At 40.2% G+C, this 144,179-nt stretch overlaps 2 protein-coding genes across 3 annotated transcripts; both read left to right on the top strand.

The window, feature by feature from the left end:
- The first annotated feature begins 50,878 nt into the window (after positions 1-50,878).
- On the top strand, positions 50,879-126,188 carry LOC139466753 (uncharacterized). Of its 2 annotated transcripts, none has more exons than XM_071248418.1 (7): positions 50,879-51,151; positions 57,787-57,900; positions 77,611-77,729; positions 111,623-111,673; positions 118,173-118,400; positions 120,362-120,853; positions 121,609-126,188. In XM_071248418.1, exons 3-7 carry the CDS (start codon positions 77,711-77,713, stop codon positions 122,478-122,480), a joined length of 1,662 nt encoding a protein of 553 aa, XP_071104519.1. In that variant the 5' UTR covers positions 50,879-51,151; positions 57,787-57,900; positions 77,611-77,710; the 3' UTR covers positions 122,481-126,188. The 2 variants fall into 2 exon arrangements, with proteins under 2 accessions (XP_071104519.1, XP_071104518.1); XM_071248417.1 differs by having other exon boundaries at positions 77,611-77,747.
- Positions 67,180-68,193, top strand: LOC139466596 (uncharacterized). The gene has a single exon (XM_071248187.1). It carries the CDS (start codon positions 67,180-67,182, stop codon positions 68,191-68,193), a length of 1,014 nt encoding a protein of 337 aa, XP_071104288.1.
- Positions 126,189-144,179: the final 17,991 nt, after the last annotated feature.

The raw sequence follows: 144,179 nt of genomic DNA, 5'->3' as shown, positions 1-144,179 counted from the left end.
CAATTAACTGTGTGCTTCTTTAATATCTATTAACTGTTGTTAATGTTAATCACAACATACCATGTATATCTCTCATCACTTGGTTGTAGTCATCCCAGCTTAATAAACGGTGTAAGAATCTACATCGAAACGTCGCTTTATGCAATATACCAGAAGTTGTTATCTATGAAGTCGTACGTTTTCTTATGATGTAATAAATGTTAGAACACGCACAATTTAACAAAAACATCCACCAACCACTGTGTCAGGGCCAAAACAGTCACTCTTCTTTCACAAGTTGGCGTTTGAATGACGTGACATCACGAAACTGAAGGGTCCCAAAAAGAAAAAAATCACGTCAAGCAATGTTGTACCAGCAGGCTCAGCCCAAGTAAATGAACAAGTTCATGTTGAAAAGCATCATAGATCGGGGTTGTCCTCTGGCTTCATGCCATTTGTCTATATCATGGAGACTGTCAACAACTACTTTGACAGTAGTGACGAGCAACTGTCCAAGTTCGGGATGGAGAGGTAGTCATTTCGAAACTGTGTTACTGTTACCGATGGTTATTTCTACCAAAATATACAGAAGTAAAATTCTAAATAATTGAAAAACTGTTATTGGGTAATGTTTATTGCAAAATGTATTAGTTCAGCGTTTCTATGGTCACTATTTCCCCACGCGCTCAAAGACCATGTGTTAAGGCAGGTACATCGATGCAGCAAGTTGCGATAAACTTAAAACACCAAGTTGCGATAAACTTAAAACACCTATCTTTGGAGGGTTACTAAACAACTTCATTTCGAAAAAATATGTATTTTGATAAATATTTTGAGTCAAGAATATGAGTGATTGATCTTGAACTTGTGTAATAATTGTTTAATTTATCACTACCTCTGACCGCTAAAGCGCTCGGTTTCAAATTGAAAATGATATATATGCATCGAATCTATAGTGAGACGACATATAATGTCTAAACATAGTTTATCTCCTAATTTGATACCTCTCATTTTATCTGGAAATAATTGCATAGCGAGGTAGGTTGGGTTATCTCCAATCTACCATGACAAAATTTAACGATAACTATTTGGTGTTATAAATGTACACGATATTGAGAGAAGATGCATTAGTTGAGTCAAGTGTTTTGAGTGTGTTTTTTTTATATTTGAATGTAAGGAAATACCGGTAACATCCTACAAACACAATGACGTTGTCTATGTGCAAACATTCTTTCCTTCACATAATTTTTCTTTACTCACATATGACATTTAATGTGTGTAGTACAACTACATCATGAGCCACAATGACGAAGGCACCCGTGCACCCTCGCACGGTTTAGCCCAATACCGCATTTCAGTATTATAACCTCACATCGCTCATTGTGTCCCAAAAGATATGGCTTCAGAAAGAGCCAAATCTCAGGTTATCTATTGTCTATAGATCATGAAATACATTCTCAATCGATTTCTATCGTTCTTTCTGAACACATTTCTTTCTATTGTCACGCATACTTTGAATATTGTAGAAAATAATTATATATATATCATTATTTAACGAGAAATTAGCTTCCGTGGTGATGCGGTCGTAAATCGGCTTAAAGTAATTTGATACCTCTGATTGACCAAACAGAATATCCAGATTCATGGTGGAGTTAGTTGATAAACCCATGTGTTTTCAATTTCGAGGCTTCCGACGTAGAATCAATAAGGTGAATTCAGGGATCAGGGACGATCGGTTTTAATCTACATATGTATTTGCTTTATGCACCTAAACCAAACTTCTCCCCACATGACTTGAACTACTTCACTGAGACACAATCAAATTACCTCTGCAGATATCCTGTAAGCATTATTCAAACTGCCATCCCTAGAGAAAATGAAGCGACCTTTGTCTTGTTTTCTTCTTAAGTAAGGGCGACTACTATGATGCCACAAACGCAGTGTGGTGAGGTGGGTATGACGTGGATAGAGCCGCGTTGATGTTACTCAACTTTACAATACACTCTCCACTTGCATTGTTTGTTTGTTGTTTAACGCCGCACTCAGCAATATTCCAGCTATATCAAGGCGGACTCTAAATAATCGAGTATGGACCAGACCATCCAGTGATTGACATCATGAGCATCGCAATTGGGATACGATGACATGTATCAACCAATCAGCGAGTCTGACCACCCGATCCCGTTAGTCGATTCTTACGACAAGCATAGCCACTTTTAAATAATGTGCAAACCACAACACAGTTTTTAGCAACGTTAATGAAGTGAGATCAGTATTTGAAATAAACCAAACGGCGGGTTTGCGAAAGAAGTGCTTCTGAAAAGTATCTTTTTTTTCAGGGTAATGCGGTCATCCGCAAAATCATGGTCTTACGTAGCTTCGATACTGCTGGCTGACTAATCAGAATGAAGAATTCGAAAATGTCTCGGCAGAATCTTAGAGTACCCTTTTATTCGTCTTTTCCCTGTATGAGTAATGATAACATAAACTGCAATGTACGCTGTTCTATGTTCAGTCTGGGTATAAAGTCAGGTTAACAGATTAAAAAAAGACTTGAAGTACTTCCTCAACATTGCTTTTCTCTTTTTCTAAATACATTATTTCCTCTAAAAGGCATATATATGCTGTCGTTTGCCGAAAATAATATAATTTGGTACATCGTCTTTTCAATATGCTTTGGTTTAAACATATTTTTATTCATTGAAATGAGTTGGGATTGGTGAACAAGCTTTACAGCTTAAGTTAACAATATGCTTTTTGGTGTAACTGATATTGTGTAAGAACATGGTCAATGACAAGAAGAATCGAGATCTTCATTAGACTTTCAACACAGAAGGCGTCTTTGATCTTAAAGAGAACTTTCATGTTTGGAATAAAACATGGTTCAAAAGATTATAATGAAAGACACAGTAAGAACAGTACACTTGTTGCAGCGCCATATTAAGGCCACACGAGGAACAAATAACAAATTAGAAAGTACAAAAGAAATACCCGTGCTTTGTTTTAGTGCAAAGGGCAAGAAATGTAATCGAACAGTCAAGCTGCTACATAATTAGTGGTGTTTCGAGACCATACACTGTAAATAGAAAACGTCAACGCCAACGTGACAAAAGGTGTTTAAAATTAAAACATACAAGACACGTACATGTTTAATAATGTGTTCAAATCCTAAACGGAATGCCCATTTGGTGCGTTCTATCTAAGCATGTTTAGGGGCTAAAAGCATGAAACGAGCTATCGTCTTACACCCTAAACACCCACTAAATACAACATCCCCATAATCTAAACGCCTTACAGCCTGAACACAACATTCCCATAATCTACACGTTCTGCATTTAAACATATATACAACAATTTGCTCTAAAATTGTGTATTATCGTAACATGATAAACATGTAAAGACTTAAACATGCTTACGACAAAGTGCATAACGTTGTGTATTATCTTAATGAACAAGCATGTTTAGAATTTAAACACGTTTATGACAAAGTGCATATGATTGTGTATTATCCAAATAATGTAAACATGTTTAGAATTGAAACATGCGTACGACAAAGTGCATATCACTGTATATTATTCTAATCGATTTTGAATGTCTTAGTGTGCCAGCAAAACGCATTAAGCAGTTTAGGAGATATTCAGTGGGCTAGCTCTCAGTATCAGAAATAGTATTTCTCATCATTATGAAAGGATATACGCTGAGTGGGAGAAATGTGTTTTTGAAAAGATGATTGGCCGAACTGATCCAGTGGTGTTGGGTGGGGTCTATACTACCCTGCAAAAGTAAAAAAAAACCATACAAAAACAGTCTTGAAAATGGGATGAATGATAGAGTGTAAAGACGGAAAAATAACGGCAACATAGATATACGTATGTTTAGTGATTGTAATGCAAGAGTATCGCTGTAAGATGATATTAACATTTTAAACATTAGTGCACGTGTTCTTTGAGTGTGAAATTGTAAAACATGTCTGGAACAACCTTGGGAAACGGATCAAAGACAAAACTGGAATAGCACTAGAATTGTATTAGGATTCTAACAAAAACGAAATGATGTAATCATATTATAACTGTAACAAAACAAAACATATTCAAATAAAAATTCCATACCAAATTTCCAACACATCAAACAAGAAATAACCGATTCATATTACATTGACATAATTATATCATATTCACAATGTAAATACACACAGTTCATGAATTATTGGTCACTCTGTCTCCACCTATTCGTGTAAACCCACGAACTTGCACAATCCAACAAAGATGTCTTAGCATCCCGATACTGGAATAGTTCTGTTTGTTATTACCCATAGATAAACTTTTATAACTTGTCTGTATTTAAGCTTGCATGTGACCTATATTCTGCAAAAAATAATTATTTGTGTACTCCAAAAAGAAATAGAATCATTAAAAACAACAATTTAAACTTATCATCACAAGATAAGACACCTAATACATTTGGCTTAACATTCTTCAATATCTGCAAACTATGGAGTTAACACATAGTAAACTGAAGAAAATGGGGACAAGGTAGGCGCGTTTACATATATTCGTTCAAGTGGAATGAGACTGATGGATAAGTTTATTGTCTCAAGAAATACATCTCATCAATAGTTTGTGCATAGCAGAACAGAGTATGATCATGACCACTTCCCAATCTTCTGACAGTAAGAATATCAGTTCAGGGATAATGTTAAATCGGATATTTCATAGAAAGAACCTGGACTTAAAATTAGTATGATGCGATGCATATGGATTGATGCAGGGATACTAACATTTACTGACAATTCTAACTCTGATCATGCTCAGGTAATTATTCAGCAGTTTCATGGACTGGTAAATGAAAGCGTAAATGTTGCTGCTGGGAAATAAATGGAGTTGTTTGGATTTTGCTTAATCGCATTTTGAAAGACCGATAAAAACATTAAGAAGATTATCTAGTTGGCTTCCACTTGCCCATTTTTGTTTCCATTCTTTTATCTATCAGTGCTAATTACCCCCGGCCTCCCGTTTGCCCAGTGTCCATTGCCAATTACCAATCAGTGATAATTTAAGTCCTGGCTTCCAGTTGTCCGTAACTATCAGCGCTAATTGCTGTGAAGTGTTGGCTTTCATTTGTCCATTGGAAATCACCTATCAGCGCCAATTATCTGTTGGCTTCACTTATTAAGTTTCCACCTTTTGTCATCTTATCACTTTTGTTGTTCCAACATGTACATATACATGCTCTCTGCCCCAGTCACCGTAAAATAGCTAATCTACACACAACAGGAAACTGCCCACGTTGCAAACAACAAGAAACACCAGAACATGTACTCATTCGCTGCACACACTACCAAACTAAAACTACCTAATCTAACAACCATCCAACACACACAGCTCCCTCAGTTCGTCCTCCACCCACCCTTGGCATTCATTCCAAATCTCAAAATTACAAAATGACTATATAAGCAACCCCTTAGGCCCCCCTCCTGGGTTGCACTAACTGACTTTTCCCCTTTTTGGAAACATTTTAAATGGCCTGGCCGAGCCCGTGTGCGACATACGCTTGCAGTCGGAAAGCGCACGTTAAATCTCCAATATAGGTAAGTAAGTATTCATAGCATTCATGCACCTGACGAAGGAGTAAGCATTTACTCCAAAACGTTGTGTTCCTTAAAATAAAGAAGTTGACATCCATAAATTTTCTTCCTTGTGTGAATCACTTCTAAAATGCCTTTCAAAGACATATTTTAAGCACTTGTTAAATCCTGAACCAGACAAAGTAAAGACTTTGACATATATATATATAATGTTGGCTGTAATCGTGATTTTATGAACTATGTTCAGTGTAATAATACCTATACCATATCAGTAGAGATAACAGAACTCTCACAAATTCCTAAATCTCTGCAAATCATCCTGGATAAATGGCGCACCTCTCGATTATCTGAAGCATTCAATAGAACTTTGTTCCATATTACGTACCACAATCTTGAAAACTGGCATTTTTCCTGGTGTGTGGAATATTGGTTTAAATATATTCATATACAAGTCTGGCAACCCGACACGTTCTAATAATTATAGTTATATGTTTTTTTTAAGTGTTATGGGGTACACATTCACATCTATTGTTGGAGAAAGATTAAGAATATGGACTGAGTTAAATGAGATGCTATTAGAATCGCAAGCAGTCTTTAGAGGCAATAAGCAATACACTGTAGTTTGTGCAGCATGCACTCTGCCATAAATACTTGTGAAAGCATATACATCGTTTTCATGCTGCCTTCATTGATTTAAAAAAGTCTTTTGACTACGTTCATAGAAAAAAACTCTTATAATATTCTGTTTTGAAAAGGCCTTCATGGAAAAAAATGTTTATTTTAATTAAACAAACATGTATGAAAATGTTCGTGCTAGTGTGTAAGTAGAAAACTTCTCGCGGAGTTCAACAGGGGTGCATGTCCAGTCTGTTTATCCGCTTCATGAATCAATTAAAATTAGAAAATAAAATAGAATAGAATAGAATCCATTAGAAATAGACTAGTGAAACTGATGGAATATTTGTATGTGAAATTATTGAAGCAATTAATCTTCTGTTATTTGCAGATGACTATGTGTTGCAGACTATGTGGTAGATTTACAAAGATAACTTGATGTGCTAAGGTCATTTTGTGACAAAATAGCGTATGAAAGTCAATATGGACAAATAAAATATTGTTGTTTTCCGAAACGGCGAGTATTTAAACATTGTGTATTATCCTAGTAATCTCATAATATTTAGTATTTAAACATGCTTATGACAACGTGCCCATCATTTAGTTTTATCCAAATTATCTAAACATGTTTTGCATTTAAAGTATTTGAACATGGTGAAGAAACACCCACCGTGGAAACCGATTAGTCAGTTACCTCCCCTTCTGGAAGTGACACCACACGTTTACATTTCAATTTCTGCTCAAAGGAGGTCAATTTGCAAACTGAAAATTAATGAGAAGAGTATAGTAGAAGCGGTGATTCTGTTTTGAAAACAATCGTTATTTTCTGACATTGTCCAGATCATTGAAGGTAAAGTTTAACTGTAAACTGAATGTAGATTTTGAGACAGATGTGATGTGTTCGTTATGATCGCGGTTCCTGCCAAGATTCCCAACAACCTTGATTACCAACTCAGATAGTCTCATAAATGAAATTAACAAACTATTTTATAAGAAATATCTGCTGAAAACATGACGGCGGTCTGTAAACAATCGAGTCTGGATCATGAGCATCGATCCACGCAATTGGGATACGATGAAATTCATCAACCAAGTCAGCGAACCTGACCATCCGATCCCGTTACGACAAGCACAGTTGCCTTTTAGGGCAAGCATGGGATGCTGAAGACCTATTCTACACCGGATCTTCACGGGTCCTCATGACATTAGATGCCTGGAATGCTGTCCACCATTTTCGTTTGCTTTTGACTTGGTTTACTTCTATCACAGACTTACATTACCGTAATTTTAAATTTCCACATAGATTCACCATTAATGTTTTTACGTATAAAACAAGATGGACAGGGGAGCTTATGCTGCTCCAGTGTGTCACAAACACATGCAAAGTCAAGTTAATTGTTGCCCTGGTAAAAAGACGGGAACATATTGTACACAAGTCAAAACAGGGAACTGCTTCTGACATAATGTTAGTCGCTGATCATGAAGTGTCAAATTTAGAAATGTCCTCCACATGTGAACCATAAAACTATTTTTACCGCTTGCCGAGGCTTTGAATATTGTAACCACGAAGAAACAACTTTTAGGCATAACGCTCTTTTACATTATCGAAGAAAGAGCGTGCTCGATTGTACCTGAAAAGTTTTGAAATGTAGACACCAAAGGCTGGAGCTGCTGGAATATTATTCGATATGTAGGGAAAGTAGCCTTTTGGAAAGTTAAAGTCATCCCAAAAGTCTCGTAGGGAGTCTCTTTTCACTCTGAATCTTAAAGGCATAGATCCCAACTGTTGAATGTACTCTACACAATTGGTTACTGCTTTTACGAACATATTTGAAAACACACATACTGTCAACCTTCCACGGGCTTCGTCTTTCAAGAATCAGGCCTCGCTTATTTTTTTATAATATTGTACATATTTTATGTCTGACAGTGCGTAGACTGATAGCAAACAGCTTATCCTTATGCCGTTCGCGTACCTGAGGGCAACACTTACCCGACGAGAACCTTGTTGTCAATTATCAAAAAACAGTAAAACTAACTGTCGAATGAGAAAAAAAACAAAATGGCGATAAGAGCTTACAGCGACATCGATTAGACCACATGTTTTCTTTCCAGTCATGGAAATCACGGAACAGCCTGTTTCTGCACTCAGTTTAACCTCGATCGTTCGTTCCTGTAAATCTGGAAAAAAACACGCAAGAGCGCTGTCTCTAATTTTCATCTACAGGAAAAGAAATGAATCTTTGAAATGCCAGATGGCTGGTGGATATAGACCAACAAATTGTTTTCTTGCTTAGCACATTAGACGCTGAGAATGATATCCCCCATTTCGTTTGCCTTTGAGTTGGTTTACTCCTATCACAAAGTTACATTGCTGTAATTTTAATTTTCAAATATATTCACCTTTAATGTTATTACGTATAAAAACACGATGGACATGTGAACTTATCCTACCCTGCCGGTTGCACCCATCACAAACACATGCAAAGGTGGTTCAAGTCAAAATAGGAATTGCATCTGGCGTTGTTTTTATCACTGATGCGTCAAATTTAGAAACATGCTCCACATGTAAACCTTAAAACTGCTTGAAAGCTTGCCGAGGCTTTGACTGTTGTAACCTTGATAAAAAAACAAACAAACCAAAAAACCTTTGAGTCACATGGCGCTCTGGGAAAGCTTTGTAGAAAGGGCATGCTCGATTGTACCTCAAAAGTTGTGAAATGTTGACACCTAAGGTTGGATCTGCTGGAATATTGTTCGACATACAGGGAAAAGTTGCATGCTGGAAAGTTGAAGACATCTCTTGTCATGCCGTCTTGTGGGGAAATTTGAAAACTCACATACTGGTCAACCTTCGACGGGCTTCGTCTATCAAGAATAAGGCCGATGTGTTGTTTTGTGATATTGCACATATTTCATTTCTGACAGGGCGTAGGCGACTGCTTACATCCTTACGTCGTTCATGTGCCTGATGGCAAAACCTACTCGACAAATTTTGAAATTCTACGAAAGGACGACTTCCTTTGTAATGATAAGGATTGCTTTATAGTTTCTTGCTTCGCGATGTCATACAATGTGTGACTGTTATCAATCGATAAATGCAAAAACAATGAAAAGCTATCCTTAAATAAACGTCAGATTATTAGAAATATCACTGGCCTCTCGTCCAGATAAACAGTTGTATAATGTGCGGATTTCCCATTTAAAGATTATTTGTCTGTGCCTTATGCAAAGCTGTCCACAGATAATCCATTCGTCAACCGACTCAAACAGTAATGAGTGACAGCTGTTATGTTGGATATTCTGATAAATATAACTCTTTGATCACACAAGCATAAATGTATTGATAATGTTTTTTTCCTCTTGACGAATCCTTTAACCATACTACAATGATGTATTAACATGCCTGTTTAATGTGCAGAACACTCCATTATTGATATCGTCTGCACTGGCTAGATTTAGACGGCTGCGTGACGTTCAATAACCAAGTAATGAACAACATCTTCAAAACTAATCTGTAAGTGTCAACATACATGTATATTCGTGATAAATATTCTTCATTATCATATAAAACGTCAAAGCCAGTGAATAATCAGTCTCGATTGTATCTTCCGAAACACATTCCATATGTGAATGGATCACTAAAAATCAGTGATGACACCAGGTGTTCGCGAAAAGGGCAAGCATGTACTTCTCTATGGTTAGACCCAACCACTATCACAACTTGCCTTAAAATGTCTTTGTCGATCATTCTAAATAAAGATATATGACTCACATATGTATATAAGTAAAAAATCAACGCGTTTCCATGATAATAGGATTTGTATGATTCCGCCGCTGTCCAAGCCTGGTTGGTAATTAACTGTGCAGAATTACAAGACATGGTTGCCACTAAAATCGGGATCGGTGTTACAGACTCTGATTTGGCTACATGTGTTTCCTCTGACGATTTCGTGACACAGACTCCGTTATACAAAGGCCAAAATACACCTGAAATATTGCTGATTGCGTCAGAAAATAACAAAACATATACAGTTGTTGTTTTGGCTGACATTGAGACAGAATTGCAGGAAGACTGAAACATGTGACTAATTCTGTTTACAGCGGATGGGCAGCATACCATTGGTTTCAATTCCTTCTAAACTTCAGTGTGGTGTTAGTATAACATCACGCGTAAAGGAAACATTCTTTGTCTAACAGAACCGCGAGAGGCAGTAATGCATCCCTAATTGATTACCTAGTCTCTAGTTGAGAGTTGGTAAGCGCATACAAGCATGGATACACCATTTGGAAACTCAGCGGTAAGTCACGATCCATCATTCCGGTAGAATCGTTGAATATGCCCCCGTCAAAGAAATCTGCATCGCGCCGGAAGAGAAATTGACGTATACTAATTTCCGGAACTATTTGCATTGGGGAGACTATCACTCTCGTCAAATATTTAAAAGTACCACTGTGTGTGTGCTCTTGTAGAAACGATGGTGGATTTCACGTCCATATATTGAGGTGATTCACCTACCAGTTGGTAATGTACGGTCCATTCGCTTTACCAGTCAGCATTCGCTGTTTGTCTGTTACCTACCTCGCGAAAGAATTGTATATGAAAGATACATTTCTATTCTGAATGATGATGTTTGGTGAGGGGATATCGATGCAGAGAATGAATTCCAATTACATGTACTTAACTAATATAAATCATATTATCTTCATTTGTATGGTAAATTAACGTTTAATACCACTAGATTGTTGCCTGTAATAGTTTGTGTGAATATCTCCCATGTACATTAATACAATTTTCATTGCGACCAGAATCACGTCAGATTTCTTTATATATAACACATAAGAAATTTAAAGATTAATGAAGCCTCCTATAGACCGTTTTTGCTTGGGTCCGAAAATATCGCGAAATCGCAAAACCAGGTACCGCCATGAATAGGATGAAAACAGGTAGTGCATCACTATATTTTCAATGTTAACACTCGATTGCATGTTCAGGACATGTAGGGGCTTCAGAAGAAGTAGGTTGTGTGTGTTTGTGTGTGTGTGTGTGTGTTTGTGTGTGTGTGTGTGTGTGTGTGTGTGTGTGTTGGGGTGTGTGGGGTGGAGTTGGGGGCACGGTGGAACTTGATCTTGCGGGTATCTGAATAATGACGAAGACGTTCACATTAATGTCGTACGCCAACAAGTAATCAAGCATTCATCAAAGTCATGGTAGCATCAGCGAAACATCTTTGAGCCAAAATGTACATCCCTAATATGTGATATTCATGTTACAAAAACAGTTACGACTCCTAATCTCAATTGCATGCATTGTAGTTTGATATTAATGTTTGTACGCATCATAAATTAAGGGCTGTATTTATCCAATGGTTGGCAAAATGTACAACGAAACGGACTATGGGCAAACAATACGTACAAAAGTTAGAGCACGTTGTTTTTGTGAAAAGGCTTAAATCATTTGAAAGGTGTTTCCGTAGCAAAAAGGAAACCTCTCTTTAACCAATCAGATATATTTTACTTTCATTGTCGGTTGTTTGAATGTGGAAATAGGTTAAGTTGTTCCGATTCTGGTCAACATGGAACATTTCCCTAACAGTTTCATAAACATTTCATCTGTATGCAAAAAATATGCCCTCGTTAAATCTTTAAATGTCATCATCGAAGCAGTCAGGGTTTCGGCCTAGCCAACGCCCAAAACATCCGAAATCAAACTACCGTATTTCCTCTATTTGACTATGCCGTCTGTGAATTTCGCGAGAGCCCTTGCCTCGGCGTGTAGAACAGACCTGGCTGGTATTAGAGACCCAGCGTGTATTAGAGGAAATATAGATACGTTTTACAGTTCATATGTGGTGATCGATCGGCAGACATTTTCTTTGAATCGATATGTAGGCTAACTATGTATTCATACGCACGTTGTTTTTGTGAAAAGGCTTAATACATTTGAAAGGTGTTTCCGTAGAAAAAAGGAAATCTCTCTTTAACCAATCAGAATCAAGCATTCATCAATGTCATGGTAGAATGAGCGAAACATCTTTGATTTCGAAATGACAATATAGGATAACAATACTATTACCCTCACGTGTTCCTGGATCGTAAATATCATATACTAGGAAGTAAAATGCGAGCCAAAATGTACATCCCTAATATGTCATATTCATGATACGAAGACAGTCACGACTACTAATCTCAATTGCATGCATTGTAGTTTGATATTAATGTTTGTACACATCATAAATTAAAGACTGTATTTATCCAATGGTTGGCAAAATGTACAACGAAACGGACTATGGGCAAACAATACGTACAAAAGTTAGAGTAGTACCTCTTGAGTGAGTGATTGAGTATCGTGTTAACCTCCTTTAGCAATATTCCAGCAATGTCACAGCGGGGGACAACAAAAATGGGCTTCACACATTATACCCATGTTAGGAATCGAACCCAGGTCTTCGGCGTGACGAGCGAACTCTTTATCTACTGATATACCCGACGGCTCTAGTACCCCTTGAACAACCAACATAATCCAGTATTGGAAAGAATCTGAACATGATCAGCATGTTCATGACAGATACCTTGATAGTGGCGATTTTAGGGGGTGGCAATTCTTAACCACAGCTAGCAATGACGGTTGTAGCTTTGTACTCTCTGTGAGTGAGTTGGGTTTTCGCTGTTTTTAGCAATAGTCCTGCAACATCACGGCGGGGGACACCAGAAATTGGGCTTCACGAATTGTGCTCATGTTGGGAATTGAACCCGGGTCTTCGGCCTGACGAGCGAACGCTTTTACCACTTGGCTACCTCATCTGTACTTTGAACACATGAAACAGATCAGCCCCAAGAGTTATGGTACTATATATAACTGGCATGTACTGGGAATATACATTGTACCTGGTGAGCTACATATCGTTTGCACACACTCTGGTGGCACGGTTCATGTGCACAACGCGCAGGTAACAAATCAGGCGGAGTTAAGCACCTTTGGTTGCGGAGAGAAGTTGGATGGGTTGTTAAGTACATGTAGCTTGCCTCTAGGGCTTCAGTCCTCCCTAAAACCGAAACCCGTGTTACACACGTTGCGCCTCCTTAGCCAAGTAACTTTGTTCGAAACATGCCTCCAGCAGTGAATGGGTACCCGGTAGAATGAGATTGTAATGGGACTGTTAATCTTCTATCGTCCAACAGGCACCTTGTATTGTCTACTCGTAAGAGAGCTGACAGAGAAAATAAAAAAATATAATTATAATTGAAACAAATCAAACTAGAATAATCTTTTTTAGACCTGACAGTGAGTGAGTGAGTGAGTGAATTGAGCGTTACACTATTTAAGACATATCATGGCGGTGGACAGAACAATATGATATAATTCAGGACACGACAAATGTGAAGCTGCTTCATTAAATATGTTTAAACCTAGGTTATATACACTCACTCTCGTTAGATACTATAGAATGTTGACGACTTTCGGACGAAAGGCATCTATGGATCGGAGTAAATGTTCACTGTTTTATCTATTACCCAAGTTAAAAATGAATCAAAATGTAAATAAATGGCAATATTTGTTCATTCTACTAAACGATCGTTGTGTAAGAATACCTTATTATATTTCCAGCACATACTTGATACAACGCAGAGCGCGTAAAATGTCAAAACAGTCCGCGTTAGAAAATAGGACCTTCTGCTGACATCTCGCAACAAAGGCGTCCTTGATACACAATGACCATCGCTAAGTATCCGCGATGAATCAGATTGGTGTACTAGAGGGTAAACTGTTAAGAATTCTAGGCTTTAATGAAAAGAAAAGAAAAGAAAAAGCTACTGGATGATGTTCCTTGAGGGATCTTAGCGAAGCGTAGGTTATCCAATCAAAACGAATGAAGTAACTATAAGCCAACATTGTACGACACATTCGCGCAACATTGAACTGTATTCCAGTTATATCATGGTGGGTCAGCCGAATGTGAAACAGGTTATGACATTTAAAACTAGCATATGTATGGTGTTGATAAGCATGGACACATTATCTGGCTGCAGACGTACAGAGTATGTTTTCGGATGGTAAATATTCTGTGTTAGGAATAAACATTGTATTTAGCGAACCTTGATGATAACCTGTTTATCATATAATGTCATTTTTCAATTCAGTGCTCGAAAAATATCTTCCCATATCTCCCAATCATTACCTAAACATTGCAAGTTTTCCTATAATGTGCACATTAATACATATTACGTCAGAAGGCTAGTGGCGTGTCAGTCGGCCAGTGGCAACAGTGAATATAGTTCCAACTGAAACCTATTTCTTATACAGTGGCTTAACGACGCAAGTTGTTTCTACTTGCATTTTGCAGCAATACTGCTAGAGCAATTGCCCTTTATAAAAGGGCACCGGCACTAACCCTAGTCTATTAGACGTCACGTTTGTTTAGGGACTGACTTCCGGTCTTTACGTTATGAAGTGCAGTCAGATGTACACACACCGACAAAACTAAACACGGTACAAATTCGGACATATTTCGGCCAAATCCACCAGTTATTATTTGGGGAAAAGTTTCCATGCAGGTCTACATGCACAGATATGGAAACTGATCCTGCTAGGCTGGTGTCCTCGCTAAATTGTTACACAATTTATACCTCCAAAGTTGCCCAAACTTTTAAAATGCCTAGTCACAAGTTCTTCAGTGTCTTAGACTAGCATTGATAATGATTATCCCAGTAGTTTCTCCAGATTCCCGGAATGACAAGGGCGACGCGATGATTGTTTGTAAACTCTAAAAGTAGTCCCTACTTGACCTTTGATATTTGCATCTCTATCCGCATATATGACGCCAACGGATATCGTTTTTATCCGTTGGCGTTATCCTCCCAAGAAACCTACCCATATGTGATAAATATAATGTACGAATACAATAAATCTCCACCCTCTCCTCACCACATGGAAATAATGTATAATTCTTGTCGTTCACTGAGTTACCAAGACCTATGGAGTACTTCCAGTTCTCTGTGGAAAGGTTTGTGACCAGTAAATCATTAGGCGCTGTGTTTTATTGTCCATGTTTTAGTATTAGTGGGTCATTTGGTTGTCGTGTAGGAAATATAGACGACTTTATGACACGACTCAAACTCATTGGTAGAGTGGAGACTGTATCTAGTGTCTGGGCAAACATTGGACCGGTCAATAACCCTGTGTGTATTCACTACCATAAAGATACCTACATTGATTCGTAATGATGATAACATCATCAAATGTTTCTCCTTTATCATGCAAACAACGTTGTGTAATGTTCGAGGGACATAACTTAACATTCTAGATCTAATCTTCCAACTGGTTGTGTGTCTCATACTACAAAGATCCTCTGCAAAATTGTTTACACTATCGCTTAATGGTTCCCATTTATGCAGCGACGAACGTGCAGAGTGTAAATTAGAAATCAGAAAATCAAGGGTCATAATTCTGTTAACTTCTCCGTTTTCGCGTGGGTGATACAATAGAGGGGTAGTTAAACTGTTGTGAATGTCACCTTTATTATATTGTTTGTCTCTTGTAAAGCCACCTTTACTACAATAGTGAACCTAAAACACATATTTGACCTGTGAAGAGGTCAGAGGTGACTAAGTGGGATCTGGTAATCAATAATATAATCATTAAAGCGCCTTACTATTCATTCAAAGGATCTTGTCAAACTAATCTACAGCTCATTTTGTACTAGTGGTTCACGTAACCTACCTACCCAGATAGTCCTTCGAGAGTTTCCACTGGGCTCGAGACACCAACAATGACCAATACAGGTTCAGGTTTAAGATAGAAACCAATCCACACGATACATGAAAAACTTACAGAACTCTTCTTAACTTCCAGACCCAGACTCCTCAACCTCCCGTTAACGGCATCTAACACCAATCGTCTGATAGACGCATGCATGTAAAATACGCATACGGGTAATGGAATTGGATCTTAAAACAGTCTCTGACAGTCTGCAATGAAATTGGATCTTGAAAAGTCTTTGACTGTCTGCAATACCATTGATTACAGCTCAGCACATGTACAGGTCTGTTAGAACATTCAGTGAACAATGCACTTCCTGGGCACAAACAGTATACTTCTGTAATATATATCATTACCTTTAGTATTACATGCATTCAAATCAGAGATAAGAGTAGTGTCTGAGTGCGAAGTGGTTAACCCCTGTTATGTTTTTAGTATGTGGTTCAAGCATTTACTAGAACAATGTTGAACGAACAAACTAATTTGGACAGGGTTTATCCGCTTTAATTACGGGAACCAAGCCGATTTGTCGTCTGGTGGACATTTTGGCCCTGAGACATATCACCAGCTTGGTAGCATTTACTAAAAAAATGTCGGAGGTGCAAAATAATATGGACATGGTTTTGTCGCTTTATTTACAGGAACCAAGCCTGTCTTCTGGTGGACATTTTGGCCCTGAGACATATCACCAGCTTGGTAACATTTACTAAAAAATGTTGGAGGAACAAAATAATGTGGAAAGGGTTTTGTCGCTTTATTTACTTGTTTCCTTTATTACAGACCTGTTAAAGATACTTGAACACGGGAAAACAATACGTAAAATGCTGTGCTTCCTCACACATAATATCCATGGGAAATTCCACCCATCTAAAGATTCCGGGGTAGAATAGGTCTTCAGCAACACATGCTTGCCGTAAAAGTCGACTATGCCTGTCGTAAAAGGCGACTAACGGGATCGGGTGGTCAGTCTCGCTGATTTGGTTGATGCATGTCATCGTATCTCAATTGCGCATGGAACCGTGATGATCAGGGGTAGAATAAGTCTTCAGCAACCCATTCTTGCCGTAAAAGGCGACAATGCTTGTCGTAAAAGGCAACTAACGGGATCGGGTGGTCAGGCTCGCTGACTTGGTTGATGCATGTCATCGATCCCAGTTGCGTGGATCGATGTTCATGATGTAAATCACTGGATTGTCTGGTCCAGACTCGATTATTTACAGACCACCGTCATATAGCTGGAATATTGCTGAGTGCGGCGTAAAACAACAAACCAAACCAAAACCAACTGCGCATGATGTCAATCACTGGATTGTCTGGTCCAGACTTTATTTACAGATGGTCGTCATATAGCTGAAATATTGCTAAGTGCACAGAATCATTGATTTTTGTTCTTCTACTTGCGATACCTCTGGCTTTGTTCTGAAGGCTAATATTGTCCAACGAGGGGGCGTCAAACCAGATTCCGTGACTGACCAGTAACACTTCCCACGTCTATTGACGCACGTTGACGTTTCCCAACTGGCGTTGTACTAATCAGTTTTACGGTTTACCCCTTTACTTATTATTATCATTAGCAATTAATCATCATAAAACCGGGGACTGTCTTCAGCAACCCATGCTTGTCGTAAAATGCGACTATGCTTGTCGTAAGAGGCGACTAACGGGATCGGGTGGTCAGGCTCGCTGACTTGGTTGACACATGTTATCGTTTTCCAATTACGTGGGTCGATTCTCATGATGTCAATCACTGGATTGTCTGGTCAAGATTCGATTATTTACAGACCACCGTCTTATAGCTGGAATATTGCTGAGTGCGGCGTTAAACAACAAACAAACTAACAAACAATCCGGGGACGACAGGGTAGCATAGTGGTTAAAGCGTTCGCTTGTCACACCGAAGATCCGAGTCCGATTTCCCACATTCATATACTGTGTGAAGCCCATCTCTGGTGTCCCCCGCCGTGGTGATGACGGAAAAGTGATAAAAGTGATGTAAAACCATTCTCAGTCACTCACTCACTCACTCATATTTCTTAACTGCAGGGTACATCAACATGTAGTCAGTTCACACATATGCCTGGGTGTGAATGAGCGAATGAATTAATTGGGTAGGACGCCACTTTTAACAATATTTCAATCAAACCGACCCGTGAAGATCCGGGTGAGAATAGGTCTTCAACAACCCACGCTTGCCATAAAAGGCGACTTTACTGGTAAAAGGCGACTAACGGGATCTGTGGCCAGGCTGGTGACTGGGTTGATGCATGCCATAGCCCAAGAGCGTGGATAGATGCTCATGGTGCCAATCACTGGATTGTCTGGCCGCGGTGTGGCATCTTGATGTTGTAAGACAAGGGACCAACCTCATAGACATTTACCCTTTTCGCGAAACTCACAAACTCGGGTACAGTGCTGACAAACCAAGTATAACAAATCTGTGAAATGTGGGATCAACGTCACCATCACCAGTACCTTAGTAACGGAAAGGATATTGCTTTGAATCATCTGCTGCCTCTCATAAACTAGCATATCTCTCGTGCCAGATCGAAACTTTTTCGTTCGCATCAGAAATAATTAGATATGAGAGATAGCTATCGTGGTCGATTTTATATCTTAACAAGAACAAAATAAAGATCGTTGTCTTATGTCTATTTTATATGACCCTATATTGATTCCGCTGCATTCAAAGTTATTTTCTGGAATTGAGCTCCTGAGAAAGCAAAGCCTTTGAAGATTGAAAAAAAATACACAATTGTAATTACCACTCCAATTCAACCTCTTTACGTTTTGAACACAACGATCGTATGTATATGTATTTTTTATCATTTCGTGAGAACGCATGCTATGAAACACTTTTTGACGTGTTTTGGGACTATTTGAATTACCAACCATCCTTTTTCAATCTTAAAAGTTATGCTTTAAGTATTCTGTTTGATGCTGTCAAAGGCTGAAACGATTGCTTTACTCAGGGAAATAATCTGGACTTAAAAACGAATTGACTTCAACATTATTTCTGCTGACTGGTTGCTACGTTTATAGCTCCCTATACTTAAATACATATTAAAGTCAATTCTTGTTAATAAATGTGTCCACAATCATAAATTCACAGACTGCGGGGCCATATCAAGCGTACAAGACGTTAACTACGCAATTGCAGACGGATTTGGCATGACTGTGTTTTCGTAGACCTGGGAGCCGTTCGACAAAGCTGTCGTAGCGCTATGACTGTCACAGGTTTATGATGAAGTAGGGCAGTTACAGTCATGTTACCGTTAAGGTGGCTTTATGGAACGGGGCATGGCACTGGATACAACTTGGTGTCATTGTATTACATTTAGCTGTGTAGTGACATTGAGTTCACGCACGACGATCGATACAACTTGATGTCATTGTATTACATTAAATTGTGTAGTGACATTGAACTCACGCATGTCAATGGATACAACTAGGTGTCATTGTATTACATTAAATGTGTAGTGACATTAAACTACACGCACGACGATCGATACAACTTGTTGTCATTGTATTACATTTAACTGTGTAGTGACATTGAAGTCACGCATGTCGGTGGATACAACTTGGTGTCATTGTATTACATTTAACTGTAACTGTTGTTTCCTTTGTAATAGCCAAACAAGAATTAATACAGAAACAAACAAGGTATGCCTTGTATAAAATCAACATGTCAAAAGTCAAAGCAGAACATAACATAAACATTAACTAATATGAATTGACGTTTTGACATAAAACATGCTATATTTTTCACGAACCATTCACAATACATCATAAAATTAGGACGAAGGAGTTATGTTTTAATTTCCATGTCTCATACGAAATGACATGTATATGCAGCCAGATTCTACAATCTGAAGATTAATGCGATCGTTGGGTTCCTGAGCGGCCTCACTGGAAGTAAGGTGCATGATTCCCTTACCACTGTACGTTGTCCTCCCGCTCACACGGAAACTTTGCTAAGTATCGATTCGGTGACACGTTGATTCGCCCATCAATGTGAAAGAGCGACAGACTATTGTCTGCGAAAGCAATCAGAATTAAATGTGTAATTCAGTTAATACATCATCGATACATACATTTTACACAGTGTTAAGTACTAATAACCATTAAATATTGCATCTAAAAGCTCGATGACATATTTCTGTCCATTCTCAAATTGTTTCTTGTATATGGCCAGGACATTGCCCAAAACTCTCTATTTCTTCTTGTGGACCTGTTTGGAACCACCACTCAGTGCAGTTTTCAGAAAGTCGCTGAGTTGGAAAATGTTGAGATTGGAGCCGGCAATCTGAAGACTTAGTTTCTTATGTTACCCCTCGACGTAGACCAACTGAGGCTGGACCCGTGAAGATTCCGGGGTAGAATAGGCCTGCAGCACCCCATGCTTGCCTTAAAAGGCGACTGTGCTTATCTAAAGGGGACTAACGGGATCTGGTGGTCAGGCTCGCTGACTTGGTTGATGCATGTCATCGTTTCCAATTACGTGGATCGATGCTCATGATATCAATCACTGGATTGTCTGGTCCAGACTCGATTATTTACAGACAGCCGTCATATAGCTAGAATATTGCTGAGTGCGGCGTTAAACAACAAACCAAACAAAATAAAAAAACTGAGGTTGTGGTAGTGGTTCCAGAAACCACCATGGTTACCTTCCATCCAAAATGGAGTTATGTAGTCCATAACCTGTCCTGCATGGCAAACCAGGACAACCAGAGGCAGGACAATGGCGCGTCGCACCAGGAGGCTGCTTACAGCTTATCTCTGTAGGAGGTGTTCAGATGGCATTTCTGAACATACACACCCGGGCCGTAGTGGAAGAAACATCCTTGCAGGTCGGAACAGGGGAAGGTTCTTCTGGGAATTCTGGGCGTTCACAAATTTGTAAAACAATTTTATTAATATATATAATTATATCATAATTTATAAGTTTGATATAGATAGTGAAATGAATTCACGAAGTGAGATAATGGACAGACGCCACTCACGCAACACTGTCTCTTTGTTCTTTGCGACTGCAAGGCCGATACGACCAAGCGCGCATGAAGAGCCTTCATCACAGCCTTTGTCTTGACGCTTGCCTTAATGTCAGTCAACGGAATAAACACATGAATACTAGTGTTTTTGCGTAAGTACTCAACTCAGCGCTAATAAGCAGCGCTATTTGATTGGGGGAGTCGCATTTATAATGAGTCGCATTTTCGGTGAGGAGCAAGCATTCACATTCATTTGGAGACGCATTCATGTCAGGATTTACAGTACGCGACTGACAATAACCCTTTTTCACACTCTAAATGCAACACGTCATACACTCCTTCATTACCCCAACCCCCTGCGGCCTCTCTGACGTGTGGGACTAATCCCTATAGTAGTTATTGTCTTAATTAATAACACCATCGTCAGTGACAACTGACAAATTCCCAATGTGTGACAACTGGCGTATGTAACTAATAGGAGGAAGCATATGTGCTTCTACTGGCGTGTGAACAGTGAAGGATCATGATCAATGCCTGTTCCAGCTCAGCAGTTTCTTATTTCGCCTCGAACCACATATACCCGTGTTTGTTTAGGTCAACGATTCACTTGCCTGTGCATGTGTTTGTGACAGGTGCCACCGAAGGGGGAAGAAAACATGGCATCCCCACTATTTGATAATGATTCTTAAAGACATGCTCATGATATAGTTGGAATCGTATAGTGGACTTTGCTTTAGCACAGCTTTGTTATGATTATGGAAATTCTTTTGTCGTTTTGATTTATATGTCCTTAAGAACTGCAAACAGTTCTGACTGTGTGATATTCCGTGATGTTGCTCCGGTGTCCTTGTTATAATACCGTTTGTTTTTTGTTTTTCAAAACGCATCTTAAGTGTGAAAACATTACTTTTTATAACGACGTGTATTTACAGCAAGGTCTGACATCATCACTATTTGATAAGTGAGTAGTAAACGCTTGTTCATGATTCTGTCGGAATCACATCATTTAAGGATACCATGTTTCATCAATTTAGAACGATTCAATAATATTGTGAACGGACATAATCTTTGTCACTAATGCTTCGAATGTGGAAATTTACTCCACATGTCTACCCTAAACTTTTTGAAGGTTTCAGGATGCTCAGCATGAATTATATATATATATATATCATATATATATATAGATATATAACATATCATGTTCATATCTACATGTAGGCATGTCTCTTTACAAAACTTTCGGACTCGTTAAGTCATATATATTTTACAGGCACCTAAAACCTAGATCTATTTTTTGCTACGATGAAAAGAAAAAAAGATATATGTGTTGTATTTAATAGATTCCAATACGAGTGAGAGTCAGAACATGCCTATATTTTAGCATTCAATGGAATTATTATTGAAATCCTGATCTATGAAATAAACAGTGACTTCATACTGTACAAGGTACAGATATCATTATCCTATCTTATTCTGTCATAGGATTTATAGCATACGGCACAAGCATGCTTTCATTTCAATTATCGCGTGCAAATGGTTGCCAAAAACCAAACGATTAATTTTGCCATTCACAGCTGATCACACACCTTAACATCCAACAAATCTGCTAACTAATCTAGGGAGGTATTGGATAACAAGTGCCATATTCATGGGGCTGTGATCATCAATTATCGGTAAAGGTTAACAGTTTTCAGAAAATCCCACCAACCGTGATACATGAGAAATATTATAATTTAAATTCATAATATAATAAAAATATCCGTATCAAGATGTCAGGAGAATTGTGCAAATACATATATGATCAAAGGTTACAAAGAAATATGATATAAATAAAGTAACAAGAATCTCATACACGTTTTCGAACAGCTGCAACATTTCTATATGTGGTGTCGATGAATTTGGACAAGTTTTCATATCTTTTACTTTAATGTTGGATAAACGTGTTTTTTATTCATACATATTAGGCCATTCGGAGAGATCTTTAGGTATCTACATAGACCGGCACTGGAGAAGAGCTTCACATCTAAATAGGTAATGAAACTCGTCACCAACCGCGGGAGAACTACATAGATTACACAAACGTTCCACTCTTAGGGCATCAGACCAGCGTCCGGTTTCAAAAGGTAGGTTGTGGCTTGTGGTTCTAAATTGTAAGATTGGGTGATAAACTTTTTCAGGCAGATGGAGTTATTTTTCAAAGGTTATATTTTCTTTAAACATTTTATAGTACATACTTTTAGAACTCTCAGTAATGGAACTGTACCAGTTCTGCAGGAACTGGTCTTTCAATATTTCATCAATAGACAGCTTCATTAACCAGACTGGTATCATGTAATGTCATAATTACATCCTTTAAATTTACCAAATATTTCTGCTATAAATTTCGTTTACAACATAACGATTTTCAATAACCGAAGTTTGTGTAGAAATTACTACACAAGTGTTTCTTATTTACCATTTATATTAGAACGAGTCTTTCCTTTTTTTCAAGACGTATGATCTAACGAGCGAGTTGTTAGATAATTTGTTTATGACAGACACAAGTGCACACGTGCCCTAATCTGTTTCTTACACACCTTAAAACAGCACCATTGGCTTCCTTTGTTAGCTTGTACCCTTTGTTCTTTTCCATCTTTTTTTATCTTATCAATTTTGTTGTCCATACATGTGCACATATATGCTCTCTGCCTCATGGCATTCATTCACCTGATGAAGGAAAAAGCATATACTCCGAAACGTTGTGTTCCTCATGATAAAGAAGTTGACATCCATAATTCTCTTTCTGATGTGTATCACTTCTAAATGCCTTTCAAAGACCTGAGCACCATTTTAACATGGAATCAATGCATATTTTGTCTATTTCCATGATCGCAGCGAATGAATTACTTGTACCTTGTATGACCCTGCACAATGCAGTTTTATATATATATATATTAGCATTATATATGGCGATGCTGACAATGTCAACTAGATAAGGTCAAATAACATTTATTAACCACCCCAAAACCGTAAAACACAGACGAAGGTGAATTCAATTGAAGCACGTGAAAAGTAAAAATAAAATACAATGTGGACAGTAGTCCTTCATAATCTGACCTCAGGTCATCACTATGGAGTAGCCAATCACGGACCTTTAATTCGATACATGTGTGTAAGAAAGTAATCGATGAATCTACCCAGGATGGCACTACAATAGCGAATAGTACAATTGCTTATAACACAACTGTTGTCATCGAAATAACTGCCACGAGCCATAGGGCTCAGAGCTTAAACTTGGACGAGCTTCTGACCTTTGGGGTTTGTTTTAAAAAGCGTGAAAAAATCATGCGGTTTTAATTTTGCTTGTTTCTCGACTTGGTGGACAGTTAAGCCTTGTAATGAAGGACACATTATTATACTAAATCGCTTTTAACAGATACTATTGAGCCTGATGATGTTAATGCAGAAACCCCTCAGTGAATTTAAGAGATTAATAAAACAGAATAAAAATATAAATTTGTATATTGATCTAGGTTTTGAAAGTAGATTTTGTCAGATTGTCTTGTGGGTATGTACATGAAAATGTACCATACTATTTCTCTCCTGTCTCCTTATAATGATGTGAGACAAGGTTCATTCGTTTACTCTGAGGGAGTTGATCTTAATAAAATATTGAATGGTAATGCAAATTTTATTAACAAAACATAGTCATTTAGAAATCTTGAAATCAGGATATTCATACATACTTCACGCCAAAAACTTAAGACTAATGTGAGACAATAAATCCCGCATATACTAATGTTATACTACTCATTACACCAGAGACCCGTTAAGATCCGGGGTAGAATAGGCCTTCAACAACCCATGATTGCCGTAAAAGTTGATTATGCTTGTCGTAAAAGGCGACTAACGGGATCGGGTGGTCAGGAGTGCTGACTTGGTTGATACACGTCATCGATCCCAATTGCGTGGATCGATGCTCATGATATTAATCACTGGATTGTCTGGTCCAGACTCGATTATTTACAGACCGCCGTCATATAGCTGTAATAATGCTGAGTGCGGCGTAAAACAACAAACCAACCATTACACCAGACTGTTTTTCATGACCACATGCTTTTGTTACAAGTATGCAGTTTATCATCATGTATCATGTTGTATAAAACTTTTATGAATATAGCTTGCAATAGAGAGGTATTAACCTGAGTCCTCTTACGTCTGTAGAGATAATATCATACACGCACAATGATAACTCCATGATCCCAAAGGAATGTTGGTCTCTGCTGTTTGCAGTAAATTACAATGTACATAAAATATAATAACCACCTACATCTATGATACTTCAGACATAAAGTGTAGGTACACTTACACAAGCGTTTTGGTGCATGTTATCCTCCGCTCAAATCCCATCTCGATTTTGAAAAAAATAAATTCGGAAATGTCTCACACGTGATTTCCAACCATAAGATGTTTTACAACCCAATTTTAACACAAGTTACCCTTCTTATGCTTTTTAAAGCCTCATAAAAATAAAACATGAACAGAATGATTGAAAAGGGGTTCGTAATAAAGGCTGCTAACAAGCGGCTGTTAAACATAACATTGATTTACTTTTCACATAAAGCTGAAATGAATATTATAAGAAGAAACGGAATAGATGATATGCACGATATGTTGTCTTGCAGAACCACTGTAATGCTGTTCTGTGATTACCCAAGTCACCACTTGAAATGGTATATAGACATGAATGCATTTTTTAACATTCTCAGCAGTAGTAAGATCTATCATTCCGGTGGAGCCGTTGAATCTGTTCCCGCCCCAGACAGTCTTCAACGCATTTGATGTCATCATCGTGCCCGCGGCTGTCTTTAAGGAATAAGTGTCCTTGTTGGTCAGTGCAGTCGCCCAATGTGTTTGTTCCCGAGATTTATGCCTATGAATTAGAGGTGGGGTGAAATAGGGTTTAACATCGCTTTAATAATAATAATAATAATAATAATAATAATAATAATAATAATTTTGCACACATTTATTTGTCTGATTATCTTCTTGTGAAGCATGTCAAGATTCATGATGAAAACAAGGCATTCCACAGTTTTCTAAAACGAGCCAAGGATGTGGGACATAATCTCAATGTCTGTGTTGATTTTGTTGATGGTTCTGTATTGCTGGACGGTACATATATGAGTGTCAACCAAGCGAAGTGCCATATCAAGTCGGCCAAGACTCAGTTTTTAAAGAAGAGGCTATCTGAACGACTACTGCATAGAGTTTATTTGCACTGTGTTGAGAAGATCAGCAATCCTGCAGAGTCCTTCACTTGGATGAAGTCGTCTGGCATGAAAAGTGTAACAGAAGGCTTTCTGTTTGCTGCTGAGGACCAGTCACTTCACGTGTGATTTTGCGTCAAAATGTAAATATGAAATGTAGATTATGTTATGAATTTAATGAGACTGTCCAACACTTTGTGAGTGGATGCCCAGCTTTGGCACAGACACGGTATCTTAAACGGCATGATGGTGTAGCTCGATCATTTTATAACCGTCTTCGCCATGCTTGTGGTTTTGACACAGAGGACCCGGAATATGTAGAGGGCGTCATGGAAAATGATCAATACAAATTATTTTGAATAGGCCCGTATATAGCCTCACACGTATCCAGGCCAACAAACCTGATCTTGTCCTTTTTGATAAATCCAATGAAATCATTTATATCATTGAATTTTCTGTCCCCTTTGATGCTCATGTAATTGAGGGATTGAGGAAAAACATGGCAAATATGCAGACCTCGCTTTCGAAATGTCACGCTTGCATCCCTAGTACCAAGTTGTCCGACTCCCCATTGTTCTCGGTGCCTTAGGTTTGGTGCCTCCAAATCTGTTGGCTGATATTGGGAGAGTACCTGGGTTTGTTACCAGGAATACAGCCCTTCTGACAATCTCGTTATCTTCAGAGCCTTGATAATGTTGTGGTATATTACATTAATGTAACAAAGTAGGATGAACCCAACCGTCCTACTAGCTATGCGCCCGTAATACGTGTCACTGTGGTCGTTTGTTCAAGGTTTGCGCTGACTGTTATCTTTAGTGAGCAACGTATTCATTTATGTTGGCACGCAAGAAACCTATGATAGTGGGTTCGAATCCCGCAAGTGGCATTAAACCCAACGTCCCTCGCTCACCCACATGAAAGACAAAACATTCAGCATGTAGGGTTCCAGGGCTCCTGATCCTGACCAGCCCTAACGGTCTCAATCAGCTAAAACCCCTCGACCAATGCACTTTGACCTGTAATCTTCTGAAGAGACCTTCGAACATCTTCGCATTCACGATTGAAACGGAAATAACCTACAACCTTGGCATGTATATATACACGAGTATCACCGTCCATCTGTATAGTAGTGCATACTTGGACACATATGTGTACCTGAATGCCAGGTATATATTATCATAAGGTTATCCACGTAACCATCGTAAGACTGTCTGCGAGGAGTATTTAGATATACTTGTTTTTCGTTTCAATATATATGTGTACATTGTTAAGGTTGTTACAAATGTTGAAATTTGCGTATTTGAGATTCCATGGTGTGGAGTTATCTGAAAACTTTCTAAAAAAAATTAATTCTCTTTCTCGTGAAAATAATCAAGTTTTATTTCTGAACTATTCCTTGCATGCGTAGCATTGCTCTCGACTTAGCAATATAACTCTTATCATAAACAAAGATATGATGAATAGTTCAAAGCAATATTATGCACTCGCTTCAAATGAACATCATACCATACATCCATCGTGGCAAATTGAGTTCATCACAAAACCATAATAACTGCAGATTTTGAAACATCAAACATGCAATGTTATTAAATTGCATATGCCCACATGTTATGATTCTTGGATTCCAGGAGAACGTTCACATTATTCACTTTGAAGCGAAATAAACTTAAAATTAAGATAACTAAAATTGATTTGGATTGATTTGATAGTATTTGTAAACGTTCTATTATGTATTGCTGTTTTCATTAGTCAAAACTGAAATGCATCATAAAATTCGTTATTTTCCTTATGCATGTGATGAGCGTTGTTTTTCTGATTTTATAACCTCCCCATATCGGATGAATACACGTAAAAACAGATCATCCTTCTGGAAACACCTTCTCCCACATCATGCTCAGGATTATTCAGTTTTCAGTCATTCAGTTTTTTGTTCAGTTCATTTAGCTTTATATGAATTTCCCCTTGCACATGTATTCACACATATCATATACGCTGACATTGGCGATTGCCTAAGTTTTCATTACGTGATGTAATAATGATATGTTTGACATAGCTAATCTGAATGGACAGGAAGATAGAGAGATATATCCTGCAAAAGCTCATTAGCAATCCATCCGCTTTAAACATAATACATTTGTTCTCAAAACAATGTTCATGGTCATACATTTGACAGTAGAACAACATTTGAATGTTTGAATGAAAACATATCATGTTGATTCACAAACACCTCCCTATGATATTGTAGGAGTTGTACAACGGAGTACAGAGATGTCACACGATTATGGAAATGGTATTGTTTACACCAAACATCTTCACACTTATGTGTCTTGACAATCTCATCATGCTCATTGAAACCGCCAAGATCCTCACACATCCACATCAACACAATTATCAGTTCTAGCTAAAGAAAATCGAAATATTACATAATCTCCATCACATATAACTGTTGAGGTTAAAGTGATGACATCGCATGTTCACAAAATATAACAACTCTTAAAGAAGTAGTATCAGGTTCAAAATGAAAGGTAATAAAACTTGGTGTTTCTTTAGTATTCTGCAAGTGTTTAGTGAGGCACTTCCTCTGTATAATATTCACATCAGTCAAGCTTTCGGATTCCCTATCCCTAACAATTGTCTGTGCTATAAAATAATTCTCGTCATATACTTGACCTATTTCCTTCTACGACATCCACAATATAGCCTGTCAGTTTTAGATCTTGAATTTTCCAAAGAAATTCGTAAGCAAGAAGTAATAATTCTCTTCAGTTGTGTACCATTTAGCAAAAATTTGAATTCTATATGGATTTATTATTCAGCTTCTTTGGACAAGTTCTTTTTGCAGTTACTTCTACAAACATCCCATCTTGCTCATTATAAAATATTTACACGACAGTTAACATTACAGGACTCATTAGAACACTCACGTGTTGTTAGGCTAAATACGGTAGATTTCACAGATCTGTGGCAAGTGCGAGGTCGGACGTCATACCCTATTTTGCCTTCGGCATGAGGCATTCAATGTTTCGGTGAAGTAAAAATAGTCATGAAATTACCTCTTTCAATGGATATCTCGCACAAACATCAACGACGTATTTGCACTGTTGGCATTAAAATTATGTGCTCATGTTGCAATTACGGTTACAGAAGGGATAGTCTTTTTGCAATTTAGATGCATCTGTGACATTTGTAATTCTTAGCATGATGTAGTTCCAGTAATATTTCGATTGAATGGTTTTGAATTTGTGTTAACTTAGGAGAAAAGAATAATCAACACTTTTGAAGCAATTTCATGTATAGATTGTCCACAGCTTGATATATCGCTGCATGCAATCACTATTTCACCAAGATGAAGGAAACCCGCGAAATACCACCAGTAGAATTGACCGAATAAACCAAGCATGAAATCTGGTAGCACTGTTCGCCGGACATATTAGTAGTTGATTGGAAGTCACCACCTTGCTCCTTGTGATATTGACGTCTCTGGGTCAAGTGGCTTGTTGGTAAATTGAAATGAACATTATTGCTATCTGTAGTGTTAACTGCTGGATAGAAATACCTTTGACCATGCAAATCAGATTTCTTTTCTCCAATACACATGTTGACCTCGTGTGGTTAAAATAAGTTGGACTTCCCAATTATAAAGCATCTTCAAGCAATATTCCAAAATGGTAGTTTATCTGGTTTTATATCATATAATTTAAATTGACGTGGGGTTGAGTGGTAGTGTTTCAAGTGTAGAACCGGCAGTCGGCTTGATATGGGAGGGGATTTTAAAATGACACAACGTTTTAACGATTGATGTGCATGTGAACATCGAACTGACAAAACACGAGTCGACTATGATTCCATCCCACATACTGTGTATCCTGGCAGCTGAGGGATGCAACTCCCCCCTGTCCTGGCTCAGACATGTAGATAGAAGCGTCATTCGTGGGGAAGTTGTTGCCGCTTTTCCTTTCCTATGGGTTTTAGAATTTAAACACAACTAAATGTAGTCTGAACTCTTAAAGCATTTTCAGCATGGTGCGTATCCGGCAACGAAATCTCTGTAGCTCCTGATTTGGAATATAATAATTTCTGGTGGAGCACTGTAATTTTGGTTCTGGTGCCTAACTATGAGTTACTGCTTTGACGGAGTTCGTTGCTACTTATATTTCAACATATTACCCTCCAAAGTCCACATACTTTTGCCATTGATGTTTGAGTGCATGGATCTCACTGGTGTAGAAGCGTCAACCTCAACAGAACTGACATCATCACCATTTGCATCAGGCTTGCCAGATTTACTTGAAGAGGTGGAAATCTGATGTTGCCAAGTCCGGTGAATGTTCAATGAGTTCCAAGTCACAGTCATGCATTTCACACCTTATGTGAGATGTTCACGACGATTACCCTTTATTAACTCACGCGGTTGCGAAGTAAAGATTGATTGAGTATGGTTTTACCCGTCTTTTAACAATGTTCCAGAATATCACGACGGGGGACCCTAGAAATTGGCTTCACACATTGTACCCATGTCGGGAATCGAACCCTGGTCTTCGGCGTGACGAGCGAATTCTTTAATCACGAGGCTACCCGACCGCCCCAAAGTAAAGAAACATAACAATAACCTTTACTGGTCTGACATTCAGGAAGGTAGACCACCAGTAGCATTCCTTTCGAATTCTTTATTAAAATAAATCCAGCATTTTGTCAGCTATTGCTAAAAAACTTGGTTTCTTGGGAGTGAGAAACGTCAGATGTTTCCGCTGCCTTGACTGTTGCTACGTCTCTGGCTGACAGTGGTGAGCCCTTCAAAGATAGATGGTCACATATCGCTCAACAGCGTTGCTGTATGGTTCAAAACGACCTATACTTTTTACGAGAGATGATGAGCCTGGATCGTTTCTGATCAGGAGTCAGAAGACTTGGGGCAGCGTTTTGAAATATGTGTCATGCCTCGTCCATTCCACAGCAATTCTCTCTTGAGTGCGTGAGTTACAGTAAAATCTGGGCATCTCAGTATGTTGTGGGAAGAAATTAAAGCCCGTAGAAGTTTGGTGAAGCTCACTTTGGTGAGGCACACGAGCATGGGTTTGGTGCTGACAAACCTAGAAACATAATAGCGGCAAACCGGGATTCGAAACCCAGATCGGTTTCTGGCGCGCTCAAAGGAACGCAATACAACACACCACACCGAAATGCACCTGAGACGACTGGGCCATCAACTCATGTCTCCCACTGTATAGGCTATGTGACACCTGGAGAGTCATCGATATTCTTTCCTATATATATATTTTACAACAACTTCCTACTTGGGGACAGTTGATGATCTTTTCACCACGGGTATTCGTTCCGTTGGAGATGAGATCACGGGAGCAAATTTTGTCAGTTTCATATACAGAGAAAACCCATGCTGCCTGGTTGTGTATTTGGTTCAAATGCAGCCTGTATGCATAGAAAGTATTTTACTTAACACAGTAAACTATGGTTATAACGAACTCAAAGGGACCACAAATTTAGTTCGTTATAACAGTCGTTCGTTATAAGCACATATAGACCATATACACAGCAAACGACCAGAACAAAAAAAGTAAGTTGCACATATCCGTCAGTTTGTAATAAGCGTGTTCGTTATAAACGTTGCTTACTTACAGAAGACTACGTTTATGATGAACTCAAATGGGCTATTTTATTTAGTTCGTCATAACCATAGTTCTTTATAAGCAAATAGAAGGCTGTAAACAACAAATGGCCAGGACCAAGAAAATAAGTTTGTCATATCCGTCAGTTCGTTATAAACGTAGTTTTCTGTATATGCAAACTGTATGGATGTCAGACTCTGTACTTGTCAGCCACCCGTCGGTCTTTTCAGAACGTGTTAGCCATCCCTCGCATATCGTCGGTCCAAACAGATATCGTCAGGAAGGTCGGATTTCTGAACAAACACTGCATACTTTAAATTATTAGTGCAGTTAATTTCATGTTATCTGCATGGTTGTTGTTGTTGTTGCTTTTGTTAAACACCACACTTACAAACATTTCAGCAAATGATGGAGGTCTGTTATTAATCACAACTGAACAAAACAACCCATTAATTGATTAAGCAACGATTCACTTATATATATCACACTATCCACCCAATCACTGTGCCTGACCATCCCATCCATTAAGTCGCCTCTGGCTGCACACATAGGCTGTTTGGGATCAATTCCAACCCGGATTCCCCACGGGCGATCTGTATAGAATAAATGGTTCATAAACAATAAGGATAATATACTTTGAAATTTTGATGCAGAATAATGAACATAATATTTTGTTCTTGCATAATTTACCTTTTCTGTCTTTAGATGTTTACATGGTTGATCGGTGACTGCACAGCTTGTGTTTCCAAAGAAGAAATACGAACTCCCTCTACATGTAGCAACATTATAAACATTCCCCAATCGACATTCCTGTATATGATTATGTTAACAATTTTCCTAGATGTCACATTACAATTATTTATAATTACATAAAAACACAGAATCGTACTATTCACTGATATTAATTAAGTAGGGGTGATTACATTCATGGTAAATTACACAGCATAATAGTTGGAAAATTACGATATTTGCTATTGTGTATTACATTTCACGCAGAGATGCACGTTGGTAGTATGGATTTCTCTGTATCCATAGTCCATACCACGAAACGTGTCCCTGAAAAAAATCAAAGTCTTTGAGGACTAATAAAAGGCTGCTGTTTTCTGTTTCCGAATTCCAACGTAAATTTTCGTCTTTACAGGAGTTATAGGAAGTATATGCACACGATACACCAACCTCTGCTGGGACAGTTCGTGAGAGTCCATACCGAAAACAACATGTGTGCACATGTCCAACTCCATTATTTCAATAAGCCATAAATCCAGTTTTCGATTAGCTGATTTCTCAGAGAGGCTTGGAACCCGAGCTTCCTTTTAAAAGAGAGTTGTTCAATATTTATCCGAGTTTCATATTCTATTTGACTTTGAATATTATCTTTGATGTTACGGAAAACGGAAGCAAATTTAGAATAAAAGGCATAATTTAATAGGTTTTATTGATTTTCAGCAAAGAATTAGGACACGCCATTTATTGAAATGCAATATGTGGGTCAGCGTAACACAAGGGGTCACCTAGCAATTAACAGTACAAGAAGCGGAAAAATATGTTGAAAAAAGAAGAGGTAAATTAAGTAAAAACATGCACAAAAAAACATAGAAGGTGTTACTTGAAAAATAAATGCAGAGAACTTTACAACTCCCTGTCTATTTTGTATCATGATTTCAATTTTTTGAGTGAGTGAATGAGCTTTATGTTTTGCAGCCGTAATCAGAACATAGTGTATATTTTCTATTTTGCGGTAGTTGAGGGCTCATGTGTCCTATGCAGCTTTAGTGAGTGAGAATAGTTTTACGCCGCTTTTGGCAATATTCCATCAATATCACGACGTGGAACACAAGAAGTGGGCTTTGCACAATTTATCCATGTAGGACATCGCATGTGGTCCTTCGCCTCAACCACTACGCTTACCCCATCGCCCCTACAGACATATGGCGGACACGTTGTTACTTCGATATGTTAACTCTCGAAAGAAACCGTATTGCAGATATGGTCAAGAATTGGTACACAGCTTGTCTTGATGTACGGATAACTCGATATTATATCGTTGATTCCGAGGACTTTGAGCTCACAAGGTGTCGCTGTATGAAAACATAGGAAACTCTCGATCAGGAAACGGGCGTCCACTCACTGTAATTGTACCACATTCAAATTACATAGTCATATTCAGTAGATATTTCCCCTAAAGAAATTGACTTCTTGTATTCTAATTGTAGATTCCCTAATTCTAATTCTAATTTTTGATTAAATATCATAACGAATATTGTATACTGAAGTCGAGCTTTGATTCGAGGCGACAGAAATGCTTTGAAGAAATAAGATAAAAATCAGGAAGTAAACATGTCTGAAATTGAATGGAGAATCAGAATTACGTTTTGTGAAATGGTTCTCGTTATCATGTTATCTTCAGAGCCTTGATAATATTGTGGTATATTACATTAATGTAACAAAGCAGGATTAACCCCGCCGTCTAAATCTCTATGCGTCCGGAACACGTGTCACTGTGGTCGTTTGTTCAAGGTTTGCGCTGACTGTCTCTCAGCTAAAACCCCTCGACCAATGCACTTTGACCTGTACTCTTCTAAAGAGTCCTTCGAACATCATCGCATTCACGATTGAAACGGAAATAACATACAATCTTGGCATGTATATATATACATGAGTATCGCCGTCCATCTGTGTAGTATTGCATACTTGGACACATATGTGTACCTAATTGCCAGGTATATATCATCATAAGGTTATCCACGTAACAATCGTAAGACTGTCTGCGCGGAGTATTTAGATATACTTGTTTTTCGTTTCAATATATATGTGTACATTGTTAAGGTTGATTCAAATGTTGAAATTTGCGTATTTCAGATTCCATGGTGTGGAGTTATCTGAAAACTTTCTAAAAATATTTAATTCTCTTTCTCGTGAAAATAATTAAGTTTTATTTCTGAACTATCCCTTGCATGCGTGGCATTGCTCTCGACTTAGCAACATAACTGATATCATAAACAAAGAAATGATGAATAGTTCAAAGCAATATGATGAATGAACATCATACCATACATCCATCGTGGCAAATTGAGTTCATCACAAAACCATAATGACTGCAGCTTTTGAAAAATCAAACATGCAATGTTATTAAATTGCATATGCCCACATGTTATGATTCTTGGAATCCAGGAGTACGTTCACATTATTCACTTTGAAGCGAAATAAACTTAACATTAAGATGACTGAAATTGATTTGGATTGATTTGATAGTATTTGTAAACGTTCTATTATGTATTGCTGTTTTCATTAGTCAAAACTGAATATGCATAATAAAATTCGTTATTTTCCTTATGCATGTGATGAGCGTTGTTTTGCTAATGTTATAACCTCCCCATATCGGATGAATACACGTATAAATAGATCATCCCACTGGAAACACCTTCTCCCACATCATGCTTATGATTATTCAGTTTTCATTTATTCAGTATTTTGTTCAGTTTATTTAGCTTTATATGAATATCCCCTTGAACATGTATTCACATATCTCATATACGATGACATTGGTGGTAGCCAATTTTTTCATTACGTGATGTAATAATTATCTGTTTGACATAGCTAATCTAAATGGACAGGAAGACAGAGAGATATATCCTTCAAAAGCTCATCAGGAATCTATCCGCTTTAAACACTATAAATTTGTTCTCAAAACAATGTGCATGATCATGCATTTGACAGTAGAGCAACATTTGAAAGTTTCAATGAAAACATATCATGTTGATTCACAAACACTTCCCTATGATATTGTTGGAGTCATACAACGGAGTACAGAGATGTCACACGATTATGGAAATGGTATTGTTTACACCAAACATCTTCACACTTATGTGTCTTGACAATCTCAATTGAAATATTACATACTCTCCATCACATATAACTGTTGAGGTAAAAGTGATGACATCGCATGTTCACAAAATATAACAACTCTTAAAGAAGTGGTATCAGGTTCAAAATGAAAGGTAATAAAACTTGGTGTTTCTTTAGTATTCTGTCAGTGTTTAGTGAGGCATTTCCTCTGTATAATATTCACATCAGTCAAGCTTTCGAATTCCCTAATTCTCGTCATATAGATGACCTGTTTTCTTCTAAAACATCAACAATATAGCCTGTCAGTTTTAGATCTTGAATTTTCCAAAGAAATTCATAAGCAAGAAGTAATAATTCTCTTCAGTTGTGTACCATTTAGCCAAAAAATTGAATTCTATATCGATTGATTATTCAGCTTCTTTGGACAATTTCTTTTTGCAGTTACTTCTACAAACATCCCATCCTGCTCGTAAGAAATATTTACACGACAGTTAACATTACAGGGCTGATAAGAAGATTCACGTGTTGTTAGGCTAAATCCGGTTGATTTCACAGATCTGTGGCAAGTGCGTTGTCGGACGTCATACCCTGTTTTGCATTCAGCATGAGGCATTCAAAGTTTCGTGAAGTAAAAATAGTCATGAAATTACCTCTTTCTATAGATATCTCGCAAAAAGATCAACGACGTATTTACACTGTTGCCATTAGAATTATGTGCACATGTTGCAATTATGGTTACATTGTCAGTAGTGATTGTCGTTTTGCAATTTAGATGCATCTGTGATATTTGTAATTCTTAGTTTGATGTAGTTCCAGTAATACGTCGATTGAAGGGTTTTGAATTTGTGTTAACTTCAGTGCGGCGTTAAACAACAAACAAACAAAACATATAAAACATATCTATAGATATATGTTATCAATCTTCCCAGACAGCGCGAAATGCGCACTGCTGTGGCTCACAGAAGCCACATTTGGGTGGTAAAAACGATAAAAGAACACGATACGTCTCCGTTCCTGATAGCATAGGATCAACAGGCTACTCTTCCACAATGGAAGTAGTATGAAAAACTTACATTTTCACAACATAAATATATGCTGAAGCCTACTCTCCTTCAATACAATTTGTATTAAATGGCTTCTTTCCCACAGTAGAAGTATGATCAATAAGCTACTCCGCGACAATGCAGGTAACATCACAGTATATGTAGTATGTAGAGGAAACTCTTCTATTATACAAGCAGCATGAATCGGTGGCTCTAACATAATACACATAATTTCAGTAGGCTGCTGTCTACAATACAAGCAGTATCAATGGGCTACTGTTTCAAGTGGCAAGTTGTATCTATAGGCTACTCTCTTACAATACTAGTCTGAAAAATAATAAAGATATATGTAAACCACTGTATGCCGCCCGGATTAGCAAATATGCGGATGAACTAAATATTGTTTCATCATACGCAAGGTAGCGTCAGAGCCTAACTATGAGTTACTGTTTTCACGGAGTTCATTGCTACTTATATGTCAACATATTACCCTCCAAAGTCAACATACTTCTGCCATTGGTGTTTGAGTGCATGGATCCCACTGGTGTAGAAGCGTCAACCTCAACAGGACTGACATCATCGCCATTTGCATAATGCTTGCGAGACTTGCTTGAAGAGGTGGAAATCTGATGGTGCCAAGTTTGGTGAATGTTCAATGAGGTCCAAGTCACAGTCATGCATTGCCCAACACACCTTATGTGAGATTTTCACGACGATTACCCTTTATTTTCTCACGCGGTTGCCAAAGTAAAGATTGATTGAGTATGGTTTTACCCGTCTTTAAGCAATGTTCCAGAATATCACGACGGGGGACCCTAGAAATTGGCTTCACACATTGTACCCATGTCGGGAATCGAACCCTGGTCTTCGGCGTGACGAGCGAATGCTTTAACCACTAGGCTACCCGACCGCCCCAAAGTAAAGAAACATAACAATAACCTTTACTGGTCTGATATTCAGGGAGGTAGACCACCAGTAGCATTCCTTTCGAATTCTTTATTAAAATGATTCCATCATTTTGTCAGCTACTGCTAAAAAACTTGGCTTCTTGGGAGTGAGAAACGTCAGATGTTTCCGCTGCCTTGACTGTTGCTACGTCTCTGGCTGACAGTGGTGAGCCCTTCACAAATCCGTGGTCACATATCGCTCAACAGCGTTGTTGTATGGTTCAAAACGACCTATATTGTTTACGAAAGATGATGAACCTGGATCGTTTCTGATCAGGAGTCAGAAGACTTGGGGCAGCGTTTGGAAATACGTGTCATGCCTCGTCCATTCCACAGCAATTCTCTCTTGAATGCGTGAGTTACAGTAAAATCGGGGCATATCACTATGTTGATGGAAGAAAGCCCGTAAAAGTTTGGTGAAGCTCACTTTGGTGAAACACACAAGCATGGGTTTGGTGCTGACTAACCTAGAAACATAATAGCGGCAAACCGGGATTCGAAACCCAGATCGGTTTCTGGCGCGCCCAAAGGAACACAACTCTACACAGCGAATTGCAACTGAGACGACTGGGCCATCAACTCATGTCTCCTACGATATAGGCTATGTGATACCTGGTGAGTCATCGCTATTCTGTAAATATTTTACAACAACTTCCTACGTGGTGACAGTTAATGATCTTTTGACCACGGGTATTCGTTCCGTTGGAGATGAGATCACTGAGGCGAATTTTGTCAGTTTCATGTACAGAGAACACCTTCATGTACTCACTTCCATGCATGCAGAAATATGCTGCCTGGTTGTGTATTTGGTTCCAATGCAGCCTGTATGCATATATAGTATTTTTACTTAACACAGTAAACTACGGTTATAACGAACTCAAAGGGACCACACATTGTAGTTCGTTATAACAGTTGTTCGTTATAAGAACATATAGATCATATACACAGCAAATGGCTAGAACAAAAAAGTAAGTTCCACATATCCGTCAGTTTGTTATAAGCTTGTACGTTATAAACGTAGTTTACTTACAGTAGACTACGGTTATGACGAACTCAAATTGGCTATTTTTTTAGTTCGTCCTAACCGTAGTTCGTTATAAGCAAATAGACAGTATATAAACAACAAATGGCCAGGACCAAGAAAGTAAGTTTGTCATATGCGTCAGTTCGTTATAAACGTAGTTTTCTGTATATGCAATCTGTATGGATCTCAGACTCAGTACTTGTCAGCCACCCGTCGGTCTTTTGAGAACGTGTTAGCCATCCCTCGCATATCGTCGGTCCCAACAGCTATCGTCAGGAAGGTCGGATTTCTGAACAAACATGTTCCACTGCATACTTTAAATTATTAGTGCAGTTAATTTCATGTTATCTGCTTGATTGCTGTTGTTGTTTCTTTTGTTAACCACCACACTTACCCATATTTCAGCAAATGATGGAGGTCTGTTATTAATCAGCTCTGAACAAAACAACCCACTGATTGATTAAGCAACGATTCACTTATCACAGTATCCACCAAATCACTGTGCCTGACCATCCCACCCATTAAGTCGCCTCTGGCTGCAAACATAGGCTGTTTGGGATCAATTCCAACCCGGATTCCCCACGGGCGATCTGTATAGAATAAATGGTTCATAAACAATAAGGACAATATACTTTGAAATTTTGATGCAGAATAATGGACATAATATTTTGTTCATGCATAATTTGCCTTTTCTGTGTTTAGATGTTTACATGGTTGATCGATGACTGCACAGCTTGTGTTTCCAAAGGAGAAATACGAGCTCTCTCTACATGTAGCAACATTATAAGAATTTCCCCAATCGACATTCCTGTATATGATTATGTTAACAATTTTCTTATATGTCACATTACAATTATCTATAATTACATAAAAACACAGAATCGTACTATTCACTGATATTAATTAAGTAGGAGTGATTACCCATCTCTCATGGTAAATTACACAACATAATAGTTGGAAAATTACGATATTTGCTATTGTGTATTACATTTCACGCAGAGATGCCCGTTGGTAGTATGGATTTCTCTGTATCCATAGTCCATTCCACGAAACGTGTCCCTGAAAAAAATCAAAGTCTTTGAGGATTAATGAAAGGCTGCTGTTTTCTGTTTCTGAGTTCCCACGTCAATTTTCGTCTTTACAGGAGTTATAGGAAGTATAGTCACACGATATACAGACCTCTGCTGTGAGAGTCCATACTGAAAACAACATGTTTGTACATTTCCAACTCCATTATTTCAATAAGCCATAAATCCAGTTTTCGATTAGCTGATTTCTGAGCTCGAGAGGCTTGGGTCCTGAGCTTCCTTTTCAAAGAGAGCTGTTCAATATTTATCCGAGTTTCATATTCTATTTGACTTTGAATATTATCTTTGATGTTTCGGAAAACGGAAGCAAATTTAAAATAAAAGGCATAATTTAATATGTTTTATTGATTTTCAGCAAAGAATTAGGACACGCCATTTATTGAAATGCAATATGTGGGTCAGTGTAACACAATGGGTCACCTAGCAATAGCAGTACAAGAAGCGCAAAAAAATATGTTAAAAAAGGCAGAGGTAAATTAAGTAAAAACATGCACAAAATAGAAAGTATGGCTTGAAAAATAAATGCAGAGAACTTTAACACTCTCTGTCTATTTTGTATCATGATTTCATTTTTTTGAGGGAGCTAATGATTTCTAGCCATAATCAGAGTGACTTCTCAGTTCTCACACTTTTTTTGTAGGCAGACTGAGTATAAATTAGTAATTAGTGTAGGCAGACTGAGAGTAGTGAAATGCTATCTTACCTGGTGAATAATGGAATGGTCCACAATGTAACATCGAGAGAAAAGGGAAGATGTTGCATTATAAATGTAATTGTCTACAATTTCACAGTTTAGAAAAAGATGTTGCTTTACATACATGTGGATTCAACAGTAGATTAAAATTTTCAGACACAAAATGATTTAAAGGTTAATGTTAGACATGCCAGTGTTTCTTTGTTTGTTTTGGTTAGTGATCAAAATACGTTATTAAGTTTCAATGCCTTCTCAGTTAGAAGGATTAACCAATTAACTCAGAGATCAAACACTTACTTATCTACTTTAGTTGTTTTTATTAGTTAATCTTATTCACACTTTTTCTCACATTGTTCACCTATTACTTTATTTCAAGGAGTATTTTATTCTAAAAACCCTGAAATAGTATAAAAGGTGTGTGTAAACCACTAACCAAACTAAAAATTATCCATCCATAAAAAAAATCGACAGAGTAATCACTAAACTCCAAACAGGACACACCAACCTAAATAACCACCTAAAAAAATTAAAAAAAACACACTGCAAACAACCAGAAACCCCAGAACACGCACTCATCCACTGCACACACTACCTAACACATCGAACCGCATTACAAACCACCCTCAATCTAAACAAGGCTCTCACTCTAGAAGCAATACTAAACCCACAAAATAAACTAGAAAACTTCAAAGCCTTAGGCGTATTCTTAATAAAAACGGAACTAATAAAACGCATCTAAAAACACAATAACCTACCAAATCAAAATCACATAAACAAACAAACATCCACCATACCCAGCTCCCTTAGTTCTCCTCCCCAACCCCATCGGCATCTATTCCAAATCTCAAAATTCCAAAATTCTATATAAGCAACTCCTAAAGCCCCCTCTTGGGTTGCACAGACCACTTTCGCCCCTTTCGGAAACACATTAAATGGCCTGGCCGGGCCCGTGTGCGAAATACGCATCAGTAGGAAAGCGCACGTTAAATCTCCAAAGTAAGTAAGTAAGTAAGTACTTTGGTGACAGTGTTATGATGGCTGCGTTACAGAAAGTTGAGTTCATCACTTCTCAGGCTGGAGGTCAGCAAGTCTTGTTTGGAGGCTTCAGGTATCGCCTGAACAACCGCCGACAGACTGCAACTCACTGGAAGTGTGTCTGGGCTAACTGTCTTGGCAAAATTAGCACAGTTTGTGAATTTGTTCGAAATTCATCCCCTCACAACCACGAAGTTTTTGAAGACTACACAATCGTACGCTTCATGAGTAATCTACGGTGCCGAGTCAAAGAAGATATCAAGCCCATACAGCAGATTTACAATGAAGTCAGGAGTCCTCTTGGTGTTGACCTTTGCCAGTATTGACGCAGGTAATTAGTTTGAAATATATTTGAAATATATATTTACAAACAAACGATCACCTCGAAGGATGGCATTTACACCTGAAAAGAAGCTTAGGGAAGGCCCATCCAAATTTATATGAATTTGTTTCAAAATTGAAGGAAGATTGACAATATTCGAAGAGCTCAACTTCAACACGGCGGCCAGCAGGCTCCCCGAAGGAGAGTATACAGACTTAGACTCGCGTCCTCAGACACTGAAAGTGAAGCTTGTGCAAAGACAGATGACCTCAATGAACTTAGATGCTGCCAGCCTCCTGTTGAAACTGAAGATGTTAACTGTGAACTAAGATGACGATGTGAACTAATGAGAGATCTGGGCCCAATTTCTCAACACAAAGCTTTTCCTATTAAATAACATTAAATATTACACATTATTTTTTGTTTGTCTAACAGTCTGGACACTATATAGGGGTGTTCTCATTGTGCCTACACTTTAATTTACAGTGTAGGCAGACTGAGATGTAGGCAGACTGAGAGTGAACCATAATCAGACATTGGTGTATATTTTCTTTTTTGCGGTAGTTGAGGTCTCATGTGTCCTATGCAGTTTAAGTGAGTGAGAATGGTTTTACGCCGCTTTTAGCAATATTCAATCAATATCACGACGTGGAACACAAGAAGTGGGCTTCACACAATGTATCCATGTAGGACATCGCACGTGGTCCTTCGCTGTGACGAGCCAACGCTTCAACCACTACGCTACCCCATCGCCTCTACAGACATATGGCGGACACGCTGTTACTTCGATATGTCAACTCTGGAAAGCATCCGTATTGAAGATATTGTCAAGAATTGGTACACAGCTTGTCTCGAAGTACGGATAACTCGTTGATTTCGAGCTCACAGGGTGTCGCTGTATGAACACTCAGGAAACTCTCGATCAGGAAACGGGCGTCTACATGTACCCACTGTAATTGTACCACATTCAAATTACATAGGACCGGTGAAGATTCCGGGGTAGAATAGGTCTTCAGCAACCCATGCTTGCCGTAAAAGGTGACTCTGCTTGTCGTAAAAGGCGACTGACGGGATCGTGTGGTCAGGCTCACTGACTTGGTTCATGCATGTCATCGATCCCAATTGCGTGGATCGATGCTCGTGATATTTATCACTGGATTGTCTGGTCCAGACTCGATTATTTACAGACCGCCGTCATATAGCTGGAATATTGGAGTGCGGCGTTAAACAACAAAGCAACCAACCAACCAAAGTACATAGTCATATCCAGTAGATATTTCCCCTAAAGAAATTGACTTCTCGTATTCTAATTTAGATTAAATATCGTAACGAATACTATATCCTGAAGTCGAGCTTTGATTCGAGGCGACAGAAATGCTTTGAAGAAATTAGATAAAAATCAGGGTGTAAACATATCTGAAATTGAATGGAGAAACAGAAGTACTTTTTTGTGAAATGGTTTGTGAAAGGGAGGCTACTCTAGTATGTAGGCGAGCTCCTCTTAGGTCAAGGCCATTCAATAGCTCGCCATCACCAGGGTTTAAGTTGGAAGGTGTATTTTGATCAACAGTGAATTCGACGTCAGATGGACGAATTCCTTATCAGATAGACGAATTCCTTCCCTTTTCAATAGTTACAGTAAAATCCTCAATTTTGACCAGAAATTGCACACAATCGTACACGACTGTGAACCAGCTCACATCACAAAAGCATTAAACCATACTATCCTCACCTCCCTCTCTCTCTCGCTCTCTCTCTTGATTGCGATTGACTGTGGAAATGAGTAATAAGCACAGCTTCATTTAGACGCAGACCTTCATATGAAGCAGGTGCTCAAGGCAGGTTCCCCCTGACACGCTGGCATCTCTCTCGCTCTTGGTGGATGCATGTCATCGCTTTCCAACTGCGTAGATCGATGCTCATGTCAGTCACTGGATTGTCTGGTCTAGACTCGATTATCCATATCGCTGGAATATTGCTGAGTGCGGCGTTAAACATAGAACATAAATTTTTGTCCACACATATTCACTTATTCTCTCTCTCTCTCTCTCTCCATATATATATATATCTCTTTATTTCTCTCTCTATCTCTCTCTATATATTTCTCTCTATCTCTATCTATATATCTCTATCTCTATCTCACTCTCTCTATCTCTATCTCTTTATTTCTCTCTATATCTCTCTCTCTATCTCTCTCTCTATCTCTATCTATATATCTCTATCTCTATCTCACTCTCTCTATCTCTTTATTTCTCTCTATATCTCTCTTTATATATCTCTCTCTATCTCTATCTATATATCTCTATCTCACTCTCTCTATCTCTATCTCTTTATTTCTCTCTATATCTCTCTCTATATATATCTCTCTATCTCTATCTATATATCTCTATCTCTATCTCACTCTCTCTATCTCTTTATATCTCTCTCTATCTCTATCTATATATCTCTATCTCACTCTCTCTATCTCTATCTCTATATATCTCTCTCTCTATCTCTCTCTCATCTCTCCCTCTCTCTCTCTCACACACACACGCTGTAGGCTGTGTAAAACGCGGTTGCAGTGTACTCGTGCAGGAAAATCTGTGTAGAATATAGCCACCGAAAACGAACGTTGTAGTATCATTTGTCCTGTTGTGATGCGCGTTAGTTTGGTTCTCGGTAATAATTCAGAATTATCTTAATGTGACACCAAGACAGGCTTCGTGTACGTTACTAATGCGAGAAACCAAGAAGGGAAGAGGCGAGTTGTTGGGGTAGTGAGCTAACGCTGTGACAGGTGGGTGAGGTGAGCTGAAATGGGGTCTAACGTCGCGTTCAAGATTATTGCACTTATATAGCGGCGTGCATGTTTTATAGAGCTAGTCCATTAAAATACCAAGCCACAGGCTTCACTCCACTCAGACACAGTATACTGACTCCATGCCGGCCAGTCCTTGTTTTATCCCCTCAATGCTGAACGCCAGACAGCAAAACAACACGTTTCGTCTTTTAACGTCTTTTAGTGAAACGCCACCGGAATCGAACCGCCGACCTTCCGTTCTCGGGTTAGACACTCTACCGACTAGACCACGGAGGCGGTCTTTAAGTACTGGGATTGTCCACAGCCAGATATAGGCCTCCCTGGCTCAGTTCTGCAGTCCCTGTACCGGGTTTATAAGCGAAGCGCATTGTCACTCTCAGCTTTATTTCAGAGATACTACGACGGAGACACCAAGAAGGATTGCACCTATTGAACCAATGAGATCAATTGAACCCATGCCTTCGGCACCACTACTGACGCTTTCACCAGAAGGATACATATAATACCAGCCATTGTCGGCGATATTTTTCGTGCCATTCTTTGCATTCTATCTAGCGCCAATGCGCTGTGCAACACCCATGACAGAGACCTATCATTGTGGGTTCGCATCCCAGTTCAGCCAGATAATGCATCCAGGTTTATTAGTTCCATACCCGTTCTCCTAGAGACACGTATAGTCAGGCTTGCCGTCCTCACACCATGATATAACTGAAATACTTCAAAGTAATTTAAATATCATCAAAACGGCGTTCAAGCAAACTCACAAACTCTCGTATCAACTGCTGATATTTACTTTCAACTATTTATTAACTAGAGATGTAAAACAGACACTAAAAGCATTTTTTAGAAATATTTATAAGTTGAAAAGTTTTTTAAAAATGAATTGGCAGAAATTCTGCCACACATTCACATCTGACATATTCAGCACAAAATATCGACACAGTTACGAAAGTGATCAAAGAGAACTGTTGTGCTAAAGCACCAAAGCAAAAAAATAAGGTTATTGTAATAATAAAAATAAGAATAATACTAATGATAATACTAATAATGATAACACTAATACTACATCTACTACTACTTCTACTACTACTACTATTACTACTACTACTACTACTACTACTACTACTACTACTACTTCTTCTACTACTGCTACTACTACTACTGCTGCTGCTACTACTACCACCACCACCACCACCGCAACTACTACTACTACTACTACTACTTCTAGTCATGTAATAAGACACAGCATAATCGTGGTCAATACTTTTCGAACGACAGTTGTATGTACATACTGATGTTTTGAAATTGTTAAATGGGAGCTTCAGAGCCTTATATAAATAGACCTCAGTGAAAACCATTTATTTCCGAAGGTGAGATCGATGTTCGTCACATATTCAAACAAAACTGACGTCACAGGTCGGATATTGTCGTCAATGTGTTGTTATGACATATAGACGAATACTTGTTCAATGAAGTCTGATATATGACCAACGGCGATGTCGTACAAATAGGACCGCCTCCGTGATCAAGTGTCGTCCCGGACTCAGTCGCGTCCTATCAAAAGACGTTAAAATATGGCGTATATCACAACGATAGGAGCCGCCTCCGTGGTCTTGTGGTAAAGCGTCCGCCCGGAGAGCGGAAGGTCCGGGGTTCGATCCCCGGCCGCGTCATACCAAAAGACGTTAAAAGATTGTACTTGTTTTTACCCTGTCTGGTGCTCGACATTAAGGGGCTAAAACATGGACTGGTCGGCTCGGAGTCAGTATACTGTGTCTGAGTGGGGTATTCATGTTAAACTGCGGCATGGTATCTCAGTGAGCTAGCACTATATATCGGCATCAGTCCGGACTAGTACAAGCAGCCACACACACACACACGTACATGCACGTCGCTATATAAGTGCAGTAATCTTGGACGCGACGTTAAACCCAATTCCACCTCACCTCACCTCACAACGATAGGAACATATATATCAATGAAGTCAAAACAGTGTTCATGAAAGTTCTGTCATATGTGGGGCACGGGTGGCCCAGTCGTCTAAGGCGCCGCGATTCGCTGTGCAGAGTTGCGTCCCTTGGGCACGCCAGAAACCTATGATTGTGGGTTCGAATCCCGGTTCGCCCCGATTATGTTTCTAGGTTTGTCAGCACCATACCCGTGCTCGTGGGTTTCATCGAAAGGGTAAACGTCTTAGACCTGCATCACTTCGGGCTTTCCTCCCACATTAATGGGACACGCCGCGATATAACTAGAATAGTGTTAAAAGCGGCGTTAAACCCGACTCATTCGCTCACTCACTCTGTCATATGTAGACGTTTGTTAATACCAGGACCGTCTCTCTAGTCTAGTGGTAAAGCGTCGGCTCAGAGAGCGGAAGGTCGGGGTTTTGATCTCCGGCCGCTTCATACCAAAATATGGTCTTGTTGTTACCCAACCTAGCACTCACCATTAAGGGGCTAAAACAAGGACTGGTCAGCTCGGAGTCAGTATACTGTGTCTGAGTTGGGTATTCATGTTAAACTGTATCTCAGTGGGCTAGCACTATTAATCGGTATCAGTCCGGACTATTACAAGCAGTTACGCACACCCGTGCATGCTCGTCGCTATATAAGTGCAATAATCACGACGATAAACACCATTTCAACTCACCTCACCAAAAACCAAACATTAACGTATTGATTAAAAAAGTTTATGGCTTGCTTAATTGTGATGCATATCTGACACCCTGTGCCATGACAGTCGTCCATATATCCTACGGCTAAAGAAGAATCAGAACTGAAGAATTGACTTAACTTAGCTTATAAAAAAACAGCAACTTTGCAACATAACACGTTAAGCCATTCGTCGCCATGGACACGATCTGTTGTCTTGTTTAACTGAGCGGCCCGCGTGAACCCGTTGCTATTTAACCTATTGTAGCCGATGTATTCTCCCAAAGCAAACACTGAGAATAAGTGGGTTGACATCAAGTATTTAAAACAAATGGATATAAACAATATATATTTGTTGAATCAATGTCTTAGAAGGAGTCAATGTTTCTGTGACTGAAACGACTCCGTTGTCAGTTTGTTCGTGGAGGTGAGGAAGTACTTGTATTCAAAAGCCGTTGTTCGTGGCACATTCGGTAATAAAAATGTAATAAAGTTCTTACAATAATGCCAGATTACATGCAAGCTTAGTAACCTGGTAATACACTTATGGAACGTGCGCCACGAACCATTGTTACGAGGCCAACCTTTACCATACTAAAAGAATGCATTTGTTTGTGTGGTGTCGTGATAAAGTATTGACGTTTATGTGAAAACAGGTCGCCTGTACTTTAGGCCACATGATGATTCTTTTTATTGATTGAGTTTGTAATTGATGATTGTCTTTGGTAATATTCTTCATGATGACGGAACACGTTATTGATGTTATTGTTTTCGCCGTGGCTGCATGATAATTTATTGATACTGCTATTCGCTATGACAGTAACTGTTACGTATTACCTCTCGAGGTGTGATTGAATTATCTGTTATTGCAAACTCTCTTGTGATCGATTTCATTATAACTGAACTATAATTGATATTGATGTCTATCTTCGTTATGACATATATTGTATATGTCATGTATTTATCTGTCTCCTTGAAACTGAACTACATGTATATGTATACGGAGGAACACAATGACAGTATATTGGGAACACAATGTACAGTATACAGGGAACTCCGTGTAGAATATACGGGGAACATAATGTACTGTATACGGGGAACACAATGTACAGTATACGGGGAATATAATGTACAGTATACGGGGAACACCATGTATAGTATACAGGGAACACAATGTACAGTATACGGGGAACACGATGAACAGTATACGTGGAACACAATGTACACAATGTACTGTATACAGGGAACAAAATATATAGTATATGGGGAACACAATGTACAGTATACGGGGAACACAATGTACTGTATACGGGGAACACGATGTACAGTATTAAGAAAACACAATGTACACTATTCGGGGAACCCCGTCTGGAGTATACGGGGAACTCCGTGTACAGTATACCGGGAACTCCGTGTAGAGTATACGGGGAACATAATGTAGAGTATACGGGGAACACGATGTACAGTATTAAGAAAACACAATGTACACTATTCGGGGAACTTCGTGTGGAGTATACGGGGAACATAATGTACAGTATACGGGAAACACGATGTACAGAATTAAGAAAACACAACGTACACTATTCGGGGAACTTCGTGTGGAGTATACGGGGAACAAAATGTACTGTATACGGGGAGCACAATGTACAGTATACTGGGAACACAATGTACAGTATACGGGGAACTCCGTGTAGAGTATACGGGGAACATAATGTACTGAATACGGGGAAAACAATGCACAGTATACGGGGAACACAATGTACAGTATACAGGGAACACAATGTACAGTATACGGGGAACTCCGTATAGAGTATACGGGGAACACAATGTACGGTATACGGGGAACACAATGTACAGTATACGGGGAACACCATGTATAGTATACAGGGAACACAATGTACAGTATACGGGGAACACGATGAACAGTATACGGGGAACACCATGTATAGTATACGGGGAACACAATGTACGGTATACGGGGAACACAATGCACAGTATACGGGGAACACGATGTACAGTATACGGGGAACACGATGTACAGTATACGGGGAACACGATGAACAGTATACGTGGAACACGATGAACAGTATACGTGGAACACAATGTACAGTATACGGGGAACACGATGAACAGTATACGTGGAACACAATGTACACAATGTACTGTATACAAGGAACAAAATATATAGTATATGGGGAACACAATGTACAGTATACGGGGAATACGATGTACAGTATATGGGGAACACAATGTACAGTATACGGGGAACACGATGTACAGTATACAGGGAACACAATGTACACAATGTACTGTATACAGGGAACAAAATATATAGTATATGGTGAACACAATGTATAGTATACGGGGAACACGATGTACATTACACGGGGAACACAATGAACAGTATACGGGGATCACAATGTACAGTATACGGTTAACTCCGTATAGAGTATACGGGGAACACAATGTATAGTATACGGGGAACACGATGTATTGTATACAGGCTACACAATGTACATTATTCGGGGAACACAATTTACAGTATACGGGGAACAGAATTTACAGTAAATGGGGAAAACAATGTACAGTATACGATAGAACACAGTGTACAGACAAAGTACATAGCATACTATAGAGTTCCCCGCGGTTCCACACAAAGCCACTTGCCCTGTGATTCTTCTAGTACTTAAGACATAGCTACTTCAGACAACTGGAGTCTTCTTCAGGCGTTGGAGTTAGTGAATTTGATCGATGAGCTTATAAAATCGATACCAATAAGTATCAACAGTTTCAGGCATGTTTCGTGGGATGGGTTCACTTAGACGCGGATTTAGCATCGACTGACTAGACGCTGTTGTTGTCGGCAACCAAGGAGCACATATCCTCCAACACGCAGACGCTACATTACATGTGCAGTCATTAACGTGCACACCAAACAGGTCTCTGATATATAGCACTCTGATCGATTGTTTTAGCAATTGTACAATTTCATTTTTTTTATCTGCGAAAAGTTTTATGGATTTTGAAATTACAGACACTCCAAAATCAAGCTTGAGTATTCAGTAGATCTATCTGTATTGAAACCCCTGGATGACGGGAATCAGCAGGGGCGCACATAAGAATGATATATTTCTAAACTGATACTATTGAAATCGTTTCCTTGAGCAGTAGACGATTTAATTCAATTGACAACGCACAATCAAGTCAGGCGGATCTCCAGTGGCCCAGCTCGACGACTTGAACTCTTTTATATTCAACTTCTGGGAAACATCCAACCTTTATGCAAGTCTTGAACTTTTGTATCAATTGTGATATTGCTCCAATTTAAACGTAGAAAATCTACAAGGAACGCGATATGTTGATTCAGAGCAGGAGGCGCGGAAAATAAATTTAATTCAAGTTTTTGAAGCTCAAACATCAATTTCTAAGTCAAACCCCTTTTTTCCGCTCGGAAATCAAAATATTTCTCAACCACGCTGAGACTAACCTTGAGACTCACGGCCCAATGAAACTGCCTCCCGACCAGCAGTCCGTACTAAATAGGACGGGCAGTAGTATAGCGAGGCTGGTATTGATTGGTAACGGTTTGTCAATAAGTCTTGCCAAGCGATTGGTTACAAATGAAGACCCTAGACCACGGGAAACAGCACCTCTCGCTCACTTTGTGAATGGACTAAGAGAGATGCGCACGTTATACCAAGAGCTCTCACACTGATTGGGCACGTGCATTGGGTAAGCTTCTAACAGGATGTGAATGAGAACGACCGAGTCCAGAGATAATGCTGAAATACTGAAGGCTTTTTCGGTGGCTTTTGATTCAATGCGGAAGTTGTTTGGCGATGGATATTATCTCAAGCAAGGCTCAGCTGATCTGCGATGAGATGTCCATTTAAGTCGTAAGTCTTTGTTGATGTTCGTGTTTGTAAGAAGGTTTTTGTTGATAAACAAGAGCGTGAGTGACACGTTTGTCAACCCAACATGGTTTCCATTAACACAATGTGTACATCCTCTGCTATGAAGCTTCACACAGTAATCCGCTTCATCCATATCACATTATCACTGTTGCTCTTACAATCTGGGAAGGCTACAACGTGGTAGGACCTTATAGTGATATGGTGGCGTCAACCCATACTTACTCATGGTAGGAGTTCCATGATAAGAGTTCCATGAGTATATGGTAAAGTTGTCCCTTCACAACTATACCTTTCACCCTTGGTGATAAGAACACTGTCATGCGTATGGTATTGATGGTTTTCATTTCGGTTGGGTTTCATGCAATCACCAAGCATGGTGGTTACATTTTATTCAATACAAATACATGATGCTATCTCGCAAATTGATCCTCCGTGAACACGGGTCTGCTTCACATTTCCGTCGCACGTTAAGGAGTGACAGATTGACAGATGTGCATTTCAACTGTTGACATTTCTAGGCAACGCATTTATGCTCTTTGGACACTAAATCACTGCGTCAACCTTCCGCGCCGCATGGTGCTGGCTCGTGTTGGTCTTATTGGTGACTTGCTGGTTTGTAGATAATGCGCGTCATGAACTCGGGTTTTGATGGCACCAATGTTCTTGAAACTATTTCAAGAATGTTTTAAATTCCTATCAACCTCTACTGTATTGTTGTTGTGCATTTCATAGCATGTCATTATCACTTGTCGGTTCCCTTGTCAATTTCAGCATTGTTCATTGCACTCTCTTCGCCCATCGATATCTGCAGAAGCCGGTGCCATTGACATTCAAATCGACAGATTTCATTATTTGGCACCGTCCACGTAGGGACGAAATTGCCTCTTCAATTCTAGCGAGTTTGGAAGAACTTGATGGGTGAAAACCGATGACTAACTTGAACTGCCATTACTACTGCCTGTCAGTCAAAAAGACATCGATCATACAATCTCGTCCTGAACACTGAGGATGCTCTAATGGTTAAAGCATAAATTGATACAGCGTAATGCAGTTTATTCTTGTTATGTTATCCTATACAAGATCTGAAGTGGAGACCTCTGTAATTAGCTTTCGTTTATGGTGTCGAGATGTTGCACAATTCCGGATCCTACGTGGGTGTTACGACTGACGAAAGTCAAACAACGAACACATGGCGTCTTATTTAACGGTGTAGAAAATTACACTTGGAAAGAAAACTAGTTTATTTCGAATATGATACACAACCCTTAATGGCCTCTATTACAAGGTGAGGTAGGCTATGTATAGTTCGTGCCAAATATATTTTTTTTAAACTAGTGATATGTGTCTTACCTCTTTGATGTTGTTCGTTGTCGTCATAATTTGATTACATTTTATACTGGGACATTGGGACCCAGTCGTCTAAAGCGCCGTAATTCGCTTTGCAGAGAAATCTATGATCGTGGGTTCTAATCCTGGTTCGCTGCAATTATGTTTCTGGTATTATTTCCAGCACCATACCTGTGCTCGTGGGTTTCTCCAAAGTGGTAAACGTCTGAGACCTGCATTACTTCGGGCTTTCCTCCCACATTAAGCTGACACGCCGTGATAAAGCTGGAATAGTTAAATTTTGAAATACTGTTAATTCCGCGTTTGAAACACCTCACCACTCACATATTCCATATGTCCCTCAGTGAAACCCTGTCATGAACTATGACATACCTGGAATACAATTATTTAAACCCACTCACATTTGATACAAGTTGATACAAGCACATACTATTACAATGAAGTTCAGAGTTCAAACGCACATATTAACCCTTCAAGAACCTCAGAGATAGACACTGATCAAATTTATATTGATACAAGAAAGAGGCTGTCGGTCATCAAGACGAAACACAAACCTGTCGTAATCTTTGTTTTGTCTAACACAGCAATCCAATTATTTTGTTATCTCCCAAAATAAGATAATCACTTTACCTTTTTCATCTTCCCGTTTACACTAGTGTTATCAAATGAACTCTTGGTACTTTCTTGCACGCCAATTAGCCTGAATAACCTAACAGAATTATGTTATCATGAAACGTTAAGAAGTGAGCCATGATTCAGTTCACACTGTCTGAAATTGTTTTATCGTCTCGTGACTTCTGTCATTTTCTACGGGTTTATTGCTCTGGGGGTTGTTACTACGCAATCAGACCCTCCAACAGCGCCATCTTGATCCAAGGTTTCTTTAACGAATTGTTTGGTGTACATTATCAGAACGAAATGTTTCAAGTCTCTTTACATTTACATCTAAATATCAAAGGGGGCACGGGTGGCCCAGTCGTCTAAGGCGCCGCGATTCGCTGTGCAGAGTTGCGTCCCTTGGGTACGCCAGAAACCTATGATTGTGGGTTCGAATCTCGGTTCGCCCCGATTATGTTTCCAGGTTTGTCAGCATCATATCCATGCTCGTGGTAAACGTCTGAGGCCTGCATCACTGCATCACTTCGGGCTTTCCTCCCGCAATAAGCTGACACGCCGTGATACAACTGGAATTCTGTTGAAAGCGGCGTTAAACACAACTCACTCACTCACTCTAAATATCAAAATATCATACAATTATGAAGACTACACGGTAAAGAAGGGAGCAGGACGAATATAACTCTTTTTTGGTACAAGGGGCGGTCGGGTAGCCTCGTGGTTTAAGGGGTCGCTCGTCACGCCGAAGACCCGGGTTCAATTCCCAACATGGGTACAATGTGTGAAGCCCGATGTCTTGTGTCCCCCGCCGTGATATTGCAGGACTATTGCTAAAAACAGCGAAAACCTTACTCTCTGACTGAGAGTACACAACTACAAACGTCTTTGCTACCCATGGTTAAGAATTGCCACCCCTCTAAAATTGACACTATCAAGGTATCTATCATGAAATTGCAGATAAACTGGTACATCATGTTCAGATTCTTTCCAATACTGGATAATGTTGGTTGTTCAAGAATTACTAGGGCGGTCGAGTAGCCGAGGGGAGTAAGCGTTCGCACGTCATGCAGAAGACCCGGGTTCGATTCCCCACATGGGTACAGTGGAGCCCATTTCTGGTGTCCCCCGCCGTGATATTGCTGGAATATTGCTAAAAGCGGCGTAAAACCATACTCACTCACTCACTCACTCACTCTTTGTTACAATGATTGCGACATTAATGTTCAGTGTAGATACCAACACCGTTATCAAACAAGTGACGTACAGATATGTGAAGCAGGAATATACATATTTATGTGGAGAATTTATTTGAGAATTGACTTTCACTTTGTGTGAGTTTATTGGAGTATGAACCTTCATAGAGTGAGGACCAAACAAAATGAACGTCGGAGCTTGGGGTTACCCCAGGAATGTGGAAGTAGTCCCTCTGTGTTTACGTCATTTCAAGGCCTCGTGAAAAACGTATGAACATCTAAATGTGTCCTGCATACACTTATGAACGACAATCCGCGGCCACGTGACCGACCTCTCGTCCAATGGAAAAGCTGTATATCGTGTAAACTTCAAATTTAAAATTATAAAGGTTGAATGATGACAGATTCACGTTGAGGGTGAAGGTGGGGTTTAACGTCGCGTCCAAGATTATTGCACTTGCATGCATGTGTGTCTGTGTGTGTGTGTGTCTGTGTGTGTTTGTGTGTGTGTGTGTGTGTGTGTGTGTGTGTGTGTGTGTGTGTGTGTGTGTGTGTGTGTGTGTGGCAACTGCCTTCAGTGGGGCAGGATGCGCTCAACTTTTCGCGAACACCGGGCACCATCACTAACTGACATTGGTTCATAAACACATGCTCATGATAATATCGTAACAGCAAAATGGAATCTGCTTTTAGCAGATATATCTTATGATTAAGGAAAGGTAAGAGCGATTATGAACTTATTTATTATGAGAAACAAAACGTTTAGGAGTATATGCTTGCTCCTCTATCATGTGATTGATTGATATGAGACAGAGAGCAATCATATATACATGTGAGGTTAAATTGGGTTTAACGTCGCGTCCAAGATTATTGCACTTATATAGCGACGTGCATGCACGTGTGTGTGTGGCTGCTTGTTCTAGTCCGGACTGATGCCGATTTATAGTGCTAGTGCTGCCACAGTTTAACATGAATACCTCACTCAGACACAGTATACTGACTCCGAGCCGACCAGTCCTTGTTTTAGCCCCTTTATGCCGAGCGTCAGGCAGGGTAACAACAAGTCTTCTTTTAACGTCTTTTGGTATGACACGGTATCGAACCCCGGATCGTCCGCTCTCCGTCCGACGCTCTACCACTAGACCACCGAGGCGGTCAGTTGATGTTGAAGGAAAAAAGGTTGAAGAATGATGCCTGATGATGTACATAATGGCATTAATAGGCTTAACAAGGCACGGCAGTACAATCAATACAGTGATTTGTGTGGACAAGCTAATTAGAAAACAGTATTAAGATGGTGGAGACAGTGATGAGCTCATTTATACCTTTGAACAGAGAACAAGAGATTTCTTCATGCAAGAATGGTCAGATTGTATATCTAATTCAGAATATCTAGAATTATATCACACCTACAAATCCTTACTACAACCTGAAAAATATCCATCATCGATTAAGACTGTAAATTTAAGAAGAGCCCAAAATTTAGATGATGTTCGAATGATATTAAAATACATAAACTTAGAATGTCTAGTGTTCATGACTTGGCTGATGGTCTACGCAATTTCCGTAAAGAAGATGATGAATACCATGCATTATTAATATGCCCAGCCTATACTAACTTAAGGTCAAGATATTTGCCCGTGTATAATTATGATACAAGTTTGTATGGCTACTCACAACAAATAACGACAGCATTATATTCGAGCTTGACCTTTATCTTGAACAAATGTTTGAGAAATTCCAAAACCAATATAAATTGAAGCGCTCTGTCCCAATGTGTCAAATATTATCAGATCATATGAGCTATTGGCCTCATGGCCAGGTTATACGAAATAATTTCTGTACTTTTCAGTATTAAGATCGGAAAATTAAGCTGTATGTATAATGGACAATGGAATGATGTTAAGATTGTTTAGCGATGAGGTCGTGGTAGCCTGTTGGGATGTAATACCCCTGATCTCTGTTAATGTCTGGTTGAAGTCTTTTGATGTTGATGTTCTAGGAGTTTCCTGGTCTTGTAGTTGGTAGCCATCACATCCAGCCATCTAGCCTTCCACCAACATCCCCGATCGGCTATAAGATACGGATACACTGATATATTGACGTGTATGCCACCCGATACTTCAATTGTACTGCTCCTGTACAACTTCCATTGTACTGCTCCTGTAACATATAATATACAGGGCATGACGTTCACAGTCAAGAAGAGTTCAAGTCGCTATGAAACGTGTAGGATCTTCCATGATATATGATAACGAGGAATAAGCGAACGAAATAATAAGGGAGAGTTCTTTATCAAGATAACGTGGTATACATTAAAGACCAGTTTCCATTCCCTAATATACACTCCTTCGAATGATACAAGTTTCAACCATATACAAATATGCTAATTTACCATAGGTGACTCCCGTGAAGATCCGGATTAGAATTGATATTTAGCGACCCATGCCGGTCGTAAGAGGCGACTTACGGGATCTGGTGGTCAGGCTCGCTGACTTGGTTGATGCTTGTCATCGTATCCAAGCTGTGTAGATCCATGTTTAAGATAAATGAATTGTCTGGTTAAGACTCGATGTTTTATTGACATATACCTGGAATAATAGTGCGGTGTTAAACAACAAACACTACCTCGGATGAGATTATTTTGAAAATGTCCTTTATATCTCTTTGAAGGAATTATTGTTCCAACTTTTCCAATCACCATACCCTTATTTTCGGCCATTAACACAGTGATGTCATGTTTAGAAATACCAAACGGAAATATCCACGTCCAGGTATATCCAATTATTGTCCTACGTCTCCCTACCTCAGGTCCAACTACAACGGAGACCAATCACAAAGTAGTTCTGTTCTTTGAAGCTTAATGAGATATAATAATGTTTGATGTATTTTTCTCTGTTAAATGATACATTTTGAAGAGAATACTTCTTTGAAGCTATACTTTACCATCAGGAAATCGTCAGAGTAAATACCTTCATTTCAATCAAACCCTTCCACTATTTGCTTCAAAGCTATTTTCCTTCTGTCTTTGTAATTAGCCACATGGTGTCTTGGCCCCGCGCAATGATGGAGTCATCTCCCTTTGACATGAGTCCTGTTTATCATTATTGAGGGTATTCGGATTGAAACATTTGCTAATGACCACCTATGTGATGGTTGGTTGGTTGGTTGGTTGGTTGGTTTTTTAACGCCGCACTCAGCAATATTCCAGCTATATGACGGCGGTCTGTAAATAATCGAGTCTGGACCAGACAATCCAGTGATTAATATCATGAGCATCGATCCACGCAATTTGGATCGATGACATGCATCAACCAAGTCAGCGAGCCTGACCACCCGATCCCGTTAGTCGCCTTTTACGACAAGCATAGTCGCCTTTTACGGCAAGCGTGGGTTACCCATGTGATGGTGTATATGTACTGGAAGCTATAACCCTTGTATCTTTACCTTCATTTATTACAGACTGGTTCGGACAGAGTTTTTAGTGAGATGAAGATGTTTGGATACAGTTCAAAGGATACCACACAAGAAGCAACAATTTCAGCCCTGCAACAGTGAGACCACTCTAAAGAAAGTGTAAGTATTTTTTTAACCTATTTTACCGGAAAAAAACACAGAACGTGGAACCTTTACATACACTGAAAGAAAACTTGTATTTCTTCTTTAGGATACGTAAATCCTACATATTACAATTAGTGTCTACTTTCCCATCATGGAACCATGGAACGGGTGTGTCACTCAGATATTTTCGCATTGCCGATGCAGCCTCAGAAATTCGTTCCTACAAGGACTAGTCCAGAGGACTAGCGTAACCCGTATTCCACTTGTCCTCAGAGTTTGTAGTTAGTGTTTCTAAAGAAGACAAAATGTGTTCATTGCGTACATTTTTTTCTTATTCCGTTCCAATTTATAGCCAAATTGAGCATTGAGATCTGGTTCACAATTACAGCCTTCAAATGTTGTTAGTCAATTGGGACTACCATCATTGGGTTTTTAGTTGTCCTCGGCACAATTTAGTAGTCTCGGACAAACAGACAAGCGTGAATTTTGAAACATGATGTAATTTTCCGATTTCCGACTTAGAGTTCAGGGCCCTGTTCCACAAAGCGACCTTAGTGCTAAGTTGGTCGTAACTCCCATACTTTATCATAGGCTTGCGGTTAACGTAGCACTAAGATCGCTTTGTGGAACAGGGCCCTGATGTTGAATCATCCTTCTTGTGACGTTATATCGGATGTAACATGTGAAGTGTCAGATACACTAGCGGTGCCGATACACGTACAAACAAGGCACGTTAGGTCACCCTCGATGTATATCTGTCCCAGAAAAACACAAGAAGAAAGTGCAGTTCTTGGAACCCACCTCGCACGACTCCTACTGCACTAAGACTGAATGTACCAGGAAATAGCTAAACACGCTGTCCTATCCAAAAGCAGCTTGCCTCGTGACTTGATGTCAGAGTAATTTACAAACTCAACTCTATAAATTGTATGGCAACGGCACACGGATCGATATCTGAACGTCGCTATTACAGTTAAACAAAGAAGTTGGTGTCCATAAATTGTGCATACTTTGAAACTGAAGTCCAGGTAATTGTTCTCCGTGGTTATTTTAGATAGAAATAATTTTCAAAGGGTGCACGTCTTTAGATTGAATTAGTTTATTCTTTGGGCTGATGGGTTATATATAAGTTCTGAAGACAAGGAAGTAATCGGGAACGCCATTGCCACACTGTAGGTTCAATCAATCAGTTTATTCATATATAACTGTAAGGCCACAGGCCCATAGTACAGAATACATGACAATGTGGAAGCGGTTAGGAATGTTACAAGGATTCATTTCTTAATAACATGGCATGATATATAAAGAGAGAGAGATTTTGTATAGCCGTTTTGCTCACATGTGAAATTAAAGAGATAAACTTGTATTTATTTGGATGTACATAGCATTTCTTTTCAATATATTTTTTCCTTAAATTATCATATTTACAACATACAAGTAGAAAATGAAATTCATCTTCGACAACATTTAAAGAACATTGTTTACATAATCTTAAACATCTGGGTATTTTGTTGTGCCTGCCACCTTCAACCATTAACCTGTGTGAGCTGCATCTAAATTGTGTTAATGATATTCTGCATTTTCTTATATTTACATCAGTTAAATATTTTTCTGCGCATATTTGCATTTTAAAATCTCTATAATATTCGCATTTTCTAGAAACATCTACAGTAGATCTCCATGTTTGAAAGTACATGTCAAAAAGCGTCTGCCTTATTTTCGATATGAACATGGCATGATTCTCTAAGAAACATTGGTTTTCCCAGATGTAACCATACCCACATTTATACAGTAGACATTTAACATGTAGGTTCCATTGAAGGTAACAGCTGCCGATCAGTGATACGAATAGACTCTTGCAAGAGTAAATAGTCACTCTTCATCCTCACCTAATGGATATTCCTTGGGAAAGCAGTGAACGCAAGTCCAAATTCACCAACACAAGGAATAATAATTCCTCAGATTGGCAAAGATTACTGCATCATTCTTAAAGAAACCTCACGAAAAACCCTTAGATAGATCTCCGCGTTATCATTACATATAATTAATCCCTCGCTACTTATTCTATTCCCTTCGAACTTACTTTTCATGTATGCAGTCTCTATATGCGATAACCACTCAAAGATCGAATTGTCTCCAAACTGTTACGAGACTCGTTCTCAGCGTCTGTATGCCATACCTTTGTGTCCGTACTGTGTTCCCAAGGATGCATATACATTCTGATACAAACGTGTTTTTAATGGCACCAGCACAAGGCCTATGCCCCGCAGATTTCTCTGAATAATGTTTCGGCACCCCGTGCATTCCGTTCCCCTAATTGTTCAAGGGCTGCTTTGTTCCCCGATTATTTCAAACCACGTTGGACTCTAGATGGATATTATCACTCAGATCGCGCCACAATGGCCACTGGTTCCGAGTTAACAGCACCGAAATAGCATTACTCGTCCTGTTCCACTATAACGCTGTTACTCTGAATCTTCCAAACCTCTTTGTTATCAAATAACACTGCAGGACCTGAACGATCTATGGGCATAATAAGGGTCGTATGCGTTTGCTAATAGGGCTTAATAGGCATTAATAGTGATAAGGTCGGAAGGATCTTATAGTTGAGTGTTAATGTCGCCACGAGTAATCATCTACAAGGTTACAGCACATCAGATTCCACAGATACAGCTACATCTACGATGTTTAAATTAGGATACGATATATGGATGAACAACTTAATTGCAATTAGGAGCGACGTTTCGGTGTAGGTTCTAACACCGTTATCAAACACCATTTAGCCTTACTTAGTACTCCAACTTCTAAATGCCTCTCAAAAAAGTTATCTAAGATGTTTGCTGACGAGCTTCCTCAAGAACTATTTTACACAGGATGAAGGAGTAAGTACATACTTCGAAATGTTCTGTTCCTCAAATAAAGAACTTGATGTCCATAAATTCTCTTCCTTGTGTGCATCACTTCTGCCTAAAGACTTCATTTTACTACAGTCCTAAGTAAGTACTAACAAACTACAATATAGTTTTTGTGAGCCACTGGATATTTAATCTCTTATATTGTCCTAAATTAGCCTATTCATAAAAAGCGGCAGTATGCTTGTATGTGATTTATCGTTTCATAACAAAAGCGATTCAAGGATTGAGGATCTAGTTTTGATTCATTAGGTTCATTAGAAGTTCTAGGTCGGCACTATTCAGACCTAAAATTCAAAGGATTTATCAAGATGAAAGGGTCACGATTGGTTGTCTAGGAAACCGCTGGCCTCCGTAGTTGACACAGAGCTAACTTCTATCACTTCTATCACTATGTAGTACTGTAGGCGTGGGGAAATTCATCACTTCAGAAACTGAGTAAAGTGATTCATTTTTTAGTTCAGCACACATAGAAGCGATATAATTATAAGTGTTTATCCTCATCACTTGTTTGTACTCATTCCACTTTCAGTGTAGGAGTCCACATCGAAAGGTCGCTGATGCAGTAAACCAGAAATTGGCATCCATATTTTTGTCTTAATTATTGGAGAGTAATTTCTTGTCCTGTTCTCATCAAATGCTGACAGTTACCGATCGATTGATGAGAGTTATCATTGTTAAAACGTCAGGGCAATTTGTAAAAAATGAAAGCAAATGTCTCCTGAGAAAACAATTATGCATACGAGCTCGAATTGGCAAAAAAGGAGTTCAGCCAAGACTTTTAACTTTTAAATTAGGGTTATAACGTTGAAGGCTTAAGTAAAGCTTTCAAATTTGAAGCACAGTTCCAAATTTGACGCATCAGTGACAAAAATTAGTATGATACAATTGCCTCTTTTTGACTTGTATTATATGTTTCCGTACTTTTTTCGGATGAGCACCTGACTTGACTTCGCATGTTTTTTGTGACAACTGCCTTCACTGGGCCAGGATGCGCTCACCTTTTCGCTAACACTATCACTACCTGATATTGATTCACATGCACATGATATTATCGTAACAGCACAATGGAATCTGCTTTCAGCAGATATGTCTTATGATTAAGGAAAGGTAATAGCGATTATGAATTTCTTTATTTTGAGGAACAAAACGTATCGGAAAATATGCTTGCTCCTCTATCATGTGAATGATTGATATGAGGCAGAGGGCATTCATATGTACATGTGAGGTGAAATTGGGTTTAGCATTGCGTCCAGGATTATTGCACTTATATAGCGTGTGTGTGTGTGTGTGTGTGTGTGTGTGTGTGTGTGTGTGTGTGTGTGTGTGTGTGGCTGCTTGTTCTAGTCCGGACTGTTGCCGATTTATAGTGCTAGCTCACTGAGATACCATGCCGCAGTTTAACATGAATATCCAACTCAGACACAGTATACTGACTCCGAGCCGACCAGGCTTTGTTTTAGCACCTTAATGCCGGGCGTCAGACAGGGTAACAACACGTACCATGTTTTAACGTCTTTTGGTATGACGAGGCCCTGGTCCTTCCGCTCTCCGGGCGGACGCTCTACCACAAGATATATACAAGTATCATCAACAGAAGTAAAAAGATATAAAAAAGAAGATGACATCCATTCTCACTCACTCACTCACTCACTCACTCACTCACTCACTCACTCACTCACTCTCTCTCTCGTGTATCACCTCTGAATACCATTCAAAGACTTCATTAAGGAAATTTTTATTTTATTTCTTCTGTTAATTTGTATCTAAACAAATAATTGGAGCAAACATTTTTTTCTTCCGTTTCCCCAAAATCGATTTACTGAGATCAATTATCGTATGGTGTACGTGAACATTTAACCCATAAGTTTCTCTTCATCCCTAAGATGAAACAGTATTTTACCACGAGCAAAGAGTGTTCCAATTAGTATGTGATACCATGCCGCAATGGATACCGGACTCATACACAGCGTAATGACTGGTCCTTGTTTTATCCCTTAATACCGAGCGCCGGCAGCAGGGTAACAACAAGTACCAATATTTGACATATGCTGGTAAGATATGCCCGGGATTCGAACCACAGACCTTTTGCCTCTGCACACGCTCTATTCACCACCCTACAGAGGCGGTCCGCAGATGACATGTCATGATCACTGGACAAAATATAACTGTACTTTACATCGGAGATCACACGGGAAATCTAGACGTCCAGTTCTTTAGTTGCCATAGCAACATGACAACCTGCAACTGTATTAAACAGATGTTGTTGTAACCAAAATCAGTGATTGACACTTATGCGTTGGATGGGACGTGATAACCAGCTTAATTTAGTTCGAGTTACGAGTGGGAAATAACAAGTAACTATAAATTATGAATGTCAATGTGTCGGAGCAGACAACCGGTGTTGATAACGCAGTTGCCGTGTTGAATTGCAAAAGTTGGAACTATTTATTATCTGTGACGTGTGTGGGCTGTATAATGACGAGTTGTATCTCGACAATACACAAACTTCATAATCAGTGTTCTCGATATGATGAATCGATATTTATTTCAACCAAAAAATAGGAAAAGAGTTTCCTTTCACTGAAATGGATGTATGTTTATTATCCCCCGCCACGAAGTGATGTTTTTCGTCCCTCCTCCCGTCCTTGCCCCCGTCCGTCAGTCACGTTTCGTTTCTGGAGCAGAATTTAAAAAACCCATTAGAGGTATCTTAACCAAACTTGGCACTTAGATAGACCTAGTGGTGAACTGGTGTGGTTGATGCTTTGGGATTTTATAAAAAATATCTTTTTGAGTTTCCGTGGCAACGACTTTGACTTAGACTGAAAATGGCGGTAGTGCTCCTCCCCGACCAGATCTTGAAAACCGTACACTATTTCATCATCAAACTGGGCACACATGTAGGTCTAGTGGTAAACTGGTGCTTTTAAAAGTTTTTGATTTTTGGAAAAGATACATTGCACACAACCGGACATGTCATATTGGCGGGGGATGTGAGTATTTGATGCTTGTTTAAAAAAAGGAAAAGACTGCCACCATATATGACCCTCTAAAATGTTAGTTAAAAACTGTTGGTAAGTTGTAATCTACGCCAAGAAAAAAACATGTATGTAATATCAAAGTACTGTCGTCCTATAAGGCTTGTCGTTGGGCGCATCAATCAAGACCCACTTGTGCATCCGTCTCTGGTGATTGGAGACAAGGTTATGATGGCAACAAACGTCAGGCCCTCCAGATTGTTGCGTCTGATCTTTTATTTATCAAAAAAGAACATCTAGCATTCCCTTTCAATAAAACGATCCCATTCCATTTGAATTCCACATTTCCTTGCCACAGAAATTGATTGCCCCGGCGGAGTTGGAAGTCAGACGAATGTCCCGACTGGCCATTGTAGATTTCACTTGCAGTGAAATTGACAAGGATAAATCTATTTCTGTGTGATTAAACATTAATGAGAGACAAGGTATCATCTGCGTCATAGACGTGAGCCTATTGCATAAATAAGACGGGAACCATTTCACTGCCCGGGAGAATTAACAACTCCGCGTGAACCTTGCATTCTGTTAATTGTATTATACTACTCAAAAAAGGTCTGGATAACGTTTTTTCGTGCTCAACATTTTGACAATTTCACAGAAAAGTCAAAGCATTGTTACGAAAAACGCGACAACCCTGAAGTGGTTTATGAAATATTCATGCATTGTGGAAGTAACATCCGATTCCTGTCCATGTTATCACAATGGTACACAATATCTCTAATCGAAAAGTGAGTTAACGCGTGTGAAGTCATCGTTAGCCAGTTTAAAATATCAAAGGTTGAATATCTGAATACATTACAAATGGCCAGTGGACTATGAAAGCAATCTATTCAGGGACAAACTGTATAGCTGGCATGTTCGACATGTTTACAGACTTCCTGGGTGTGCTGATCTGAGGAGCCCAATACACCAAAGTGGTGCCATACCTGTCTCTCGTGAAGATCCGGGTTATAACTGGTCTCTAGCAACCCAAGCTTATCGTAACCAGATCAGGCTCGCTGACTTGGTTGATGCAGTCATCGTATCCAATTGCGTATCGATGCTCATGATGTCGATCACTGTATTGTCTGGTCCATATTAGATTATTTACAGACCGCCGTCATACAGTTGGAATAGTTCTGGTTGCGGCGTAAAACAACAAACAGACATACAAACAATCAAACCTACGTCGCTAAAAGCCTTCTCCTACATTACGCTGATACACCGTAAAATAAGTTCAATACTTTTCAAAAGCGGCGTGAACTCACTCAATCGATGTAAAACCAGGTGTGAGTGTCTGATAGAACCATTTCTATGCCATGTTTATTCATTACCCTTTATAAAAATCAACATTCCACATTTTGCGATTTCCAATCTTTGCAGCTTAAATCGTTTCACATCTGAAATAAAAGATCAATACGATATTGCATAAACCATTTACATTCAAATACGTTTGCAACGTATCGCATTGCATAGCCTAAAATGCAATATTCCCAAAGTGCCCGTCTTTACACCAAGAGTGAATGAAAAACCCCCGGTTGTAAACAATATTCAGTAAGCGCTTGCGTTAAACGAAAAAAACAACCCAATAAATGTTTCACATTTACACTTCATTGCAAACGGTGCATATATTTATTTACCATATTTTGAAACCTTCTACTCCTCAGGGGACGCTAGAGCATGCTGACATTGTCCCCCCGAAGTAGACATAAAAATCATTTGCTTACATAAAATATATACTTCCCAAGAGCATAACTCAGAGCTGAATTCTATTAAATGCTCCATTATCGATTCATGTTTTTTAAGTTTATAAAGGCCCCTAAACTCTTACCATATTATTATAGGAAGAATCGCTATAAGAGGAATGTCAATATTTGATAGAACCTTCCTACCTTATTGCCTAGGAGCTATTTGGAAAAAATGCAATCGTTTATCGCGAAGTGGAATGTTAATATCCACTAGTTGAAACCTTTTTGCTAGACCGGCACATCAAATATTCATTAAGGTGTGGCCTCGTTTCGCCTCGCTGTTCCAAACAAGTAAATATTTGGAAAGGTCTTAAAATGTTTCTTCACAAAGAGGTATCAATAATGTTAGAGTTAAATATAGAATTCGTAAAGTCAGCCTTAGAGAAAACTGTGATGTGTTTTTTTATCTTTACGCTAAGGTATATAGTGGCGGTGGGGTAGCCTAGTGGTTAAAGCGTTCGCTCGTCACGCCGAAGACCCGGGTTCTATTCCCCACATGGGTACAACGTGTGAAGCCCATTTCTGGTGTCCCCCACCGTGATATTGCTGGAATATTGCTAAAAGCGGCGTAAAACCATACTCACTCGCTTACATGTAGGTTACATAGTGTTTATTATAGTGAGTGAGTGAGTTGGGTTTAAAGCCCCTTTGAACAATATTCCAGTTATATCGCGGCGTGTCAGCTTAATGTTGGAGGAAAGCCCGAAGCGATGGAGGTCTCAGACGTTTACCACTTTGGAGAAAGCCACGAACACTGGTATAGTGCAAGAAACATAATCGCTGCGAACTGGGATTCGAACCCCGATTTTCTTGCGTGCCCAGGGGACAGCACTGTTTTTTGTGTGTGTGCACACGGACACCCGTCATGTCTGTAGAACCTGTTCCAGCCGTCAGTAATCTGCAAAACGAGTGTATGTGATGAAAACTATACAATTTATCGCTTTTCGCTGTAACAATTATTGTATAGAATAACAGTCTAATGGTAAAAAGAGCGATATCGCAACGTGGTGACAATGTGATTATTTATCACAAGACACCATCTGAGTAGAGTCATCAATCACAGGCGTGCGTTCAACACAATGTCACACTGAAGGTCAGCTTGTCTTATATCGAGAGCAGAATAAACAACCGGGCAAGAGACAGCATACACTTGAAAATCATACTTTTCTTTCACTGTGTTCGGTAGTATTGCGACCCCCTTAATTTTTTAATGTCATATATAATATGTATCAAAATATCAAATCTTGTGTTTCACATAATAACAAGGTGTCAGGTTTCTTCCCATGTCAAATTGGTGTAAGACAAGGTGAACATTTGTCACCTTTCCTGTTTGCTTTGTACCTTAATGACCTTGAACAATTTTTATCTGAAAATGACTTTGAAGGACTGCATAATGTAAATAACCTTTTAATAGATTCACTTGAACTGTACATAAAACTTTTTCTCATTTTGTATGCCGATGATACTGTTTTAATGGCCGAAAGCCCAGAAGATTTAAGAAAGTGTCTCACTATATTTGAAGAATATTGTACTATCTGGAAACTTAAAGTCAATGTTGACCAATCGAAAGTTGTTATTTTTGCCAAGCGCTACACAAATAGAGTCTTCAATTTTATGTTAAATGGCTCGATTCTTCATGTTGTTAAAGAATATGTTTACCTTGGTATTTTATTTACAAACACTGGTAGTTTCTGTAAGGCACCAAAGAGACTGACAGATCAGGCATCTAGAGCAATGTACGCTGTATTTCGTAAAATTAGAATATTAGAAATTCCTATTGACTGTCAACTGAAATTATTTGATCAACTTGTTCAGCCAGTATTGTTATATGGATCTGAGGTGTGGGGTTTTGAAAATACTGTTGTCATTGAACGTGTACATCTTAAATTTTGTAAATATATTCTCAAGTTAAAACAGTCAACACCCGATTACATGGTATATGGTGAACTAGGGAGGTATCCTCTCAGCATTTTCATTAAGATAAGAATGATTTCATATTGGTGCAAGCTAACATCATCACAAACTAGCCTTTCTAGTGTAGTATATAAACTTATGTTTCAAATGTCCATTTCAAATCCAGATTACCATTTCCCACTATTAAAAGAAGTAAAATGCATTCTTCAAAATATAGGCTTTAATTACATTTGGCTGTCTCAAACCTTTATTAGTGCCGCATGGTTGAAACAAAATGTGAAACATGTTCTCATTGATAATTTTCTGCAAAAATGGCGAGAATCAAAGGAAAATTCATCTAAAGGTTACTATTATAACATGTTTAAAGAGTTACCATCTCTAGAACCTTATTTACTAGAAGTACCAACCACCTTACGCATCTCTCTTGCTCGTTTTAGAACAGCAAATCATAGATTACCCATTGAAACAGGAAGATGGTATACTATTGTGAGAGAGGAAAGAAAATGTACATTGTGTAAAAATTTTATATGTGATGAAATGCACTTTTTATTAGAATGTCCAAAACTCTCAGAAGTTAGAAACAAGTTTTTGCTTCAATACTACTGTATGTATCCTTCTGCCGTAAAATTCTCTCATTTGATGTCCATTACTTATAAGCCAATTCTATTAAAACTGGCAATTTATATAAGATCATGTATGGAAATGTTCCACTGACATGTTTTCTTCATTGTATCTAATTCCTGTGTTCTATTACATACATGTATCTGTATCACTGCCGTGAACATCATTCTTCATTCTTAAGACGCCATGTTCACGTGACGTGATGTAAACTACATATTGGTATAACGCATGTAATATTGTCCATGCCACCCGTATCAGATACATCACTATAGAGTCATAATTTCTTGTTTGTTTCGTTTTTTAGCCACCATCCATAAATAATCCATTCACCATCTTTGAGAATTTAACACAGGTATTCAGGTATTACTCAATAAGGAATTGGGATCCGCTACATTAATATGACATAGAAAACCTGCTTCCCTTATCTTCCATCAATAGTTCATAAATGTTCGAGTCCATAAGTAATAGTGACATGGCGCGGAGATAAGCGTAATTAGCGGTGTTGAGCATGAAGACGAAAATCCGAGATGTTTCCTGGCTTGTGATGAAACAGACGTGGCCTTTCTGAAATGATGTCCTATTTCCAATCGCAGACGTCTGGGACGTTCATTAGTCAGTGAATGTCTTACGCCAGTCTCGTGAAGTATACTTAGGGCAGCCATCATACTAAAAGATTTCATCACGAGGCAGGATACAGGCCAAATAACCATTGGACGCATAGCTGACACTTCTAATGCGTTTCTTTTTCTATGTTGATGTATGTTTTGTGTTGTGTTTGTTGAACCTTGGTGCAGAGGAAATGCTGAGGGTCGTGTTAGTTATACAGCTTATTCCCAAGAAATGAATGTCTTCTATTGGCCCTTAAAAGCTCAACTGGGACGTGTGTAGTCGTGCCGTGGACTACACAAACTCTATTATTTGGTCCGTATTGATCAATGGCTGCCTTACGTTGTGTTTAAAGATCTTATCAGACAAAGTACGAATGTAGATTCGGTGTGCGCTATTGGAATGGTGTGTCGGTTTACCAAGCACTTTTGTCGCACTGAATGGAAAAGCTGAAACCTTTCGGGGGAACTATTTGTTCGAACGTAAATACAGCCGATTCTAAGAAAAGTGTTACCACTTTGAAGTTTAACAATGTGTAGATCACAAAGGTTACCGCGTGAGTGTTCAAGTTGGCGCAGGATCCACGACTCAACGTGCAGAGCCTAAGGTTGGTTCGAATCCCGAATGGTTGCCATTGGTTAGTCAGGACCATACTGGCTGTGGTTTTCATCAAAGTGGTAACGTCAGAGACCCGCATCACTTTAAGGTTTCCTCCCACACAAAACCTATAAACCATGATATGACGTATAGAAATACTGCCAAAAGAGACATACGATTCACGAGTTCAATAAATTGGTAAATTGAATTCATAAAGATGATTCAAGATTAGACAAATCGTCAGTCCTAACAAAGGTGACTCAGGGTATCAAATAAACACTTCATTCCCTGCTCACCAAAGTTTGCCCCGATCAATCTGATTAATGTAAACTACGGTTATAACGAACTTAAAGGGACCACTAAATTTAGTTCTTAATAACCGTAGTTCGTTATAAGCACATACAAAGCATATATACATCAAATGGACGGGGCCAAAAACAGTTCGTTTTATCCGTCAGTTCGTTAGAAGCGTGTTCGTTATAAACGTAGTATACTGTACTGGTTACACTAACTGGGATGCGTGTGTTTGTTGTTTAACGCCGCACTCAGAAATAAGTCATCTGTCTTAAATAATCAAGTTTGGACCAGGCAATCCTGAAACTGGCAGCATGAAAATCGATCTTCGCAACTGGGGTACGATGACATGCATCAACCAAGTCAGCGAGCCTGACAACCCGATCTCGTTAGTCGCCTCTTACGACAGGCATGGATCGCTAAATATCAATTCTAATCCGGATCTTCACGTTGCTGAAGACCCAGATTATCTCAACTTTATAGAGCATATTCGTTAATGTCACATTATCCAATTATTCCAACGTCAAGACATGAACTACGAATGAGTGAAGAGGTGACTTAGTGAGTGAGTGAATGAGTCCTTGAAACACTGCTCCAGATGACTCTTATAATTAGAATAGAGGTGAAAAATAATACCTGGCAAAAGGTGGCAAATCATCTGGAGGATAAATCTTACATCTGGTCGGTGTCAGCATTGACTGAATCATTTAATCAGATGAAAGGTAATTCCTATACCTGGCCGGTGTCAGCATTGACTGAATCATTTTATCAGATGAAAGGTAATTCCTATACCTGGCCGGTGTCAGCATTGACTGAATCATTTTATCCGATGAAAGGTTATTTCTATATCTGGCCGGTGTCAGCATTGACTGAATTGTTTTATCAGATGAAAGGTAATTCCTATACCTGGCCGGTGTCAGCATTGACTGAATCATTTTATCCGATGAAAGGTAAGTCCTATACCTGGCCGGTGTCTGCATTGACTGAATCATTTTATCAGATGAAAGGTAATTCCTATACCTGGCCGGTGTCAGCATTGACTGAATCATTTTATCCGATGAAAGGTAATTCATATACCTGGCCGGTGTCAGCATTGACTGAATCATTTTATCAGATGAAAGGTAATTCCTATACCTGGCCGGTGTCAGCATTGACTAAACTGATTTATCAGATGAAAGGCAATTCCTATACCTGGCCGGCATCTGCATTGACTGAATTGTTTTATCAGACGAAAGGTAATTCCTATACCTGGCCGGTGTCAGCATTGACTGAATTGTTTTATCAGATGAAAGGTAATTCCTATACCTGGCCGGTGTCTGCATTGACTGAATTGTTGTATCTTCTGGAGGATATTTCGTACATCTGGCCAGTGTCTGCATTGACTGAATCATTTTATCAGATAAAGGTAATTCCTATATCTGGCCGGTGTCTTCATTGACTAAATTGTTTTATCAGACGAAAGATAATTCCTATACCTGGTCGGTGTCTGCATTGACTGAGTTGTTTTTTTCTTTTGGGAGGATAATTCGTACATCTGGCCAGTGTCTGCATTGACTGACAAAAATTATCAGACGAAAGATAATTCCTATACCTGGTCGGTGTCTGCATTGACTGAGTTGTTTTTTTCTTTTGGGAGAATAATTCGTACATCTGGCCAGTGTCTGCATTGACTGACAAAAATTATCGGATAAAGGTAATTCCTATACCTGGCCGGTGTCTGCATTGACTGAATTGTTTTATCAGATGAAAGGTAATTCGTATACCTGGCCTGTGTCGGCATTGATCGAATCATTTTATCCGATGAAGGGTTATCTATGTAACGGGAATAAAGAATGCTTTTGGGCTAGCAGAGGGTGAGGTGGTTCTGACAATATGTTTAGCAGCATTCCTGCAACATTCGTGGCAGAATTCACAAGAAATATGCTTCACACATGATACCTGTGTGGGGAATACACAAATGCTAGTATACGCAGAATCGACGGATACACCAAACAACGTACCTTGCCAATCCAAGACGAAGAGGGACGGTCGGGTAGCCTAGTCGCTCGTCAAGCCGAAGACCCGGGTTCGATTCCCAACATGACTACAATGTGTATAGCCCATTTCTGGTGTCCCTCGCCGTGATATTGCTGGAATGTTGCTAAAAGCGGCGTAAAACTAAACTCAATAAATCACTCACCCAAGACGAAGAATCGAACGATGCAAGCTGCACACCGCAATAGAACCTATTTCAGCTTAAATAGAATACCGGCCTTCATTTGTTACACTTTGGTTTCAAATGTTCATTAACGACATGATTACACGATCATATCTAGAAATAGTTTACAAACACCAACATAAGTGAGTGAGTGAGTTGGGTTTAACGCCGCTTTTAACAGTATTCCAGTGATATCTCGGCGTGTCAGCTTTGTGTGGGAGGAAAGCCCGAAGTGATGCATGTCTCAGACGCAGGGGACGCAACTCTGCACAGCGAATCGCGGCACCTTTGACGACTCGGCTACCCGTGCCCCCCCCCCCCCCCCCCCCCCCCCCCCAACAAGAACAAAAGGATGTTACACAGTACCAACTGTATCGCAAAGCCCGTTTTAATTATCAGGACGTTTTAAGTGGCAACTGCAGTCTGAAACATCAACCTAATGTTTAATAAACTTTGTGAAGTATTATCCTGGTACATGAACAAAAACAGATTGATTTTGACCAAGAATTCGGACACTTATTCAGTTGATGGAAATTACTAATTTTGGAAGAAAAGAAATAAAAATAGTACTCGGAAAAAAGTGTCACTAATGTCGTAAAAATTATGATATCGAAATATACATTGTCTATATCCATGTACAAACGACTCCGTATTTGCGTTTTCTCTTCCGTTTCCATGTCTAATGGACATAGCATCTGTCCGGAGATCCCTGGCCGCGTCCTACCAAGATGGTACTTGTTGTCACCCTGCCTGGCGATCGGTATCAAGGGGATAAAATAAGGACTCGGAGTATACTGTGTCTGAATAGGATATTCATGTTAAACTGCGACATGGCATCTCATTGGGCTAGCACTATAAAACAAGCATTAGTCCGAACTAGTAAAGCATCCACGCACACACATGCATGAACGTCGCGATATAAGTGCTGTAATCTCGGACGCGACGTTAAAACACCATTTCACCTCACCTTCTTAACTTTGTCAGCCAATGGGAAGAAGGAAGATACCTGATGCAGCACAAAGAGAAATGGTACAGTGAAGCATCGGCAGTTCCTAATGTTTTGTGCGATAAGAAAGCATCTCACAATGGTATTGATACTCTCCTAAATCTCATTTACAAAAACATTACCATTATTGTGACTTTCCTGATCAGGAAGTAGCCAAATTATTGCCCCTTTGGGAAACACATTTTACGACAAGAAAATCCGGCGAAGGTTTTTCTCAAAAGAACTCAAATCACAGAAATGCGGTTTTATAAACAGTTAGTATACCGAGTCCTCGTAGATTTTACAGATGTCCAATGTAGTTTTCTTTTCAGACAGAGCATTGTCAGGCTGGTTTGAAGTAGGGAGGTCTATGACATCGTTGTATTAGTATGGCTTACGTCGTAAGGGATTGGCATTTAACGGACGGGACATAGGTATGCATAAATACATGCATCTAAGACCGGCGTCTAGAACACAAAGTGAGGTGTCTCGATAGCCAAAGAGGGCTCCCAAGAAAGAGGAAATTAAGTGTCACCTTTAGTTTACGGCAACTTCCAAAGATCCCTTGTGTCGTCTATCTTACTGCGACCGCTTTCAATTTCTTTCACTAAATCCTTATTCGTCTGGCCATGGTTCTTAGTTAAGCTACCGTTAGCAATAAGCTATCGGTGCTAACCTTATAACTATCATTTATAAAGATTTCTGGACAGTGTGGTCAGGGCTGGCGGGAGGTGACCAGTGGAAGCGCTGGTAGTAATTGCCTCATTAGAATGGACATCCTAACTGGACCTCCCCGATGTTCATTTCCTTTGTCCTGTGATGACCACGAGTGACCAGGGGTCTCGGGACACGCTGACCAATTTTCCAAACCTGACAACGTTACGTGACAAACAGCTTAAGCTTATTAGGGTCTGAGGAATGGCGGCTAGCGTTAATTCAAAGCTGCTGACAAGAGAGTAATGAGTTAACCCAATTTCCAGTGACGTCAGCCACTCGCCGTTATACCTTCTTCAGATAGGCTAGGATTTACGACCCATGAAAGAAGTATTTATAGCATGTGCCTTCCCTGAGTACGTACACTGTTAAAAATGTCGAGGGATACATCAGGTTAACGGGCATTCACAGAATATTTATGGTGTCATTTACCCGCATTTTGTATGTTTCCCAGCCTGCAAATTTCGTAAGATCTACTAAATTACGTTCAAGCAAACAAGTTTCCATATCGATATGGGATGACATTTCAGAATCTGAAACTGTTGGGACATAATCCTTATCCTGCTTTAAAACCTTACATAACTGAAGCTACAAGGGTTGAACAACATTATCTTAGAATAATCTTATTGCTAGGATGACTTTGTGGAACCAAAAAACCAAACCCAGTATTTTACAACTTCGATTATCGTAAATATCAACGTCAACGTCAGAGAACAACACGTGCTCCAGACTCTCAAAGGTAAATTAACGAACCGTGAGTGAAACAATAAAAATCAGTGATGACACCAGGTGTTTGCGTTAAGGGTAAGGAGGGGATCTGTGAGAATCTTAGTGTTAAGATTCCCCCTGCAGAGCCGAAATCACGATCTTTCTCACAAAACGATTTTAGAGTTCTCACTATCGTTAATGTTAAAGGGTAGATTGAAATAATCCTAGTTGTAATATATTTCTTCACGAGGCAATCTTAGCACAACGACTGTCGTAATTGTTGAGATTGTCCTACTCGTAGTGCTAAGATATCTCTGTGGGCCACGTCCTTGTATACTGATGATGATGATGGTGATGATGATGATGATGATGACGACGATGACGACGACGACGATAATGATGATGATGATGATGATGATGATGAGGAGGAGGAGGATTAGGGATCATGAATTTTTGGGGGAAATATTTTATGAAACTGTGTGCTCAGTCTTCACAACAATAAATATATAAGAAAAAAAAATCGTGTTCCCAAACCTTTTTGTTATGTAATTTTGGATGTGTTTACTCGTAAAGCAACGACGTGTCTGTGTTACTATAACGTCACAATGTCAGCATTAACGTATCTTGTGAAGCGAACGGGTCGCTGGTCTGGACAGGAATACTCTGTCGATACAAGTGACGTGTATCGGAAATGTATGTACGGAACAGACAGTAGCTTAAATGGATGATGTACATGACATTTGCAAGTCACTTCACGGATACAAAAAAATCGATAACAATGAATACAAAAGCTATGAAGTCTCCAAACATAGGTTTATGTAAGTATAGGTTCGTAGTTTAGTCATGTCTTTGACAGTACATCAATACAAAATCTAAACCAACGTGAATCGTCACAATAAAATTGACAAAACCGTTTCCATGATCAAAAACTAAATAGCGTCAAAACCTTTTTTCATATTTGTCATTAGGCTCTGCTAAAAACAGAGTCGGTTGTAAGATTCCGACTATATCACAAGCATGTGTTTATAAAACACTATCAAATTGTGAAGGCACTGGGGTTTCGGGAAAGGGTGACCGTATCCAGACCCATCGGGTACCGAGGGCACAAACACATGCAGAGGCACGTCATTTGTTCACCAAAAAGCACACGGCAACATGTTGTACTAACAAATCAAAGAGGTAAATGGTTAATGAAGAAGACCACATGAACACTGTCACATCTTTCTCACAAAACCTTGTTCAAGGTTGAAGTTTAAACCTTTCAGTCAGTCCTATTGCCGTAACAAACTTCAATTATTTTTTATTGTTTTTAACAAATCATGGCTGTGTCTTTTTTGTTCTAAATCACTCAAAGATCTGTATTTCATTCTCCCAACTGACTGTTCTAGTGCTGTTTGATGTCATCTTGAGAGATTTACCGGGACATGACTCTACTGAGATCAGTTTACGTGATTGCTTTTGAAGCTCAAGGAATCTATACCGGGCTGAACTATCTATTAAAACTGATGTTTATAACCGTTTTCAGCCTGTTTTAACTTGTTAAAAGTACTTTAGTCCTCGCCAGTCACAGTGGATCACATACATTCAAAAAGCCTGACAACAAAGACTGACGTATTGATATTTACAATACTCGTTTTCAGCTTAATGTGCTAACCCAGATGTTTTTTCGGCAATAACTGCTGACGAACAATGAGACAAGGGATGTATTGAGACCACCTTAAACCAATGATAAAAAAGTATATTATGTGGTACTGAGAAATATCAATTTCAGTGATACGAGGGGCGTTCAATAAGTTTTGCAAGTCGCAGAATATATTTTGCACTTTTATTTTTCAATATAATCTCCATTCACCTCAATACACTTAATCCATTTGTCCTTCAAGCTTTTAATACCTCTTTTATAGAAATCCGCAGATTGGCTCTCTAACCACGACTCTGTGGCAGACTTTATGTCTTCGTCATCCTGGAAGCGTCTTCCATGTAGGGCAGATTTCATTTGCCGGAACAGGAAATAGTCACTGGGGCTAAGTCTTGGCTATAGGGTGGGTGATTTAACCGCGATTTGGTCTTATATTGAAGTTGCAAAACTTTTTGAACGCCCCTCGTAATAACACTTTTTTGTGTACTTATTAATCTAAGTGTTTCTTGCTGATTGAACTCAGAATTTCAAGGAATATTTGGACGCGTAAAATGTTTGCAAACGTATACTACTCAAGAGAAGTTAAAGAACATGTGATTGGGAATTATTTAACATCTTTTGAGTAGTATTTATTAAGCGAGAACCGTTTTCTTTTTATCGATCATATAAAGTCCACTACAAGACGATCCGTTGTTCCTTTGATTTAAATTTTTAACGTGAACATGTAGTATGGACAGGATTTGTTTTTAAAGTGAGGTGAAATGGGCTAAATGTCGCGTTCAAGATTATTATTGCACTTATATACCGTGTGTGTGTGTGTGTGTGTGTGCGTGCGTGCGTGCGTGCGTGTGTGTGTGTGTGTTTGCGCGCTTGTACTAGTCCGGACTAATGTCGATGTTAGAGTGTTAGGAGAGTATCAATACCATTGTGAGATGCTTTCTTATCGCACAAAACATCAGGAATTGCTGCATCAGGTATCTTCCTTCTTCCCATTGACTGACAAAGAAGGTGAGGTGAAATGGTGTTTTAACGTCCTAGATTACAGCACTTATATCGCGACGTGCATGCATGTGTGTGCGTGGATGCTTTACTAGTTCGGACTAATGCTTGTTTTATAGTGCTAGCCCATTGAGATACCATGCCGCAGTTTAACATGAATACCCCACTGAGACACAGTATACTGACTCCGAGGCGACGAATGCCGACGGGGATGCAGGATGACTCACCTTTTCGCAAACACCTGTTGTGATCACTATTTTATTGTGTGCATATGTTATACGTCTTTAAACTATTTTGTGTATAAGACTATAAGTCATACGTCATCAGATACTTATGTGTCGGCACAATGCAATCCAAGATTATATTGTGTGCAGGACTTACATTATATACGGTTTTAGGAGCGACTTGTATAAAGTATATACGTCCTTATGAATAATACACATCATACTGAATTACGATTGCTGGATATGGAAATAGTATGTGTTGTATATGCCCTGGGTGCATTGTGTCTCTGCTATTCTGTAACCACTACAGTAGACTATGGTTATAACGAATACGCTTATAACGAACTGACGGATATAACGAACTAACATTAGTGGGCTCTTTGGGTTCGTTATAACTGTTGTTTACTGTATTTCAGGATTTTGAATCTCAAAACACATCTGGTTATTCTAATGTGCCAATTCACAAACTGTACCCAATCGTACTAACGGCCAGGCTATCGTCTCACACTGGATGCATGACCTTGACCTACACCTTCTTTCTCCTCAGGTACCTGCTGACATAACTAAAGGGGGATAACGCTCGTTTGAAAACCAACGTTGACCACTCGAAAATATCCCGATGGGGTGAACCAGGCCCGACGCCTAAAATGATCCCTATAGCCCAAGGTGTGTATAGATTGCTAGGTAAGTAAACATATTCATTACTCATCCGTGAAACGTGGTCCTGTGCACAGCGCACAGGTCCCAAATCAAGTGAAGTTAAGCAACGTCGGCCTCGGAGAGTAGTTGGATGGGTGACCACGTTCAGCAGCTTGACTCATGAGAGTGTCTAGGGCTTCGGCCCTGCCCCACACTGAAACACATGTACCACATGTGGTGTCTCCTTAGGCAAGTGACTTTGTTCGAAATGTGTCTCTGTTCACCCAGCAGTGAGTGGGTACCTTCTAGCGCCTCACAGGCAGCTTGGGTTGTATACTCCCCAGGGAGCTGAGAATGAAAATCGAGTGCTCACTGATCCATTGACCGGGGTAATAATAGTGTAGCGCTATGAGCATCCACTCGGTGCATTATAAATGCACTTATTATTTTTATATAGGAAATGGATATTCGTAAACTGAGAAAGGTCATCCGTTGACACCACCATCACCTTGGTCATTTGATCAGCGTGCACTCCAAATACTTTCTCAGCTCCCCAGGGAGTATACAAACTGCCTCTGAGGCAGTAGAAGGTTAACAGTGTCATCCTACGGGTACCAATGTGTGAAGAGAGGCATAATTCGAACAAAGTCACTTGTCTAAGGAGAAGACATATCCTACACGACCGTGCTTCAGTATAGGGCAAGACCGAAGCACTAGCAACTCTCATGTGTCCTGATGTCGAACACGATCACCCATCCAACCACTCTCCGTAACCAACGTTTCTTAACCTCTCTTGACTTCTCTCACCACTCCCGTTTAATAACAATACTCCAATATTTAACGGTGTTAAATAACATCACGTGTGAACGGGACTACTTGGGGCATCAATTATTCATAAAGACAGTATGCGGACTCCCACTTCTGTGGGGTTGTAGTGGAGGCTCCGTTGCATAAACTCTTAGAACATAATACGGTAATTAACGAAGCTACATGTCGAACAGCATTTATCGCCGAGTCTACTTACGACCTTGAACTTTGTGTTGTAAATGAGAGTAGCCCCCCTTGGGCAAAGGTGACATTCGTTAGAATTGTCAGCTGGATCAGTTTCATGTCGTAAATCTCCCGTGCTCCGAAAATGAACAGATGGTGTAGCTTAACGGTAATTACAACCAATTTCAAAACAGATGAGCCATCTGCTGACCCGTTTGAAATCACATATCAAACATGACATGACGCGAAGAGTCAGTCGTCTCGTAGGCTCCCCTCACCAACACTAAAACGAGTCTGAAGCTAGCGTCGGCATGTTACCGTTTCTTATATAGATCTCGATAACATGGCCACTTTCTGGCAAGGTTGAGTAGGGTTTAACGCCGCTTTTAACAGTATTCTAGTTATATCGCGGTGTGTCAGCTTAATGTGTGAGGAAAGCCCGAGGTAATACAGGTCTACTACGTTTACCACTTTGGTGAAACCTACGAGCACGGGTATGGTGCTGAAAAACCTAGAAACATAATCTGGGCGAACCGGGATCCGAACCCACAACCAAAGGTTTCTGGCATGCCATCTTTGTGAAGCTATACGAGATAAGAACAGCGATCTGGATATCGCGTTTTCATTAGAGGGGCACAACTCGTGAACTACACGAGGTGGCGCAAGGGTCGAGCCAGGAAAAGTGGCCTTGATGTGGCAAGGGTATAGACTAGAGTTTGATAGGCTAGAAGACACGCTTGCCTCGGGAAGATGGACGCTTGCCATAAACCTCTGAAACCAGTGCCGTAGCCAGCCCGGGGAACCCCCTAGATTTTTGGGGACAAGTGATACTTGGACAAATCCCCCCCCCCCCCCTTGTGTAACAAGATGATTTCAATATTCAACATCTGTTACATCATCAAACAAAAACGTAATGCAGTATTAAATATGACAGTATATCAATTTTCTAACCGTACATGCCCAGCAATTGCACAACAAGTCTTGAAGATAAAAATATGAAATGACACATCAACAAACATGAAACCCCTCGTTAAGGATAACTTCCTGATACGAAAGTCTGGTTTCTTCTTTTACACATTCGTCATCCTCAACGCCTGTTTTTAGAAGGCAGTCACATTAGGATTAAGTTTCTAATGGACTTCTGTGTAGATGATGTTGTTACAGACGTCGCAGGTGGCCCACGGGCAGGATGCTGATGGACATGCCCTGTTGATATTTGATATTTTCCATTTTATCCCTCCCCATACAAACCCCCTCACTCCAAACACATTAAGTCGCCATTAGAAGGAGTTGGTGTTTTATAAATGATAAAATTTCAATTACCACACTTTACACTGAACCAACATTAACCAGACAGGCCCTCGCTAATAAATGGTATGAGCTTACAAGTTTCCATGTTTACAAAGCAATGTTGACATTCCTGTGTTTTAGTTGAACAATTGACTTGCCTTTGCAGGTGTTTGTGCCGCCTATATGGTGCAGGATCTATGTACACTCGCCTTTTTCGCGAACACTTGGAAACATCACTCTTCGGTAGTGATACATAAACACATGCTTGTTATATAGTCGGAATCGTACAATGGACTTTACTTTTAGCAGATATTTCTTATGATTAAGGAAATTGTTTTATGACATGTAGGTATTCTTACCGTCGACCGTTCATTGTATCACTGTATATGTCCATGTCTCTGACAAACAGACAATTTGTCTATATATGCTTCATTCTTTCACTGGGGCGGTCGGTTAGCCTTGTGGTTAAAGCGTTCGCTCGTCACGCCGAAGACCCGGGTTCGATTCCTGACATGGGTACAATGTGTGAAGCCCATTTCTGGTGTCCCCCGCCGTGATATTGCTGGAATATTGCTAAAAGCGGCGTAAAACCGTACTCACTCACTCACTCACTCACTCACTCATTCTTTCACTAATTGCGTGTGGGTATATATTCACCTTTGATATTCCGGCATCCTTTCGATGATGTAAACGTCTCTGTGTATACCTATCTAAATATAACTATCCATCGCCCATTGTTCCTTTAATGAACACAAGGGTAGGGAAGGGATCATCAATTGTTTTAGGGATACTTTTATGAAACAGTATGCCCAGTCTTCACGACAAAGAAAACATACCAAACCATATCCATGACAGTTATCCATTTATCTCAATAACGCTTTCCTTCTAAAAGCCATCTGTCTCAGTATCTATTATATGTATCTATCTTTCCATCAAAGACCATCCTCAAATCCACCTGTTATCTATTTATCTCAATATATTTATTTATTTTTATGTACGTGCACACATAATCAATTTAAGGTATCCATTAACCCATATTTACCAAATTTCATACCTTTTTTCTTATGTGTAATTTCATGTCGCCCTGTCATTGTCCGTTTACTACAATAATCATATCGTAATTATATCCGTAAATAGCTACCTTCTATAATTGCCACCCAACAGGCAGGACGACCGCCACGTGAGTGCTGACCGCATTATTAGGTCCGGAAAGGCTATCAAAAGAGGTGACGTTTATCCCTTACAATGTTCAGTACCTTGACAATACCTTGTCTCAATATGTTGTGATGATTATGAATCACTTATGGCTTTAAAGTTACAACCTTCGCGGGTTTGCAGAGGAAAAACTTAACAAATTATTTTTGTTTAAGAAAAGCTGAAATTATCTGAAAAGGGCATATGTGATAGGGCGGAGGGTTGACACACGGGTCATAGTATTCATTCGTCACACATTGGATGGCTATTCACACATGGGCACACCGTTTGAAGCCGATTAATGCTGGAACCAGTTGCCATTTGGCTGGAATATTGCTAAAAGAGGGCAAATATCATATTCACGCAGGTTACAATGTGCGCTTTTGTGAGATGTTATTTGGCATAATGGACTACAACTAAATACCAATATCGTATGAATTCACGGAAAGAATCAATTCTATCTAGTCTCATTTTTGTGGCAGTTGGGACAGCGTGGTCAGGTTCTGTGACGTTTAATGCAAACTGTGTCAATGGCGGGCGCTACCTTTAGGACAGGACATGCCTGTCTTTATCGCGAACACTCGATGGTATCACTGAAATCAGTGCTCAATTCATATAATTTTCACGTCTATTTTTCCCGAAATAAACAGATTCCGCACGCCCAATGGAACCTGTTTGGGAGACAGGTCATTCTCTGGTGTTGACGTTGTATAATTGTTTACTGCGTATCATCGTGCCCCGATGGTGTTGAGCATGTTTTCAGTCTCTGGTTTGCCTACTCCAGTATCAACATCTAGGGCCCATCGCGATACATTCAAATATTGCTACAGTGTTTAACATTCACTCACTGACTTAAAAAAGATTATTTGTTCATTGGCCTTGTTCGTGAAGACTTCGAATTCAGGACTTCATCGTGAAACAAGACTTCAGGTACGACACTAAAAACAGCGGTGTTTCAATTCACCTACAGCATGTTGCCGTTGGATTCGGTATGTTATTAATGCGTAACATGCAACAGAACTACACAATAGTATACAAGCAAATCAAAGTGAAAACATCGGACTCCAGTTTTGCAATGTCTGCATCGGTTTAGACCCTTATCAGAGAACATATAATTCGCTTTATATAAGTCCTTGCTTTCAAGGAGTGTCACAGTTTCATCAATATGTAGGTTGACCGTTATTGATTTCATATGGTAGGCAGCATAACAAGATAAGGCCGAAACGTCTTTAAATCCAAAGAATTATGACACAAGGACAATTTGCAATGGAACACGCTGTCAACTTATGGAGATGAAGTGTACACAATGCATTTTGGTTATAGAGAATGAACAAGTAAATATATAGTTAAGGTGCTAGAATAATGACAAGTAAAAGTTATATTAACTCTAGGTTGTAGAATAAGAACAAGTAAATATATTATCTTGGTTATAGAATATGAACAATTAATATAAAATTTTAGGTTATAAATTAAGAACAAAAAATTATACGCTCTAGGTTATAGAATAACAGAAGTAAATATAATCTCTACGAAATAGAATAAAAACAAGTAAATATAATATCTATGTAATAAAATAAGAACAAGTAAGTGTAATATCTACAGAAAAGAATAAGAACAGGTATGTATCAAGTCTATGTTATAGAACAAGAACAAGATATTATAAACTCCAGCAATATAATAATTACAAGTCTAAGATCTTAAGAACAAGTAGATATAGACCCGTGGTTATAGAGTAATTGCAAGTAAATACAAACTCTAGGTTGTAAAAAAAGAACAAGTAAATATAAACCTTACGTACATGTAATAGATTAAGAACAAATATATGTTATCCCTGTGTTATATAATATGAACAAGTAACTATAAAACTATACATGATACAATAATCCAGTTTCAAACGAGTCAGCATCCAGAAGGCACTTGGAATAACTCAAACAGCCAACTTCCTGCTTGTATTCCGATTCGAAGACGTTTCCAATACATTATCCCAACAAATGTAAAAACACTGTGCTCGTGGAGGAGGCAGCTCGCGATGCAATTACAATACGATCACCCGTCATAGTTGGACGTGCTCTTGATGGTGGAAATTAATTCATATTCTTCCTCTGTTAGATTAGCTGCGTGCAATGGAACAGCTCACCGAACCATCAGAAGGGCGGTTCATTTAGTCAGACCCAACTATTCAGTAATTACGGTCTCATATCTAAATTGGTCTGCACAACAACAGGATATTTCGCCTAAATTAATTTCCGTATTTGTTGAAAATTTGGGTCAGGGAGGGTTTTAATCACATTCTGGGTTATTTCAGTGTCTTGATAGTGGCACAGCGGTTGGTATTTAATTTGGTACTTTTTTGCCCCGGTAAATATTTTGTTGTTGTGAATTTGGTATCTCGATTTCAAGACTATATAGTAGTGTGGCATTTGTGTCCTTCATTTTTTTCTACTACCTTATAATTAGGTCAAATGTGACCATGACATATATATCAATAGTCAGATTGACACATACGAGCGTGAAGATACGAATTATGTATCTTCAGCAACCAATGCTTGTTGTAAAAGGCAACTAACGGGATCGGGTGGTCAGGTTTGCCGAACGGGTTGATGCATGTCATCGTATTCTAATTGATGGATGCTCAAGATGTCAATCATTGGATTGCCTGGTCCAGACTCGATTATTTACAGACCGCCGCCATATAGCTGGAATATTGCTGAGACGGCTTTAAGCAATACTTAAACAAAGTCGGACACATAGGAGAGTGTTATCGATGAATATGTGTTTTACGTGTAGATTTGAAACCGCTAAATTGAATGTCGATCAGAATGTGGTTTCAAATTGAGGTTTCAAATGATACGTGAGCGCTGTCAGTTGTGGTTATGAAAACGAAGACACCAAGTTTAATGATGGCTCATCAACGACCATATGTCCACCCATCTCTGAAGTAAAGGGCAGCCTCGTCCGACTGAAGGCCCGGGTTCGAATCCCTACAGGTGTGGCGTCTTTGTGTGAGGTCACTATTGAGAGAAGTGACTGAATTGGAGTGGGGGGTCACGCACGTTTACCTGGTTGATTGCGTGTCATCGAACTCCTACGGCACCGGACGTTGCTCACAACATTATCCAACAGTTTGACTGGCCTTGGCACAATTATTTTCACGACTCCATGTTATAGCTGGGATATTGCTAATTGTGGCAAAACATTCCATGACTTCACCACGAACACCCTTCGAGTAAAGAAACAAAACATTCCATGACTTGACCATGAACACCTTTCGTGTAAACAAACAAAACATTCCATGACTTGACCATGAACACCCTTCGAGTAAGGAAACAAAACATACCATGACTTGACCATGAACACCCTTCCTGTAAACAAACAAAACATTCCATGACTTGACCATGAACACCCTTCCTGTAAACAAACAAAACATACCATGACTTGACCATGACCACCTTTCCTGAAAAAAACAAAAACATACCATGACTTGACCATGAACACCCTTCCTGTAAACAAACAAAACATTCCATGACTTGACCATGAACACCCTTCCTGTAAACTTGACCATGAACACCCTTCCTGTAAACAAACAAAACATACCATGACTTGACCATGAACACCCTGCCTGTAAACAAACAAAACATTCCATGACTTGACCATGAACACCTTTCGTGTAAACAAACAAAACATTCCATGACTTGACCATGAACACCCTTCGTGTAAACAAACAAAACATACCTTGACGTGACCATGAACACCCTTTGTGTAAACAACCAAAACATACCAGAATTGAATACCTTGAACATCCTTTGTTTAATTTAAGACTGAAAACGGTTCGAAGCAACGAAACGTCTTTCCACGCGTGTACATTGTTGTCCACTTAAACTTGTAAGATGGTTTTAGTGCATTCATGTGATTGTGGCTGTTATAGGACTCCCATGACTTTCAAATTGATAATGTTCCCGTGAGATGCGCGCTTAAATGGATATTCACATTATATAATCTAGTTCCTCTTTGTGCAGGGCCGTGGTATCAAATTGAAACGATCCAAATCGATTTTAAATGGATAATCTAGAAACCATCATCGCTTTAATTATCTGGTGTCTACGTGCTTACCCTAATGCATTCACAAAGCATTGCTATGTATTTCCAAGAACACATCTCATGCCGGCAATTGGGGCCATTCAACACTGGAAATGCTCCCAAACAGTGAATCAGAGATCCTTGTGTGTCCATGTGATATCCCTGCATGCAGGAAATCAATACTGTAGGGAAGGAGTCAGTTTTGCACTATTTATATAGGTTCTGAACACCGTCACATGCCTTCTGTGTGAAGATTGAGCTAGAGATTGACCAGTTGACCCAGTCAGCAGAAGCAGGCGATCGTCCAACTCATCATCCATTTCCTTCATGAAGGATCTCATCAATTGGGCGGTACAAAAGTTGGAATCTATTCATATGACGTTTTAGTGAAAAGGGGAGGTGGCGCAATGAATAAAGTGTTTGCTGATGTCCCCTAAATCACTGGGTCGACTCCCAATATGGATGCCTCCTTGGTTTCTCGACCCATACTTCCAACATGGTATAAACACTTAATACGCAACACTTCATTTTTGTTGTTTGTTGGTTGATTGCAATATTCCAACTATATGAAGGCGGCCTGTAAATAAGCGATCCCGATAAACCTGTGATTGATACAATGAGCATTGATCTAGGCAGTTGGGATACGACGACATGCATCAACCGAGTCAGCGAGCTTGATCACACGATCCCGTTCGTCGCCTCTCACTAATCATTTTACGAAGCTAATCTAAGAATACTTGGTAAATCATTTTGTTCATATTTATAATTGTGCTTGTTTAGTTACCTTCTAGGCATCTCTTCCCTGATCAGGTTAAGAACTGAGGTCACGTCCATAAAAGCACGACATCATTTAAAGTATACAAGACAGCCGGTGAAGAGTTTGAAAGTAATAAAAGCGACACAACCTTTTCTATATTCATAACAATTCTCTGACAAAAGCAAAGACGAGTGTACGATGCCGACGGTGTCGTGAGCAAGGTCCATGAATCACTATCAAATAGCGATGACACCAGGTGTTCGCGAAAAGCCTATCCTGTCCCACCGGTGGCACCCGTCACAAACACATGCAAAGGCAAGTAAATTGTTTACCTAATTTAAACATGGGCGCATATGGTACAAGTCAAAATAGGGAATAGCATCAAAGATATTTTTTGTCAGCGCTGCGTCAAATTTAGAAACGTCATCAACATGCTCACCACAAAACGTTTTGAATGCTCTAATGAGGTCTTGAATTTTGTAACGTGGATCAAACAAATCTTTAGGAAATCTTCATGGAAAGAGCACGGTCGACTTGTACCTCCAAAGTTGTGACATGTAGACACCAAAGGCTGGAGCTGCTCCAATATTGCTCGACATGAAGGCAAAGTTGACTGCTGGAAAGTTAAAGTCGTCCCTCTTGTGGGAAGTATTTTGTCACTCTGAATCTTCATGCATGGATGTAAATACCAGACGAGGCCGTCTCAGTGGTCTCCTTTATTTCCAGTTCATGTGGGTAATTCAGTGAAAGGGAATTGGCTTCATGGTTACCTGAAGCTTAAGTTAAACGTCTTGGACAAATTACCTTGTTTTGACCTTGCAAATCCAAGCAGACAGTCTGACTCGTATGCATAAAGAAACAGATCAGCAAGAAGGGGAGCACAATAATTATCAGTGACCATGGGGATACATACTTCTTGCCTTAATGCCTCATCCCCCAAATTTTATATATATGTTTTAATGAGGCAAACATTTCACATATTATTTTCTCAGTAAACTTCACATGGCATGTGCTTCATTTTAGACAAATTGGTCTGAACCTCTGAAGATAGGTATGTAATTATATCTATGGGGACCACGTTCAGCAACAAATGCCCCATGGATCAAGGAATTAAGTTTTTCCTTCAGTTGATTATGTGGGACAGTGGTGTGCGAAATTAAATAAGCAAATGTTTTGACAGAACCGAACTTGGTTCTTTGCTGAGATACCAAACTTTCAAACACATCCTTGGAAGTTTTGCGAAATACACGTAGTATTAATTCCGCTTGCCTCAAATACGTTCTGTGAATGTAAAGAAAGCCCTTCCTTGACACTCTTCATGATTATGGTTAATCTTTGAGACAGAGATTTGGTGGTACGTTCGGTAGATCCCGCAATATCTCTCATTGTACGGTTTGTATGGAGCTTTGGAATCCAGTACAAGGTGCATATGTCTTCAGGTTTTAGAGTGAAGTCCAGTATTGATAGATCTGACACTGGTTTGGGCAGATTCCAACCTTAGATAACATAAAAGAATGTATGTTTAGGGTTTGGATCTCTTTTTGTATTTTCTTAAATCGAAAGATTCTCCCAAGTGCCTTCACACATGTAGTGAGAACTGTAACAGAAAGTGACGCAAACTGTTCAAACTCTGTACTAAGTTTCTTTTCCAAATCGACAATCGATCTTAATTTCAACCAATTTGTAATCCTTGACAAAGTACAACCTACTGTAGAACCTCAAGTTACAAGTTACATTTGCCTCGTAAACTAGTGTTTCACGAGACAACGTATGTAGGCATTATAAAGGTCGCAACAGACCACAGCGAAATATATTCTGCATGAAGATTTATTCCGACATTGTAATTTCATCCACATTTACTTTCAGACGTGAGATTTCTATTTTTAATGTTCATCCGTGATTTATGTGACAGTAAATTGAAAATAATTGCCATCGAAAAAATTAATAGCTTACCGGCCATTCCTACTAATCGGGTCTAGTTTTTTCTCACAACCTACGAAAAAGAGTAAATTGTTATTTAAACCCTGAACACGTAACATATCTTTTTTCAAACGCATATCCTGAATAGGTGCCAAAACTATTGAAAGGGTTCGTACTCCGCGACTAAAGATAAATTTGGTTCATTATCACGAGGACTGCCAATGGGGTTTTGTAGTGATGATAATTTCGGCCATGTCAGACCTGTAGACAACTCGTGGTATCCATTTTAACCAATGACTTATAGTTCAACAATTCGCTGTTGCGAAGTGTTTAATCAAGGCGGTTTGGACTCGAGCAGTTGATTGTATGATTAATGGGGCAGAATATTACTGCAGGCAGTGGAACCCTGTATAGCCGCTGTTGATTTGTACGTAATTGTACCAATTTTCCCAACGTTTCCTTGCAAGGACGCTCCCACTGACAGCGGTACTCGACGGTTAACGCAAAAAGCGAATCGAAGCACAGATTGGAATACGAATTTATGGATTATTTATTAAGGACACTTGCTCACTAATGTCACGCTTTTTATGATTCTTTGAAGTTTGTTTTTTTTATGATGAAAGTGTTTCGTGTATCATACACGTAAACAAAGGGGGACATATTCAGCAAAGGGTATCTTTAAAGAAAATACTATTTCATTTCCTTGTTCTCTGGACACCTTTTAACACAAGTAAATGGTTAACACATAGTTGTTGTTCTATAAACGGCTTATTTTAGCGTATGCGTGAGTTATCGAGTATGGACATCCCAACGATTATCGATATTTCCGCAATAAAACGGTGGGTCACTTGCCATATTTTCCAACAACGGGAATTGAACACTAATCATCGACTGAGGCTTGGCCGCTAATCCAATCGGCCACCCCACTGCCCCTGGATATTATTATTATATTATTCATTTATATACCGCAGATATCCAGTTCCGGTTAGCATTCTCAACTCCCTGGGGAGTATACAACCCAAGAGGTTTTTGCATCCACCGGGTTCCCATTCCTTGCGTCCACCTCATATATCGGGTACCCATTCCCTGCTGGGTGAACAAAGGCACATTTGAACTAAGTCACTTGTCCAGGGTGACCCCAGACCCTTTGACGCTTGTGTTTTGGGTGTATGTACGTATTCGTGTTTCCACCAACTGGTCATCTACCACTTGACGAGTGGGTAGTTTTGAGTACACAGGGTGAATGTACTGTGCACTAGGGGTAGTGACAACACTGTAAAGACTTGTAAACATTGTTGGTCCCAAGGCTGAATAACAACCCGGTCACTAGCGGGATACGATCTCAGCACCTGGTCTCTGCTTGCCTGGCGCTTTTGACCGCTTGACCACTCCGAATATGTATGCTGCAGGGGATAAATTCCATCCTGAGTATGAGACCCAAATGGAAGAATTTCGGTTCCATACCAGTAAATGGTGTGTCTGTTTGTATCCATAGCATATAAGAAATGTTCAAGCATCGATCTCAAACATCAGTCACATTCATCTCATTTTGATCATTATCTCACATACCCGCGATACAAGATGAGGAAGGACCACGAACACTCTATGTTTCTCCAGATGGTCGCAAGTATACACTTGAAAATTGGATTTGACCAAACAATTACAAACGATACTAGCCTGAAAACAGTCGTCGAAAAACTGTAAACTTGAGATCCAAAAAACAACTACAACTGAATCAAATATATCACAATGGAAAACCGTATCTTGTTTCTGTCATTTTACGCCACCATTAGCAAGGGTGTATACTTTCTTGCGCTCGGCAGTTTGGTTGAAAAGAAAGTCAAGTGTCTATTGCCATGGATCAGTTACAAGTTTCTTCAGTTTCTGTATTATCTGATTATGCCACTTTGCAAACAAAAATAGCAGTTGTTGTGCTTAGTTAGAAAAGTATTACTGGATGCGATGTTTTGGATATTTTAATGCAATTGTATGGTAAGAGGTCCTTACATTGTCCCAGGTGTATGAGTTTATGGATAGGAGTATCGACGTATGTATTAAACGTATATCTGACTGCACTCTACGTGCAGTGCTCCCGTCTTAAAGGGTCCTCTTGTATGATGATAATAGTAGTGCCATGTAATCATATAAAGATACATACTTCGTCTATCAGTTGCTTTCATTTGTCCGTTGCTAATCCCCTATCAGCGCTAGTTAACTGTTAAGTGTGGACTTCCATTTGTCCATTGTTAATCACCTCTCAGCGCTAATTAACTGTTAGGTGTGGACTTCCATTTGTCAATTGCTAATCACCTATCAGCATTAATTAACTGTTTGGTATAGACTTCCATTTGTCCACTGCTAATCACCTATCAGCGCTAATTAACTGTTAGGTGTGGACTTCCATTTGTCAATTGCTAATCACCTATCAGCGTTAATTAACTGTTTGGTGTAGACTTCCATTTGTCCACTGCTAATCACCTATCAGCACTAATTAACTGTTAGGTGTGGACTTCCATTTGTCAATTGCTAATCACCTATCAGCGTTAATTAACTGTTCGGTGTAGACTTCCATTTGTCAATTGCTAATCACCTATCAGAGATAATTAACTGTTAGGTGTAGCCTTCCATTTGTCCGTTGCTAATCATCTATCAGCACTAATTAACTGTTAAGTGTGGACTTCCATTTGTCCATTGCTAATCATCTATCAGCACTAATTAACTGTTAAGTGTGGACTTCAATTTGTCCATTGCTAATCACCTATCAGCGTTAATTAACTGTTAAGTGTGGACTTCAATTTGTCCATTGCTAATCACCTATCAGAGCTAATTAACTGTTAAGTGTGGACTTCCATTTGTCCATTGCTAATCACCTATCAGAGCTAATTAACTTTTAGGTTTGGAATTCCATGTGTCCATTGCTAATCACCTGTCAGCACTAATTAACTGTTAGGTTTGGAATTCCTTGTGTCCATTGCTAATCACCTGTCAGCACTAATTAACTGTTAGGTTTGGAATTCCTTGTGTCCATTGCTAATCACCTATCAGCACTAATTAACTGTTAGGTTTGGAATTCCTTGTGTCCATTGCTAATCACCTATCAGCGCTAATTAACTGTTAGGTTTGGAATTCCATGTGTCCATTGCTAATCACCTATCAGCACTAATTAACTGTTAGGTTTGGATTTCCAGTTGTCCATTGCTAATCACCTATCAGCACTAATTAACTGTTAGGTTTGGATTTCCAGTTGTCCATTGCTAATCACCTGTCAGCACTAATTAACTGTTAGGTTTGGAATTCCTTGTGTCCATTGCTAATCACCTGTCAGCACTAATTAACTGTTAGGTTTGGAATTCCATGTGGCCATTGCTAATCACCTGTCAGCACTAGTTAACTGTTAGGTTTGGAATTCCATGTGTCCATTGCTAATCACCTGTCAGCACTAATTAACTGTTAGGTTTGGAATTCCATGTGTCTATTGCTAATCACCTGTCAGCGCTAATTAACTGTTAGGTTTGGAATTCCATGTGTCCATTGCTAATCACATATCAGCGCTAATTAATTGTTGGCTTCTCTTGTTAAGTTACCACCTTTGTTGTCCTTACATGAGTGAGTTTGGTTTAACGCCGCTTTCAAAAGTATTCCAGTTATATCGCGGCGTGTCAGGTTAATGTGGGAGGAAAGCCCGAAGTGATGCAGGTCTCAGACGTTTACCACTTCGGCGAAACCCACGAGCACGGGTATGGTGCTGACAAACATAATTGAGGCGAACTTGGATTCGAGTTGTTCTTACAGGTACATATATTTTCCCTGATTCATATCATGTGTTCACCCGATAAAGGAGTAAGCATATACTCCCAAACGTTGTGTTCCTCATCATAAAGAAGTCGACATCCATAAATTCTCCTCCTTAAACTTCGTCTAGTTCACAACGTGCAGCTCATGCTTTGGTCAATATAGGCGTTATTCAATAGAAGCATGTTCAAGTTAATTACCTGGTTGATGTTGTTGTGGTAGAGATGATGTTGATGCAGTCTGAAGGCCATATCAATAATGTTTTACCTATAAGCGAACTAACCGGTACTGTGGCTGTTTATTGTGTAATAGTCGGAATCATGCAATGGATTCTGCTTTCAGCTGAGATTTCTTATGATTATTGAAATGGTGTTGTCGCTTTTATTAATTATAATAACAAATAGATTCAGTCTGTTATGTCTCGGCTGTAAGAAAGTTGTAGTAGTAGTAGTAGTAGTAGTAGTAGTAGTAGTAGTAGTAGTAGTAGTAGTAGTAGCAGGAGCAGTATCATTATCAACATCATCATCATCATCATCAAAAGTAGTAGTATTAGCAGCAACAGTAGTAGTAGTAGCCGTAATAGTTGTCGCAGCAGCAGCAGTAGTAGTAGTAGTATCAGCAGCAAAGATCTGTAGTAGTAGCTGTAGTAGTATCATCACAAGCCAGCAGTAGTAGTAGTAGATGTAGTAGTTGCAGCAGCAGTGGTAGTAGTAGTATCATCGTCATCAGTAGTAGCAGTAGTAGTATCAGCAGCAACATCATTAGTAGTTGCTGTAGTAGTTGTAGCAGCAGTAAAATCATCATTATCATCACCAGTGGTTACTGTGGCAGTATCAGCAACAGTAGTAGTAGTAGCTGTAGTAGTTGTCGCAGCAGCAATAGTAGTAGAATCAGCAGCAAAAATCTGAAGTAGTAGCTGTAGTAGTATCATCACAAGCCAGCAGCAGTAGTAGTAGATGCAGTAGTTGCAGCAGCAGCAGTGGTAGTAGTAGTATCATCGTCATCAGTAGTAGCAGTAGTAGTATCAGCAGCAACATCATTAGAAGAAAATGTAGTAGTTGTAGCAGCAGCAGCAGCAGTAGAATCATCATCAGTAGTAGCAGAAGTAGTATCAGCAGCAACATCAGTAGTAGTAGCCGTTGCAGTTGTAGCAACAGCAGTAGTAGTAGTAGTTGTAATGATAATAGTAGGACAGGAAGCAGTCATCCTTACCGCTGATATGGACTGTGTAATACTTACAGTAGCAGTGATTGCAAGCATCCTTAACATCACTTACGAGTATGACAGCCGCTTCCCTCACGATCACCACCAGCCAACAGATCTGCTGTCAACAAAGCAGTTAACATCATCCAACAGAGTTCATGAGTAGGACTTTCCTTCATACGGATGACCACTCAAAGCTGGACCAGAAAGGATCATAACAGAATGCTACAGATCCACCTACTTGTCCATACAGGGATGCGACCTTTAAGACAACATCACTGCGCATCTCCATGTACGATTGGGAGAGACATCAACCAGCCTCTGGACCCAAATGACTGTCTCCGAACTGCCGACTTAATAATCTGGGTTGGCATATTAGCGGCCCGTTCCACGGGGATTCACTCATCAAAACGACATGGCGCATCGAAATTGGTCATAGTGGGGAGACGAGAATTCTTGAGGGAAATTATTTAAGAGATGATGATAGGGAATCGGAAATGTGTCACGTGTACTATAAGAAGAGATGCATATGTCACTGCAGTCTGTGGTGGTCTCGATCCCCGTTATGTTTCCCAAACGCATTGTTGGTTGGTTTGTTGTTTAACGCCGCACTCAGCAATATCCCAGCTATATGACGGTGGTCTGTAAATAATCAAATCTGGACCAGACAATCCAGTGATTTACATCATGAACATCGATCCACGCAATTGGGATCGATGGCATGCATCAACCAAGCCAGCGAGCCTGACCACCCGATCCCGTTAGTTGCCTCTTTCGACAAGCATAGTCGCCTTTTACGGCAAGCATGGGTTGCTGAAGACATATTATAACCCGGATGTTCGCATTGTAATCATGTAGGCTTTCTCCTAGACATTAATGAAACACTTGCTGTTCGGTTTCAAACATGTTTGTTTGCAATTTGTAATATATTTTTAGTTTGTTTGTTGTTTAACGCCACACTAAGTAATATTCCAGCTATATGGCGACGGTTAGTAAATAATCGAGTCTTGCCAAGGACAATCCAGTGATTTACATCATGAACATCGATCCACGGAATTGGGATACGATGACATGCATCGACCGCCTAGTCGCATCTTACGACAAGCATAGTCGCCTTTTACGGCAAGCATGGGTTGCTTAAGACCTATTCTACACCGGATATCCAGGTTTTAGTTGTAGCAAAAGCAGTAATAATAATAATAATAATAATGATAATAATATTTCCAGTAGTAGTAGTTGTACGAGGAATAGCAGTAGCAGTAGTAGTGATTGAGTGAGTATGGCTTTACGCCGCTTTTAGCAATATTCCAGCAATGTCGCGGCGGGGGACACCAGAAACGGACGTCACACATTGTGCCCATGTAGGGAATCAAACCCGGGTCTTCAGCGTGCCGAGAAAACGCACTAGTTACACCACCGCCACAGTCCCAGCAGTTGTAGTAGTAACATAGTAATAGTAGCAATAGTAGTAGTAGCAGCAGCAGCAGCAGCAGCAGTAGTAGTAGTAGTAGTAGTGAATGAATGGGCCGGTGGCCCCCTTACGAAATAAAGTCATTCATTCAGTAGTAGTGGCATCGCAGCATCAGCATTAAAGTGTATTCAAAATAAAAGATAAATGCAATTATTTATTTCAGAATACTATTTTGTTATATTTAAAATAAATTTCCTTATATTTCTTTATATCAAAACTAGCAAAAACTGTATCTTAAGCTTAATTCAAGCTACATGGTTCTGCCTGGTACAGACAAACCATGTAAAGGAAATATAACGTCGATCTCGGAGGCGGCTTTGGCGACGACTGTCCATTGCTAAAACCTATCGGAGGGCTCGCGATTTCCAGTCGTCGAAGGCTCTGTTAAGAGTTCAGAGTGCTATAGGCGTGACAAACACCAAAGATCGTTGGCTGGCATCCTCGATAATGTCTCAAGGTTGTCGGCCTGTGTTTCACCAAAGTGACAAACGTCTAAGACCAGGATCATTTCGGCATTTCTCCCACATCAAGCTGACGCGAAAAATGAAATTTTGTTTAAAGCAGAGTTAAACCCAACTAACTCACTCACCCATAAGCCTGTCCACCATATGGATAATAACAAACACATCATGCTCTAAATGTTTTCAAAGCTTTGGTTATATTCGTCAGCTCTAAAAATATTGCTTCCTGTAGTTATTGGGTAGTGTATTTTATTGATCCTGTCATATATAGAGAATCTCACCCGAGTTTCTTTTGATATCAAATATATCAACACGAGTTAATAAAAGTGGAAAAATTCCGAGGATTGCCGAGGATTTTTGCCACTTTTATGAACGAGTGTTGATATATTTGATATCAAAAGACACTCGGGTGAGATTTTATTTATCATCCAACATCATTCTTTCAACTTTTTCAATTTGTAGACGGTTTGTCTTCAGTGTAAAAATTACTGCAAACAGCTTCAGTAGCAGAGCAATTAGTGATGTCATTTGATTGTGACGTCATGGTAACCAGTGACGTCACAATGGTCTGGAAAGCATTGTGATGTAATTTCATTGCCGCGATATCTACAGTGTAGATATCGCTTGATCTCGTCCAAGCGATATCTCCTGTGGGAGCCAGTTTTGGATGATAAATACACCTTACCGATTGTTTGTAGTTACTGCGTGCCAGCGAATATAGCTGATAGTCACATACATAGCGTGTCACAAAGGGCTCCTCTCCCCTATGCGAGATACGCCAGTCACCGAAACACCGTGACCTGCACCATGGGCTGTCGACATCAATTTGTCCCCCAGGGTTGGTGACGTCATACAGTCACTATCTTCCCTGTTCTGAATCAGTCCCCGTTACGTGGGTGTGTTTTCAAACTGCATTGCTTCAGTGTTTATCTTTACGCCACTCTCCCAATAGCTGCATCAAAGCTGCATAAACGCCGATAAACCTTGCGTGTTTTTGTGCTGATCCTCTGGACGATGACATTAATGGCCACAAGTTCTTTCAGACTATCAGCTTGTCACATTCAGTGTTCATTCAGTCGATGTGACATTTGGCACGAGGAACAGCCTGCCAAGTGGAATAAGATGCTGCGGTTGTCAATACAGAGTGGCGTCCCGTAGGCGTACCAGAATCCGCTCAAATCCCGTTGATGATATTTTACTGTTCACGCCTTCCCGTGGATTTCAACTGGCCCAGGCGTCTAAGGCGCCGGAATACGCCGTCTTGCGTCCCTTGGGCATGCCAGATACATGTCGTTGTGGGTTCGAATCCCGGTTCGCCCTTCTTATGTTTCTAGGATTATCAGCACCATATTCATGTTCGTGGGTTTCACCAAAGTGGTAAACGGCTGCGATCTGCATCAGTTCTGACTTTCCTCCCTGTTCGTGATAAATACTGATTCTCTGTATGTAGACGTCTACGGGATTCTCTGCATGTAAACGTCTACTGATTCTCTGTATGTAGACGTCTACGGATTCTCTGTATGTAGACGTCTACTGATTCTCAGTATGTAGATGTCTACTGATTCTCTCTATGTAGACTCCTATTAATTTACAGTATGTAGACGCCTACTGATTCTCTGTATGTAGACGTCTACTGATTCTCTGTATGTAGACGTCTGCGGGATTCTCTGTATGTAGATGCCTATTAATTTACAGTATGTAGACGTCTGCTGGATTCTCTGTATGTAGACGCCTACTGATTCTCTGTATGTAAACGTTTCCTGATTCTCTGTATACAGATTTCTGTTAAACATTTTCTGTAGACTTCTACAGGCCCTATGTATGTAGTGTTCAACAGGTCATCTGTGTGTAGTGTTCTACGGGTCATCTGTATGCAGTGTTCTACAGGTCATCTGTTTGTATTGTTCTACAGGTCATCTGTATGTAATGTTCTACAGGTCATCTATATGTAGTGTTCTACAGGTCATCTGTATGTAGAGCTCTACAGGTCATCTGTATGTAGGGTTTTACAGGTCATCTATATGTAGTGTTCTACAGGTCATCCGTATGTAGTGTTCTACAGGTTATCTGCATGTAGTGTTCTACAGGTCATCTGTATGTCGTCTTCTAACAGGTCATCTGTATGTAGAGCTCTACAGGTCATCTGTGTGTAGTGTTCTACAGGTCATCTGTATGTAGTGTTCTACAGGTCATCTGCATGTAGTGTTCTACAGGTCATCTGTATATAGTGTTCTACAGGTCATCTATATGCAGTGTTCTACAGGTCATCTGTATGCAGTGTTCTACAGGTCATCTGTATGTAGTGTTCTACAGGTCATCTGCATGTAGTGTTCTACAGGTCATCTGTATGTAGAGCTCTACAGGTCATCTGTATGTAGAGTTTTACATCTGTCATCCGCACATTCACTGAATCTTGTAACACTGTACAGACATCTATCAACGAGAGTGAGATGGATGTGACTTTTGACTCGTCTCAAACAGTTACATCGACTCCTGACCTTTCCGCGGTTTGAAACGAGTCCTATTTTCGTTCTCCTCCTCACAATACTCTTTATTTCAGTGGCTTTTATCTCGGAACTGTAGTAATAGCGTGGAAGATTTATTGTTTGAACGCACAGTAACATCGGCCGTATACCATCTTAAAGTAGCTGACTTTGATGAGTTGGTTATTTACTTCTGTCTTTTGAATTGTTTCGATTAGCTCTTCCTGGATATAACGACACTCTTTATTCCATGAACCGTCGTCGTTTACCGCTCCCGCAATCAAAGATAATGCTCTGTTGAACCAACATCCTTCAAATATGTCCAATAAGATTCATTTCCCGTCCAGTAGGAGACATCTAGGCGTACAATACTATTCCCCGAAATGGCGGTCACTGCAGCCGGGTGACAATGAATGAAGTCGGCCAATGGTCAAATCGAGCACAGGACGTTCACACACTAACTGCCCAAGATAGATTAATATCGTTGTCTTGAGATAGGAGAGGTCAACGCGATGGACCTGTCTTCCCAAATTGAACAAGCCCGTCTCAGAAATCAGATGCCATAAATTCTGTCGTCTGCTCCTGGTATCGCGAGATGGATGCTCCCATCATGCTGGCTATTGATTCCCATCGGAACAACCCTGTGCCTTTCACCGCCTCTCCTCGACGTGTTGACGAAACTGGAGATTACTATCATGAAAGCAGACGACAATTAGTAATCGGTACATCTCGGTATTCTCCGATAAATGGGACGTAACGAGATATTTAATGTTGAGTAATGTAGACAACGAATTACGACAATTTATCGATGGGGATGTCGATTTTCATTAATCATTTTGTGTCCATTTGAAAGCAGTTCAAATAGGCGCCGAATTCAGTGGAATAACATGCTTCTTTACGTTACAGCATCAACCAATGAGCGAGCAAGCCGGCGATCTATTATCCGAAACGCTGATAAACACAATATTTCATAACAATATAATACAAATACATCACGCCTTTAATTTGCTTTCACTCTACGTCATTTCATTACAGAGTCATTATCTACTAGCTATATGTGTAACTTCATGCATATTCATGCATAGCCGAATATTGAATGCACTGTCGTGCAGAGTGTCATTTGGACAAATCAGCTTTGTAGCCGTATGTAGGTCAGTGGAATGAAGATGGCAGCGGTGACGATGGCAGCATCGTGCCTAATTGTTGCAGACGTCGTTAGTTGTTTACGGCTATAGGAGAGCGGCATGGCGATGCAGGACAAATCTCACTGCCTGATTAATCAATAGACGCAACAAACAAGCACTATCTGTGATTCCTGCCATCCGCTGTCATCCACTGAACTGTGACATGTACGTCGTGTTACTGAACACGGTGACATTGTGCTGGGGCGGAGAATCGGTCTGTTTTGTTGTGGTGGAATGAAACCTAAATCTTCATTAGTAGCTTCGATTGCGAACTGGGATCATGTTATCCTCGGTATCATAATGTGTGACCACTGATGTTGATGCCTAGTGACAGTGGTGTCTTCCAAAAAATAATAGGTCTCTGTATCAATGTTTTCTTTACTATTCGTACTAATTATTATTATTGTAATTTCTTAAATCATTATCATCAATCATCATCATCATCATCATCATCATCATCATCATCATCAATAGTAGTAGTAGTAGCAACAGTAGTAGTAGCAGCAGCAAAGATCTGTAGTAGTAGCTGTAGTAGTATCATCACAAGCCAGCAGCAGTAGTAGTAGATGTAGTAGTTGTAGCAGCAGCAGCAGCAGCAGCAGTAGTAGTAGCAGCAACAAAGATCTGTAGTAGTAGCTGTAGTAGTATCATCACAAGCCAGCAGCAGTAGGAGTAGATGTAGTAGTTGTAGCAGCAGCAGTGGTAGTAGTAGTATCATCGTCATCAGTAGAAGCAGTAGTAGTATCAGCAGCATCATCATAAGTAGTTTCTGTAGTAGTTGTAGCAGCAACAGTAGAATCATCATCAGTAGTAGCAGTCGTAGCAGTACCAGCAGCAACATCAGTAGTAGTAGCCGTTGAATTATGATCATTATTATCATCATCATCATCATCATCATCATCATCACCATCATCATCAATAAAAGTATCACGGCTATTGGACTAAATGTACTTTCATTTGTACAGTTTTGGTCAGGAAAGGTTTATATTGATTTTTAGTATTGTTGTTTACAATATCATACTTTATCAAAGCCAAGTAGGGAATGTCAATTATGAAGATATTTTCAGACAATGTGAGTCGTGATCACGAAAATATTGCATTACAACATACGCATCGCTTGAAAACTATTACCCCTGTGGGTAAGGTGTTTTCAGATATGTGCTGTTTCTACGAGTTGACGCCATCAATGCGAGTAATGGGAGGTGACGCACGGTTATATAAGACAGATGATTTACTGCATGAATAATCATTCAATACACCTTTGATAAAAACCCCGCAGAACTCACATACACATGAGGTGCGTGTTAATGTTTTAATGTCATCTACATACCGGGGAGTGCATGGTCTGATCAAGTGTCCTTCCTCTTGAGTCAGTCATTTATAAGTTGGCACATTGCTCATTCAACATATAGAACATTTCGCATTCAACGGATGACACATTGCTGATTCAACAGATGACACATCGCTCATTCAACATATGACACATCGCTCATTCAACAGATGATACATGGCTCATTCAACAGATGATACGTGGCTCATTCAACATATGACACATTTAGCATTCAACGGATGACACATCGCTCATTCAACAGATGACACATCTCTCATTCAACAGATGACACGTTGCTCATTCAACAAGTGACACATCACACATTTAACAGATGACACATCGCGCATTCAACAAATGACACATCGCGCATTAAAAAAATGACACATCACTCATTCAACAAAGGAATCATCGCTTATTCGATATGTGTTGGTATGTGGTGCTGTGTACCGCGCACAGATAACGCATCAGGTGAACTTAAGTAACGTGCGTCACGGAGAGTCCTTGGAGTGAGTGAGTGAGTATTGTTTTACGCCGCTTTTAGCAATATTCCAGCAATATCACAAGGGGGGGCACCAGAAAGGGGCTTCACACATTGTACCCATGTCGGGAATCGAACCCGGGTCTTCGGCATGACGAGCGAACGCTTTAACCACTAGGCTACCCGACCGCCCCTAGAGAGTCCTTGGATGGGTGCCCGTGTTTGGCAGCATGGCTCCTGAGAGTTTCTGGGGGTTCTGTTTCCTTAGGCAAGTGACTTTGTTCGAGATATGGCTCTGTGCACCCAGCAGTGAATGGGTACCCGGTAGGATGAGATGGCGATGGGGTTGTAAACCTTCCAGCGCCTCACAGGCAGCTTGGGTTGTATACTCCTCAGGGAGATGAGGATACAATGCGAGGGCACGCTGATCCACTGACTGGCATAATGCTTTGAGCATGATCTCAGCACGGAAAAAACGCAATGCAAATGGACTATTATATAAAACGCATCGATGTGTGCCTTTAGGTACGTTGTACAGGTTCAAGGTCAACGTCGGTCACAGCCATGACTATTGCTAAAAATATGCTTATTTACCGAGACGGACAGTTGAGAACTTCATAACTAGCCCATCTCAACACATCTAACTACGTCCTCTGCTCGTCGACCGTTATGAGACCGCCTCCGTGGTCTAGTGGTAGAGCGTCCGCCCGGAGAGCGGAAGGTCCGGGGTTCGATCCCCGGCCGCGTCATACCAAAAGACGTTAAAAGATGGTACTTGTTGTTACCCTGTCTAGCGCTCGGGGCTAAAACAAGGACTGGTCGGCTCATGTTAAACTGCGGCATGGTATCTCAGTGAGCTAGCACTATAAATCGGCATCAGTCCGGACTTGTACCAGCAGCCACACACACACGTACATGCACATCGCTATATAAGTGCAATAATCTTGGACGCGACGTTAAACCCCATTTCACCTCACCGACCGTTATGACTTTACTTTATATTGTAACACTTTCATGCAATTGTCCCAGAACTTAACTCGCGCAAGATCAATGCCGTGCTGCCGCTTGTCTAAAAGACAATTGGCTTTATTTCTAAAGATAGAGATAATCATTATGTCGTCCCAAGACTGCCCGCTCGAGAGCTTTTTAATACAAATATACAGAGCTGACTGAAAAACATTCTCTAAATCCGATAACCTATGCATCTGCCAGAAAATCTGCATAAAAATAAACAGCGAAAATCAATGAGCGTTCACACACACCGGCTTCCCAATAGATAGTCGTTGAGGCCATTCAGGTGCAGCAAATTGTCTATTTATCAATCTCTAGCCCACGATAACATGTTTTAGTCTCGCTATCTGAATACCAGTCGATGAAGTTCTACCAGATGTCCTTATCCAAGCATAATGTGGTAAATTACAGGGTCAATAGGAACTGTTACCTATCATATTCGCTTTTCGTCACGTTGTTATCTGTGAAAGAGACTTAATGGGTACTGTGCTCTATCTTCCAATAGATAATGCTCTGAAAGTAAGTATCATTTGCTTCTAGTGGTGGTTTGGATGTAAGGATTTTTTACAAGATAGGCGTTGGCCTATTGCTGGAATGGACGGGTATCAAATGGACACATATTCAATATTGCATTGATGATCACTATTTCTGGTTTGAAGTCCACGAAAAGAGACATATTGTAGTTTTTTGTTGTTGTTGTTGTTGCTGTTGTTGTTTACGCCGCAATAACAACAATATTGCAGTTTTATGACGGCGGTTTGTAAATAATCCAGTCTGGACCAGACAATCCAGTGATTCACATCATGAGCATCGATCTACGCAATTGGGATGCGATGACATGCATCAACCAAGTCAGTGACCACCCGATCCCCTTAGTCGCCTCTTACGACAAGCATGCATGGTGAACATCATTTCCTACCCGGATCAGCGTCCCCATTAGGTCATGTACGAACGGTTCTAGATCTAGAAACGCCTTTATTTATCGCAATTCTGTGTTTATAATCTGCCTGTGAAGCACAAATACGAGATTCTTATTTCGAAATCTCGTTTTTCTCACAACGCAAGACAAGAAGCAAGTGTTTTGTTATATCAATTCAAATCATATAGATAACGCCACAGATTCATTTACAAGATCCCTGTAGGAATTCCGAGTTTGTATAGGTCCTTAGTATCATATGTTTGTCGTGAGACGAGACTAAATGGATCGGGTTGCCAACACGGTGACACCGACGCTCATAATATCAATCACTGTTTTGTATGGTACAGACACCATTATTTACATACATCTAGAGTATTGCTTAGTGCGGTGTTAAACAACAAACAAACACAAAAACAGTGCCCACGTCAAACGGTATACAGAATGTAGGGATAACAATCGAGGAACTATTTTATCACAAGGAATATTCCCGTGGACTGAGCTGATTACATTTTTGTTCCCGTTGAAAACCCATCTTGAAATTGGATTGATGCAGTACTGCAAGGGCAAGGTCGTTCCATGTTTATTTTGAGCGGCGGTCGTTACTCGCATTGTCCTTGGTAGTGTTTATTAATAAAGACTGTCACTATTATTTGCCCGAAGGCTGAATGTTTAGTAGTTTCATTATGAGCACGATGAGCCCTTAGAACATTGAGAGCATAGTAAGACAGCTTCTTTGTCTACCCGCCATCTTGGCGGACCGTGGGAATGATACAAGCGTCATGCTTTTTATGGACCCATCAACGACGGGAACGTCATAGAAGCCATCATGTCAGTGATTACAAATATCTGCATCAGGGTATAGGTACCAAGTTATTGAAAATCTTATGATATTTTCAGAGTTGGTATATTTTGTACCCGCACCTCAGTTCGTGTAAATAAATCCCAGAGAATGTCTCCGAAACGTTTTATTGGGCGTGAAAGGCAAAATAGCGTGGCAATTATACGAATGGATCATTGAAAGTCAGTGGTGACACCATCTGTTATCAACAGGGTATGCTTCTTGTTTCCACTCCCACAAGGTGACCGGTCTGGTCAATGTCTGTCTCTTCAATCCGCAAGGAGTCATGTATGGAAAGCAGACGTGTCCAATGTTATTGAGTCTACAAGAAATTGCATTTTAGAAATGTGTCAAGAAGGAGTGTAACGGCTTACAATCATTTCTTGTAAAATAGTGATAAGATCGATAATCGACCCCCTCACATCAATCATGAACTCGGATGCTGTAAATGTAAGCAATCGTTTGGTTTATCGTGTTTTTGTCGAGATTGTTAAACATGGGTAAATGATTATTCATCAATTTAATCTCCAGCAAACTGCACTGTGTCTTTATAAGACAGAAAATACGAAACGTTGCAAGCACACACGATCATATAATCATACTGCCTCAATCCTGAGACTATTCCCAGACCTCCAACAATCAGGTGTCTTGGCATCCACTGCCTCCGCTATTTCGGCGAAATTCAGTTGTTGTCAACTTTGTCCCTAATACATCCTATAGCTCATATTGCAAAGATATCGAGTCTCAAGCTTAACAATATTATCTGGGTCATCATCATAGTGTTATTCCAGCGTCCTTATAAATCCTGAGGCACCAGGCAATGATGGAATACACAGCATCTCTAAGGTCGGGGGATACATCCCCCCTACGGGGACGTTATAACAACCTTTCGTAGGTAGCCTTGCCCACGTGTTGCCTGGCGCCCCAGGAGGAGTATAAAGGCCAAAGCTTGTTAGATGTTCCATCCTTCCGAACTTCAAACCTAATGACAGAATGTTATAGTCTTTAGAATTAAAGTGCCTGGCCTCTGTCCTTTTTATAAATTGGTAAAATAAGTCGGATGCTGGACATAAGAAGGAATGGTCCTGTCTACAGGGAATGTCCCCTTTTGATTAACGTAAAGGATGGCATGGTGTCAAAACCATAATGCCTGATAGAGAGACATGGAGATTGTAGTCTCTTGGCAAATAATCGCGGCCAATGTTCGATTTTCTGTCCTGATAACCATTTCAAAAGCTCTGGGTTGCAGGATTTTCGTCACTTTCGTCATGTGTATTGTTTGTTTAATTCATTTGTAATATAGCGATAGAAACCATTTCCCCTAGGGCAGGTTTCGTTCACTCTCGCGTTGCCAATCGGACACGCTATTGGCGATGACAATGTGGGAAGTCTCTGAAACACAGAAGACTGGATGTTAATCTTTTTCCACAGATATCTTTCAGTGGCGGGGCATCTATCAAGAAGAAGAGGGCGGGCTTAACGCAAAGAAAGCATTGTGTCGGTGGAGTCCTCTGTTGACATCCCAATTTGGACCGCAGCTATTAATCTAAATATCTCCCGTTATCCAAGAATGTTTTATCTTAATTTGTCAATTACTGAAGAAGACGGCGCAAAATTGAAACCTTGGAACCAGAATAGAGACCTTGTCGACATGAATGTCGGGAGAAAAATAACTGCCAAAGTTACGTTCTTGAGCCCTTGAAAAAAATGTCCTTATATGGTAGCAGGATGTGTTTTTTTCTGATTGTTTACAGAATTAGAAAATAACCAGCGTGTTACAAATCATGCCATCTTCTTTCTCACGAAGTTGTGAATGCCAAAGGCTATTCGTGTTTCAAGGACTTCAGTGATGCTGCATTCTGGCGATGTCATCGCGAGTGGGCGGCCAAAAGTGACGAGATGTTGTTGCTGTTACTTGTCATCGGTAACGGGATGTTATAGTATTGGCGACGCCCAATGTCGCTGCTGGCAATCGTTTTTTTAATTTCTCGAAATTTTAGATTTAAAATTGATGCCTTTGAGATACATCGATGAAAGTTATACCAGTTGCAGAAGCATTTGGGTTTTTTATAGAAAAACGAAACACTATCATTCATTTGTCGTTTTCATTTACACCCTGTACATATATGGGAAAATTATCAAGCAGAAAATTTATGATTATTAATTATCATGTTTGTGAATGAATAAATGAGTGAGTTTGTTGGGATAAACGCGCTTTGAACAGTATTTCAGTTATATTACAGTGTGTCACTTTACTGTGGGAGAGAAGCCCTTTTAAAGTGATGCAGGTCTGAGAAGTGTATAATGCTCAATATCAGATTGATTTCGCGGTCATAATTTCCACGCAGATGATTGATTGATTGATTGACTGAGTGAGTGAGTAGGGTTTAACGCGGTTAAAAGCAATATTCAAGCAATATCACGGCGGGGGATACGTGAAAAGGGCTTCACACATTGTACCCATGGGGGAAATCGAACCCGGGTCTTCAGCGTGGCGAGCGTACGCTTTAACCACTAGGCTATCCCACCGCCCCTCCACGCCGAGACGGCATAGTTTTTATTTTGGGAAGGCATCTTATGGTGATGTTGATATGATGCAGGATAGACAGTTTAGAAGCAGTCTGATCAAGTAGGTACCACGTATTGAGTAGGGACCTTGTGATGATTACACGCCAACAAGAAGATATGCTAAGCTTATGATCATTGTGTATTGTACTTGTGAGTGAATATAGTTTTGCGCCGCTTTTAGCAATATTCCAGCAATATCACGACTGGGGACACTAGGAATGGGCTTCACACATTGTACCCATGTCGGGAATCGAATCCGGATCTTCCGCGTGACGAGTGAACGCTTTGTCCACATAGCTACCCGACCGCCCCGTTTTTTGTCCAAGGTCGTGTTTTTTAACAACCACAAAGGTTATATTAGCTGCGGACATGGATGTATTAAAAACGAAAACGTTTGTATTAGCAGTGAACTTTGTTGAATTAGCTGTGAACTTAAATGAAATGGCAATAAATATGGATGAACTCGCGGTGAACATGGTTAAATAAGCAGTGAATGTAGTTGAACAGCTAGTAAATATGGCTATACCAGCAATGCATATGGTTGTGAATAAGAATTTATTGGAAGAGAACAAAGCTGTTTTTTCAGTAAAGATGGTTGAATTTACTGTGAAGAGAGTTGTATTACAAATGAACATAATTGTATTAGAAATGCACATAGTTGTATTAGAAGTGAACATATTTGTATTAGCAGTGAACATAGTTGTATAAGAAAGTGAACACAGTTGGTTTAGCAGTGAACATAACTGTATTAGAAGTTAACATATTTATATTAGCAGTGAACATAATTGTATCAGAAGGGAACATATTTGTATTAGCAATGAACATAGTTGTATTAGAAATGAACACAGTTGCATTAGCAGTGAACATAGTTGTATCTGAAGTGAACAAAGTTGTATTAGAAAGTGAACACAGTTGGTTTAGCAGTGAACATAATTGTATTAGAAGTGAACATATTTGTATTAGCAGTGAAAATAGTTGTATTAGAAAGTGAACACAGTTGGTTTAGCAGTGAACATAATTGTATTAGAAGTGAACATATTTGTTTTAGAAGTGAATACAGTTGCATTAGCAGTGAACATATTTGTATTAGCAGTGAACACAGTTGCATTAGCAGTGAACATAGTTGTATTAGAAGTGAACAAAGTTGTATTAGAAGTTAACAAAGTTGCATTAGCAGTGGGCATATTTGTTTACAGTGAACACAGTGGCATTAGAAGTAAACATAGTTCTAATAAGAGTAACGTCGCTGACTTGAGATCCTATGCTGTTTGGTCGTTCCACCAACATTAACAGAGAACACGCAGTCTGTATCAAACGTCGTTCATTTGGGGCACATTAGACCCTAATCGAAGCCTAATGACTATACAAGGCTTACTAAAACATCAAGGGATGACTAGGGTAATCGGCCACGCGCCCATTATCATCAGACAGTCAAGGTGATATATTTTAAGACACAATGCCAAGCTTGACCTGGTACTGATGTTGTAGGAGACTTACTCTGATACAATTTGTCAGCTCACGAACATGTTAGATTTATCAACAGAAATAACAACTGAGTGGCCCAACACGAGGGATAACGCTAACAGGAGTTTGAAAGGCTACTCTTCGAAAGATCATATTTTCACATTTTGTTCCATTGTGTAAAGATAATTACCAACGGAAGATGATATTGATGGATCATATTTAAATATTGTTTGACTCAGTTCATCAAAGGTTACGGTCAGTCATTTTATGAGTGGGCGTATGAATGTAGGTTTTACACCGCAGTGAGTAATATTTCAGGGTGTTATCTATAAATTTGTATCTTCTTAAAAAACTTCCGGGCTGAAGTATACACCGATGTTTGATGGTGGGTAAAAATGAGACAAAGAAAAAATAATTTCTTAATGGTGATATATTTGATGGAGGTATCATAGATTTGGGCGGTAGGTTTGGACTATTTTGCGCCTGTTTTCAACCGAGTAATTTTCAACTGTATCCTTCCTTTTGACCTTCATTTCATTTTCATTTATTTTTACGTCGTGATCAGACACAAATGATGTTCAATTGATCCTAGGTATGATTTTTAGTGTTTTTAGTGTTTTTGATTGAAAGGTGCAGTTATTCCATTCGTGACCAATTCGTTTTATTCCGGGACAAACCGAATAGCGACTCGTGCCTCTCTCGTGGCCATTGTTGCGACTGGGTTCCGTCTAAGCGCAAACTGGCATAGCTATCCCGCAACCAACGCCCCCCCCCCCCCCCCCCCCCCCCCCCTCTCTCATATGTCATATATATTCCAGATGCTTTTGAAAACACATCGGGACTTACAGTATTATACAGAATGATTGAACACACTCAGTTATATCTTGGGTATGTTTTTAAATGCAAGATGTATGTAAAGTCAAAAAATATTACTGAGGGCATGAAGTCATACGCGCTTTCTGATTGGATTGACGTATTTTCGCACATAACGTTCATCGACAGGGGGACGAGTCTTCTTGCAGGTTACGGAAAGGGGCGAGTGGTGACGAATGCAGTTATTCGTGTTCTCGAGACTGGGCTCGGTCTACGATCATAATTGAATATAAAGGAGCAGAAGTATGCGTTGGAATGGACGTTGATTGTATTGATGTACCGCAAGCACCATTGTTGTGCGAAGAATGACATTGAATGAGTTAAGGAGCATTGCTCGTATTTATAATGCCATAAATACCACTACATGGCCGATGTATTATAGCGATAAATTAGACGATACTAGTTTTGAGTACAGCCCTCAAAATGTATTAACATTTAACATTCCTTGGTGATGAATTTTCAACACGTTTTAGGGACTGTTAGGTGTACAAGCATTGTTTTGTACAATACATAAACGTCGTGCATGAAATCGTGCAGGTCCAGTTCATAAAGAAAAGGTCAAGGTCGCTGTTATTAGTTAATGGCTTTGCGCGCAACACACGCTTGAGACCACATCTTTTATTTTGGGAACGCTTTGGTGGCCTAGTGGTTATATCATTCGCTCATCAACGCCTGAGTTTGATCCCCCCACATGGGTAGAATGTGTTTTTCCATTCTTAATGTCCCAACCATGATATTGATTGTTTACTAAAGTGCGCGTTAAGAGGTAAACCATCGTCTCACACACACAAAAATGTCATGTTGTCATACCAAGCTCCTCACAGCGATAGCCCGTTCGCGGAGCTCTCTATACCGAGAGTGTAACGAAGGTGTCACGCGCTGAGGAGGAGCTTGTTGTCATACACTACAGGGGGGATAACTCTAGGCGCGTGTCTGTCATGACGACGGGTATTTGTAGAAGTGATTCGAAACTGCATTTTTTGTAGCGTGCAAAACAGAAATAATGAGTCGCGTATTAAGAAAATGGTCGACCTACCCAGGTATTTTGGCTATAGTTTAAAGTTATATGTTCGACTCGGAGCGTACATTTCCATGCAAATTGTGGGCTCGAAATCCGATTAGCCCCGATTACGTTTCAAGGTTTTTCACCTCCTTACCCGTGCTCGTGGGTTTCACCAAAGCGATAAACGTCTTATCCTTAACCGTAAGAGTGATGATTACACACAGATATTCGCTTTTTAAGTTAAGCTTCTTTCTATTTTGGAAGTGTAATAGATACTGAAGGACATTTAGATCACTTTAACAAAAACAACAAACAATTAATTGGTCAATTTCTCCCGACTGTAATCCGCAGCTTTCAAAAACCTTCTTGGCAAATTTCCATTTAATTTGCCATCGTATATTTATATAAGTTGAACTATATCCTTGTAACATAGTTTGTCGACTCTACGCAGCAGCAATCGATTATTGTAGTCATTAGTTTATAAAACGTCCTTTCAAAAGTTTTTTTTTTTACGGATGTCAAAGTGGAAAATGTTCACTGAAGTGTAATGACACTCAAGAAATTTCTTTAACGTCTCGCTTGTCAATTTTAAAAAGTGTCAATCATGTTGATACTAATTAACAATCAAATGAGGTTAGTATTCACTGGGGAGTCTGATTGTGACAGGAGTTTAAAAAAAATCAGCTTCTACAATACCATTAGTTTGAAAAATCCTTTTTGTTCTTTTTGAAGTTTGGTTACATCTACTCTTCATGCCTGTGATAGACGACAGTCATAACCCTCCCCGGTTCCTTGTATATCTAATTCGGTTATTAATGTAAATATTTTCAAATAATTATGATTGATGATATCCAGAAATGGCATGTTAGCTCTGTATTTAGATTAGATCACAAGTGCTCCTCCGTCATATTTGAAAAGCTGAGATAATTTCCTTGCTCAAAATACCTCGGTTAACAAAATGTATCTGAATCATCAAAGTTAAAATAAGAAAATATTGAGCAATTTATACAACTGACGTGACTGTTTTTGCATTCCAGCCGGTTTTACATGTCACTTGAAAGCCTTTTTTGGGTATTTTGGGAGATTTTGAAGCTTGGCTAGATTTCACCATCGATTGATCTGACCTGGCTGTTTTTCGTGTTTATTGCGTTACGTGGAAATGCGATTTGCGTTTTATTGGGGACTTCAAGTCAATAAAGTCTTTTTCCCCGTACGAAACATCTCAGACTAATAAAAACCGCAAGACCTTGGATATTTTCAAAATAGATTTGATCGTTAAATATATGAGGAAATTAACGTCACATTGTCGCTGGCTTGGTATTTCTGGGCTTGACCATTAAATGCTGTCAGTAACCCGACAGCGCTGAAACGCCAATGAATATTCATGAAATGATTTTAATTTAGAGGATAATTTACACCAACCATTTTTCAAAAGAGGCTGTTTCCAAAACAGTCTTTGGCATTTCAATGAAAGCATCAGCGAACGATTTATCGCATGTTTAATGTTGGTCTTTTCCACTTGTAAGTTAATGGTGTTTATCTAGATTTGCGAAGCGAATGGAATACTGAATCCGATAGATAACAGGAATTTGGTTTGAATTTGAATGTAAACGAAATCTAATGTATTTAAATAATGTATCGTAATGATGATGCGAGGTGAGGTGAAATGGGGTTTAACGTCGCGTCCAAGATTATTGCACTTATATAGCGACGTGCATGCACGTGTATGTGTGTGTGTTTATGGCTGCTTGTACTAGTCCAGAATGATGCCGATTTATAGTGTTAGCACACTGAGATACCTTGCCGCAGTTTAACATGAATACCCCACTCAGACACAGTATACTGACTCCGAGCCGACCAGTCCTTGCCAGGCAGGGTAACAACAAGTACCATCTTTTAACGTCTTTTTGTATGACGCGGCTTGGGATCGAACCCCGGACCTTAGACCACTCGTAACGATGATGATGATGATGATGATGACGAGGACGCCGACGACGACGATGATGATGTGAAGACGACGATGACGAGGACGATGACGACGACGACGATGATGATGAAAACGACGACGACGACGATGATGATAATATTTTGGGGATATTTTATTAAATTGTTTATTCGGTGTCTTCACTACCAAAAATAATACCCAAAAATATTTACAATCCCCAGCCTTTTTTTATTCAGTATATGATAATTCTGATTTCGAGCAGTTGATTCAGAGGCACACGCGAATTTGCTGTTCAGATCAAAATTCATCAATCGCAACAAGTGGCAGTGATATGTTTCATCGGCGCAGAAAGCTGTTCAGACAAACCACGCACATACTGAATCAACAACAATGAATACGTAAACATTGCACCCGAAATAGACCACAAATTCAATCTAGATTCAACCCTTTGAGATATTGCTTACTTCACGTTGACAGAAAACCTGAATTATTGAGGTAGCAAATTTGGAATCCAGGCAATTATTCGACGGTTCATCACAAGCGTCAATATGACGACTAACCAGATGCGATGATTAAATTAGAATTTTTGATATAATTATGTCTTCGTTTCAGACGTGCCACTTGGCATGGAAGCATCGACCAGTCTAACGTTTGACCTTGACCTTTCAGTGTGGCTTACAGTAGCGGTGATTGGCTGGTGTGAAGCGGTGGGGATTCCAAGTGAGTATAGCTGTGTGATATTAGTCTGGTCCATAGTCCTCATCACTTCAGCAAGAAGAGTGCAGAGCATTTCCAATCAAGGAGGCAGTGTGTTGGACGTGTGCCCATTCGTATCCATTCGGGTCATTCCGGGTCATTCCGGGAGAAGCGGGCGGTCGGGTAGCCTAGATGTTAAAGCGTTCTCTCGTCACGCCGAAGACCCGGGTTCGATTCCTGACATGTGTACAATGTGTGAAGCCGTGATATTGCTGGAATATTGCTAAAAGCGGCGTAAAACCATACTCACTCATCCCGGGAGAAGCCATAATGCAGCTCATGCCCTGGACAGTTCTCAAATCTGTGTTTGATTATCATTGTATATATTGATTGATAATCATAAGTGATTTATCATTTGCTTATTATACGTTATTAGCTCTAAATCAAGTTGGGGGCACGGGTGGCCAAGTCGTCTAAGGCGCCGCGATTCGCTGTGTAGAGTTGCGTCCTTTGGGCACGCCAGAAACCTATGATTGTGGGTTCGAATCCCGTTTCGCCCTGATTATGTTTCTAGGTTTGTCAGCACCATACCCGTGCTCGTGGGTTTCACTGAATGGTAAAAGTCTGAGACCTGCATCACTTCAGGCTTTCCTCCCACATTAAGCTGACACGCCGTGATAATTGGAATACTGTTAAAAGCGGCGTTAAACCGTTGGCCCTGCCTATCTTCGAGAAATGTTTCTCCAATACAAATCTACCAGAAATATCCGATCAAATGACCAACTTCTCCTGGCTGTACCAAAATACAGACTAAAGACCTTCGGTGCTCGGTCCTATGGAACTCCCTTCCCGTCAGTCTCAATAGGGGAGCTGGCATCACTGTGTCTAAGTCTGGACTCAAAACATACCTTTTGCGTCCAAGATATGCTTGGACGGGTTCCTTGCCTCCCCTGGGGCAAGTCCCATCTCCAGTTTGGTCTGTTTGTATACCGGAGGGGGTGCTGACTGGGCTGCGGGGTTGTAAGTTGAATATCTTCTTGGCTTTCTGTAGCCCAGTTTTCAACCATTTTCGAGCCCTAACTGGGTGATGTACGTTTAGTTCAGGGGAATATATCCTCCCTATCTGGGCCCACCACGGAGTACATCATCATCATCGTCATCATCATCATCATCATCATCATCATCATCATCATCATCATCATCATCATCATTATTATTATTATTATTATTATTATTATTATTATTATTAGAGGAAGTGACCAGCTCAGGGAGACGTATGTATGGTTCATGAATATCTCGACCAGTGAGATCCAAGGCAGAGTCCATAGGTTAGGCTAACAAAAGTAACAATCACCATAGGAACCAAATTTTAATACATATAACCATCAAATTTAATAACCAAGAATTCGCACATATAAAGACCTAGGTAAATATTAAACGGCAACGCCAAAGAAAAACCAGATCAGATCCCATGGACGTAACAGGCAAAATAGTTGTAATACTTATAGGACTGGATCATTGCAAGTCAGTGATGAAATCAGTTGTTCGCTTAAAAGGTCCTACCCCATCGGAAGCACCCTGGTTCACACAATCACGGTGGGGACTCCATGGTGCCAAAATAATAGAGATTTGGAGATTCGAACTCCGCTTTTTTCTAGTTTGGTTTGGGTTTCATAAAATACATATACAGTCGAACCTCGTGTGGTGAACTCCTAGACTTTAAAAACATTTCGAGTTATCCGGGGTCCGGGGTCATCAGTGGAATTATATGTTAAATATGGTTACCTGGGACATCCAAATGAGTTCGAGACAACCGGAATTCGACACATTAATTTCAACCGATCCGTTTATAAATGATGATAAGTGTGGAAGGAATTCGCAGGGTCCGGGGGGTGAATTCGAGACAACCGGGAATTCGACACATCAAAGATCGACACAACAAGGCACGACTGTGTTTCACAATGGCGCAGGCCTCGTGCTATTGTCCAAAAGTGATACATATCTATGTTCTCTGTTGCGCGAGTGCCACCGTTAGGGCAGAATACGCTCACATATTCACCTGGTACCATCACGATTTGATAGCGATAAATTAAACACATGCTTACGATATACAGTAAACTACGTTTATTACGTACACGCTTATAACGAACTGACGGATATAACGTACTGTTTTGTTTTTTTGTCCGGGGAATTTGCTGTACATATCTTGTAGATATGCTTATAATGAACTACGGTTATAACGAACAATAATTAGTGGACCCTTCGTTATAACCGGTGTTTAGTGTAGTCGGAATCGCACAATCGGTTTTGCTTTTAGCAGAGATCTTATTGAATACGGAAAGGTTTTTGTAGTTGTTATTATTATGTTGAACATATAGTATTGAGATTAGATGACAATTTGCCCCTGAACTCAAAACTCATTTCACAAAAGCAATACGAACAATGGGATGTTGCGAAACTTACTCACTTTCCATTACTAAATGTGTCAGTAAATATAAATGTGAAACGCATTTACATATGTATAAATAGCACGGGTATCTCGTCAGTATTGTTTGAGAAAATATGCTGTAATGAGTGGCGTGACAGAGACAGTTATTATAACAACGAGGTCTTTTCGCGGTTGCCCTGAAGAGCAAAGATCGATAGATTGTAATTATGGTTTAGTGAGCCGTTAGACTCCGGGGTACACTGGGCAATGACACATTCATACCTGGAGTGCTGAACATTTGCAAACAAACCATTATGGTATTTAGTCAATCGTTCATCTGGCCCGCAATTCGGTTAAACGATGACTCTGTACAGCTGTGCAACGTGCTACAAGGTACACATAACACGCTAGCCTTTCCGCTCCTCAAGCTGTCCGCGTTCGTTTGGATATTTACCAGCACAGTATTATAAATGCCTTATGTACAAGTTCTGGTACAGTGTTACAATATGAAGCAAATAAGGATAACGCTACGATTCGGCAACGCATGCTTGCCGTAAAAGGCGACCATGCTTGTCGTTTGAGGCGACTAAAGGGATCGGGTGGTCAGGCTCCCTAACTTGGTCGATGCATGGCACCGTATCCCAATTGCGTGGATCGATGCTTATGATGTCAATCACTGGAATGTCTGGTCCAGAATCAATTATCTACAGATCAGTTATCTACATATAACCGGAATATTGCCGAGTGTGGCGTTAAACAACAAACAAACAAGCAAACAAACAAACAAAGGATAACGCCTCAGGGTAGGCTCTCAGTACCAAATGTTTGTCGGTGGAACAAGCTCAAGTGGTAATTTGTTGGTCAGGGCGTTATTCGTTCCCCTTCTCTAAGTTCGTATGTGTGTTACGTGCTTAACGCTTCCCTCAACAATAGTCCACCTTTGTGTCGGGGGCCTGTAAAAATCAGCCTGGAGAAGGCAAACAAATGATTGATATTATGAGCAACGTCATATGTCGGGGTAAAACGACATGCAACCAACCAGCTTGACAACCCGATCCATTAAGCCGTCTCACGCTGTCATGCTTTCAGTCCCTGGAGAACCTGGTCCAGACCCTACTATTTACAAGAAGCTGTGATAGTGATATCTCTGTATCACACACTTTCTCAACACACATTAATTTGGTAATAGTACAATTTTGCCTAAATGTTAAAATGTAAGGATCTCAAAGCTACGTCCAACCTACCCTACCCCTCCCCACCCCACCCCACCCCACCCAACCCCACCCCACCCCACCCCACCCCACCCAACCCAACCCCACCCACCCCACCCCACCCCACCCCACCCCACCCCACCCCACCCCACCCACATCCACACATACACAAACAACCAGCAACACACATAAACACACACTTCATGTAAATTCGGTCTCTTTACCTTTAGGAACACGCCAGAAACCTATGATTGTGGGTTCGAATCCCAGTTCGCCCCGATTATGTTTCTAGGTTTGTCAGCACCATACCCGTGTTCGTGGGTTTCACCGAAGTGGTAAACGTCTCAGACCTGCATCACTTCAGGCTTTCCTCCCACATTAAGCTGACACGCCGCGATATAACTGGAATACTGTTAAATGCGGCGTTAAACCCAACTCACTCACTCACTCTTTACCATTAGCCAAAAACAAACCCGAACAAAGAGTATCATATACATTCCTGTGAAAGAACAAAATGGACAGAGAAACACTGTAAATCTAGTACCTTTCCAAGTAAACGTGTCCGGATTAACAAATCATTGATCCACGAATCAAAGTTTAAACTTAATGACTCTTAGATAACACACAGACGGACCAAAAATGGCCTTCTAAAGGTGATCATTCGAGCTTCACTGTATTAGGCTACTGAATTCGTGCCTTGTGTTACGTTGCGAGTACCAATCTCGTTACGCCGTCTACACAGCGACCAACTGATCATCGACATTGAACGATCACCTAATTCGACTGTGTTCTTCTGTTCCTCAATTGGATTACATCCTCCACTGCTCTGCAACCCTGTCCGTGATTTTTCAGTTCCATGCCGTGCAAGCGAAACAACTGGAAACGGCGCATTCATCACCCTTCCGCGTTTGCTAAATGTTGTTAAATGACTTCCAGGGCCGTCTCTTGTTTAGTAACGCTTGCTGGGTGAATTAATGTGATATATTCCACGTCGGTTTTAAACCTCGGCGGTATCAATGGCATCCAGTTCCACCTTTATTGGAGTCTGTCAGTCACCATGGTAACCCCGAGACTTGGAATGGAATTCCGGGCCGCTTATTATGACATTATGATAAACAGATAAACAAACAATGTTTATTAACATTGCAGGGCATGTTTTATTATAGTGACACAGCTTCAAATGTCTAACAATATTTGCCGACCTCCAACCATCTTCTTGGCATACTGTTAATTGTTTTATTCTTACCTCAACAATTGACCCACTAGATTGTACTTAACCATGATTATACTTTTGGTTCGAAACAAATATTTTGTATGGGATACGGGTTGCCCAATTATTTACTATATAAAACGTAAATGCCAGAAAATAACCAGTCTGAATTATCCGCCGATTCCTTTGTGCGTAAAAGGCAAAATAGCGGTAAAAATGATATGAATGGATCACTCAAATAAAGCGATGACACCAAAGTGTTCGCGAAAAAGGTAAGACAACGCAGTTCGCCAAGACTATAAGCCTTGACTTTTCAGTATCAGTGATAATCATCCTCGATCAGTATTTTCAGTTTTCCTCCTCATCCTCCTGTGTTTCGTCGGGTCTGACTGAAGTTTCTTCACTCACTCACTCACTCACTCACTCACTCACTCACTCACAACCACAGTTCATGGGTAAACCTAGAATTACGGGAATTTATTTTTCCATTAGTACTTCCTACCTACAGCAACTCGGACAGATATGAATAGTTACAAACAACGAAGCATCATGAAAACATTTGTTTGATCAAGGTTACAACATTCAAAGCGTCAATAAAGCCCTCAAAACGTTTGATGGTGGCCATGTGGGGGGCATCTCCAAATTCCATCAGTGATAAAAATGTCCGATTTAACTCCCTATTTAAACTTGTACCCCATGTTCCCGTGTTCTATGTGAACAATTGAGTTGCCATTGCATGAGTTTGTGACGAGTTCAGCCTGTGTCGCAGGGTACGCTTACCTGTTTTCGAACACCTGGTATTATCACTATTTGACAGTGATCCATAAACACATGTTCATGATATAGTCGGAATCGTACAATGAACTCGGCTGGACTCTGGAAAGTGTTTTGTCGCTGTTTTTCATTCGACAAAATCAGTGAACGCACTATCGTGTCACGGGACTTTCGGGCCCATCACTTGATTGTCTGGTTTCTTAACATGGTAGGAGCCGTGCTGTGCGGCGTCAGGCAAAAAAAAAACCACATTTATTTTTTATGCATATTGTGTGTGTATGTGTGTGTGAGTTGGGTTTAACGCCGCTTTTAACAGCATTACAATCATATCGCTGCGTGTCAGCTTAATGTGGGAGGAAAGCCTGAAGTGATGCAGGTCTCAGACGTTTACCACTTCGGTGAAACCTACGAGCACGGGTATGGTGCTGACAAACCTGGAAACATAATTGGGGCGAACCGGGATTCGAACCCACATCATAGGTTTCTGGCTCGCCCAAGGGACGCAACTCTGCACAGCGAATCGCGGCGCCTTAGACGACTGGGCCCTATGCATATTGTGAGCGGTGGGTGGGTGCTACACCTGGTGTCATTCAGTGATTCATATATGATCATATAATTTTTACTGCTATTTGCCTTTTACGCCCAGTAGAATCGGTTTATCGTTGATCTCTGCCGTTGACGTTTTTGTTGGATTTCGTACGGAGAAAAGATTTTTTTCAGCAACCTCTAAAAAAGCTAAATATTTTTTTCATTATAACTATCGGCCTAAATACAAAAAAGTATGTGTCTTGCAACAATGTATTTTTTAACATTTAGAAGTAACATTATTTTTTCTAGCGTTTTTTCGGACAAAACAGATCATAAAACTGTGTGATCAATCTGAACTCGTGTATTTTTCAGGTCTTCCGGACACCTACGGACGAGAGTTTTTTCTACCCTACATCGATTATTCCCCTTGGCTCCTGACAATCAATATTGTGCCTACATTTCATGAATTTTCAAATTTCACAATTACAATAACTGACCATCAAACTAGAAAAGCAGCAGAGTGGGAAATGGTGAAATATGGAAGAGTTAGCCTCAATTATACAGACATCATCAACAACTACGACATTACGGAATATTCAGGTACGTTGTCTGAACATACTGAGTGAGTGTGGTTTTACGCCGCCTTTAGCAATATGCCAGCAATATCACGGCGGGGGGACACCAGAAATGGGCTTCACACATTGTACCCATGTCGGGAATCGAACCCGGGTCTTCAGCGTGACGAGCGAACACTTTAACCACTAGGCTACCCGACCTCCCCATGAACATAATGATGGCTGATTGTGTATCGACAACCCAGATAAATTGGGGATCGGATGGTCGTTGTTGCTCATGCTATCAGTATCAGGGTCTGATAGTCTTGATATAGCGGGGTGCTGCAAAGAACAACACTCACTAAATCAATGTTAAATGTAAATGTAAACGGATAATCGTTAATATAATAGGTTCTTGATGACATTCTATGAACTAAAAGGTAATATGAGTGAGTGAGTGAGTGAGTGAGTTGGGTTTAACGCCGCTCTTAACAGTATTCCAGTTATATCGCGGCGTGTCAGCTTAATGTGGGAGGAAAGCCCGAAGTGATGCAGGTCTCATACGTTTACCGCTTCGGTGAAACCTACGAGCACGGGTATGGTGCTGACAAACATAGAAACATAATCGGGGAGAACCGGGATTCGAACCCACAATCATAGGTTTCTGGCGTACCCAAGGGACGGAACTCTGCATAGCGAATCGCGGCGCCTTAGACGACTGAGCCACCCGTGCCCCCAAAGGTAATATGAACTCCGTTAGGCCAGCGCATTTTGGACAGAGCGCCTGCCCGGGGAGAGGAAGGTCGGAGGTTCGATCCCCGGCCGCGTCATATCAAAAGACGTTAAAAGATGGCACTTGTTTGTTCCCTGGCTGGCGCTCGGCATTAAGGGATTCAGACAAGGACTGGTCGTCTTGGAGTCAGTTTTGCTGTCTGAATGTGGTACCCATGTTACATTGCGGCATTGTATCTGAGTGGGCCGGCAGTGTGAGTGAGTGAGTATGGTTTTACGCCGCTTTTAGCAATATTCCAGCAATATCACGGCGGGGGACACCAGAAATGGGCTTCACAAATTTTACCCATGTCGGCAATCGAACCCGGGTCTACGGCGTGACGAGCGAACGCTTTAACCACGAGGCTATCCGGCCCGGGCTGGCAGAATAAAACCGGCATAAGTCAAGACTAGTACACGAAGCAACACACAAGAACACATATTGCTCATATCTCAACACCAGAGGGGCATGATCAAAGCGCTATTATTACCCCGATCACAGGGTCAGCGTGCACTCAACAGTAATTCTCAGCTCCCCGGGGAGTATACAATCCAAACTGCCTGTTAGGCGCTGGAAGGTTAACAGCCACATTGCCATCTCATCCTACCGGGTACCCATTCAGTGGAGATGTAGATATGTATGAATGAAAGTATCATCACATTATATGCCGGGCAAAAAAAACTATACACCCATGTTTGATGGTGGTTAAAAATTATACAAACAGGAAATGGTTATTCAATGGTGAATTTATAATACGGTTACCGACCCGTGAAGATCCGGGGTAGAATAGGTCTTCAGCAACCCATGTTTGCTGTAAAAGGCGACTATGCTTGTCGTAAGAGGCGACTAACGGGATCGGGTGGTCAGGCTCGCTGACTTGGTTTGATGCATGTCATCGTATCCCAATGGCGTACATCGATGCTCATGATGGCTGAATGAAACATTGGATTGTCTGGTCATGGGTGCCGTTGTACAAAGCGACCTTAGCGCTAAGGTGATCGTAACTCCCATACCTTAACATAGACTTGCGACAGTCGTAGCGCTAATAAAGGTTGTTTTGTACAACAGTACCCAGAGTGTGGAGTTAAACAATAAACAAACAAACAAATGATACGGTTATCGTCTTTGGGTTTTTTGCCCTTTAGTTTGCAATGTAATTATCTATCAAATCCAATTTTCAAATGTATACTGTATATGAGATATTAATATACACATGAGTATTCATTTCTTTCCAGGTACACACATTTACTCTCCTGAAGATATTTCTATTTACATCAAAATGAAGAGAGGGGACATGATGACACTTTTTCCAATGGACTCACTAGACCACGAGTATTTCATCCCACAGCGATCGTCTCCCTTGGACTATTCCCTTGTGTTCGTATTTGCAGTCTCAAAAAACACCACCGTCACAACAAACTGCAACTTGACAGATGCGATGGCCAATGTGTCACATGACCAATATGGCGACCAGACGTCTTATCCAATCAACGCCTTCGAGACATTGAAATTAGAAACCTCCAATGGCAACACGATACGTGTTAGGGCGGATAAGCCAGTGGGAGTGATACTTTTGACAGTAGACGTGCTATATGACACCGAGAACTCCTCTTTTGAGGATTCAAACTTAGTGTATTTTGAATTTGTCCCTCCACGCTGCACGTGGGGAAAGCTGTTTTATGCCGTGTCGTTTTTTGAGCATGGCTCGTTAACTTTCACAATATCTGGTAAGCATAGTTTGTGTTTTTTCTTTTTTGTTGTTGTTGTTTTTTTAGTACTGTTCATTGATATTATGCAATAAGGGGCGGACGGGTAACCTACTGGTTAAAGCGTTCGTTCGTCACGCCGAAGACCCGGGTTCGATTCCCGACATGGGTACAATGTGTGAAGCCCATTTCTGGTGTCCCCCGCCGTGATATTGCTGGAATATTGCTAAAACGGCGTAAATCAATACTCACTCACTCACTCACTCACTCACTTATGTAATGAAGTTAAACGGCTACGAGAATCCAAGCAAGCCAATCAAGAATAAGATCAACCATATTTTATTCATTTCAATTGTCGTTATATGCTCTTATTGGGTTCGACTCCCGGTTCGTCCTGCTTATGTTTCTAGGTTTGTTAGCACCATACCCGTGGTCGTGGGTTTCACCAAAGTGGTAAACATTTGCGACCTGCATCACTTCGGGATTTCTTCCCACATTTAGCTGACATGCCGAGATATAACTGGAATACTGTTACAAGCGGCGTTAAACCCAGTTTGATCACTCGCATACTTGTGTAGATACAATGACAACGGTTATAGAATCAATGTCTATGTTCACTACAAATTTCAAAATGCCTTTAAAAGGATTGTTACGAAACCTTTACGACCGCTGAGGTGTTAATGTAAGAAAGAAATAGCAAACTTGATTGTTATATATTTAACGTTGAGCATAAGTCGAAGACAATTCTCAAAAGAAATTCCTTTTTGTTTTTTCAGCTGAATTGGAAACCAACATCACCCTAAAAACACACGACTCCATCGTGAACGCCATTGTCGGAGCCAACACGACCGAACATTATCTGTGTGCAAACGTGTCATATGTAACATTGGCCGCTTCAAGCCCAGTGCAAGTATATGTGACCCAGACAAATGAAAAAAGTCATCTTGGCTGCAGAAGTTCCTATTTCCTCCCTCCGATTGAGCAGTATTTACGGTGCCTCCGAACCTGTACGGAACTATTGTGCCCTTCCTTCCTCCCCCTCAGCCTCGCTGACTTTCAACCTTCCATCTCTCATTGTGTCATTTTCTCGGATGCAAATTCATCTACAAACTGCACAGTGGCCACGTATACCAAAATTGGTGTTCATAAATCCACAGTAAAGACAATAAAGGTAGATAACTCTTACATGGTCTTCCTCCAAGATGGCGCCGCCGGAAGTGTGATCCCTATGGGGTCAAGGCTGTCCCGGATACACGGGGCTTGTGTGCAGACAATTGTCGCCAACGGTGGGGGTGGTGACGGAGTTGATAACGACTGTGACGGCTTCATTGATGAAGAGACGTTGGATATGGAAGATGACGACGGGGATTCCAGGGTTGATGAGGACACAGGGATGGTGTGCAATGAAACCGAAACGTCAAGGTCATTGCGGTCGAAGGAGGTTGACAAATCGGTGACGAATGTTTTCTTCAGTGGAGTTGATTACGTCGACGAGGAAGACTCCCAGAAGCCTTTGATAGCTGTAATTGTTTCCCTATGTGTCTCAATATTCGCGGTTTTTGCTGTTATCTCTATATTCATGCTTCTTGAACTTTTATCCAGGCGAAATCAGCTTCGAAACACAAAAATCAGACCATTTGTTTCATGAAAGTGAGAGGCCAACTTAAAAAAACCACTTGCTGCCAATTGATTCCTTACAATAGAATAACAGTCAACTCAAAACGTTTTGGTTCGTCCTGCTTATGAACAGACACACCAATGGCTGATATCAAGAGGCACAATGCATGTTATTGACGATCAAACATTACAGCATGATAACAGACTGTGTCGTCTTATAATACTGGGGAAGTTTCTTCCCCGTGACACAACATCACATAATATATTCACAATGAACAGGATATGTATTGTGATGTGTTTGATATATATGTTGCTGCGCAAACAACATATAATACAGTGTGACATGCAGGTGCAAGTTCTACAGCATGGTATTACCTTAGGATGATGATGAGGATGATGATGAGGATGAGTGTTGACACAGCAGCAATACTTTGATAAAATTGCTCGAAAGACTACTTAGTATTCAAAGACATGCATAATAAGTTCGTTTCTCTGTAGCACCATAATACCTAAACCTATGTAATCGCAATAAGATCCATCGTTTGTCAGCATCATACCTTTGCTCGCCAGTTTCGCCGAAAAAGTAAATATATAAAACCTGCATTACCTACGCTATTCTTCCAAAGTAATTTGGCATGACGTCGTTGCGGAGCTGAAATACTGTTCGAAGCGAATTAACCCCAATTCACTCACTCACTCACTCACTCATAGACTTGAATACTGTCGTTTAACCATGTGTCGACAGACAGCCCAAGGGATAGATAAGATTGGATGGTATTCGTGCACTGTTCAAGCAGGATAACATCGCCGTCAAGTTATATCCACCAACATTTCTTACGAAGAATCGAAGCTGTTTTCCAAGCTTTGGCATCGCATTCCCTACTTTCAGTATGTGCATGGTGGCACAGCCAAATGTTCCAAAGAGTCGAATGACCACAATTTCCAAGAATACATCTGGATTCCATTACATTGCTTTATATTTCTTCATTATTCTGGATTGTAATGTTTTTTGTCTGTATTATTATTTAACCTACCTTTGGAAAGTGTTTTATTTGGTTAGAATAATCACCACATATTTTCCTCGTCTGGATAGGTTGAAAACTGAAACTGACTTGGCTGCTGCTAAAAGCAAACATACAAGCAACCATGAAACTATACAAGCAGTTGTGCCAGGTCGATAGGATTAAATATAGCTGAGCAATACAGTGCAAATGATAGTGAGAGAGATATTCTTAACGCCGCGTTAACCATTATTTCAGTTACGTCGTTGTTTGTCAGCTTAATGTCGCGAAAATGGATAAATCTGTATATGTAAACCCTTTTCGTAAAGCAAATGACCCACACTCACACCAGAATTTGACCAATCAAAATCCACCTTTCCCATCTCAGGTTATAATGCGCGCCTCTGATCTTGTCGTAGATAGAACCAGTGTCTCATGGAAACAGGAGCAATAACAGGGAAGTAAAGAGGAGGTTGATGCATGTTCAATTTAGCCGCCCACTCATATAATTCCAGCGAAACGATTTATTCATACGGTCCTGGTTAAATATTCAAAGGCTCATATATACGTGGAGATCACCACATGCATGAATATTAAATGACATTTGTCCTGAAATATACTTTATACAAGCTCATCAATTGCACATGAAAGTAGGTGGGGAGGTAGGGTTATACGTTGAAAGGTAGAGAAACTATAAACGTATAAACTCTGAATGTAATGCCTATTCCCGAAAATACGATGAATGGTTCAAATATATTTGCAGATTTTCAACATAGCAACATGGCGACATGACACAACCATAGCAACAGGTCATTGGCAAGTCTATACTCATCTGTCGCTCATTTTAGTAATAGGAGCTGAGATGCCCAGAAGACTTATTTTCACATAAGAAAGATTGCCTTAAGTTGAACTCTAAAGATGCAGTTTATGTACATGACACAACCAGCATCACTCTTTGGAATATATGGAAGATGTTATTTTGATACAGGATGAGGAACAGATTCTATATTTTCCGTTATGCTTATTATTTTAAATGATTTCACTTTGACTTTGTTCAATGATGTTCAGAAAATATACAGTTAGCATTGTGGGGTTTATACAACACAAAAGAAGTTAAAGAACATCCAATCGTTTTCAAATGACTATAGTTAATTTGTCATGTCAGATTAACTATAGTCATGTGAGAAAATCGGTTGTTCCTAAAATTATCATCCATTGTTTTTAAGCAATGTATCTTCTGTTGCATGGTCTTGAAATCCTTCCTTTCCACCGTGTCAGGCAAATATCAATATGCACAATTCTTTAAATAGATGTATCTTAACCAATATTGTTTGATCTTCATACAAATTGCCAAAAGCATCCTGGACGTCAACATCGTCTCCAGGATACGGAATGGATGGCCCGTGGTTGTGTAAGCATGAGCCTGTTCTGGTAAAACGATGCAATCTCCCCACTGGATTTGTAATGGCCTTGTTATGATTTGCTTGGTGATTCCAGGTTTAATAGCAACCAATTTCCTGAAGAGCCGAGGATTGTATGTCCCCTAGGGGCTGTCTGCGAGGGTGATATTTAATGCAGGATAAATGGCTCTTTGAATAGTGTGCATGACACATTGAAAACATACAGGAAGGGCAGTTAATGCTATTGATCTGATAACACTATTGTTATACAACAAAGTATGAAACTAATCAGCGTGTCTGTACCATGCTTGAACAGATTGTGTATGAGGAGATGAATAGCTAAATGGGCGACTTCAGATGCTTTGATGTTCAGTGTGGTGATTTGAATATTGAGTGTAGGTACTATTTTACACAGTTTCAAATCTGAGGTTATAGTCGATACTGTTATGTCGATTACATAGGTAAACATAAAAATAACAGATATATCGATGTAAGTGAAATAACATGCATGACATCGACTATGTTTATATTACAAATGAGTGTGATCATCGCTAAGTAATCAAACGTCGACAGGCATTCGGCAACGTCATTCAACGTCACTCTTTTATACTTGTTGACTAAATGATTCTTCCAAACGAGTAGGGTAGCCTAGTGTTAAAGCATCAGCTCGTCACGGTGAAGACCTGGGTTCGATTCCCAACATGGGTACAATGTACGAAACCAATTTCTGGTGTTCCCCGCTGTGACATTTTTGGAATAATGGTAAGAAGCGGCATCAAACCATACTCACTCCAAACGTGTGGTATCAGAAATACACTTCTCTGCAAACTCATTCACAGTTTCGATTTGTAACGAAGGTACTCAGATTGAATCTGCCTCTTTTTGTTTATGTATTTGCATTTTTTGTGTTTTTTTATACCTAATCACCCCTTTTAATCCGCTAAAAAATATACTTTATTTCCTCAGTTAAGAGACCTTTGATTTTTCAGGAACATTTGTTTTGGTAACGTACATAAGAACCAGCCGTTCTATAAATTTCTGATGTACAGATTATGAAGCATGCCAAAAATTGAAAGTCTGAAATTTGATAAATGAAATGATGTAATAAATGTGTGTATCTTCCAAGAATGACTATAGAATCTATAGTAAATTCGGACATTCCATGTGCCAAACTGACAGTAGATTGTAGTTTAGATGATGTGTACAGGTAGGCAATGAACAACACCGTACGTGTGTACATTACAATCAAAACTATAGTGACAATAATCTCCCATGTGCGATTAGCGTGTATACTGACATTACATTTTGAATGTGTACAGGTCTGTCAATAAATATTTCATCCCCAAGTCTGACGAGTTCTTCTTGTTGGTGCCAGCATCGAAAGACCTCGAGCGAGGTCAAGGCGTTATTAAGTGGAAGGCAAGGCCATCGTGTTTTTTTTCGCTTTGACATAATGACATTATGGATGTTTAAGTGAGTGAGTGAGTGAGTTGGGTTTAACGCCGCTTTTAACAGTATTCCAGTTATATCGCGGCGTGTCAGCTTAATGTGGGAGGAAAGCCCGAAGTGGTGCAGGTCTCAGACGTTTACCACTTCGGTGAAACCCACGAGCACGGGTATGGTGCTGACAAACCTAGAAACATAATTGGGGCGAACCCGGATTCGAACCCACAATCATAGGTTTCTGGCGTGCCCAAGGGACACAACTCTGCACAGCGAATCACAGCGCCTTAGACGACTGGACCACCCGTGCCCCCGGATATTTAAGTAACGGGCTTGGCCTTATATAGTGTTCGTGGATTTCCTGATGTGGCGGCGTTTTGTAGGAGAGAAATACTGATTTCGGGCGGTATTGTGCATAATGCTAATTTCCAATCGCAAATACCGCCACAGTAGGCATTAAATAATCCCAGGCATGAGGTCGGAATGACTCCACACTGGAGTACAATGACGTCGGATATAACCAGAGCGACAGCTGGAGAAAACGAAAGGACACACCAAAGATGATCCGTCAAATATTTATCAAAGTAACTAAATAGTGAATATGCTATTTATGAATACTTTTCTTTTTCTAAAATAAAAAGATGAAAAATATCAATACGACGAACAAAGTCAATACGACATAAAATCGATTGTTATGGAGAATGGACTAAAGTCTGGATGTTCTTTCAAATATTTATCAAACCAAATAATTAATAACAACAATTACGAATACGGGTTTTTTTTACATTTGAAAATGCGACTAAAAATATCCATATAACGAAAAGTGTCATTAGGCCATACAAACGATAGCTGGGAAGACAAAAAGGGAAAACCTAATTAATAATAATTACGATATTTGTGAAAACATTTTTATTTAAATTTAGTGGTGAGAAAACCCCAAAACAATACGTCGTGACCATGGGAAAAAATATTCTTATGACAAAAAATCTCAAGGTGAATTTACAACCCAATAGGCAACGTATTATATATTTCATCCAATTAGTTTGCAGCACACAGTCACTCGGTACGGTTGCGTTCAAATGGAATGGATCGATGTCTGCTATAGATGGATGGTTTGCTTGATCAAGGTCGATTAATACCCATGCCAGGCTGTCATTACATGGTTACAGAATGGTGTGTCAAGGTCACTTCCCTCATCAAGTTATGGGCAAGATTCGATTTGGAAGGTGTAACTTTGTAAGACATGCTTCACAAAACAGCCCTTCTGATGTTATCAGGTATTTTCGTTAGTAGTCTCCTGAGCTGACAAAACACAGATTAGCAACAAAACTCTCTGGATGTGTTAACTCGAGTTCCAGGACAAGACAAGCCCCGCAAGGACCATCGATTCCGTTTGAAACATCCAAAGTCAGTGATCATGTAACAAACGATGTATTTCACAAAAGAAGCTCTAGAACTAATAACACCTCATCGTCCTTGTCTCATTACGGAATCACTGATACCAAGAAACCTTGCTATTTCTACACAGACAAATAATTACGTGTTTGCTGATGTCTTAGCCAATACTAAGAAGAAGTACTTTTAGATTTAATTTGATTCTTTCCGGTGAACGGAGTGCTGCTTCTGGAGCATCGAGTCTCTGCTACATAATCAGAGTTCGACTGATACCCTCTTCTAGGGGTTCCCAATTAGTTTCTTATTAGGGACAAAGAAATGATCCGTGTTTGGCGAAGTCAACAACCCCGTCATCTCGCATCGATACATCCGTCATTTGTCCAAGAAATCAAAATGGCGGATATCTGTTAAGTAGAGCTAGTGGTCATTATGAGTAATTTGCTTTCGTATCATCCTTACTAATGACAGAGGCTGTTTCAGCCGTAAGTAGTATTAGCGGGTAGTAATTGTAATCTTTTAATACGGGGTTTCCCAGTTTGCAATATCAAGGACACACAAGCAGACAAGTACAGATTCATGAAGTGGGTTTGAGAGTACTGCGCACTTCATAATAGAGATAATTAGCTTCGGACAGAAAGAGGCCTGCTATATTTCTTTTTAAACATCGCATCTCAATACTAGTGTTTAGCCAAGACTGTAACTTAATTAATTAATTGGTAGTTTCGACAAGAGCTTTCTAGATTCGTGGAATCGACGTCGTTGATGAATGAGTTTGCTTTTATGTGCGGTGAGGCGCAATTAGGGTTAACGTCGTGTGCTGGTGTACTTATATAGCATGCATGTGTGGTGTGTGTGTGTGTGGTGTGTGTGTGTGTGTGTGTGTGTGTGTGTGTATTGTGTGTGTGTGTGGTGTGGTGTGTGTGTGGTGTGTGTGTGTGTGTGTGTGTGTGTGTGTGTGTGTGTATTGTGGTGTGTGTGTGTGTGTGTGTGTGTGTGTGTGTGTGTGTGTGTGTGTGTTAAGCTGCTTGTACTAGTCCGGACTAATGCCAACTTATGAGTTGCTCGTTTACGATTCGAGTGGACATGCCACAACGAAAAGAGCCTAGACATATTTTCATCAGGATTTAATTTTAAATTAAAATAAAATATCATTACACTTGGAGGATAAGTTAATCATACTCCCTGATGTGAACTCCTTGGTTCAGTCCGTTATTCACCAAGAATGTTTTGGTAACTGGATCCACGTCTCAAGTTCACGTCGCTTTAAACGTTCGTTATGACGTGAGGTGAAATGGGGTTTAACGTCGCGTCCAAGATTATTGCACTTATATAGCGACGTGCATGCACGTGATTGTGTGTAGCTGCTTGTACTAGTCCGGACTGATGCTGATTTATAGTGCTAGCACACTGAGATACCATGCCACAGTTTAACATCAATACTTCACTCAGACACAGTATACTGACTCCGAGACGACCAGTCCACTTTTAGCCCCCTAATGCCGCGCGTCAGGCAGTGTAACAACAAGTACCATCTTTTAACGTCTCTTGGTATGACGCGGCCTGGGATCGAACCCCGGACCTTCCGCTCTCCGGATAGACGCACTACCACTAGACCACTATTAAGCGCCTTTTTGCCATTTTGGATTAATTAATTGTAAAGTCATGAATATATTATTAATATTTGGAATCTGTCAGGTATGTGTTAGATGCCGGGTCTCCTGTTCTATGTTCGAATCCCAGATTCGCCCCGTCTATGATCAGTTAGTTTGATCATGGCCTGTCAGTGCTCATGCTGGTGAGTTTCTCCCACGGTGAACGTATAAATCCTTTACTACTGTCGGTTTTCCTTTTTAAATTTTGTTTTTGTTTTGTTTGTTTGTTTAACGCTGCACTCAGCAATATTCTAGCTATATGACGGCGGTCTGTAAATAATCGAGTCTGGACCAGACAATCCAGTGATTGACATCATAAGCATCGATCCACTCAATTGAGAACGATGACATGCATCAACCAAGTCAGCGAGCCCGACCACCCGATCCCGTTAGTCGCCTCTTACGACAAACACAGTTGCCCTTTACAGCAAGCATGAGTTGCTGGAGACCTATTCTACCCCGGAACTTCACGGATCCCTTTAAAATTGAGCTGAATATAGTGCTTATGTAACTAATGTACCATTCTGGTGACACTATATCAAGCAGAATACGTAAAACTGAATGACAAAATTATGGTTCTCAAACATTGAAGCGTAATGTTTTGATAGCTTACACGACATCATCAAAAACACGTGACCTGCCATTACCGTAGTCGACGCGTTAGACCAAGATGCTTCACGTAACTATATACAGAGGGATCGGTCGGGGTGCGGTTCGCGATGCTCTCATACAATGTCACTGTGACATTCCGCCCGAGATATTTGTTTTTTGTTTTTGTATTTTGTTTAACGCCGCACTCACCAATATTCCAGCATTGTAACGGCAGTCTGTTAATAATCCAGTCTGGAACAGACAATCCAGTGAGTACATCAAAAGCATCGATCTGGGCAATACGACGACATGCATCAACCAAGTCACCAAATTAACGAGTTCTATTTTTCCATGGCAAACATGTCACGTCTATCCGTTGTGTCCATCCTCCTTCTAGTATTTGTTTCTTATTGTCGCAATGATAGAAGCTGGACAATTTTTTATAACAATGTTGAAATGAAAACATGTTTAGATTAATTTTGTTAATTCATTGAAATTAACTTTCTGATTTGTGGTGGTGATGGTGGTGGTGGTTAGGTCTTATTTCAATAGGTTTAGAGCCGACTGAGGGAGGTCAGCGTTGTCGATGTAAGTGAGTGAGTGAGTGAGTGAGTTTGGTTTTACGCCGCTTTTAGCAATATTTCAGCAATATCACGGCGGGGGACACCAGAGATGGGCTTCACACTTTGTGCCCATGTCGGGAATCGAACCCGGATCTTCTTCGTGACGAGCGAACGCTTTAACCACTAGGCTACCCAAAGCCCCCCGTCGTCGATGTAGAAGAATGTAGGAGTCGTTCTAGTGTTGATACGTTTTACCTGTCGACATTAACAGCCGCGAGACGTTTGTTTGCCGTTTAACGTCGCACTCAACAATATTCCAGCTATATGACGGCAGTCTGTAAATAATGGAGTCTGGACCGGACAATCCAGAGATTGACATCAGGAACATCCATCTACACAATTGCAGGCAAACAACCAAGTCAGCCTGACCACCGATCTGTGTAGTCGTCTTTTACGACAATCGTTGGCTGCTGAAGACCAAGTCTTACCTGATAGGCTCGCTGACGTCGTTGATTGCATGTCATCGATTCAACTACAAGAAAGCCTACAACGCCTGTCCCTCATGAAAACTCCACATGGCGAGCGTATGATGGGTAAGTTGGGTTTAGTTTCGATTCGATTTGTGTATATCAGACACATTATGGTGTGGCGCCTTAATGGTTGAGGAGTAACGTAGATTCAAAGACGTTTACCACCGAGCATGTGGATAAACAAGGTATAAAACTAGGGCGAACCTGACATTTATATAAAACCCTTTCAATATTCATAAGGAATCTCTGATAAAAGTCGATTGTACGTTTCCGAATATATCATAAGCATGTGTTTATGCACCCCCATCAAATAGTGATGATACCAGGTGTTTGCGAAAAAGTGAGCGTATCCTGCCCCGCCGCTGGCACCCGTAACAAACACTTGCAAAGGCAAGGCAATTTTTCACCTGAAAAAAAACAGGGCAACATATGGTTCGAGTCACAAAAGGGACCTTCATCACTGATACGTCAAAGTTGGAAATGTCCTCTACCCGTCTACCATAAAACCTTTTGAAAGCAATCGTGGAGCCTTTTATGTTGTAACAAATGTTTCACAATGCTTCATTGTTTGAAACTATTCATAACTGTCCGCGTTGGTTGTAGGTAGGAAATACCAAATAAATCCCCGTGATTCTATTTTTTACCAGTGAACTGAGTGAGTGAGTGAGTGAGTGAGTGAGTGAGTGAGTGAAGAAGCTTCACGCAGACCTGGGTAACACAGGAGGATGGAGAGGAAAGCTGAAAATACTGATCGAGGATGTTCATCACTGATGCTGAAATGTCAAGGCTCACAGTCTAGGCGAACTGCGTTGTCTTACCCTTTTCGCGAACACTTGGTGTCATCGCTTTATTTGAGTGATCCATTCATATCATTCTAAACCGCTATTTTGCCTTTTACGCACAATGGAATAGGCGGATAATTCGGACCGGTCACTTTCTGGCTTTTAAAAGTCAAGGCTCATAGTCGTATGGAGCTCTTTAAAATATTCGGAGTAACCAGAAAATAGAACAGTTAACCCGCTTCAGCAGCAGAGAGGTCAGTGATGTAATTTGTTTGTAACGTCATGGTAACGATGATGTCACAGTGGCCTGTAAAGCATTGTGATGCAATTTTTATAGCAATTTCTTCACGGGTATTGCTTTATCTCACCCAACCGATATACCCTGTGGAATCAATTCTGGGAAGATACATTAATAATCACATGACCAGTCGACCATCTCATCTGCTCAGGAGTCCCAAAGGGATAACACTGCAAGAAAAAAAGTTTTACAGTTATTTTAGGTTTATTGCACTGTTATATTCATGGGCATGACTTCGTTCAATCTTAATTCGGTCGAGGAAAGCATGATTCGTCTTCATTAAACATCCCTACAGACGTTGTATTTCAACAAGCCTGTGACATGTTTTAAAGCTTGGCAAGCCATTATAATGAAACATTGTGATGACTAATTAACGGCAATGATCTACGCTAAGTCGTGCAACCGGTTTTAATCAACATCTGACGCCGCTTAATTTAAGAAATTCTCAAATAAACTACCCATGTTATTAATTATTGATCTCCCTCTGACTACCTGAACAGGTAATTAGCGCGGCGCCTTTGATGTCAAAGAATTTTATAAATGCTATGTTCAAAAATAATTCTTTTGAGGCCAGTGAGCATGCGTGCAAGGAAACGATGAAAGACGTGCATATTATCATGAAATAACATAGCTTATGCATCAATAGGCTGAACTATTATGCAGAAATAAGGAATCGCGGGAATCGCATTTGCTCCCTTTTTGAAAAAAAACATCAAGAATAAGACACCACAGTGGAAAGAGTTTATTTATCTTTCAAAATCGATTTTGCTAAGAAATGTGCACACAAACATGAGAAATTATGATGTTCTCATATTATGACGTTATTATGATATTTTTAAAAGTTCAATGCTATTAATTATTCTGTTATACAGAACTGTTAACGCGGTGAGTGTTCGCCAAATAGGTTTTCCTTGTGTTACAATACACACTATCCCCTTTTTTCTTTCATTTGGACACTTCCAGAAAATGTTTCAAAGATTTAAGAAATTTCAATGTTAGAAAAAGTTAAATACATAATATAAACCAGAAGGTGTCCTTAATACTACATAGTGGGGTCTCAAAATGCCCTCGTCTAGGAATCTAAACACGATCTGGCATCATAACAAAACACGATTGGTTACCATAAAATTAACCTCCTGTAAATATATAACGACGTCATCGCCAAGAATAATCAGTCTCAATTATCTGCCGATAGAGATTCCACTGACATAAGTTAAGTTAAGTTAAGTTAAGTTACCGAGGCCGCCTCCGTGGTCTTGTAGTGGAGCGTCCGCCCGGAGAGCGGGAGGTCCGGGGTTCGATCCCCGGCCGCGTCATACCAAAATACATTAAAAGATGGTACTTGTTGTTACCCTGTCTGTCGCTCGGCATTTAGGGGCTAAAACAAGGACTCGGAGTCAGTATACTCTATCTGCGTGGGGTATTCATGTTAAACTGCGGCATGGTAACTCAGTGAGCTAGCACTATAAATCGGCATCAGTCCGGACTATTAAAAGCAGCCACGTCGCTATATAAGCGCAATAATCTTGGACGCGACGTTAAACCCAATTTCACCTCACCTATAAGTTTCCGGATATACAGAAATAAACAAAAACCTAATGTAAACCGGAAACTGGCCAGAAATCGTGAAACTCTCCTTCCGAAAACTGAAAGGAAACCAAACAACACCTTGACATAAAATGCCGAGAACCTCCGAGCTTGACTGGAAACCAACACGGAACCGGGTAATTTGTTGGCTTCCCAAATCTTAGAAACCTCCAGTAAACCAAAAAATAGAAAATGGAAACTAATCGCAAGCCACCATGGAACCCAAGGTTCCGGAAACCAATACAATATAGTTGTTCCTGTGGCAGTTTAATATACCGTTATGACCATTAACTGTCTTAGCCAGGACAATATTTAAACAAAAAACATCTGGTTTAGGGCAGCGTGAACAGTAACCATAGTTGCAATAGAAACTGTCGGGCAAAAACATGTATACACGTGAAATATATATGAACAAAATAATTACAAATGTTATAAAAAACGTTACTTGGCTGAAAACAGTCACTGAAACACTATAAAATTGAGGTCCAAAACACTGCTATCATACCCGTATCGAGTACATCGCCATCGATTAACCATTTCTTGTTGTTTCATTTTAAGCCACCATTAAACTTAGTGTATACTTTCTCTAGCCAGGCAATTTATTAACATGTATCAATATACTCTTAAAAAGAAGAAACGAAAAGCCAGATTTGTGTGAGGTAGATAAATACACTCATACGAGGAACCGTACAAGGATTTGAGCCAAAATGTTGTGGAGAAAACACTTGGTGATTGTAGTCATCTCAGTTATGGGTACAGAGGAAAGGTCCAAGGTGAAGGTCAGCTATCATCTATAACGCGTATGTCCCCCATTAGAATCGATAGCGTCCTGGCATCTCCTGCCCATGGAAGAGACGAGAATGCGAATCACATCATGGAGAAAGGTTTCCCACTCAGCCTGCAACGCAAAAGCCGACTGCTGCAACGTCTGGGGATGTGGTTGACGTCGGCATAGCCGTCTATCCAATTCATCCCATGGGTGTTCTATCAGGTTCAAATCCGGGGATCTGGAGAGCCAGGGAGAGAACATCAACGTTGTTGTGCAGACGGGCTCTTGTGATGCGTGCTGTATGCGGTCGAGCGTCGTCAAGCTGGAATACACCGTTGCCGTTGGCTGCAATTGGGAGGACGTGTGCTGGAGAATTTCGTTTATGTATCGTTGAGATGTAAGATTGCCCTGGATATGTACCAAATCTGTCCTGCCATGATGAGAGATAGCCGCCCACATCATACCGCTACCCCCACCGAACCTGTCCACTTCCTGTACGCAGTTTCCGGAGTAACGTTCTCCCCGACGTCTGTAGACCCGTGCTGTTCCATCCCTTGGATGGATGAACCAGACATCTCTCCATCGCAGTTGAGGCCATACCCCGTGTTGACGACACCAATGCAGTCGTTGTTGACGCTGTTGTCGACTCAATATGACGCATCGAACAAGACGTCTTGCTCATTGACCCGCTGCCCTTAAACGGTTTCGTACGGCCTGGTCGGAGATTCTGCGCAGTCAGGGAATTTGGGATGCGGTTGAGGTGGCTGTCGTCGTCCTTGCACGTAGGTGGCGCAGTCGGATGTAGCGATCTTGGGCGGAGGTGGTTACTCTTGGTCGTCCCGACCATATTAACCCATGCTGTTGAAACCGATCCCTTAGCCTTGTGATGGTGCTGGGCGCTGCATTGAAAACCCTGGCTACAGCTGATAAGGATTCCCCTGCCTGCAAGCGGCCTATGACGTTGTTTCTTTGCACTTCTGTTAATCTTGGCATGTTGTTGAACTGTTCGATTGACGCAGATGCCAGGCAATCAAAAACCCTGCATATAGTGCTGCTCCGGCTCTATGGCCCTTTTGTTAAAAAAATGCACTTGTGCGTTTTCCCGAATCGTACTTGTTTCCCGACTAATGGTTTGTATGTCCTTGTTGTGATCATTTTGATCTGGGAAATTTGTCACTGACACTAGGGGCGGTCCGGTAGCCTTGTGGTTAAAGCGTTCGCTCATCATGCCGAAGACCCGGGTTCGATTCCCGAAATGGGTACTATGTATGAAGCCTATTTCTGGTGTCCCCCACCGTGATATTGCTGGAATATAGGTTAAAGTGGCGTAAAACCATACTCACTCACTATAACACATTAAACCTCTTCATTTTGCACCTCCTGGTCCGCTAATGTTGCTTTTATGGCCAAAAATATCTGTATTGCGGTTCTTTTTTTAAGAGTATATGTATCTGTTTTTTACGTGTAGAGTGGGTTCCTATTCAATGTTTTCCACATCTACCAAGTTTCAATGTTAAATGATGCACAAATAAAATGCACAGAAACCCAACAGAAAACAAAGCGGACAAGGGCAACAAATAAAACGGCCATTTCGTGAAGAGAAATACTTGCTTCATTAACTTTAAACACTCGATTGAGTACGGTGGCACTTCTTCAGCGCATCTTACAAGGTACTGATGTTTCTGCACCCATCATTGGTGATTCCAGCATTCTTCATCTCTCACTGAATCTATCAGTGTCCATCATCACAGATTCACCGACACCCGAGCGCACAGCCGAAAATGGATTCACCAGCTTGGTATATACGTTACGCTATAATTGGCGTTATCTTACGTAAAACCGACAAAACCCATTACCGGGAGTAGCGAATATGTCCTGGGGGACATATTACATATTCATTTCGATTTTGGATAATTAATTTTAGTCCCTTTGAGAGAGATAGTGTCGGTTCATCATCGTCGCTATCGGCGATAGGTCTCATCAACTGTGTTTATCTTTGTCGGCATGGGGAATTGACGCATCAAACTTGAGAAGCTGAAGGTTTAGGCTGTTGTTTCTTGTCTGTAGTCAAACTGCTAGTTTTACAGGATCTCGAAACGTCAATGTGTGATATTTTCGATATCGTCAGTAGGAAACCCACGTGATGCTGAACTTGCCTGTAACCTATATGGACTCTTTGTTTTTAAGTGGGCGGTGGTAAATGTTTTTTTTAATTTTATTGTTCGCATGACAAATATGTTGCGTCAATTCTTTGGATCCTTCAGCCCTTAACGTGCTTAAAATGTTGCTATTGCCACACTTAGAAATCTAGAACCAAGACAATCTTTTTACACCAATGTTCAATTATAAATGATCTTTGGATTAATTATGTTTTTGACATTTCTAAACACTAAGAGAAGAAACGGGGGATCCGGTCGTCTATGTGGCACCAATTTAGGGAAGGGAAATTTGTGTCGCCGCTGTAGACGAGGGTAGGAAGCGTTGTGGTTGAAAGAGTTGACACGTATCTCTTTGGCTGACAATGTCTACATTAATGGTTGGTTGGGTAGTGTGTCGTTTATCGCCGCACTCAGCAATATTCCAGCTATATGACGGCGGTCTGCAAATGTTCGAGTCTGGAACAGACAATCCAGTGATTAATATCATGAGCATCGATCCACGCAATTGGGATCGATGACATGCATTAACCAAGTCAGCGAGTCTGACCACCCGATCCCGTTAGTCGCCTCTTACGACAAGCATAATCGCCTTCTGCAGGAAGCATGGGTTTTAATATGGGCCTTTTTAAGCCACGTATAACGTGATTAATGAGTAAACATATGTAATAAATTATATCATAATATATCACGCGTCTACTCGGTTCATTGAAGTACATTGTTACGTGGCATATATTGGATATCATTTATGATGATTGTAAGTGGCAGCAACATGAATGAGGCACTCGTAAAATCTCGTCTCGTCTGAGAGTTATCGGCCTTTGTAAATGAGAGTTACCTCCCAGGGCTGTGTAAGCAATGTTCAGGAGGCTACATGATTCGAGGAGTTCGAGAGGTGACAGTTTCTAGAAGGCTGACTGCACTTAAGAAACCTGGGAATTCGAGCCCTTCTGTCTTTTATGACCTGACTTGCGTCTACTTGACCAGTGAGGACGAGATGCTTGTCTGAAAACATCGACAACCTGCCCCAGCCTCTAACACTGTTTCCGGATTCAACGGAGAGACGTCAAAGACAAATTCTAGACCTTCGTAGGGTCACTAACTAATGTAGTAGGGCATGTTACTTAGTGGTGCTGCCACGTATTTTCCCCATTGCATTGCCCCATTGTTTACCGCTTCGGTGAAACCCACGAGCACGGTGCTGACAAACCTAGAAACATAATCGGGGCGAACCGGGATTCAAACCCACAATCATAGGTTTCTGGTGTGCCCAAGGGACGCAACTCTGCACAGCGAGTCGCGGCGCCTTAGACGACTGGGCCACCCGTGCCCCAAAACTTCAGTATAGTCTGTCATTATTCATTGATTCAGTGTGGTTATTTTACTGATTAAGAGATACGAATACATTGAATTAAGTAATCTAGTTCAACCTGGCTATCGATTTCGTTTAAGGTGAACACGGTGCACAGACGAAGCATACCGCCAAACATCATGTCGTGTTTCAGCCGTGTATATCAAACACACAAAGTTTGTTAAGAATCACTACTTTAAAAGTTAATACAACAAACTGTATGCATCTGTTAAAATAGCTAAGATAATATTGCGAAACTGTATGCATCTGTTAAAATAGCTTTGATAATATTGCGTGAAGACATGTTTAATGAACAAATGCCCATTGCCACGTGCTTCACAATGGCAATAGACGGCATGTGACCAATAATCAGTCAGCTAACCTGTCAAAATGAGCATCGGACCAAAACTTAAACGACATAAAATGAAGAAAACGAAATTATTGTTTAAAAAAAACCCTCTCAGTACCGCGTATGTGATCCACGTGATGCGATCACATCCTGGCACCGTCGTCTCATGCTCCCAATAAGTGTCTGGGTTCTTGCCAAGGGAAGATTGTTGCACTCTTCATTAAGAGCATTGCTGGGTACACGTAGAGTAGCCGGAAGGACAGGGCGTCGCGAGAGATAGATCTGCAGCTCATGACACATGTGTTCGATGGGGTTGAGGTCTGGTCACCGGGCTAGCTACTCCAAGCAGATAATGGTCTCCTGATCTAAGAAGGCATCAACGACTCTGCGTCGTGCGTTATCGTGCATGAGGACTCACGGACTCATCCAGAGTGTCATACCTGTAGCGCATACCTGCCATCGTGCCCCGCTTAAGGACATGGCGATCGGTTCTTCCAGCCACTGATCCGACCCCACATGATTGATCTCCCCATAGCGGTCATATTCGGCTACGTTCGAATCCTGTAAGCTGTCTCCTTGTTTACGCCCCATACGTGCACGGATATCTGTGAAGTCAAGACAGAGTCTTCATTCATCAGTGAAAAGAACCAAGTCTAGTCCTGGTCTGTCCAATTGACGTGGTCTTCAGCCCAATGGAAACGTGCATGCCTGTAATGTCGTGTCAGTGGGATGTTGTTCCGCATGTCATTTCTGAGTGTGATGGCAGTCACGACGTGGAGACTTAACGTGGAGAAACCTGTCTTCCACTGTCTTGTGCAACGCTGTCGCCCACTTGCATGTCGCTGGGTAGTAGTGCAAACGTCTGGTATCGACTCCATGCCCTGCTGATCACACTTTGGCTGACACCAAAGACAATTGCGTGACGTTGTGTTGACCACGTTTCATGCATGCCTATGCATGTGCACATTCTTTGATCGTCAGACGACGTCTTACTTGCATTCAGCTGTTACAATCGGCAATAGCAAGTGTTGTGCTCCCTGATAATGTGCAACGATTCCATCATGGCACATCCAAACACAGATTTTGAAGCACCCCGAGCACATCGTGCCCCTGACTACATCCCTCTGTCTATTTTATCATGAAATTGAGGTCGTAGTTGGGTCACCCAAGCATTGTTTAGCGGGATATATATAATCCAGTGATTGACATCATGAGCATCGATCTACGCAATTGGGATATGATGACATGGATCAACCAAGTCAGCAAGCCTGACCACCCGATCCCGTTAGGCGCTCCTTCACGACAAGCGTGGGTTAATGTTGAAGATCACTTCAATCCGGATCTTCACGGGCATCATCAAATTAGTGCTAATATTATACTAATATACTCATATGATACACTCGGTGAGTGAAAGGTATTTTGGATGATAACTAAAATATAATCCTCTGAGTTTGCTAATATAGTGTTGAGCAAACTTGTGTTGATATATTTGACATCAAAGGAAACTCGTGTGGCACACTATACATGTATGTGACGTGAGGTGAAATTGGGTTGAACGTCTCGTTCAAGATTATTGCACTTATATAGGGAGGTGCATGCAGGTGTGTGTGCGTCTGTGTGTGTGTGTGTGTGTGTGTCTGTGTGTGTGTGTGGCTGCTTGTACCAGACAGGTTTGGTTTGTTGTTAAACGCTGCACTCAGCAATATTCCAGCTTTTGACGGCGGTCTGTAAATAGTCGAGTCTGACCAGACAATCCAGTGATTAATATCGTGAGCATCGACCCACGCTTGTGGGAACGATGACATGCATCAACCAAGTCAGCGAGCCTGACCACCCGATCCCGTTAGTCGCCTTTTACGACAAGCATAGTCGCCTTTTACGGCAAGCATGGGTTGCTGAATACCTATTCTAACCCGGAATCTTCACGGGTCTGTACCAGACAGGACTGATGCCGATTTTATAGAGCTAGCCCACTGAGATGCCATGCCGCAGTTACCATGAGATACCATGAATACCCCACACAGACACAGTATACTGACTCCGAGTCGACCAGTCCATGCTTCAACCCCTTAATGCCGAGCGCCGGGCAAGGTAACAACAAGTGTCTTCTTTTAACGCCTTTAGGTATGACGCGGACGACAATCGAACCCCGGACCTTCCTCTCTCCGGGCAGACTATCTACCACTAAACCACGGAGGCGGTTAACACTTTAAGTCCACATAACATGTCACCTTGAACATATTTGTCCGTTTATGCACAATCACGTGACAAACGCAACAATCGCAGATCAGCCATCATTCAAAACACTTTCTCTCTGAAACTCCATACCGTCCTTTCGTCGATAGCATAAAGGTCACGTCATACCAGAGACACGTCCCGACCACGAGAATAATCTCTTAAGCGTATTTTTAACCATTAAGGATTTCCCCCAGCATAATCCACGATCTTAATCAAGGCAATATTAATGTTTTATAACAGAAATACCCACACAGCTATCGATTGTTTAGCATCAGCATTTAAACCAAAAGAGCACGAACGAAAGGAAGCTAATAACTATTGGTCAATACCATGTCGAAGGCCCAACGTCGAGATGTGTCCCTAATTAGAATATTAACCTCACATGCCGGAGTTAATTAGCCGGCAGGAAGTTTCAATTAGTCGGCATCTAACCTGGGCTAATAGAGATAAAATGTCGGGTGTGAACTTTCAAGTTGAAACTCGTGGAGAATCGAAGAGTCGTAAGACAACACCTGCAAGATTCGGCTTCGAACTTCTTGGATTAAAATATTTGAAGTATGGTTTATAAACAGGATTAGAGGAGACTCTAAAAGAATCTTTTATCAGACGGTATTTGCAGAGGCCCTTGGATCTGTGTTAAAACATTCCACGTGCTATAACGCGACATTCTGTTAAATCCATGTGGTGGGGGTTTCAAACGGACTAGCCACTCGTGATAAAAGTCAGTTCCTGGGCGCGGTATTTGCGTTTGAGATATAGGCTAATACTGCATATTTGAGCACCCATGGCAGTAATATACATTCTACATACACGATAAGGGAGCTCATTTAAAGCGCCTTTGTCCCCAAAAGCAGCTTTCCTAAATGTTTGTAGATAACCTTTCAAATACCTTCGTAATTATGTTCCAAGACTCGGATTACTCTGTGGTATTCAATCAATATTTAATCAAACGAAACGTCTTTTTATTTGATTTTTTTCTTTCTTCGAAAACAAGTATCACCGCTTGCCGGGTTTGCGTATGGTACGAGTTGACGATACTCAACCAGGGGCTGCATGGATTCCCGGCTACTACACGTGGCTTTAATTTCATGAAGACCTTTGGGAGACGATATGGTGGTTCCCAGTTTTCTCATTTCCTGGAACCTTATTCAAATACTCACTCACTCAAAAACCCACCTGGAACCAGTCTGAATGTCTCTGCGATGTTTGACCATAGTGACTCTCAGCTGTAACCTGTATCGTGTAACAGTTGTAAGTGAGTGTGTGAGTGAGTTTGATTTTACGCCGCTTTTAGCAATATTCCAGCAATAGCCAAGGGAGACACCGGGGATTGGCTTCACACATTGTACCCATGTCGGGAATCGAACTCGGGTCTTCGGCGTGACGAGTGAACGCCTTAACCACTAGGCTACCTGACCGCCTTTAACAGTTGTATGAGTTATCACGCTAATATGTATAACAACACCAGAGTGTCTCCGCCAGATCGGTTATCAATTTAATTATTAATTGTTAAATGATAAGGCCCACTCCCTCTCTCACTCACGTTCCGAGAACATGTCGTTGGTACTAGACGGGTGTCTAGACACGCACTAGCATTGTGCACTGACAGAAATAGTAAACTTGACTGACTTCGTTAGACACTTACATGTTGGTAGACTTTACTAACCAGTTAGTATTGTTTTACTAATTAGACTAGAGCGTGGCCTTTTATAGATTGTAAAATTTACTACTCACGTAGTAGTGAATACTATACACCTTCCAAAGAACTACTGGTTTTAGTAAATCTCCTTCTCAAAATTAACTAGCTGCAACATTATATTTACTTAGTTGGGAGTATCACTTGACTTTCACGACGGCTCGTTTCTTGGTCATTCTGCGCATGACAGCTACTTAATTTAACATAATTAACTTTGTCAAAAGTTAATGTGAGATATTGATTATGCAATGAATTTAAATGACACTGTGCAACATATTGTCAGAGGATATCCAGCTTTGGCACAAACATGGTATCTTATATGCGACACGATGGAGTGGCTCGATCCTTTTATTACCGACTTCGTCATGCTTGTGGTTCTTTACTTTGAGGTTCATCCAGGTTACTACCGAGAATATGTAGATGGCGTCATGGAAAATGATAATTATTTGGAATAGTTTCCGTATACAGCATCAGACGTCTCCAGGCCAACAAACCTGACCTTGTCCTTTTTTTTATAAATCCAATGAATTCATTTAGATAAATTAATTATCTGTCCCTTCTAACACTAATGTCATTGACAAGATGCAGGAAAAAAACATGGTACCTATGCGGACCTCGCTTTCGAAATGTCACGCCTGCATCCCAAGTGCCAAGTTGTCCGACTCCCCATTGTTCTCGGTGCCCTAGGTTTGGTACCTCCCAATCTGTGGACTGACATTGGGAGAGTACCCGGGTTTGCAACCTGGAATACAGCCCTTCTGATAATCTTGGTAATGCAGAAGGCTGCAGTGTTGGGGAGTCTTCACATTTTGCGAAAATGTCCTGGGTGTGTTTGACTAGGCAGCGCTTCCTGGGAGAAATCCCATTCACTGTCTGGGCTGCGTGTGGAAGGGGCAAGGGCCCTAAGCTGATGATGACCCTAACCAGCCTGACTGTGCCAGGATCACCCAAACCCTCTTTGCTGTATTTGTTTATTTTCATCTGTAAAGAATAATGATAATAATGTAGGTAGTCAAATACCACCGCGAGTGAAGAGCAACAGCAACAACAACAACAACAATAAAAAAATAAAAAAAAATAAATAAAAATAATAATAATAATAAAAATTTATAATAATAATAATAATAATTGATGATGATGGTGATGACGATGATGATGATGATGATGATGATGATGATGATAATTGTTACCATGTAGGGAATCAAACTCGCTTCGATGTGACGAGCACACACGCTTACCCATTAGCCTTCCCTATTGTACCTTACACAACTTAAACAGTGTAAAGAGGCAAAGACTTGGGGAATTTAAACTGATATTTCAATGTCTTGAGACCTCAGGATACCATTTGACATAGTGTATATGAGGATGTAACACCTTTTATCATCCCAAGACATCCTTCAGACGACTGTTTCCGGGAATCGACGACAAGCTGATATCGCAGCTTAATTACATGTGGCAGCTGTGGAAAATACGTCGGCAATCAAGGACGTCGACAATTGCAGCATCAGAGTATCATCCCACGGGAATCATTCCCCTGAACCTGTACAATGTAGTTCCATCCTTCCAAATTGACTTACCCAAAAACTCTTCTTGCGTTTACCTACACAAGACGTCACTGTCAATAGACCTCGCCTTGGTTGTATGATACACCGCAGTCACACGTTAATGTGTTCATGAAATGTTGTTACAAAACTGGTTTGAGTCCCGGCCGCGTCATTCCAGACATTAACAGTCATTAACAGATGGTACTTGTTACAATTGGTTTGGTTTGTTGTTTAACGCCACACTCAGCATTATTCCAGCGATATGACGGCCGTCTGTAAGTTATCGAGTCGGGACCAGACAATCCAGTTGGGGGGGGGTGGAGGTCGGGGGGTGGGGTGTGGGGGGTGTGTGGGGGTGGGGTGTGGGGGGAGGGTGTGTGTGTGT

The sequence above is a fragment of the Haliotis cracherodii genome, unplaced genomic scaffold (assembly GCF_022045235.1).
Source record: "Haliotis cracherodii isolate W230 unplaced genomic scaffold, xgHalCrac1.p SCAF_19, whole genome shotgun sequence".
NCBI classification, from domain to species: domain Eukaryota; kingdom Metazoa; phylum Mollusca; class Gastropoda; order Lepetellida; family Haliotidae; genus Haliotis; species Haliotis cracherodii.
This window is presented reverse-complemented; position numbering and strand designations above follow the sequence as displayed.

Excerpts from the sequence above, each read along its gene's own strand:
- LOC139466596 (XM_071248187.1), top strand. The coding sequence starts at position 67,180 with ATGTTAAATGGCTCGATTCTTCATGTTGTTAAAGAATATGTTTACCTT.
- LOC139466753 (XM_071248417.1), top strand. The coding sequence starts at position 77,711 with ATGATCCCTATAGCCCAAGGTGTGTATAGATTGCTAG. Across the intron at positions 111,674-118,172 it reads TGAAGCGGTGGGGATTCCAA|GTCTTCCGGACACCTACGGA; the intron begins GTGAGTATAGCT and ends TGTATTTTTCAG. Across the intron at positions 118,401-120,361 it reads CGACATTACGGAATATTCAG|GTACACACATTTACTCTCCT; the intron begins GTACGTTGTCTG and ends ATTTCTTTCCAG.